This window comes from Tamandua tetradactyla, chromosome 12 (assembly GCF_023851605.1).
Source record: "Tamandua tetradactyla isolate mTamTet1 chromosome 12, mTamTet1.pri, whole genome shotgun sequence".
Classification (NCBI taxonomy): Eukaryota; Metazoa; Chordata; class Mammalia; order Pilosa; family Myrmecophagidae; genus Tamandua; species Tamandua tetradactyla.
Genome location: NC_135338.1, coordinates 74,053,464 through 74,197,642, shown reverse-complemented (window position 1 = coordinate 74,197,642; position 144,179 = coordinate 74,053,464). Strand labels below are relative to the sequence as shown.

Here is a 144,179-nt window from a genome sequence, read left to right as displayed (position 1 = left end):
TATATACCACAGCTCGTTTAGCCACTCATCTGTTGATGGACGTTTGGGCTGTTTCCATCTCTTGGCAATTGTAAATAATGCTGCTATAAACATTGGTGTACAAATGTCCATTTGTGTCCTTGCCTTCTTGTCCTCTGAGTAGATACCTAGCAATTGTATTGCCAGATCATATGGCAATTCTATACTTAGCTTCCTGAGGAAGCACCAAACTGCCTTTCACAGAGGTTGTATCATTTTACATTTCTACCAACAATGGATAAGTGTGCCTCTTTCTCCACATCCTCTCCAGCACTCGTCATTTTGTTTTATTGGTAATGGTCATTCTGGTGGGTGTGAGATACCTCATTGTGGTTTTGATTTGCATTTCCCTAATAGCCAGGGAACTTGAGCATCTTTTCATATGCCTTTTAGCCATTTGTATTTCCTCTTCTGAGAAGTATTTGTTCATGTGTTTTGCCCATTTTGTAATTGGGTTGTTTGTCTTTTTGTTGTTGAGTTTGACAATCTCTGTATATATTCTGGATACTAGACCTTTATTTGACATGTCATTTCCAAATATTGTCTCCCATTGTTTAGGTTGTCTTTTTACTTTCTTGACAAAGTTCTTTGATGAACAAAAATGTTTAATTTTGAGGACTTCCAATTTATCTATTTCTTTCTTCAATGCTCATGCTTTGGGTGTAAGTACTAGGAAGCTGTCTTCTATTATAAGTTTTGTGAGATATTTCCCTACTTTTTCTTATAAAAGTTTTATGGTCTCAGATCTAGTGTTTGGTCTTTGATCCATTTTGAGTTAATTTTTATATAGGGTGTGAGATATGGATCCTCTTTCATTCTTTTGCATGTGGATATCCAGTTCTCCAAGGATCATTTATTGAAGAGACTGTTCTGTCCCAGGTGAGTTGGCTTGACTGCCTTATCAAAGATCAATTGTCCATACATGAGAGGGTCTATATCTGAACACTCTATTCAATTCCATTGGTCAGTATATCTACCTTTATGCCAGTACCATGCTGTTTTGATTAATGTAGCTTCATAATATGCCTTAAAGTCAGGTAATGTGAGACCTCCAACATCATATTTCTTTCTCAAAATATTTGTGGCTATTCAGGACACCCTGCCCTTCCAGATAAATTTGGTTATTGGTTTTTCCATTTCTGTAAAGTAAGTTTTTGGATTTTAATTTGTATGGCCTTTAATCTAAAAATCAATTTAGGTAGTATTGACATTTTAACTATATTTAGTCTTCCAATTCATGAACATAGTATGCCCTTCCATTTATTTAAGTCTTCTGTGATTTCTTTTAGCAATTTCTTATAATTTTCTTTGTATAGGCCTTTTGTATCCTTAGTTAAATTCATTCCTAACCATTTTATTCTTTTGGTTGCAATTGTAAATGGAATTTTTTTTTCTTGATTTCCCCTCAGATTGCTCATTACTATTATATAGCAGCACTACAGATTTTTGAGTGTTGATCCTGTAACCTGCTACTTTGCTGTACTCATTTATCAGCTCTAGCAGTTTTGTCATAGATTTTTCAGGGTTTTCAAAATTTAGTATCATATTATCTGCCAATGGTGAGTGTTTTACTTCTTCCTTTCCAATTTTGATGCCTTGTATTTCTTTTTGCTTTGGTTAGAACTTCCAACACAATGCTGAATAATAATGGTGACACTGGGCATTCTTGTCTTGTTCCTGATCTTAGGGGGAAAGCTTTCAGTTTTGCCCCATTGAGGATGATGTTAGCTGTGGGTTTTTCCTGTATTCCCTATAGCATGTTGAGGAAGTTCCCTTCAATTCCTATCCTTGAAAGTGTTTTCAACAAGAAGTGGTGTTGAATTTTGTCAAATGCTTTTTCTGCATCAATTGAGATAATCAGGTGGTTTTCCTGCTTTGATTTGTTGATATGGTGTATTACATCAATTGATTTCCTTGTGTTGAACCATCCTTGCATACCTGGGATGAATCCTACTTGTTCATGGTGCATAATTATTTTAATGTACAGCTGGATTAGATTAGATTTAGATTTGCAAGAATTTAGTTGAGGATTTTTGCATCTATACTCATTAAGGAGATTGGTCTATAATTTTCTTTTCTTGTCATATCTTTGTCTGGCTTTGGTATGAGGGTGATGCTGGCTTCATAGAATGAGTGAGGTAGACTTCTCTCCTCTTTAATTTTTTTTGAAGAGTTTGAGCAGGATTTGTACTAGTTCTTTGAATGTTTGGTAGAATTCACATGTGAAGCCATCTGGTCCTGAACTTTTCTTTTTTGGGAGCTTCTTAATGATTGCTTCAATTTCTTTACTTGTGATGTTTTTTTGAGGTAATCTATTTCTTCTCAAGTCAATGTTGGTTGTTCATGAATTTCTAAGAGGTTGTCCATTTCACCTACATTGTCTAGTTTATTAGCATAAAGTTGTTCATAATATCCTCTCATTACCTCCTTTACATCTGTAGGGTCGGTAGTTATGTCTCCTCTTTCAGTTCTGATTTTATTTATTTGCATCCACTTTCTTCTTCTTTTTGTCAACCTTGCTATGGGTCCATCAATTTTATTGATTTTTTCATAGAACCAAATTCTGGTTTTGTTGATTTTCTTTATTGTTTTCATGTCCTCAATTTCATTCATTTCTGCTCTAATCTTTGTTATATCTTTCATTTTGCTTGCTTTGGGTTAATTTGCTTTTTTTCTCTAGTTCTTCCAAGTGAATATCTAATTCCTTAATATTTGCTCTTTCTTCTTTTCTGATATAGGCATTTAGGGCAATACATTTCCCTCTTAGCACTGTCTTTGCTGCATCTCATAAATTTTGATATGTTGTGTTTTCATTTTCATTTGCCTCGAGACATTTACAGGTTTTTCTTGTAATTTCTTCCTTGACCCACTGGTTATTTAAGCATGTATTTGTTGAACCTCCACATACTTGTGAATTTTCTGGCACTCTGTCTGTTATTGATTTCCAACTTCATTCGTTTATGATCTGAGAAAGTGTTTTGTATGGTTTCAATATTTTTAAATTTATTGAGGCTTGCTTTGTGACCCAGCATGTGGTCTATCCTTGAGGATGATCCATGAGCACTTGAGAAAAAGGCGTATCCTGCTGTTGTGGAGTGTAATGTTCTATAAATGTCTGTTAAGATTAGTTCGTTTATTGTATTATTCAACTTCTCTGTTTCTTTATTCATCCTCTGTCTAGATGTTCTATCCATTAGTGAGAGCAGGGAATTGAAGTCTCCAGCTATTATGGTAGAGGTTGCTATTTCGCTTCTCAGTGTTTTTAGTGTTTGCCTCATGTATTTTGGAACACTCAGGCTCAGTGCATAAATATTTATGATTGTTATGTCTTCTTGTTGAATTGTTCCTTTTATTAATACACAGCATTCTTCTCTGTCTCTTTTAATTGTTTTACATTTGAAGTCTAAATTGTTGAATATTAGTATAGCTACTTCTGCTCTTTTTTGATTGTTATTTGCATTAAATATCTTATGCCAACCTTTCACTTCTTGGATCTCTAATTTTAAGTCTTTCATAAGAGTTGGATAATTTTCAGTGACAATTTCCTTCGTTAGTCTTTCTCCTCCTTTTCCCATCTCTTCTCCTTCTGTGACACCGACAACACACATAGTCGTGTGCTTCATATTGTCATTCAATTCCAAATCCGTACTCATATTTTTCCATTCTTTTTCCTACATTTTCTTTCACTTGTTGGTTTTCAGATGTCCAGTTCTCCAGTTCATCAATCCTCTCTTCTGCCTCTTGAAATCTAATGTTGTAGGTTTCCATTGTATTTTTTCATCTCTTCTACTGTGCCTTTCATTCCCATAACTTCTGTGATTTGGTTTTTCAGACTTTTGATTTCTTCCTTCTGTTCATCCCTTGCCTTCTTTATATCCTCCCTCATTTCATTGATTTGATTTTTGGTGATATTTTCCATGTCTGTTTGAACATCCTGAATTAATTATTCCAACTCCTGTATCTCATTTGAATTGTTGGTTTGTTCCTTTGACTGGGCCATATCTTCAATTTTCCTAGTATTATTTCTTATTTTTTTGTGGCATCTAAGCATACGATTTCCTTAATTAGTTTATTCTGGAGATTGTTTCACCCTTTTACCTAGGATTTTCTTGCTGGATGGCTTTGTTCTATGTCTGTTCTTTGGCATTCAGTTCAGCTTATTCTAGACCTCTAGCATAGGTTTTGTTTAATGGATCAAAAATTTTCAGTTTTCAAATGTTAAAATAAATTCAGTTTGAAATAGTGGTAAATGAAAGCGAGGGGTAAGGGGTATGGTACGTATAGTTTTTTTTTTCTATTATCATTTTATTTCTTTTTCTGTTGTCTTTTTATTTCTTTTTCTAAATCGATGCAGAGACTTCCGGGTCAAGATGGCGGCTTAACAATGTGCGTGTTTTAGTTCGTCCTCCAGAACAACTACTAAATAACCAGAAACAGTACAGAACAGCTCCTGGGGCCACGTCAGTGACCAGACACACAGCGTACCCCAGTCTGGACCAGCTGGACCAGCTGTGAGCACCCCCGCGAACCATGAGTTCCCAAAGCTGCGGCAGCCAGTGCCCCTCCCCCACAGGCTGCTTTCCAGAGGGGAAAGGAAAGGACTTTACCAGCAGCAGAGACTGGGCACAATCAAACACCAATTGTGGAACTAATTAACTAATTCTGACTACTAAAAATAGGCCCCCAGCTTAGGTGAACCTGATCAAAGCGGAGGTTGCTCATTTTTGCCCTGGCCCCAAGGGGGCAGGACTGACAGAAAAAGGGGGGAAAAAAAAGAAGGAAACAGAGGTTTTTGTGGCTGTGTATCTATAAAGGCTTGACTGCCTCTGGATACAGCAGCAAGACTTTTCAGGCTGCAACTGCCCCAGACATAGGCAGAAGTGAGCTCTTTTGGGGGCTTGTCTGGAGCCTGTGCCTTCCCCAGGGGAGGGGTGAAGCCCAACTCAGGTGGAATCCCTCCATCAAGGAATTCAGAAACCAGGGCTTGGTAATTTGAAGCCATTAAAATCAGCCTACAACCTCTCCTCTGTCTCCACCATGCCCCCAGCAGAGTGAGTCTGCCAAAGTTAAAGGTACTGCATCATCTTATGCTGGTGGGACCTGCAGTCAGACAAGCACCACATACTGGGCAGGATAAGAAAAACTGAGTCCAGAGACTTCACAGGAAAGTCTTTCAACCTGCTGGGTCTCACCTCAGGGAAAACCAATACAGGTGACTCTTTCCTCCTGATAGGAGGCCAGTTTGGTCTGGGAAAATCTGGCTGGGGTCTATAATATCTAAGTAGACCCTCCTAAATGTGTGTGGGTGAAAGGCACCACACAAGCAGGGCAAGAAACAAGAAAACAAGAACTGGAAAATTCTCTTCTGTTAAACAAAACTTAAGCTAAAGGTCCAGATAAAGCTGAACGGAATGTCAAAGAACAGATAGACAACAAATTCATCCAGCAAGAAAACCCTAGATAAAAGAAGTGAAAGCAACCTCCAGAATAAACTAATTAAGGTAATTAAATGCCTAGACGCCAGCAAAAAATAACATATCACACTAGGAAAATTGAAGATATGGCCCAATCAAAGGAAAAAATCAACAATTCAAATGACATACAGGAGCTGAAACAATTAATTCAGAATGTACGAACAGACATGGAAAACCTCATCAAAAACCAAATCAATGAATTGAGGGAGGATATAAAGAAGGCAAGGAAAGAACAAAAGGAAGAAACTGAAAGTCTGAAAAAACAAATCACAGAACTTATGGGAATGAAAGGCACAGTAGAAGAGATGAAAAAAACAATGGAAACCTACAATGGTAGATTTTGAGAGACAGAACATAGGATTTCAAAACTGGAGGATGGAACATCTGAAATCCGACAAGAAACAGAAACTATAGGAAAAAAAAATGGAAAAATATGAGCAGGGACTCAGGGAATTGAAACATAATATGAAGCGCATGAATATATGTGTTGTGGGTGTCCCAGAAGGAGAAGAGAAGGGAAAAGGAGGAGAAAAACTAATCGAGGAAATTATCACTGAAAATTTCCCAACTCTTATGAAAGACTTAAAATTACAGATCCAAGAACTGCAGTGTACCCCAAAGAGAATAGATCCAAATAGACATATTCCAAGACATTTAATAATCAGAATGTCAGAGGTCAAAGAGAAAGAGAGGATCTTGAAAGCAGCAAGAGAAAAGCAACCCATCACATACAAGGAAAGCCCAATAAGATTATGTGCAGATCTCTCAGCAGAAACCATGGAGGCGAGAAGACAGTGAGATAATATGTTTAAATTATTAAAAGAGAAAAACTGCCAACCAAGAATTCTATATCCAGCAAAACTTTCCTTCAAAACTGAGGGGAAAATTAAAACATTTTCAGACAAAAAATCACTGAGAGAATTTGTGACCCAGAGACCAGCTCTGCAAGAAATACTAAAGGGAACACTAGAGACAGATACGAAAACAGAAGAGAGAGGTGTGGAGAAGAGTGTAGAAAGGAAGACTATTAGTAAAGGTAAAAAGAAGGAAAATTAGATATGACATATAAAATCCAGAAGGCAAAATAGTAGAAGAAAGTACTACCCATGCAGTAATAACACTGAATGTTAATGGATTAAACTCTCCAATCAAAAGACATTGTCTGGCAGAATGGACTAAAAAACAGGACCCATCTATATGCTGTCTCTACTCAAAGGACACAAGGCCAAGGGCACAAATGGACATTTACACACCAATGTTTACAGCAGCATTATTAACAATTACCAAGAGATGGAAACAGCCTAAAAGTCCATCAACAGACAGTTCACTAAACAAACTGTGACATTTACATCAGATGGAATATTATGCAGCTGTAAGACAGAATAAAGTTATGAAGTATGTAACAACATGAATGGACTTTAAGGACATTATGCTGAGTGTGATTAGCCAGGAACAAAAGGACAAATACTGTATGGTCTCACTGATATGAACTGACATTAGTGAATAAACTTGGAATATTTCCTTGGTAACAGAGACCATCAGGAGATAGAAATATGGTGAGATATTGGGTAATTGGAGCTGAAGGGATACAGATTGTGCAACAAGACTGAATATAAAAACCCAGAAATGGACAGCATAATACTACCTAACTGTAATATAATTATGTTGAAACACTGAATGAAGCTGCATGTGAGAATGATAGAGGGAGGAGGGCTGGAGACATAAATGAAATCAGAAAGAAAGATAGATGGTAAATCGATGCAAATGTATGAAGAAATGATGAATATGAAACTATGTGATGATATTAAGAATTACTGATTATATATGTAGAATGGAATGATTTCTAAATGTTTTGTTTGCTAATTTTTTTAATTAATATTAAAATGGTTTTATCTACGGTAAAAAAAAAAAATTCAGTTCTCGTTTTCTTATTTCTTACCCTGCCTGTATGGAGTCTTTTATTTCTTTTCTCCTTAGGAGGGTCTACTTAGGTATTATAGAATCCCAGACCAGACTGGCCTTCTCTCAGGGGAAAAAGTCACCTGCATCAGTTTTCCCTGAGGATGAGACCCAGCAGATGGACAGACTTTCCTATGAAGCCTCTGAATTCTTTTATTCCCTATACTGTCCAGTATGTGGTGCTTGACTACCTGCAGGTCCCACCAACATAAACTGATGTGGTACCTTTAACTTCAGCAGACTCTCTCTGCTGGGGGTGTGGTTGAGACAGAGGAGAGATTGTAGGCTGGCTTTAATTGCTTCAGTTTTCCAGTCCCTGGGGTCTGAATTTCTCGAGAGAGGGATTCCACTTGAGCAGGGCCCCACCCCTCTCCTAGGGAAGACACAGCCTCCAGGGAATTACCTCCTTTCACCTGACCAGCTCTTTGCCTCTCAGACAAGCTTAATGCCAACCTTGCCTGGGGTAGTCGGAACCTAAGAGCAGTTTTAAGCAATAGAAAGAAAGAAAAAATATCCTTTTCAGAGTAGGACTGCAGTTCCTTGGGTTGTTAATCAAGATCTTAAGTTGGTACATTGCTCCATGAATCTCTAGGTCCTATGTACCCCCCCTTTTTTCCTTTAGTGCCCAGATGTTTTCAAGCATTTTCTGCTGTCAGATCCAGAAAACCTCTGCTTCTTTTCCCTGTCAGCCCACCCCCTCTATCCCAGGGCAAAAATTGATAACTTTAGCTTTTGCTCGAGGTTCAGCTGAGCTGGGGGCATATTTTTAGTAGTCAGAGTTTGCTAATTAATTCTTCAATTGAAGCTTGGTTGAGCTCAGTCCCTTGCTGTTAGTAAGGTCTCTTTCCTTTCCCTTCTGGGAACCAGCCTGTGGGAGAGGGGCACTGGCCTCCATAGCTTGGGGGACTCAGGGTTTTGGGTGGAATTGCAGCTGATCCAGCTTGTCCAACCTGGTGTATGCTGTGTTTCTGGTCGCTGATGTGGCCCCAGTAGCTTTTCTGTACTGTTTCTGCTATTTACTAGATACTGTGGAGGATGAACTAAATTCCGCACCTCACTAAGGCATCATCTTGGCCCCCTAGGTGTTCTTTAGGAGTCAATAAGAATGATATTGATTGGGGTTTAGCAAACCATGGCAATTAGCACTATGTAACTGAGACTTATATAAGAGCAGCCTCCAGAACAGCCTCCATTTGATCTCTCTTGGCCACTGATGCCTTATTTTATTACACTTCTTTCCCCCCTTTTGGACAGGAAGGTGTTGTCAATCCCCAAACTCCAGGGCCAGACTCATCCCTGAGAGGCATGCCCCATGCTGTCAGGGAGGTTTTTTACCCCTGAATGGCTTATACCATGTAGGAGGGAGGGCAATGATTTTCCTTGCAGAGTTGGGCTTAGAGAGAGAGAGGCCACTTCTGAGCAAGAAAGAGGCCTCCTGGAAGCAACTCTTAAGTCTCAATATGGGTAGTCTTAGCTTCTACCCTACAGAAATACATTTCATCACAGCAAGCCTCAAAATCCAGGGCTTGGTGTATTTTCTTCTGAGTCCCCAATGGTTGGGAGAGTACTCGTAGTTTCCCAGGTGGGGGAGTTTAATAGTTCCATATCTGTCTGTCTGTCTGTCTGTCTGTCTGTCTGTCTGTCTGTCTATCTATCTATCTATCTATCTATCTATCTATCTATCTATCTATCTATCTATCTATCTATCTATCTATCCATCCATCCATCTACCTATCTATCTATGTATCTCAATACTTTTCCCCCTCAGATACTCAAGGAACTCTACCAAAACATTTTTTTTATGGGCAGGCACCAGGAATCAAATTCAGATCTCTGGCATGGCAGGCAAGAACTCTGCCTGCTGAGCCACTGTGACCTGCCCTCTACCAAAACTTTTTAATTATCAGCCCACCATAGTCTAAGATGTATCCTGGCACTACATCAAGCCATAGATAATTTCAAGACCTAATTCCAATTCTGGACTCCAAATAAGCTATCTAAATGAGCTATCCATAGAGGCTGATTCAGACTATGAGTAACAGAAAATTTAGGTTGTAGGCATAATAAACCTCTCTGCCTTTGATATCATACAGCAGCTGAAGGTCTGGAGTACATATGCTATCATCTTTTACTCTGTCTTCTAATTTACCTTAGACCCAGCCACATTGGCTTCATTTTAAACTCCAGTTGAGGCCTGATTTCTTTCTCAGTTACTTCAACTGTTATTATATATAGCTATGCTAACTTTCTTGTCTTTAGCACTCAATTTCTGAGACTAAAGGGGTCACAGAGCTACTTAAAATTCCAGGAAAATGCCAACTGATACATACACATAGCTCAGTGCCTCAAAATTCAGAAATACATCCAAAACTTCAGGCCAAATGGGGCTGATATAAGGGCCCACAATCCAGACCTTCATTTTTTAATAAGCATTTTCTGAGAGAGACTGTAGCTTATTTGTTCATTTGTTTCCAGCCCATTCTGTAAAGCCCTTTGTCCCCAAGGTTTATTCAGTTCACTGTGTGACCCTTGACATCATTCCTTTTTGTAGCTGCTCCCAAATTCCATCATATAAATATATCACCATTTGCCATTGTACTTCTTCGTTATTGTATACATCAGCCCCCTCCCATCTATTGGGCATCATATATAATGTTCAAAATAAACAAGCCATGTCTTACAGTATCTTTTTGGGTTGTACAATTGACAGCACTCTCAATTTTAGACAATTTTCATTAGCCCATAATGAAAGATAACTGGCAAACATAACATCACCAACAATTGAATCAAAACTGCTCTTTATCACTTGTCCTCCCCACCCCACCCCAGTTAGTCACTCCTGGTAGTGCTGTGGTACTGTTGATGTTTCCCTATTAACTATTGGCCATAGTATGCATTTTTAGTTTTCCCTCTATATCCCTCTACTATTGATTCTTTGTCCACTATAGAACTATTGAAATAGTTTACTTGAGAACTTACTTAAAATTGTAAATTTAATCTTTGGGATACTGGTGCTATATCTCCCTTCAGTCATGTTCACCTTCAATATGACAGTGTTACTTATAAACACTCTAATTAGTTAGCATCACTTCTATCCATTCCCTTGATTTAGATTCAACTTCTTTGAGTATCCTTTCTTCATCTTTAGCTTTTGTGCACCTGTAGGTCTGCTATATTCTATGGTGTAATCTCTGCGATTACCATTACTAGAGTCATAATAATGAAATCATACAGTATCTGCCCTTTGGTGATTTGTTTCATTCAGCATTATGTCCTCAGGGTTCTTCCACGTTTGTCGTGTTTTGGGACATAATTTCATCTTACTGCTGCATAATATTCCATCATACTTATATATCATATTTTGACCATCCACTCAGCTGTTGGAGGGTGGTTGGATTGTTTCCATCTTTTAACAATTGTGAATAGGGACACTATGAACACCAGTGTGCAAGTGTCTGTTTGTGTCACTGTCATCAGCTCTTCTGGGTATATAAGTATTGGTATTGCCGGGTCATGGGGCAACTCAATATTTAGTTTTCCAAGGAATCACCAAACTGTCTTCTGCAGCAGCTGTACTATTATACATTCCCACTAATAGTGAATGTATTCCTATTTATCCACATCCTCTCCAACATTTGTAGTTGTCTGTTTAATAGCAGCCATTCTTATAGGTGCGAGATGATATCCCATTGTCACCTTAATTTACATTTTCCTTATACCTAATGAAAATGAGCATCTCCTTATGTGTTTTTGAGCCATCTGTATTGTTTCTCAGAGAAATGTCTATTCATATCCTCTGCCCATATTATAATTGGGTTGTTTGTTCTTTTGTGGTTGAGCTGTATAATTTCTTTATATACACAGGATATCAAGCCTTTATCTGATATGTGGTATCCAAATATTTTCTCCCACTGAGTTGGTCACCTCTCCACCTTTTTAACAGAGTCATTTGAGACACAGAAGCTCTTGATCTTAAGGAGTTCCCATTCATCTATTTTTTCTTTTGCTGCTTGTGTTTTAGGTATAAAGTTTAAGAAGCTACCTCTTATTGCTAAATCTTGAAGATTGTTGCCCTGCATTTTATTCTAGAAATTTTATGGAACTGGCTCTTACATTTAGGTCTTTAATCCATTTTGAATTAATTTCTGTATGGGATGTCAGGTAGGGGTCCTCTTCCATTCTTTTGGCTATTGATATCCAATTCTCCCATGCTTATTTATTGAAAACACTATTCTGTCCCAGTTCAGTGGATTTGGGGGCCTTATTCAAGATCTAGTGTCCATAAATTTGGTAGACTATCTCTGCACTCTCGATTTTATTTCATTGGTTGACATTGCTTTATGCTAATACCATGCATTTTTGACTACTATGGCTTTATAGTAAGCTTTAAAGTTGGGAAGTGATAGTCCCACTTCACTCTTTTTTTTTTAAGATTATCTTAAGCTATTCAAGGTCTGTTTCTCTTCCATTTAAATTTGATAACCAGTTTTTTCAAGTCTTCAAAGTAGCCTGTTGGAATTTTGATTGGTATTGCATTGAATCTGTAGATCAGTTTGGGTAGAACTGACATCTTAATGACTTCAGCCTTTCTATCCATGAGCATGAAACATTTTTCCATCTATTTATGTGATTTTAAAATTTATTTTAGAATTTATTTTTGTAATTTACTGTATATAAGTCCTTGACATCTCTTGTTAGGCTTATTCCTAGATACCTGATTCTTCTGGTCGCTGTTTTGAATGGAATTGTTTCCTTGTTACCTCACACAGGTTATTGCTTTTGTATAAAAAAGACTACTGATTTTTGTGCATTAATCTTGTATCCCTCCACTTTGTTGAATTTATTTATAGCTCAAGTAGCTTTGCCATAAATTTTTCAGGGTTTTTAAAGTCTAGGATCATGTCATCTGCAAATAATGAGTTTTACTTTTTCCTTTCCTGTTTGGAGCCTCTTATTTCTTTCTCCTGTCTAATCACTCCAGCTAGGACTTCTAACATAACACTGAATAATAGTAGTAACAATGGATATCCTTGGCTTGTTCCAATCTTAGGGGGAATGCTTTCAGTTTCTCACCATTAAGTATGATGCTAGCCATTGGTTTTTCATATATGCCCTTTATGATATTGAAAAGGTTTCCCTCAATTTTTAACTTTTAAGTGTTTTTATCAGGAAAAATGCCAGGTTTTGTCAAATGCTTTTTCAGCATCATTCTGTATGATCATGTGATTTTTCCCTTTCAATTTGTTAATGTGCTGTATTATATCGATTGATTTTTTTTATGTTGAACCACATTTGCATTCCTAATATAAATCCAACTTGGTCATGATGTATAATTCTTTTATTGTGTAATTGGACTCAATTTGTTAATATTCTGTTAAGAATTTTTGCATGTATGTTCATTAGGGAGATTGGTTTGTAGTTTCCCTTTCTTGTATCATCTTTATATGATTTTGGTATTAGAGTGATGTTAGCTTCATAAACAGAGTTAGGTGGCATTTCTTTTCCCTAAAATTTTTGGAAGTTTGAACAGGATTGGTGTTAGTTCTTCTTGGAATGTTTGGCAAAATTCACCTATGAAGCCATCTGGTCCTGGGTTTTTCTTTGTTGGAAGATTTTGGAAGACTGTGGGAGCCAGTCCGGTCCAGTGCTCCCACTTGGGGTCTGTCTCTCAGCGAACAGGGGGACTCGGGCAGTCGCAATCTGCTTTCGGTCCCGGGGGCTCGAAGGTGTGTGAGGGCGCGCGATGCTTAAAGGAAGAGTCGCGGGAACGAGTGGCGTTACACATCGAACGTTTATTACAGGAAGTGCAGAGGTTTATATAGTGGTGAGGCGGAAATAGGGGGGGGGCCAGGGGAGGCGCGCTGCGTGATTGGTGAGGAGGCTAAGGGTAGCAGCGAGGGATTGGGTGTGCTGAGAGCAGAAAGGTCCAATGGAATGGCTTGAATATGATGTTGCCAGGCAGAGGGATATGATGTTGCCAGGCAGAGGAATATGGTGTTGCCAGGCAGAGAGCGAGAGGACGAAGGTTGGGCCAATCGGAGAGTGAGAAGACAGTGGTGCGATGTGAGGTCAGAAGTTGCTAGGTGGAGGGCCTGAGAGATGAGGCCGATATTACATCCGGCAGAAGACTGATTGAATCTCTTTACTTGTAATTGGTTTGTTTAGATCTTCTATTTTTTCTTGAGTTGGTATAGGTAATTCATGTTCTAAGAATTTATTCATTTCATCTAAGCTGTCTAGTTTGTTGTCATGCAGTTGTTCATAATATTTTCTTATGATTTTAAAAATATCTTCGTGATCTATAGTAGTGACTCCCCCCTCATTTCTGATTTTTGTGTCCTCTTTTTTTTTCCTTTGTTAGTTTAGCTAAGGGTTCATCAATTGTACTGATTTTCTCAAAGAACCAACTTTTCATTTTGTTGATTCTTTCCATTGTTTCAGTCTTCTCCAGTTTTTTTCATTTCTGCTTTAATCCTTATTATTTCCTTTCTTTTGTTTGCTTTGGGGTTAGTTTGTTGTTCTTTCTCTAAACTCTCCAGGTGAGCAGTTAAATCCTCAAGTTTTGCTCATTCTTGCTCTTTTAATATAGACATTTAGTGCAATAAATTTCCCTCTCAGCACTGCCTTTGCTACATCTCATAAGTTTTAATATATTGTATTCTCATTATCATTCATCTTCAGATATTTACCAATTTCTCTGGCAATTTCTTCCTTGACCCACTGATTATTTAAGAGTGTGTTGTTTAATCTCCATATGTTTGTGAAAGCTCTGGTTCTTCAGTGATTATTAATTTCCAGCTTAATTCTGTTGCGATCAGAGACAGTGCTTTGGATAATTTCAATCTTATTAGATTTATAAAGACTTTGTGTTCCAACATATGGTCTATCCTGGAGAATGTTCCATGTGTGCTACAGAAGAATGTATATCCTGGTGTTTTGCAGTGTATTGTTCTATTTTAGGTCTAATTCATTTATCCCATTGCTTAGGTTCTCTATTTCCTTGTTGATACTCTATCTGGTTGGTTTTCCTATCTATAGTGGAAAGTAGTGTATTGAAGTCCCCCACTATTACTGTTGAAGTGTTTATAGCTCCCTTCAGTTATTCCCATGTTTGCCTCCTGTACTTTGGAGCTCCTTGATTAGGAGCATACACATTTACACCTGCTATTTCCTCTTGGTGAATTGTCCATTTTATTAATGTGCAGTGTCCTTCTTTGTTTCTTATGATGTCTTTACATTCAAAAATCTATTTTGTCAGATATTAGTGTAGCTACTCCTGCTTTCTTTTGGTTACAGCTTACATAAAAGATCTTTCCATCCTTTCACTTTCAATCTAATTGTGTCCTTGAGTCTAAGATGTGTCTCTTGTAAACTGCATGTAGATAAATTATGGTATTAATCTATTCTGTCAGTCTGTATCTTTTAATTGGTGAACCTAGTCCATTAATGTTCAAGAACTGTAAAACAATCTTGACTCTACCATCTTATCTTTTAGTTTTTATTTGTCAGAACTATACATTGTTTTCCTTCTCTCTCTTTTTATCCTTTAAATCACCATTACTCACATTCTTCTATTCTGCACTCTCCTCCAGATCTCCCTCTCCTGTCTTTTTTTTCATAGCTGACAAGACTTCTTTAATATTTCTTGTAGGACAGATCTCTTGTTGACTATTTTTCTCAATCTTCATTTGCCTTTGAAGATTTTAATCTCTCCTTCAATTTTGAGGGATAACTTGGCTGGATAAAGAATTCTTGGCTGAAAGACTTTCTCATTCAGGATCTTAAATATATGATATCACTGTATTCCAGCTTGTAAGTTGCTGGAATGTGATATACAAGAACTGGAACAGTTTTTATAAGGATAATTTAATAAGTTACAATTTTACAGTTATAAGTCTATTGAAATGTCAAAATGTCCAGGAAAAGATACCTTAACTCAACAAAAGATGATGTATCTGGAACACCTCTGTCAGCTGGGAAGAGCTCCTGGGCTCTGTTACTTTCAGCCTCTGGCCCTGTGGGGGTTCCTCACTTTGCTTCTCTGGGTCTGGCTTTCATCTCTTGGCTTCCCTTGCTTTCTTCAGGTTTTGGCTTGCTTACCATCTCATGGCAATGTCTGCTGGGCTCCAAGCACCTCCAAACGTCCATGTAGCTGTACCTGTGTCTGCAACTATATCAGCTCTGTTGTGAAGTTTCTGTCAGCTCTGAGGCTTCTGTCATTTCTCTAGCCTCTGTTGTTTCTGTCATTTATGGCTCCCTCTCCAAAATGTTTCTCTTTTAAGGGATTCCAATAAGCTAAACAAGACCCATCTGGAATGGGTGGAGTCACATCTACATCTAATCAAAGTTAATACCCACAGTTGGGTGTGTAATGTCTTCCTGGAGAAAATCTAATTAGAAGATTTCAACCTACAACATTGAACCAGAATTAAAAGATACAACTGTTCCTACATGATTGGAGCAGGATTAAAAAAGTGACTTCTTCTTGGGTGCATAATAGATTCAAACCAGCACATGCTGTTTTCTTGCTTCCATGATGCTTGTTGAGTAGTCCAAAGTCAGTCTTCTGTGTTTTCTCTTGTATGTAGTAGATTACTTTTCTCATGCTGTTTTCAGGACTTTCTGTTTCTCTTCAACATTAGACAATTTGTTTAGTATATGTCTTGGAGTAGGCCTATAAAACCTATTTGGATTTATTCTATTTGGGTTTCATTTGGCCTCTTTGATTTGTGTATTTACATTTTATAAGGGTTGGAAAGTTTTCCCCAATTATATCCTCAACTAATTTTTCCAGCCCTTTATTCTTCTCTTCTTCTGATACACCAATAATTTTTATATTTGCATGCCTCTTGTTGTCTATCATTTCCCTCAGTTCCAGTTGCATTTTTCCCATCATTCTTGCTACTTCTTCTTTTTTGCACTCTAGTTTAATTGTTCTGTCTTCTAGCTCACTTATTCTTCCTTCTGCTTCTTCAAATCTGCTATTGTGTGTCTCTAGTATATTTCTTATTTGATCTACTGTATCTTTCATTTCTATGAGAGCTGCCATTTTTGTATTAATCATCCAAGTCCTTCTTTATGTTTTTCTAGTGTCTTCCTATATTCCTTATTTCTTTACAAATATTCTTTAGTAGTTGTTCCATATTCTGTGTCCCCTCCAGAGTTTTGACATGGTTGTTTGGCTGGACCATTTCTGGTTGGATCTTCATGTGCTTTATGATTTTGAGGCATTTGATTATCTTAGTAAGATTGTTTTGCAAGTTGGTTTTCTTCACTCTTCTAAAGTTTTGCATTTATTTGGTTTTGCATTGAAGATTTCATTTTGCATTTGGTTTTTCATTAATTCCTCACCAACCTAAGGTCCAGATCTCATGTATGAGTACAATTTTTGTTGAGGGTCTATTAAAAGCTAGGCTGGGGTGCACTAGTACTTCAGTGGCAGAATGCCCACTGGCAATGTGGGAGACCCAGGCTTGATTCCTGACTTATGCACCCCCCCACCAAAAAAAGAAAGGTCCTTTTGCAAGACTTAAGCCAGATCATTGTATTTATCAAAATGGTATTCATTAAAAATGCAAATGCAAGTGTAACTTCTCTGCTAAGGGAGAGTGTTGTTATTTCCATGCTTTCTTTCTTTATTTTTTTAATAATTACTTTTCTTGATGGTCTACCCAGTGGTCTCTTGCATTTTGGGTCACATAACCAATATGAAACAAGAGGGATGAAATCATAACAGATGTTTGGAGGAAACTGAATCTAATGATCCTTTCATGGCTTAATCCTTCTCCCCCAGCTACAGTCCATGTCAGCAAGAAATGAAAATTTAAGAAGCACACAATCCTTTGTAGGACTTCCATAAGCCAGAATGCTTCCTGATTTTGTTAACAGACAAAGTCCATGGATTCTTTTGCCTAAAGCACTCAATAATGAATTCCAGTGAAGTAGGTTAGCTTCCTGTCTTCAACTGTGGCCAGCACTCAAATGCTGTGTCTTCCCTAATGCAGCTAATTAGTCAGTGCTACATGATTAGGGAAACGCTTCCTTCATTATTGAAGGATAGTTTTGCCAAATATAGACTTCTTGGTTGACAGCCTCTCTTTCATCATATTAAAAAATATCATTCCACTCCCTTCTGTCCTCTATGGTTTCTACTGAAAAATTGGCTGTTACGTTTTTTATTGATATATAGTATATATTCACATACCATGTAGTCATTCAAAGTGTACAATCAATAGTTCACAGTATCATTATATAGCTTGATGGCTGTTAAATTTATTGAAGCTCTCTTGTATGCAATGATTTACTTCTTTTACTACTTTCAAGATTCTTTGTCTTTGCATTTTGACAATTTGATTATAATGTATCTCCTTGCATTTATTGTTCTTGGAGTTCATTGGGTTTCTTGAACATGTAGATTCAGGAATCTGAGACTTCCAGGGCCAAGATGGTGGCTTAGCAACGTGTGCATTTTAGTTCATCCTCCAGAACAACTACTAAATAACCAGAAACAGTACAGGACCACTCCTGGGGCCATGTCAGTTACTGGACATACAGCGTACATCAGTCTGGACCAGCTGGACCAGCTGCGAGCCTCCCCAGAACTATGAGTTCCCCAAGCCATGGCGGCTGGTGCCCCTCCCCCACAGGCTGCTTCTCAGAGGGGAAAGGAAAGAGGCTTTACCAGCAGCAGGGGCTGAGCCCAAACAAACACCAATTGTAGAATTAATTAACAAATTCTGACTACTAAAAATAGGCCCCCAGCTCAGGTGAACCTGGTCAAAGTGGAGGTCGCTCATTTTTGCCCTGGCACCAAAGAGGCAGGGCTGATAGAAAAAGAAAAAAAAAAAAAAAAGAAACAGAGGTTTTTGTGACTGTGTTTCTGCAAAGCCTTGGCTGCCTTTGGATACAGGGGCAGAGATTCTCAGGCTGCAACTGCCCCAACATAGACAGAAACAAGCTCATTTGAGGGCATGTCTGGAACTTGTGCCTTCCCTAGGGTAGGAGTGAAACCCAACTCAGGTGGAATCCCTCCCTTAAGGAATTCAGACACCAGGGCTTGGTAATTTGAAGCCATTAAAGCCAACCTACAACCTCTCCTCTGTCTCCACCATGCCCCCAGCAGGGAGAATCTGCCAAAGTTAAAGGTACTGCATCATCTTATGCTGGTGGGACCTGCAGGCAGACAAGCACCACATACTGGGAAGGACAAGAAAAACAGAGTCCAGAGTCTTCACAGGAAAGTCTTTCAACCTGCTGGTTCTCACCCTCAGGGAAAACTGACACAGGTGAATCTTTTCTCCTGATAGGAGGCCAATTTGGTCTGGGAAAATCTGGCTGGGGTCCATAATACCTACATAGACCCTCCTAAGGGTGGGGGGGGGGGGGAGAAAGGCACCATACAAGCAAGGCAAAAAACAGGAAATCAAGAACTGAAAAATTCTACTGTTAAAGAAAACCTAAGCTAGAGGTCCAGAAAAAGCTGAACTGAATGTCAAAGAATGGATAGACAACAAATTCATCCAGCAAAAAAAAAGTAGGTAAAAGAAGTGAAAGCAATCTCCAGAATAAACTAAATAAGGTAATTAAATGCCTAGACGCCAGCAAAAAATAACACATCACACTAGGAAAATTGAAAATATGGCCCAGTCAAGGAAACAAACCAACAATTCAAATGAGATACAGGAGCTGAAACAATTAATTCAGAATATATGAACAGACATTGAAAACTTCATCAAAAATCAAATCAATGAATTGAGGTTATAAAGGATATAAAGAAGGCAAGGAATGAACAAAAAGAAGAAATCAAAAGTCTGAAAAAAACGAATCACAAAACTTATGGGAATGAAAAGCACAGTAGAAGAGATGAGAAAAATGATGGAAACCTGCAATGGTAGATTTTGAGAGGCAGAAGATAGAATTAGTGAACTGGAGGACAGAACATCCGAAATCCAACAAGAAAAAGAAAATATAGGGAAAAAATGGAAAAATATGAGCAGGGACTCAGGGAATTGAATAACAATATGAAGCGCATGAATATACATGTTGTGGATGTCCCAGAAAGAGAGGAGAAGGGAAAAGGAGGAGAAAAACTAATCGAGGAAATTATCACTGAAAATTTCCCAACTCTTATGAAAGACTTAAAATTACAGATCCAAGAAGTGCAGTGTACCCCAAAGAGAATAGATCCAAATAGATGTACTCCAAGACACTTACTAATCAGAATGTCAGAGGTCAAAGAGAAAGAGAGAATCTTGAAAGCAGCAAGAGAAAAGCAATCCATCACATACAAGGGAAACCCAATAAGACTATGCGTAGATTTCTCAGCAGAAACCATGGAGGCGAGAAGACAGTTATATGATATATTTAAGATTCTAAAAGAAAAAAACCTGCCAACCAAGGATTTTATATCCAGCAAAATTGTCCTTCAAAAATGAGGGGGGAAATTAAAACATTTTCAGACAAAAAATCACTGAGAGAATTTGTGACCAAAAGACTAGCTCTGCAAGAAATACTAAAGGGAGCACTAGAAACAGACACAGAAAGACAGGGGAGAGAGGTACGGAGAAGAGTATAGAAATGAAGACTATTAGTAAAGGTAAAAAGAGGGAAAAAACTAGATATGACACATAAAATCTGAAAGGCAAAATGGTAGAAGAAAGTACTGCCTTTACAATAGTAGCACTAAATATTAATGGATTAAACTTCCCAATCAAAAGGCATAGATTGACAGAATGGATTAAAAATAGGACCCATCCGTATTCTGTCTACAAGAGACTCATTTTAGACCCAAGGACAAACATAGGTTGAAAGTGAAAGGTTTCACTTGCACAGTGAATTTCACTGAACACCGAGAAGTACATAGAACTTGGAATAGGGCATGAGATTTTGTTGGTTTGTCCAGGTTCATATGATGCTCTGATAAATCCCAGAGTGATTTGAACAGTGAATAAATAAGTATTTGCAAATTCCCCTTAGGGGAATGGGGAGAAATGGGGAAAAAATCAACTTCCCCATTTGGAGAATTCCTGATATTCTACCAAACAGTGGGGACAGCCAAATCAACAGGCGGAGCCCTTAATCTTGGTGTTTGCCCCTATGAAACTTATTCCTGCAAATGATAAACTAAGCCTATTTAAAATTAAGTCTAAGAGTCACCCCAGAGAATGTCTTTTGTTGCTCAGATGTGGCCTTTCTCACTATAAGTCAACATGGCATGTGAACTCACTGCTCTCACCCCTTTAAGTGGGTCATCACTCCCAGGGATATAAGCCTTCCTGGCAACATGGGACAGAAATTCTGAAACAAGCTGGGACTCATCATCAATGGATTGAGAAAACCTTCTCATCCGAAAGTGGGAAGAGGGAAATGAGACAAAATAATGTGTCGGTGGTTGAGATTTCAAACAGAATCAAGAGGTTATCCTGGAGGTTATTCTTACACATTATATAGATATCCCCTTTTTAGTTCATGATGTATTGGAGTGGCTACAGGGAAGTACCTGAAACTGTAGAGCTGTGTTCCAGTAGTCATGCTTCTTGAAGATGATTGTATAATGATATAGCATTTGCAATGTGATTGTGAAAACTAGTGTCTGGTTCCATAGCAAGTCTACAGAAATGTCCAATCTAAGACATCCAGGGAAACATACCTTGGTTGAAGAAGGCCAATGACATTCAGGGTTTCTCTCTCAACTGGAAAGGCATATGACAAACACAGCTATATCTGCTAGATTTCTTTCCAGGCTTCTTATTTCATGAAGCTTCCCCAGTGGCATTTTTTTTCTTCATCTACAAAGGTCTTTGGCCATGTGGGCTTTCATGATTATCATGGCTCTGGCTCTGTAGTTCTCGTGGCTCAGAAGTTTTCTCCAAAATGTTTCCTCTTTTAAAAGATTCCAGCAAACTAATCAAGACCCACCTGGAATTGGTGGGCTCACCTCTCCCTCTAATCAAGGGTTAATGTCCACAACAGGGCATGTCACATCTTCCACAGAGATAATCTAATCAAGTTTCCAACCTACAGTACTGAATAGGGATTCAAATAAATGTCTGCCTTTATAAGATGGATCAGGATTAAAACATGACTTTTCTAGGGTACATAATCCCTTCAAACTGGCTTATCACTCCTATTATTTATTTATTTATTGTTCTTTTTTTTAATTGTGAAAAATAACATATATACAAAAAAGCAACAAATTTCAAAGCACACCACAAGCATTTGTTGTAGAACAGATTTCAGAGTTTGGTACAGATTACAATTCCACAACTCTAGGTTTTTACTTCTAGCTGTTCCAAAATACTGGAGACTAAAAGAAATATCAATGTAATGATTAAGCAATCATATTTGTTTGTGAAACCTAATCTTCTCTATATAATTCCACCTTCTCCTTTGATCTTCCTCCTAATCTTTAGGGTTATTTGGGCTATGCCCATTCTAACTTTCTTACATTGAAACAGGCTGTCAGTAATATGGGATAGGGGGATAAACCTAACTGATGTTCTGGAGAGGCTGGCCCCTCTGGCTTTCAGGACTTGTCTGGACTAGGAACCCATCTGGAGGTTGTAGTTTTATGGAAAGTAATCATAGAGCATACCATCTTTGTAGAATCTAAGATAAAGCCCTCAGTGTTCTTTTTTTTATCATCACAATCAACATTTTTTTCTTTTTTGTGGATAATAACATATATTTATTTATTTATTATCCATATTTTTTACTTATGTATCCATACCCCAGATAAAAGAAGCATTAGACACAAGGCTTTTACAATCACACAGTCACTTTTTAAAAGTTATATTATTTGACAATCATCTTTAAGAATCAAGGCTACTGGAACACAGCTCAACAGTTCAGGTACTTTCCTTCAGCCACTCCAACACACCATAAACTAAAAAAGGATATCTATATAATGCATAAGAATAACCTTCAGGATAATCTCTTGATTCTTAAATCTCTCAGCCACTGAAACTTTATTTTGTCTCATTTTTCTCTTTCCCCTCTTGGTCAAAAAGACTCTCAATTTCATGATGCCAGGCCCATGAGAATCTCAGGAATTCTGTCGCACATTGCCAGGGGGACTTACACCTCTGTGAGTCGTGCCCCCATAGGGGGCAGGGGATGATTCTTAAGCATTAATTATAGTTGGGATTTTACCTCATTACAGAAATAAGTTTCATAAGTGCAAGCTTCAAGAGCAAGGGTTTGGCATATTAACATGACTTGAACAGTACAGGTAGCTGTTATTTTGGAGATCATACAATAATAAAAATAGAGTATTTTAGTGGCTTATAATGAGAAAAAGGAGCTAGATTTTTAAATATGCTATGAATTCAGTCTCCCAGGATCCGAGAATTAGCCAACTAATTAAGTCCCAAGGTTCAGGGTTCCCTAGTTCATTGAATTAAATTTTCTCTTTGATGTCTTAAATGTGCCAAATTTCACCAGATTGGTTTACATAGAAGCAACACGGTTTTTCAAAGAAAGCATATGTTCAATCTCATTGAGCTGTAAGTATATCGAGTGCTCTGTGGTATTGTAGGGCAATCTTTGATAGGCTATTGACCTCAAGCTGTAAGTTTTTTATTGACTTGATGGTAGCATTAAAGGTGACCTAAAGAGTACTAGATATGTTTCAAAGGGGTTTTTATGGCTGGGGAATTCCATGAAACCAAGTAAAACATCTTAAAATATTCCAGCCTATGTTGGTCTTTCAATAAGTGGATTGTATTGTATGCTGTCTCTTTTAGGTCTGGAATTTTTGAATTGATATGTAAAAGATCCTAGGTTAGTGTGCTGATCTGAAACTATTACATACTCCAGAAAAGTCATGTTTAATCCTGAACCAATCTTGTGGGTCAGACCTATTGTTTATAGTGGGAAGCTTTGATTGGATTGTTTCAATAGAGATGTGACACACCCAGTTGTAGGTGTGGACTTTTGATTAGATGGAATTGCAACCCCACCCATTCAAGGTGGGTCTTGATTGGTTTACTAGAGTACTTTAAAAGGTGAAACATTTTGGAGAAACCTCAGATGCAAATGCTTGGAAAACAGTTGCTTCAGAGTTCACAGAGACACGGATGTTTGGAGATTCTTGGAGTGCTGACAGAGAGCTACTAGACATGGGCAGAACCCAGAAGGCATTCCATGTGCCTTCCCATAAGATACTAAGCAAGCCAGAATCCAGAATTGTGTCCCAGTGGGACTAAGTAAAAGCCCACAGATGCTTAGAGGAGAAACCACTGGCAACAGAAGCTGGAAACAACACAAGCAGGAACAAGGACAAGCAGATTCCATCCACATGCCTTCCCATGTGACAGACATTGGTCTTTCTTTGGAATTAAAGTATCTTTCTTTGGATGCTTTAGTTTGGACATATCTATGGCCTTAGATCTTTAAACTTTTAACATAATAAATTCCCTTTATAAGAGTTATTCCATTTCTGGTATATTGCATTATGGAAAAAAAAACAGTTAATTTTACCCTTTGTTTTTAACTGGTCCTTCTCCAGATCAGGGAGTAAGGCTGTTTCTGTGCAGGTCCAACTCCAGGCTGGTGGTAAGGCAAGACAGACATTTTTCCACATAGAAAGAAATAGCTTGTGTTGGCCAGACTAAGATAGGTTTGGTTATGCCTTACTCAGCCTCCAGATATGGAGACATCTGCATCATTACAGACAAAGTCTAAAAATTTGTGTGGCCTGATAGAGTATGGTCAATGTACATTGTGGTGTAGTTGATAAAATAGGTTGTAAAAATGGTTATGATGGAGTGAAGGGTGGTTAAGAACTTGTGCCCAAGGGATGCCTGATAATTGGTCTAGATAGATAGTATGATTGTCAGAGCTATAAAATAAGGACAATAATAGTGTTCCAATGCCCTGAAAAATTTCTAATGGTAGAAGAGGCTATTTCACCTTAAGTTGAAATAATGTGTCAAATTAATCTTTATTAGAGTGATGTTTGATTTTTTATACTAAAAATAGTATTTCTTTATTGGAACCATACTGAATGTATAACAGAACTTAAAAGTCCATTCATAATAGCACAGACTATTCAAGAACTCAAAGAACAGTGTTCCCATAAGTTCCATAAATCCCTGAGGAATTTACTAGTGAAAAACATTCAGAAAACAGAAATCACTAGAGACATTAGCTTAAGAATAGTGGTTATCATTAAAAACAGAGTAATTTCTAAAATTAAAATTAAGTGTGGGTTGAAAAGGCAGAGAGAATAGTGCAATTGCCATATGATGCAACAATGTAGATAAAGTGCTACCATTAAAAAAGGTGAGAGAATGGCAATAGAATATGAAAAATAAAATTTATATTTTCAGTAATCATAATTGCTGCTTTGTTTTTAATATGGGATAAAGTATATGAGTAATTATGAGACATTCTAATTTTATTTTCTTCTGTGTCCTTTAAAATGACGATGCTCAATCTTAAACAAAGAAAATGTAGATGTAGTGTTAAATACAAAACCTGTGCTATCATAGACTTAACTTTGCATTGGAAGTAATATATGAAATAAACTGTTTTACTTTCATATATATATGTAAAAATATTTATATATATGTGAAAAAATATATATGTTTCTTTTTCATATATATGTGACTGAAAACTCCAATAACAATGACAAACCCAATGAAATTCCTCCACCCAGATTTCTGTCTTGATATTTCTTTTTTATAAAGCCAAGGTTTTTTTTGTTTGTTTGTTTTTGTTGGCGAAATGATGGAGTCCTGGTAGGGGGATGGGAATTTAGGAGACGTTACTAGCACATTTTGACGATTCAGATAGCAAGAAAGCTATCAAAGACTACTAGGGTGGTGATAAAAGGACTCAGTAGTGATCCTGAACAGGCTTGCTCTGTCAAAGTTGAGGCAATTTTGACCTTCAGGAAGGATAATATCTGCAATGGACTGAAATTCCATCTAATATGTTTAGATCTGTGAGTTTTGGTTACACTGCAAAGAAGGAAGGTAATCAATCCATTACCTTTAGAACCTACAATGTATCTTGCTTCTTCCATGCAAGTAACAGAATATTCAATGAGGGGAAGCATCTCCAAGAAAGTTATTGGTTTCTTTCATGTTTGATTATTGTGTCGTTTTAGAAAGAATGCCATTTGCCTTCCTCTTGGTCCTACCAAAGGATTTGATTGCAGATATTGGCTGGGATAGTGCCTAGATAAGATTCTGTGCCATCATCATTGTTTATGCAAGGAGAGAAATTCATTATAGTGTGGGTAATCTGTGCTATCAGTGCCCCTTTCTCTTCAAGAGTGAGATATGTCCAATGGGGCAAACATTTTTGATATTTATTGAATATCTACCCATTTTGTCCCATACTTGGTCTATATGAAATATGCCTCCTATGTTTATCCAGGTTTGAATGTCTATAGGTGCAGGCAATATGTGGGAACCTTCCATTGAGTCTAAATTAGCGTGAATTAGACAGAAATTTGATAGACTGCCTAGGTCATCAGTCCTTTATGTAACTGGGGAAAAAATATGATGAATGTCAAGAAACAAGGAAGACAAGGTAAGGGCAAGAACGAGGAGTGTAAAGGGAATAATATTCATTGTGAGAGGGACAGAGATGGACTGAGACACACAGATGGGGTGAAGGAGGAAGAGAAATGTGAATAAGAGAGTTAATAGGATAATAATGAAGTTTTTCAGGTGTTATTGAGGTCATTCAATCTAATGACAATTAAGTTGTGGTTCTTGGATTAGCTGATTGTCTCAGATGCCATCTACTTCTTGGGTTTAAGCCTAAGATCACCAGTAAGTATCAATTATATAGTCCTTGACCTGAGTATTGGGTTAGTTGTCTATATTAGATGCTGTCTACTTCTGGTTCTTGATAATTTTGAGCTTTAGATCCTCTGTAGGAATGGATTTCCAGGCAGGGCTGAGACCTTTCTTTAAGTAAGAAATATGAATCCTAGAATCAATACCTTCTCATTTAGCTGCATGTTGATTAGTGAAAGTACCTGATAAGGACTAAGGGGTAAGGGATGATATTGACTGTATATTAAAACTTCAATTTCTATGTGAAACCAAAGGAAGAGATATTTATTTGATACAAAATTTATATTTTTGGTAGAACAGTATCTAATTTAACAGCCTATTTAAACACTATAATTACATGGAACTTTGAATAGAGAGTGAGATTTTGTTGGATTGTGCAGGTTATATATTTATCTCCCAGAGTAATCTGGACAGAAGATAAAATAGTATTTGCAAAGTCCCCTTAGGGATGGGGAAACATCCCCACCTGGGGAAGACCTTGCAAGCACTGGGAACTGCCAAGTTGATGGGCAAGGTCCTTGATCTTGTGGCTTACCTTTATGAAACTTATTCCTGTAAAGAAGAAACTAAGCCTACTTATGACTATGCCCAAGAGTCACCCCTCCAGAGAACCTCTTTTGTTGCTCAGATGTAGCCTCTCTCTTTAAGCCAATTCTGCAGGTGAACTCACTGCCCACCCCTCTATGTGGGACATGACTCCCAGGGATGCAAATCTCCCTAACAGCATGGGACCTGACTCCCTGGAATGTACCTGGCCTGGCATCATGGGATTAAGAGAGACTTATCCAAAAAAAAGGAAGAGAGAAATGGAACAAAATAAAGTTTCAGTGGATGAGAGATTTCAAATAGAGTTGAGTGATCATTCGGAAGGTTATTCTTAAGAGGTATATAAATATCCTTTTTCAGTTTTTGGTGTATTGGAGTGGCAGAGGGAAATATCTGAAACTGTTGAACTGCAATCTGATAGCCTTGTTTCTTGAAGATGATTGTATAACAATGTAACTTTTAAGGTGTAACTGTGTGATTGTGAAAACTTTGTGACTGACACGTTCTTTATTCAGTGTATGGACAGATGAGGAAGAAAATAAAAACAAAAAATAAATAATAGGGGGCATGGGATGTTTGGGGTGTTCTTGTTTCCTTTTATTTTTATTCTTATTTTAATTTTTTTGGAGTAATGAAAATGCTCAAAAATAAGTTGTGATATGAATGCACAACTGTTTGATGATATTGTGAACCATTGATTGTATACTTTGGATGATTATATGGTATGTGAACATATAATATATGTAAATTAAATTTCTTTTTTTAAAAAAAAGTACCTGATAGGGTGCTTTCAAGAGAGGTTGGAATGCAGGGTGCACGGGTGCTTCAGTGGTAGAATGCTCGCCTTATGTGTGGGAGACGTAGGTTTGATTCCCGAATCATGCACCCTCCCCCCACCAAAAAAAAGAGAGGTTGGAATGCATTCTTTATGGAGGTGTCTTTTCCAACTTCCAAAGTCACCGGCCTGAACACTGTGGTTTTGAATATCTTCGTCTCACCACAAAAGAATTGCTTTACAAAGGTTTCCTTTTCTTTAAGGTTTTGATTAGTTCCTAGCAATAGGTTTGCTAATTTCCTTTTATGGAGCAAGGCTCATATATTCCAGATTTATTTTCATAGGTCTCTCTGTTAAGATTTCATGTGTGGACAACATGTTCTCCAAAAGGATTTGATCTTAGATTAATAAGACTGTAGGTAAGACTTTTGGCTATGGTAGATTAGATTGTCCATGATTTAGCTAATTGAGACTTTTCCCCCTACCATCTGGCTAGAATATTATCTATTGATATGAGTGGTGTATTGAAGTCTCCTAATATTATTGTACATATGCCTATTTCTCCCTTCAGTTTTGTTAGTGTTTTCCTCGTGTATTTTGGGGCACCTTAGTTAGGTGCATACATATTTATTATTGATATTTCTTCTTGGTGGAGTGCCCCTTTTATTAGTATGTAATGTTTTCTGTCTCTTATGACATTTTACATTTAAAATCTATGTTATCTGATATTAGTATAGTTCCCCCAGCTTATTTTTTGATGCCATTTGAATGGAATTTCTTTTTCCAACCTTTCACTTTCAACTTATAGATATCTTTGGGTCCAAGGCAAGTCTCCTGTCTACTGAGGCTTATATATATTTTTTTATCCATTCTGCCAATCTGTGTCTTTTGATCGTAGTTCAATCCACTAAGACTCAATATTATTACTGTGATGATAATACTTACTTCAATCATTTCATCTTTTGACTTTTATATATGTCATGACTTTTTTTCTCTTTTCAACCTTTTAGTTACCTTTATGATACTCTTCATTTCTACACTCTTGCAAGCCTCTCTCTCTCTTGTCTTTTCCTTTCAGCCTACAGGAGTCCCTTTGTTATTTCTTATAGATCAGGTCTCTTGTTAATGAACTCTCCATTCTGCTTATCAGTGAATATCTCAAGTTCCCCCTCATATTTGAAGGACTGTTTTGCCAGATAGAGAATTCTTGGATGGCAGTTCTTCTCTTTCAGTATCTCGAATAGACATACCACTGCCTTCTCACCTTTATAGTTTCTGATGAGAAATTGGCACTTAGTTTTATTGGGCATGCTTTGTAATGTATCACTTTACTCTGGTTCTTCAAATTCTCTCTTTATCTTTAGCATTTGACATTTTGATTAGTATGTGTCGTGGAGTAGATACATTCAGATGTATTCAGTTTGGAATATGTTGTGTTACTTAGATATGGACATTCCTTCTTTTGCCTGTTCAAATCTGCTGTTGTGTGCTTCTAGTGCATTTTAAATTTTATCTATTATGACTCTCATTTTCCAATATAGTCTGCTATTTTTGTTTGTACACTTTCAAATTCTTCTTTATGTTCACATAGTATTTTGTCAATATCCTTTATCTCATTAGCCATCTCACTGAATTTGTTTAGGAGACTCTTTAAACATCTTTGATTAATTGTTCCAGATTCTGTATCTCTGAGTTTTATATTTGCCTCTTTTTTTTTTTTCTTTTTTCTTTTTTTTTTTTTTGGCCAGGCATGAGGCACAGAGTAGTTTCTTCCTGTATGAAGAAGCATGACCCTGCTGGCACCCTGATTTCTGACTTCAAGCCTCCAGAACTGTGAGAAAATAAATTTCTGTCATTTAAGGCAACTAGTCTCTTAGTTTGTTATAGCAGCCCTGACAAACTAAGACAGCTCCCAGTGATCCCCAACTCCTTTGTCCATGCCTTATATAAGCCCTTTCCCATGAGTGCCAGCTGGTTTTAGGGATTCTCTTTTCATGAACAGAATACAGCAGAAGTGATGGGATATCATTCAAATAATAGATTATAAAAAGATTGTGGCTTACATATTGAGTCTCTCTCCCTCTTATTCCTCATAATGAGTGAAGCCAGCTGTTGCTGTGTTACAGGTCCACAAGTAAGGAACTGATGTCTTTGACTAATAGCCAGTGAGGACCTGAGGCCACCCAGCTGCTATATGAATGTGCTTTGAAGCAGCTTCTTCCCTAATCAAACCATGAGATGATTCCAGCCATAGTTGATATCTTGATTAAGCCTAGGGCATGCAGTTAAACCACACCCAAATACTTGACTCACAAAAATTTTGAGATAGAAATGATATTAAGACACCAAGTTTAGGGTAATTTATTATACAGCAAAAGATAAACCTTTTAGTGCATAATACCTTGATTGTTTCTAACATAACTGATAGTAAAGCCCTCCACAAGATTTAAACCATGCTCCTGCAAACATCTCTAATTTTTTACTTTTATGCTATCAAAGCAGATGAACCTACCCTTCTGGGCCATCTCAATTCTCAACTCCCAATTCAAGAAATTTTTGAACAGCTTATCTAACATGGTCTCTTTCTTCTCTGACTCATAAGTCCTTGCCTATTCTATTCATTAGAACAGTGGTTGTCATGGTCAGGTTCATGTGTCAACTTGGCCAGATGGTGGCACCTGTTTGTCTGGTTGGGCAAGTGCTGGTCTGTCTTTTGCTATGAGGACATTTCATAGAATTAAATCATTATCATGTTGGCTACATCCACAGCTGATTCCATTTGTAATCAGCCAAGGGGAGTGTTTAATGAGTGATGCTTAATCTAATCACTGGAAGCCTTTTAAGGAGGATTCAGAAGAGACAGGCTCTCTTCCTGCTTTGGCTGGTAAACCTCTCCTGTGAACTTCGTCCAGACCCTCCATTGGAATCATCAGCTTCACAGCCTGCCCTACAGATTTTGGACTCTACATTTCCATGGGACACTTTTATAAATTTTGTATTTATGAATATTTCCTGTTGATTCTGTTTTTCTAGAGAACCCTAACTAGTACAACTTGGTACCAGGAGTAGTTCTTAAGAAACAGAAACTTAAAAATGAGTTTTTATGAATGGTTTACTAAACTGACTGGACTCAAAGGCACTAAGGACTCTGATTTCCATAATCAGAAAGACATTGCCAATCCATGGAGTGAGTTGGTAAAAGAGATAGTTAAAATATCACCATTTGATTCTTCTAATGCTTCACTTGTATGAAGCCAGGCTCTGGGGGATAATGCTTTGACACCTTTATGAGTTTTGTGGAAATAATAAGTATAGAGATGTTGGCTGGTTGTTGTTAGATACACTGTATACATTAATGAGTGAAAGGATGGGCTTAAGGCTTCAAACGAGAAGCTTAAGTGCCATCTGACAGATGTAGCTGTTTCATTGAGTGTCCTGAAGGAAAATCTTATTTCCTGTAGCCATAGACTTGAGATCTCTGAAAATTAGACTCAGAATCTTATTGTTAGAGTAGCAATTTTATGACCTAAGCTGAAATCTCAATCTCACATGGTGTCTGCTGTTAAAGTGAGGGCACTGATTGGAAAAGAGTGGGACCCTGAAAAATGGGATGGCGACGTGGATTGATAATGATGTTGGTGGAGAGGTTGAAACCCTAGGTCATGCTGAGTCTTCTCTAGATAACCCTGTAATAGGCTGCCCTGAGGACATAGCTGCCCCACCTCCAGTCTGCCTTGAGGAGTTGGCCACCCTCAAGGTAATCCCATCACTGAAGGGATTAGCCCTACAGTGATTAATCCTGTTTCACCAGATGAAACTGCAAATGAATGCCCTTAAGCAAATGGCTTGGAAGATACTTCTAATTCTTTTCATGACCCACCCCTCATTTCTTCCAGACCTATAGCTAGACTAAAGTACCAACAGCCCCCTAAAGGTAAGGTACAAAGTATTACACATGAAGAGGTACGTTATACTCCAAAAGAACTGTGTGAGCTTTCCAATTTGTATAGACAGAAATCAGGGGAATATGTGTGGCAATGGATTTTAAGGGTGTGGGATAATGGTGGGAAGAATATAAGACTGGATCAGGCTGAATTTATTGATATGGGTCCACAAAGCAGAAATTCTGCATTCAGTATTATAGCTTGAGGAGTTAGAAAAGGCATTAACAGTTTGTTTGGATGGTTGGCTGAAACATGGATCAAAAGGTGGCTGATGTTACCTGAGGTTGAAATGACAGAACTGCCCTGGTATAATGTAGTTTAGGGGATCCAGAGGCTTAAAGAGATTGGAATGTTAGAGTGGATTTATCATGCAAAGCCTGCTCTTACACCCCAGGAATGTATGGAGGATGCACCTTTTACCAGAATAATGAGAAATAAATTTGTGAGGCTAGCGCCATCATCCCTGAAGAACTCTGTAGTTGCACTTCTCTGTAGGTCAGATATTACTGTGGGAACTGCTATTACTGAGTTGGAATCCTTAAACACAATGGGGATGACCAGATCCCAGGTTGGCAGAAGCCAGGTGGCAGCACTTAATCGCTAAAGGCAGAGTAGACGTGGCTATTATAATAGACAGCAAACTCAAAGCCGGAGTCAAAATAATCTGAGTTACAGAGATTTCTGGCATTGGCCAGTAAATCATGGGGTACCTAAAAATACAATAGATGGGCAGTCTGCTAAATTCTTGTTTGAGCTGCATAAATAAGAGTTCTAGGTCAAGTGAACAGAAGTCTAACTTGAATTACAAAATGACAGAGTCACAGCCCCTTAATCAATTTCCAGACTTGAGACAGTTTAAAGTCCCAGAGCCCCTTGAATGAAGGGGAGGCCAGGTCCCTTTGGAAGAGAACCTTGTTACGCTGCCAAAAATCTATACTGTTAATCTTTCTCCAAGCCTTCCCCAAGGAGACCAATGGCCTTTTACCAGGGTAACTGTGCATTGGGGAAAAGGAAATGATCAGATATTTTGGGGATTATTAGACATTAGTTCAGAAATGACATTAATTCTAGGGGACCCAAAAGGTCACTCTGGTCCACCAGTCAGAGTGGAGGCTTATGGAGGTCAGGTGATCAATGGAGTTTTAGCTCAAGTCCACCTCACAGTGGGTCCAGTGGAGTCCTGGACTCATTCTGTAGTTATTTCCTCCATTCTAGAATGAATAATTGGAATAGACATACTGAGCAACTGACAGGATCCCCACATTGGCTCTCTAACTTGTGCAGTGAGGGCTATTATGGTGGGAAAAGCCAAGTGGAAGCCACTAGAATTGCCCCTACCTGGAAAAATAGTAAATCAGAAGCAATACCAGATTCCTGGACAGATTGCAGAGATTACTGCCACTCTTAAGAACTTGAAGGATGCAGGTGTGGTGATTCACATCACATCCCCATTCAACTCTCCTATTTGGCCTGTGCAGAAAACAGATGAGTCTCAGAGGATGACAGTGTATTATTGGGAGCTCAACCAGGTGGTGACTCCAATTGCAGCTGCTTTTCCAGATGTAATATCATTGCTTGAGCAAATCAATACATTCGCTGGTACCTGGTATGCAGCTATTGATCTGGCAAATGCTCTTTTCTCAATAGCTATTAGTAAGGACCACCAGAAACAATTTGCTTTCAGCTGGCAAGGTCAGCAATATACTTTCACTGTCCTATTTAAAAGGTATATCTACTCTCCAGCCCTATGTCATATATTGTCTGCAGGGACCTTGATCATTTTTCCTTCCCACAAGACATCACACTGGTCCATTATATTGATGATATCATGTTGATTGGACCTAGTGAGCACAAAGCAGCAACTACACTAGACTTACTGATAAGGCATTTGCATGTCAGACAATGGGAGATAAATCCAACAAAAATACAGAGGCCTTCCTCCTCAGTAAAATTCTAGATGTCCAGTGGTGTGGGGCATGTCGAGATATCCCTTATAAGGTGAAGGATAACTTGGTGCATCTGACCGCTCCTATGACCAAAAGGGGGCACAACACCTAGTTGGTCTCTTTGGAGTTTGGCAACAACACATTCCTCATTTGGGTTTGCTACTCCAGTCCATTTATCAAGTGACCAGAAAAGTTACTAATTTTGAGTGGAGACCTGAACAATAGGAGGCTCTGCGACAGATCCAGGCTGCTGTACAAGCTGCTCTGCCACTTGGACCATATGATCCAGCAGATCCAATGGTGCTGTAAGTGTCAGTGGCAAATAGAGATGCTGTCTGGAGCCTTTGGCAGGCCCCTAAAGGAGAATCACTACACGGACCCTTAGGATTTTGAAGCAAAGCCTTACCATCTGCTGCAGATAACTACTCTCCTTTTGAGAAACAGCTTTTGGCCTACTACTTGGCCTTAGTAGAGAATGAATGCTTAATCATGGGCCACCAAGTTACCATGAGACCTGAGTTGCCTATCATGAGCTGGGTGTTGTCTGACTTACCAAGCCATAAAATTGAGCATGCACAGCAGCACTCCATCATAAAATGGGAATGGTATATGCAAGATAGGGCCAGAGCAGGTCCTGAAAGCACAAGTAAGTTACATGAGGAAGTGTCCCAAATGTCCATGGTCTCCACTCCTGCTACATTACCTTCTCTTTCCCAGACAAAGCTATGGCCTCTGAGGAGTTCCTTACAGTGAATTGACTGAGAAAGAGAAAACTCAGGCTGGTTTACAGATGGTTCAGCATGATATGCAGAGACCACCTGAATGTGGACAACTGAAGCACAACAGCCTCTTTCTGGGGTGTCCTTGAAGGACAGTGGTGAGGAAAAATATCCCCAGTGGGCAGAATTTCGATCAGTGCACCTGGTTGCTCATTTTGCTTGGAAGGAGAACTGGCCAGAGGTTCTGTTCTAAGAGGGCTTAGCAAGAGGGCTACTGCTAATGGTTTGGCTGGATGGCTAGGGACTTGGAAAGACCATAATTGGAAAATTGGTGACAAGGAGGTCTGGGGTAGAGGTATGTGGATAGACCTTTCTGAGTGGGCTAAAAACATGAAGATATTTGTGTCTCATGTGAATATGCACCAGAGGGTGACTTCAGCAGAGGAAGGTTTTAATAATCAAGTGGATAAGATGACCCGTTCTATGGATACCAGTCAGCCTCTTTCCCCAGCAACTCCTGTCATTGCCCAGTGGGCTCATGAACAAAGTGGCAATGGTGGTGGGAATTGAGGTTATGCCAGATAGGCTCAGCAACATGGACTTCCACTCACCAAGACTGACCTGGCTACAGCCACTGCTGAGTGCCAAATCTGCCAGCAGCAAAGACCCACACTCAGCCCCCAATATGGCACCATACCCTGAGATGACCAGCTGGCTACATGGTGGCAGGTTGATCACATTGGACCACTCCCTTCATAGATGGGGCAGTGATTTGTTCTAACTGGAATAGACACATACTCTGGATATGGGTTTGCTTTCGCTGCATGCAATGTTTCTGCCAAAACTACCATCCGTTGGCTTACAGAATGCCTTATCCATCGTCATGGTATTCCACACAGCATTGCTTCTGATCAGGGAACACACTTCACAAGAAATGAAGTGTGGGAATTGGCACATACTCATGGAATTCTCTGGTCTTACCATGTTCCCCATCAACCAGAAGCAGCTGGATTGATAGAATGGTGGAGTGGCCTTTTGAAAACTCAATTCCAGTGCCAACTAGGTGGCAATACCTTGAAGGGCTGGGGTAATGTTCTCCAGGTAAGCTGTATATGCTCTGAATCAGCATCCATTGTATGGTGCTGTTTCTCCCATAGCCAGGATCCATTGGTCCAGGAGCCAAGGGGTGGAAATGGGAGTGGCACCACTCACTATTACCCCAGTGATCCACTAGGAAAATTTTTGCTTCCTGTGCCTGCAACCCTGAGCTCTGCTGATCTAAAGGTTTTAGTTTCAAAAGGGCTAGTGCTTCCACCAGGAGAAACAACAATGATTCCATTGAACTGGAATCTAAGACTGCCACCTGGTCACTTTGGGCGACTCATACTACTGGATCAACAAGCCAGGAAGGGGATTACATTACTGGCTGGGGTGATTGACCCTGACTATCAGGGGGAAATAGGACTGCAACTACACAATGGAATTAAAGAAGAGTTTTCCTGGAATATAGGAGATCCCCTAGGGCATCTTTTAGTACTACCGTGCCCTGTGATTAAAATCAATGGAAAACTGCAACATCCCAATCCAGGCAGGGCTACAAATGACTCTGAAACGTCAGGAATCAAGGTTTGGGTCACCCCACCAGGCAAAGAACCATGGTCAGTTGAAGTGTTTGCTGAGGGTAAAGGTAACATGGAATGGGTAGTGGAAGAAGGTAGTAATAAATGTGAACTATGACCATGTGATCAGTTACAGAAACGAGGACTGTAATGCCATTTTGTTCAAGTTATAAGATATCAAGTTTAAGAATGAATATTAACCAAGGACTTGCACACTATTCTGGAGAGATTTAATGTGTTTTCGGTTATATGCAGGACACTTGAGTATTGTTAGGTGAGGAAAAATGTGTCTTTTTTTTGTTTTCTGTTTAGAAATTAAGTATGGTTTAAGGTGATGAGTATAGCTGCTAAATTGACAAGGGGTGGAATGTCATGGTCAGGTTCATGTGTCAACTTGGCCAGATGGTGGCACCTGTTTGTCTGGTTGAGCAAGTGCTGGCCTGTCTTTTGCTATGAGGACATTTCATAGAATTAAATCATGATCATGTCGGCTGCATCCACAGCTGATTCCATTTGTAATCAGTCAAGGGGAGTGTCTTTTTAATGAGTGATGCTTAATCTAATCACTGGAAGCCATGTAAGGAGGATTCAGAAGAGACAGGCTGTCTTCCTGCTTTGGCCAGGGAGCCTCTCCTGTGGAGTTTGTCTAGATCCTCCACTGGAATCATCAACTTCACAGCCTGCCCTACGGATTTTGGACTCTATGTTCCCATGGTTACATGATACACTTTTATAAACTTTGTATTTATGAATATTTCCTATTGATTCTGTCTCTCTAGAGAATCCTACCTAATATAGTGGTTCTGAAATTTTTCATATATAAATATATATTTTTTGAACACTGGTTTGAAAGTGTGGTTCTTGGGACCAGCAGCATCAGCACCACCTAGGAACTTATTAGAAATACAAATTCTTCGGTTCCACTCCAGAGCTCTCAAATCAGAAACTCTGGAGATGAGGCCAAGCAGATGATACTGATGCATGCTCATTTGCAAACTACAGCATTAACATATTATACCAAAGTTATTTTTGCAATAATAAAAGTCATATCTCCTTCCCTAAATTATAAGCTCTTTGAAAGCAGAAGCTACAACTTGTACTTCTCTGTCTCTGGCACAGCACACTAAGTGCTTTAAATATTAAAGGTATTAACATGTTTTTCATTACTCTTTCTAGTTATACTCAGGCCCAAGACACATTACTCTCTTAACTGTGAGTAAGCTTCCTGGAACTCCTTAGGTCCTCAGAATTATTTAGAAGTTGTTTCTATCTTTTATTACAGTAATGGCTTATATCAGGTATAAGTTCCAATATTAGCCACAAAACATTGGTGGCATGCAAGATAATTTTTAATTTACTGTTTTATTTTGACATCCAGCTAAAATGAACAAAGAAAACAAAAAGGATAGGGTTTCAGACAATTAAATTGCCATTTAGGGTGTTTTATAATGAACATGGAAATTCCTAAGTATGCCTGGTGAAAATGATAAGGCATGAATTTATTAAAGTAAAATAGACCTTTGATCAGAATGATGCATTTGTTTATTGTTTGGTTGTGGCCCTCAATTAGACTGTGAAATCCTCTGAACAGGGCCTGTGTTTGACTTGTCCACCACTTTATGATCAGAGCCTGGCACAGGGCCTGTACATAGTAGGTGCTCAATATTGTCAAATCAGTGAACATCTGGCACAATTAAATGCAGAGTTTATCCATGTCATGAACTGTATATCTACATGTCTTCATATCAACAAGAATCAGAAAAACATTGTATTTTGGTATACTGAAAAACCTATGAAGTACATGAGACAAGGTCAGAATCTTTGCATTGAATTAGAACATTACATTGACCTTTAGTTTGAAATAAGTTTTTCATTTAATATAGGTTTATAAAATGGTTCTCTTTTAAAGTAAAGCTCTTTTAGGTATAATATATGGTAACATTCATTCTTTTTAGATATGCAATTAATTCTATGAATTCTTACATATACAGTACCACAATCAAAATACACAATAGTTTTAGCATACTTGAAAATTTCCACATATCTCTTTGTTGTCATCCCCTTCCTTCAATCTTGGCAACCACTTCCTTCAAGCCCTGGCAACCACTTATTTGTTCTAGACACCGTGTTTCCTCCTTTTCTAGATCATATAAAAGAGATCATACGTTCCATATCTATTTGAGTATGGCTTCTTTCACTTAACATTATGTTTTTGAGATTCATCCAAGTTATTACTAGTGTGTTAGTCAGGGTTCTCTAGAGAAACAGAACCAACATGAGATATCTGTAAATATGAGATTTACAAAGGGGTCTCACGAAATCGTGGGATGGAAGAGTCCAAATTCTGTGGGGCAGGCAGTGAAGCTGGCGGCTCTGATGAAGGGTCTGGACAAACTCCAGAGGAGTTTGGCTCCCTGGCTTAAGGAGCAGTGAAAGAGTCTCCTCTCTTAAAAGCCTTCAGCTGATTAGATTATCATGTGTGGTAGGAGGCACGCCTTTGTTGATCCCAGATGTAATCAGCCAATCCTCAATCAATTGACTGATGGTTTAATAAAGCAGTCTTCCAGTTTATCAACCAGCCATGAAGTATCCTTGCAGCAATGGTCAGGCCAGCAGTTACCTGACCAGACAACTGGGCACAATCATTTGGCCAAGTTGACACCAGAACCTAGCCATCATAGTCCACCCCTCGTCAACTTGGCAGCTATATACATCATCACCTTGAAACATGCTTAATTTCCAAATAGAACATAACAGACTATGTTTAGCCTAACAATATTGAACTGTCCTGTGTAAAACTAAAAATGTGCAACATCTCTCCAGAATAAGGTATAAGGCCTTTAATTCACTCTTAAACTTCATATCCCGACTTAAATACTATAACATGAACAATACAATTTATGTCATATGATAAGATGAAAACATGATATTCAATTATGTACAAATGCAAACATACTCATAACAAAACAGGGTGGAAATAATCAACAATCACAGTCCTAATTTTTTTAACTGGTCACTTGGTCATAGTTCATATTTATCCTACCTTCTTCTGCTACCCATTCCATGTTCCCTTTACTCTCAGCAAGGGCTTTAGCGGGCTGTGGTTCTTTGCCAGGTGTGGTGACCCCAACCTTCATCCCTGAAGTTTCTGAGCCATTGGTAGTCCTGCCTGGATTGGGTTTTTGCAGTTTCCCATTGACTTTAATCTAGTACGTCTCACAGTACTTAGTAGTACTAAGAGACGTCCTAAGGGATCTACTGTATTCCGGGAAAACTCTTTACCTCCACTTTGTAGTTGTAGTCATGCTTCCCTTTGATAATCAGGATCAATCACTCTGGACAGAACAGTAATGCCCTTTTGTGCCTGTTTATTCAGTGGTATGAGTAGCCCAAAATGGCCATGTGTCAGTATTAACTTTCAGTTCAACAGAATCATTTTTATGTCTCCTGGTAGGAGCACTCCTCCTTTTAGAACGAAGAGCTGAAGACCAGCAGAGCTTAAGGTTTCGGGGACAGGAAGCAAATATATTCCTAGTGGGCCATTAGGGGTGATAGTGAGTGGTGCCACTCCCATTTCCACCTCTTGATTCCTGGACCTGTGAATCCTGACTATGGGAGAAACAGTGCCATACAGTGGATGCTGATTCAGAGCATACATAGTCTCCTGGAGAACATTGCCCCAGTCCTGCAAGGTATTGCCACCTAAGTTGGCACCATAACTGCATCTTCAAAAGGCCATTCCACTATTCTATAAACACAGCTGCCTCTGGGTGATGGGGAACATGGTAAACCCGATAATTCCATGAGTATGTGCCAAGTCCCACACTTCATTGACTGTGAAGTGGGTTCCTTGATCAGAAGCAATGTTATGTGGAATACCATAATGGTGGATAAGGCATTACATAAGTCCATGGATGGTAATTTTTGCAGAGGCATTGAATACTGGTAATGCAAACCCATATCTGGAGTAAGTGTCTACGCCAGTTAGAAGAAATCACTGCCCCTTCCATGATGGAAATGGTCCAATGTAGTCAACCTACCACCATGTAGCAGGCTTTTCACCTTGGGATATTGTGCAACATCAGGGATTGAGTGTGGCCACTTAGCAGTGGCCATAGCCAGGTTGGCCTTGGTGAGTGGAAGTTCATGTTGCTGAACCCATTTATAACCTCCATCCCTAAACCATGTCACTTTGTTCATGAGCCCATTGGGCAACAGCAGGACTGGGTGAGAGGATGACTTGTATCCACAGGATGGGTCATCTTATTGACTTAATTATTAAAACCTTCCTCTGCTGAAGTCACCCTCTGGTGCACATTCACACGGGACACAAATATCTTCATGATGTTTGCTTACTCAGAAAGTTCTATCCACACACTCTTCTCCAGACTTCTTTGTCACCAATTACCCAATCATGCTTCTTTCATGTCCCTGACCATCCAGCCAAACCATTAGCAAAAGCCCACGAGTCAGTACACAAATGCATCTCTGGCCAGTTCTCCTTCCAAGTAAAATGAACAACCAGGTTCATTGCTTGAAGTTCCACTAATAGGGAGGATTTCCTCTCACCACTGTCCTTTAAGAACATCCCAGAAAAGAGTTGTAGTACTGTAGCTGTCCACTTTTGGGTAGTACCTGCATATTGTGCAGAACCATCTGTAAACCAGGCCTGCGTTTTCTCTTTCTCAGTCAACTGACTGTTAGGAACTCCCCAAGAGGCCATAGCTCTTGTCTGGGAAAGAGAAGGTAATATGGCAGGAGTGTCAACCATGGGCATTTGGGCCATTTCCTCATGTAACTTACCTGTGCTTTCAGGACCTGCTTGAGCCATATCTCATATACCATTTCCATTTTATGATGGAGTGCTGCTGTGCATGCTCAACTTTATGGCTTGGTGGGTTAGACAACACCCAGCTTATGATAGGCAACTCAGGTCTCATGTTAACTCGGAGGGCCATAGTTAAGTGTTCAGACTCTAGTAAGGCCCAGTAGCAGGCCAAAAGCTGTTTCTCAAAAGAAGAATAGTTATCTGCACCTAAGGGTCTGCATTGTGATTCTCCTATAGGGGCCTGTCAAAGGCTCCAAACAGCATCCCAATTTGCCACCAACACTGACACCGACACCACCATATGATCTGCTGGATCATATGGGCCAAGAGGCAGCGCAGCTTGCACAGTAGTATGGACATGTTACAGAGCCTCCTCTTGTTCTAGTCTCCACTCAAATTAGCAGCTTTTCTGGTCATTTGGCTGGTAAATGGGCTGGAGTAGCACACCCAAATGAGGAATATGTTGTCTCCAAAATCCAGAGGTCAACTAGGCTTTACACCTCTTTTTTTGGTCATAGCAGGGACAGATGCAACAGCTTATCCTTCACCTTAGAAGGATATGCCCCACACCACTGGACACCTAGAAATTTCACTGAGGTGGAAGGCCCCTGTATTTTTGTCGGATTATCTCTCATCCTCTGACATGCAAATGCCTTACCAGTAAGTCTAGAGTAGTTGCTGCTTCTTGCTCACTAGGTTCAATCAGCATATCATCAATATAAAGGAACAGTGTGATGTCTTGTGGGAGGAAGAAATGATCAAGGTCCCTGCGGCAAGACTGTGACAGTTGATATACCCCTGAGGCTGGACAGTGAAGGTAAACTTCTGGCCTTGCTAGTTGAATACAAACTGTTTCTGGTGGTCCTTACTGACAGCTATTGAGAAAAAAGGAGTTGCCAGATCAATAGCTGCATACCAGGTACCAGGTGATGTGTTGATTTGCTCAAGCAATACCACATCTGGAACAGTAGCTGCAATTGGAGTCACCACCTGGTTGAGTTTACAATAATCCACTGTCATTCTCCAAGACCCATTTGTTTTTTTGCACAGGGAAAATAGGAGAGTTGAATGGGGATATGGTAGTAATCACCTCCCCTGCATCTTTCAAGTCCTTAAGAGTGGCACTAATCTCTGCAATCCCTCCAGGAATCCGGTGTTGCTTCTGATTCACTATTTTGCTAGGTAGGGGAAGTTCTAGTGGTTTCCACCTGCCTTTTCCTACAATAATAACCTTACTCCACAAGTCAGAGAACCAATGTGGGGATCCTGCCAGTTGCTGAGTATGTTGGTTCCAATGATGCATTCCGAAGTTGGAGAAATGACTAGAGTGGGTCTGGGAACCCACTGGACCCACTGTGAGATAGACCTGAGCTAAAACCCCATTGATCGCCTGACCTCCATAAGCCCCCTTCTCTGACTGGTGGATCAGAGTAACATTTTGGGTTTCTTGGAATTAATGTTACTTCTGAGCCAGTGTCTAATAATCCCCCAAATTTCTGATCATTTCCTTTTCCCAAGTGCACAGTCACCCTGGTAAAAAGCCATAGGTCTACTTGGGGAAGACTGGGAGGAAAGTTAACAGTGAAATGTTGGGCAGTATAAAAGGGTCCTTTCCCAAGGATACCTGGCCCTGCCGTCCTGGGTCTGTAAACTGTTTCAAGTCTCTGAACTGATTAAGGGGCCATGGATCTCTGTTTTTTAAATTCAAGCTAGATTTCTGTTTACTTGTCCTAGAATTCTTCTGCTTATACAGCTCAAAAACGAATTTAGTAGACTGCCCATCTTTTTACTTCTAGGTACCCCATAATCTGCTAGCCAACACCATAAATCTCTGTGAGTCAGATTATTTTGACTACTGCTTTGAGTCTGCTGTTCCATATGGCAGCCATGGCCACCTTTTCTATGGTGATTAACTGTCACCATATGGCTTTTGCCAACTCAGGATCCAATCATCCCCATTCTGTTTAAGGATTCCAGCTCAGTGACAGCAGTTCTCACAGTAATATCTGACCTACAGAAAAGGGTGACTACAAAGCTCTTCAAGGTTGATGGAGCTAGTCTTACAAATTTCTCAGTGTTCTGGTAAAAGATGGATCCTCTGGATATTATTGGGGTGTGTGAGCAGGTCTTCCATGATAAATCCACTCTAGCATTCCAATCTCTCTAGTCTCTGGATCCTTTCATCTACATTATACCAGGGCAGTTCTGGCATTTCGATCTCAGGTAATATCGGCCACTGTGCCGTTTTGAAGCTATTATGTACTTCAGGAAAGTCATGTTTTAATATTGACCCAACTTGTGGGAGCAGCTGTTCCTTTTTTATCCTGATTCAATACTGTAGGCTGGCAACCTTTAATTAGTTTATCTCCACGGAAATGTGACATGCTCAATTGTGGATGTGACCTTTCATAAGATGGAGATGTGACTCCACCCATCCTAGCCATGATTAGGTCATGATTAATTTATTGGAATCCTAGAGCACAAGTAACAAAAGGAAAAATAAGTAGGACTTCATCAATTTTTCTTTGCTTCCAAGGACATGATAAGGAAGTGAAGACAACTCAGTGAATGGGAGAAAATATTTGGAAATCATTTATCTGATAAGGTTCTAGAATCCAGAATATATAAATAATTCATAAATCAGCAATAAAAAGACAAATAGGGTGGGTCACGGTGGCTAAGCAGGCAGACATCTCACCTGCCATGCCGGAGACCTGGGTTTGATTCCCGGTGCCTGCCCATGCAAAAAAAAAAAGGACAAATAATACACTTTTTAAAATGGCAGTGGCTGAATATACATTTCTCCAGAAAATTTATAAGAATGGTCAATAAATACATGAAGAGACGCTCAACATCATTATTCACTATGTGGTGGCTTTGAGCTTTGTACCCCAGAAAAAAACGTGTTCTTAAATTTAATCCATTCTTATAGGTGCGAACCCTTGTAAACAGGACTTTTTGATTAGATTACTTCACTTAATATGAAGTCTAGCTGAATCAGGCTGGGTCTTATTACTGAAGGTCTTAAAGGGAAGGTCACAGAGAGGCAGAATGCCAGAGTGGCCAGAAGCTGCAAGTCAATGGAACCCAGAAGAGAAAGGAAAAGCCAGGAGATGCTGCTACAAGCATTGACATGTGACAGAAAAGCCAAGGACCAAGAACTGTGGCAGTCAGCCCCAGAATTCCAGTATTCTGGGAGAAAGCATTGCCTTGATAATGCCCTGATTTTGGACTTCTATCCTCAAAACAGTGAGCCAATAAATTCCCACCATTTAAGCCATTCCGCTGCACGGTATTTGCTTTGATAGCTAGGAAACTAAACTGAAAAAATGAAAATAACAATGAATTACCACTTCATACCTGCTTGGATAGCTGTAATTTTTTAAAAATCCAGATAAAAACAAACATTGGAAAGTGGAGAAATTACACCATACATATATTGCTGGTAAGAAAGTAAATGGTGTAGCCACTCTGGAAAAGACTGGTTGTTCCTCAAAAAGTTGAACATGGAATTACCATATGACTCAGCAATTCTATTCCTTAGAAAATACCCCAAAGAACTGAAAATATTTGTTGTTCACATAATGTACATGAATGTTCATAGCTGCACTACTCAAATAGCCAAACAATGGGAACAACACAAATGTTCATCAACACATAAATGGATAAACAAAATATGGCCTACCCATACAATGCAAGGTTATTAGACATAAAAAAGAATGTAGTGATACATTCTTATGATTTAGATGAAGCTTGAGAACATTATGCTAAGTGAAAGAAGCCAGACACAAAAGGCCACACAGATCATTGGACCCCTTATGCATGAAATGTCCAGAACAGGCAAATTGACCGACAGAAAGTAGATTAGTTGTTGCCGGAGGTTGAACAGAGTGGGTAATAGTGACCAACGTTAATGGTCATCTCAGATTTGGTTCTGAGATGAGAATGTTCTAAAACTAGATAGTGTTGATGGTTACACAACCTTGTGAATATATAAAACCTTTACACCGAAACTGAATTTTTGGTATGCAAATTATTATTCAGGAAATGAAATTATTTTTTAGGAAAGTTTACAAATCATAGCCAAATCTTACGTGAGGACATGTGGTGTCTTTACCATAGAACAACAAAATATTTTAGTTTTATCACAAAAATCTCAATTTTTACCATCACTTAAAGCAATATCTTGAGCAACATAATTTTTTCTTTTCTTTTTTTTTTTTGCATGGGCAGGCACCGGGAATAGAACCCGCGTCTCCGGCATGGCAGGCAAGAACACTGCCTGCTGAGCCACCGTGGCCTGCCCGAACAACACAAATTTTAAAAAATTTTTTACACTTTTGATGTTGGAATGTTTTTTTATAAAAAGCAGTATGTTACTCACTTTGTTCACTCTTTCTTCAATTGCTACAATAAAGAAAGTTTTTTACAGAAATTAGTTTCACAACTATTTGTCAATGAATATTCTTCATAGGCTAATGGTTTTACTTTCTTATGAAAGTGGTGTGTTTTGGTATGCTGACGTGATGTTTAGTAAATAAAAACAGCTTTATTGAAAAGAGTCAGATCATTACTGTTCAAAAGTTGTCTTCTTTATTATGAGAGACTTACGGGAGCAGATATTCCCATTAATTTCTGTAAAATTTTGACTTATAGTGCCAGACCACAAGAGGCTTCATATACCTAATCGTTATTGGTATATGAAGTATTATACTTCTATACAGAAGTATAATAAAGTTTAAAATACTTCTAAACAGAAGTATTTTCTCGAGATCTGGAGGTAGCGGCTCATTCCTAGGTGTTTGCAGGCTTTCCCAGTGAACTTCTGTGGAGCCTTCAGAGTAATGCACAGATTCGGGCAGGTTCTGGGCAGGTTTCCAGGAGGGGCTGTTCTCTGTGGTTGCATGCAGAAAAGCTAATGCTCCTAGCTGGTTCAGGAGGGGGCCCTCATTCTGGGCTCTGAGGGCTATTTGGATCTCGAGGGGTTGTTTTCAAAAAAGAAATAAGTAGCAAATATAGTGCTAAGTCATAAGTGCTAGAGATATGCCAAGATGTAAAAATGTGGAATATAAAATAAATATATATTTTATAATTTTTTTCCACATTTGTGGAAAAATTTAATGGAAACCATAATTTTATTTAAGATATAACTGGCTGGCTCACAAAAACTGCTCAGAAATGTTAAATAACAGTATGTATCAGTAGCTGATCCTCAGTGATGTTGGCATTTTATGTTCATTAATACCGGTTGAAGCCACTTTTTATTTTGGAACTTCCCAGGCACATAAAAACATAAATTATTTTTCAGACAACTTATAGGGAAGACAGTATGTAAAATTCTCAATTTCTGTGACCGATGCATAGCAGTAAAAGGAGAATAAAAGAATTTAAGGTGCTTTCACGTAATTTATTTTTATTATCAATAATCACATTTTTAAAAGATATCACATTTAAACATATCTATACCATAAACTTACAGCTTAAGGTAGGAAATAAGTATAAACAGTCTCTATACACTTTGCATTATTTACACAATTTTATACATATAAACCTATATACATTATCCAACAATTGCCAGAGAAAACACTTACAATCCATTTGTGTGAACAGCAGACAAGTTCTAAAAAAAAAAAAATCAAAATAAAGATTCCCACCTCTTAAATGTAATGGAAATGCAAATATGTGAGGATTAATTCTTGAGATATTTATTACATTTTAAGATATTTAACTTTGTTCCATGCCAGCCATGAGTGATAGTGCGAGAGATTCCACTGTAGAAAAAATAAGGTTAAAAAAACAAATTTAAATATTTGAGAATGTTTGAATAAGGCTTTAATAAATTAAAAAAATGAAAAATACTTAAAGGTGTTTTCTTTTTTAATTAAAATACTATTTTTAATTCTTATTTTTATACATTATTAAAGATGACAATCTCCATTTATTAAATACAAACTTAAAAGGTAAATATGATTTATTTCTATTTTAAAAAGAAAAAAATCTAGGCATTTTTCACTGAGCAAATCACAGCTGTCCCCTATGTCAAAAAACCTATTATCAATTTGAAACAAAATGCCATGTTCTATCGTATAAATAGAATCTATTTGCATAACACTCACCAATGCAAAAATGGACAAAAACACTAACACAATTCTAAGACATTATTTTTTTACATGTTCAACTACTTTTAATAAGTATATCACATTCTGAGTATGTAAAGATGATGAAGAGAGTAACTGTGCACACTTTTCTAAAAAGCAGCTGTGCACTGATACTACTTGGACCTTTGTTCTTTGGCGAATGGCAACTCTCTCTGCCTCATACACTGTGTTCTCAACGGTCAGGCCCATATTCCTTGAGGTAAGAGGTAGCCTTTTATAAATTGCTTAAGAAGACACCAAACACCCCCATCTTTTGAAAAGGAATAAACAGTGGTAAAGTGTGCCAGAAATCTATTCTGCCAAGTGCTTTATTTAATAATAGTTTTAAGAATCCACGGGTGTAATGAATGTTATACTAGAAAGCAAGATCATTAGACTTAAAGCTTTAGATTTTATATTCACCCACCCCAGTGTAAACCTGTTAAACAAACAAAAAAACCCAAACATTCTAAGCATGATACAACAGCTAAGAGGCTTTTCAGGTTTGAAAATGGTGAAATAGTTATTTTAATTTTTTAACGGGATTTACAGGATTAGTACAATAACATGTAAATTTAACTATAAGAAAATATAAAAGTAGTAATATATATATATTTTGTATGGGCAGGCACCAGGAAAAAATATTAATATTTTAATATGATATACTTACAATGGGGAAAGGATCCTCTACAGACAGCTTTATTTAAAATGGTCACAAGAAACATATGGCAGTTTTTAAAATCTGACTCCATTTTCTCTATAGATTCCATTCTAAGAAAGAAAGTAAATTTCAGTTTAATTGCTTGTATAAGGTTATTAGGCAGGCAAGAAAATATGACTGGGAATAATTTCAAATTTACCTTTGTTAAATTATTTAAAGTCCCAAGTCTACAGATTAGAAAAGATATATAAAATTTCAACCCAATTTAAAATAAAATTTTTCAAGGAGGCCTAAAGCTCATTAGGATATAAAACACTGCTGTTTGGGAATAGTATTTTATTCTGGAATTAGGATAACTGGGGATATTCTCCTTTTCCTTATATGTTTCAATATTTTATTTTTTACAAGCATATATTCTTTTGAAAACCCTAAATTTTGAAATTATTAAAAAAATATTTTTATTACAGGAAATATCAAACATACACAAGGGAGAATTAAACAGTGAACTTTCATATGTACATCACTCAACTTTAACTATTATCCACCAACAGCCAACCTTACTTATGCCCCTTCCACCCCATCACAATATTTAGAAGCACATTTGAGACATCATAGCATTCTATCCTTAATATTTCAGTGTCTACATTTAAACCCCCCTTTAAAATATAGCCACAATACCATTTACTTAATAATATTTAACAATTCTTAAGACTATCATCAAATAACCAGTGTTCAATTCTTTCACACTGCTTGATACTTTTTTTAAAAAAAAGAAGTTTGAATAAGGATCCATTTAAATTCCACAACTGTAACTGGTTTGATACAATTCTTAAGGATCCCCCACTTTTAGCTTTTTTTATTACAGATTATTCCTTGAAGAAACTGAAACCATGAAATTTAGCAAAGCATACACAGCAATGTTATTATTTTCTCTCCCATCCCATAATGCACACACAGTAAGCGTCAGTTAACTAGCCTCTTATATGAGAAGAGAAACGTTTTATACACTTTGAGATAGTAATTGTAAAGCAAGTAAGACTTCTATTTTCATTATTAAATTACCTACTAATTTTTTTTTTAAATTTTTTATTAATCAAAAAAAAGAAAAGAAATTAACACAACATTTAGAAATCATTCCATTCTACACATGCACTCAGTAATTCTTAGTATCATCACATAGATGTATGATCATCATTTCTTAGTACATTTGCATCGATTTAGGAAAAGAACTAGCAAAACAGCAGAAAAAGATATAGAATGTTAATATAGAGAAGAGAATTAAAATAATAATACTAATAATATATATATATATAAAAAGGAAAAAGAAAAAAACAAAAACAAAAGATACAAACACACAAACAAACAAACAAAAAACCATATTTCAGGTGCAGCTTCATTCAGTGTTCCAACCTAGTTACATTACACTTAGGTATTATTGTGCTGTCCATTTTTGAGTTTTTGTATCTAGTCCTGTTGCACAGTCTGTATCCCTTCAGCTCCAATTACCCATTATCTTACCCTGTTTCTAACTCCTGCGGGTCTCTGTTACCAATGATACAGTCCAAGCTGATTCTCGAATGTCGGTTCACATCAGTGGGACCATACAGTATTTGTCCTTTAGTTTTGGGCTAGACTCACTCAGCATAATGTTCTCTAGGTCCATCTATGTTATTACATGCTTCATAAGTTTAGTCTGTCTTAAAGCTGCATAATATTCCATCGTAGGTATACGCCACAGTTTGTTTAGCCACTCGTCTGTTGATGGGCATTTTGGCTGTTTCCATCTCTTTGAAGTTGTAGATAATGCTGCTATAAACACTGGTGTGCAAATGTCCGTCTGTGTCTTTGCCCTTAAGTCCTTTGAGTAGATACCTAGCAGTGGTATTGCTGGGTCGTAATCCATTCTGCCATTCTATGTCTTTTGATTGGGAAATTCAGTCCATTAACTTTTAGTGTTATTACTGTTTGGATAATATTTTCCTCTACCATTTTGGCTTTTGTATTATATATATCATATCTGATTTTCCTTCTTTCTACACTTTACTCCATACCTCTCTCTTCTGTCTTTTCGTATCTGACTCTAGTGCTCCCTTTAGTATTTCTTGCAGAGCTGGTCTCTTGGTCACAAATTCTCTCAGTGATTTTTTGTCTATAAATGTTTTAATTTCTCCTTCATTTTTGAAGGACAATTTTGCTGGATATAGGAGTCTTGGTTGGCAGTTTTTCTCTTTTAGTGATTTAAATATATCATCCCACTGTCTTCTAGCTTCCATGGTTTCTGCTGAGAAATCTACACATAGTCTTATTGGGTTTCCCTTGTATGTGACAGATTGTTTTTCTCTTGCTGCTTTCAAGATCCTCTCTTTCTCTTTGACCTCTGACATTCTAACTAGTAAATGTCTTGGAGAACACCTATTTGGGTCTATTCTCTTTGGGGTGCGCTGCACTTCTTGGATCTGTATATTTAGGTCTTTCATAAGAGTTGGGAAATTTTCAGTGATAATTTCTTCCATTAGTTTTTCTCCTCCTTTTCCCTTCTCTTCTCCTTCTGGGACACCCACAACACGTATATTTGTGCGCTTCATATTGTCATTCAGTTCCCTGATTCCCTGCTCAAGTTTTTCCATTCTTTTCCCTATAGTTTCTGTTTCTTTTTGGAATTCAGTTGTTCCATCCTCCAGTTCACTAATTGTAGCTTCTGTCTCTTTAGATCTACCATTGTAGGTATCCATTGTTTTTTCCATTTTTTCTTCTTTGTCCTTCACTCCCACAAGTTCTGTGATTTGTTTTTTCAGATTTTCTATTTCTTCTTTTTGTTCAGCCCATATCTTCTTCATGTCCTCCCTCAATTTATTGATTTGGTTTTTGAAGAGTTTTTCCATTTCTGTTCGTATATTCAGCATTAGTTGTCTCAGCTCCTGTATCTCATTTGAACTATTGGTTTGTTCCTTTGATTGGGCCATATCTTCAATTTTCTGAGCGTCATCCATTATTTTCTGCTGGTGTCTGGGCATTTGATCAGATCTCCCTGGGTGTGGGACCCAGCTGGTTGAAAGGTTTTTCTGTGGAATCTCTGGGCTCTGTTTTTCTTTTCCTGCCCAGTAGGTGGCGCTCGTGGCGGTCGTTTGTCTGCGGGGCAGTCGGCCGAGAAACCGCGCGTGGAGGCGGGGGTCGCTGGCCGTGGCTTGGGGGAGTGCCGGTCCAAATTGCTCAGCTGGCCCGAGACGCCAAGCGTGACGGGAGGGCCCCGCTATCCAATGTTCCCAGTCAGACAGGGGAGCCACGTGCGTGGAGGGGACCCCAGACGCCAGCCACCCCAGCCGGGAAAACGTGCACCCCTCGGGTATCTCACAGCAGTGGATTCTCCCTACCCGTTCAGCCGTTCCAGAATGGGGTACGCTGTCTTTTTTGGTCTCTGTCGTGACTCCGGGAGCTGTTTCGTATTGTTTCTGTTTCTTTAGTTGCTTTTCTGGAGGAGGAACTAAGACCCGCGCGTCTTACTAAGCCGCCATCTTCTCCGGAACCTACTAATTTTTTAATGTTTTCATTCAGATTATGAAAACACTCAAAGGTTAACATTTTAAATTAGATTAGCACTGTAGAACTCTTACCTCCTTCTAGACAAGTACTAAACACACACTATTGTCATAACAACTTAGACAACCAGACTTTTTAATTCAGGGAAGTGATAGTAGCATCATCATTACATTAATTTTATAAACAAGGCAGGCAACAAATAGAGCTGTACATCTGAGTTAAAAGTAGAGGATGGTACTGCTAAATAGGAAGAACACTGGGTCTTCAACTGCACTCCAACCTGAGGGCATCTGCCTTCTTACATGATAGATGTGAATAACAGACGCTCTAAAAAGTAAAACATATAGCATCTCTGAGTTCACCCAAAATGCAATTTTGGACTATAATCTAGCATAATGTCCAGGATCTGCTTTAAAATAATTCAGCAACTATGAATGGAGGTGTGTGGTAGACACAAAACAGAACTGGTCCCCTGTTGGGGCCTAGGTGATGGGCACAGGGGATTCACAATCTTGTGCTTGTATGAAGGTAGAGTAATAAAAATTTAATAAAATCTATACAGCAAAACAAGAATATCTTCTAAGAATATCTGCTTGTTCTGATTAAAAGACTTTGGATTTTTCTTTCTGTTTACCTCTCTTAAAAGAGTCACACAAGTCTTAATCCTGCCTAGTTTAAGTGAACATACAAGCTTGTCAAAAGGGAAGGTGAAATGATCACAACGCAGGTACTGCACAAGATCATGTACTTACTTCCAAGCCCCTAGACCTGCATGCCAGCCATCTGCAAACATGAGAGCCAAATTCAACACCTTCATGATGGCTTCTTTCACAAAGCTAACCTGGAAATTAAAGTCACAGATACAACATGATTTCTACAATTTTTTGGAAACTGATACTTTCTCCCTAACTGAATTGAGTCAAAGAAGAAGATAATTAGGCCAATGAACACCCTCTGTGTATAAGGCAAGGAGCTCGGCTCTGAACATGAGTCACTTGGAATCTGGCCCACGCATTTACTGTGGCCAAGATATAGGGCTTATTAGCAGTAGAGTCGAACCAACAAAGCAAGCGACGATTTCTTGGACTGGCCAATAAGTTCACCAATGAAATGGAACAAATAATTCCAAAAGATATCATGCTATTTAATACCATATAGTCATACTGAACTGGAACACTTCTGAGCAAAATGCTACTCTACAACTGCAGATATGATTTTCCAGCAAATCCAAGCATAATGCAGTGAGTGCAGAGTGAATGCAGACTGTCACAACACAGTTTTAATCTATTACCCTTAGGTATTATTTCTAATAATGTGGCAAAAATTTTTAACTAAATTTGATCTGGTCCTTTTGTAAAGAACGTTTTTGCAGAACAGGAGCTTAATAATTACAAAATTCCAAAGCAGTAAACAACTCCTTTGCCCAGGTTTCATTTCCTGCCTCAGTGGCCAAGTTCCCAGGTGACAACTCATGTACCTTTTCTCTTAGCAGACATCGATCATGAATGGTTGACAAATATCTATAGTGAATTTTAATCAACTGATCTAAATCCTTGGCTTCCTCGACTTGATGTTGAAACTCCAGCCCTGTACTGTGAAGAATCTTTGAAGAGAAAAATGAAACGTTTGATCAGCAGAATTGTTTTCTGAGGACTTGTGTGCCAGATACAGCACTTTTTACCAACTTCTTCTACTACTCTGAGATCCTTCCTTTCAAAAATTATATCTGTAAAGATTCATAAAGTATTGATCTTTATGGAATACTTTGGTGTTCTTATCCTAAATTGATCTTGGAGTGAGTCCTTTAGGATATCCATCTGCACAAGTCAAAGAATGTTTCTCTTTGGACTAACATACTATTCTCTGTGGTGAGAGTAAACAGAATCCTACAATCATATAGAAAATGCATGGTGGAACTTGATTTTTCAAAAAAAATTATCTGATTTTGTTATAAATGAAAGTATTATTATTTTGTATGCTATGTGGTGGTATGGGGGTCACATTTCATTCTTTTTCCATGTGAGATCCCATTAGAAAGTATTATTTTTATAATACAAATAATTACAGTGAATTATTTTACTAGGAGTTATATGTTTTTATAAGTCCAAAAGAAGCATAGGTGTAGAAAACAAAAACAAATACAACATTTATTAAACTCCTACCATTTTCTTCTTAACAATTAAGGGCTTAAGGGCTTATGAAGGTCATAAATGCAATCTGGGGAGCAAAGACTACCTTTGCTGTGTCCATTATATCCAACACAGGTTTCAAATATTCACTTAATCCAAACAAGATGAATTTTAGAACTTACATACCACAATAGCTAAAAAATCAATTTTTTTTTTAAGGAACAAAATTTAAACCCCTAATAAGTACTGTCCTCTAATAATTTTGCTATTGTTTAAATATTTGAATATCTCACCAGAACTTTCCCTAGAACCAGTTTTACAATGCTGTTACTAAAAACTGAAGTAATTTTTGAGGAGCAGTTCTGCTACCATTGATGAAATTTAAAGGAATATAAGTGTACCACATTCTGGAGGCAATTCCAAAAAAGCAGCTCTGGGTAAATGCCCAACCAGAGGAATGACCAGAAAGGAAGGACAACAGTTTACTGGATACAAATTTTGGTGTACCAAATATGTTGTAATAAAATTTTATTTATTTATCCCTAATAAAATTTTTCATATGTCCTATTTTGACATCTACATAGTCTCTAAGTGTGTTCTGGTATCCTCTGTACTTATAAATCTAATTACAAGGCATTCTCTAGGATTAGCCATATATAAGGTAACAAAACAGAGGTAGATGGACAGACACAAACCCGAGTCATGATGTAGTTGTGCAAGCTGTTCACAAAATGCATGAGCTTCACTCTTAAGAGGAACATACGATGAATCTGCTGTCTTACAGGTTCCTTTTGTGGTCCAAACTGAGCAACTGTGCCTGGTTCATGTAAAAGTCCTTTAAATTGTGGTTTTTCAGCACTAGTAGCCAGCTCTATAAAGATGAGAAGAGATAAGTGGGAGAAAAGAGCACATATTAAAATCCCACCTTCACCATTACACACGGTGGAGAACTCTAATGGAGGTGCTTACTGCCACTGTCAAGAGTACTCTGACAAAGGCAGAAAACGTGATTTCAGTGTCTTTAGGAGGTGCAGCAGTGAAAAGTGCCCCATATCATTTTTATTTTCAGTCATAAAAAATGTAAATGCAAAGTCTCATTAATGTGCCATTAAAAATTACATAATCCTAAAAAGAATATTATTCTGGTTGAATTTTAATCAAGTTACTGCATTTGAAAACGCTACATACAACTCCCTAGTATTTCATTCAGAGAAGGTAATTCAGATGTCTGTAAAACTACTGCTACAAATATATATCATACTGGCATTTGTGTAATCACAAAAAAATGATTAAAAACCACCACTTTTCTTTTTCAGTGCTAAAATTAAACTAGTAATTTTACCTGTTGAAAACAAATCTTACCACCAAATAGTAAAACATCCAGACTATATTTTGCCCACTTTATTTGCAATAAAAGAAGGAACACCTGATTATAAATTTTTTGACATTCCAAACTTATAACAATGTCCACAGGCCACGGGACCTATGAGAACAAAATAAAACAAAAACAAAAAAACAGAAACTTAGAACACAAAGTAACCTATTACTTGCACATTTTAATTTGGATAGAAAACAAAGCCTATACCTTGTAGCTAAGTGTCAGACCATCTAAGATGTGAACAGGGAGCTTCTTCTTATTTGCATCAACACTTTCAAAAGATATAGAGAGTCTAAATAAAGAAATTTCAGTTTTAGCTTGTGACAGTACTATGTTCATATAAAACAGTTCTCTTTAAAAAAATTAGCATTTTAACCTTACTCTATTTACATACTATTTACTATACTCCAAAAAACGATTTGGTAATTTCATGAAAGTAATACAAACATTCCAATAAATGAATACTTTCTAGTATGTATTTCCAGAACAAATTTGGTTTTATGAGGAAGGAAAGGGAGCAAAGGTTTTAAGTAACAGTAATATATAAGAATAGAGGTTCTTTACAATGGCAATATGTTAATTCGAAGAAAAAAAAAACCATGAAGTCAGGAAAGAAGATACAATAGAGATAAGCTGATACTTAATTCTGGTAAATTTCAGATAACAGGCTTCAGAAAATAGAATCCTTTGCTCAGGTTCAAGGAGGGAGACTTGCTCTTCTCACCTTGGGGAAGACTGCAAAGAGGAGCATGTGGCCAGAGTGGCCTCTGCTGTGAGCTGTGTGGTGATGAGCTCCTCCGGGCTTTAGGAACTCTGCCATGTTAGGATCAATCTGAGATTGGGGGCCTGCTTTTAAAGCAAAAGTGTCTCATACTGCTTCATCCATTTATTCCTAAGACTGCTTTGAATATGATTCTCAATAAAAAGAAAACAACTAATGGGCACATGAAAACATGCATGTGCAGGGCACTACAGAGGCATTTACGTACCTTAGCCAATTTAAACTTTAATAGTCTTGTCAGTGATTACTGACAAATTGCATAATGTCCCCAAGGGTACAGAGGTAGTTAAGAATGGCAAGGGACACAAAAAACGTGAGGTAGTGGTGGGGAGTTAGCCTTAAAAACAGCATTTTAAATGGCAGTGGGTATTAAAAAAATTAGCTGAGTTGTTACTCATTGGCTCATTGTAGTCTGTCACATCATGCTGTGGGAGTGAGAAAATACACAGCATTTATGCCTATAACAGTCTGTTACATCTTGCTGGTGAGAATAAGAAAAGATACATCCTTTATGAAGAGGAATTTGGTAACAAAAATTACATAAATGCATTCACTCTTTGACCCAGCAATCCCATTCTGGAATATACTCCAAAGGTACATGGCAAAAATATGAAATGTTATGGACAGGGCTATAGAAACCCAAATGTCTACCTACAGAGAGGATGGCTGAATAAACTCAATAGAGAACTAGTTAGCTGGAAAAGGAATGAGGAGAAAGGTCTCCATTCTGTAATGAAGCAAGGTCTGAGATTTGTTAAACATATGCTAAAAAAATCAGCACACAAAAGAACAACCTGGTGTTGGAGAATGTGCATTGAACGATACCTTTTGTGCAAAATGTGAGGAGGAAAGGAAGATATACATATATGTTTTGGTTTCAAAAATAAATAGGGAAGGATAAAATAAAATATAAGTGGTTATCTATAGGGAAGGAAAAAAACAGAGGCAGGGACAGGAACGGAAGCCAGACTTCCCTAAAAAGTACATTTGTAACGATGATTTTGACTTAAGAAACATATCACTGCTTTACATAATTGGAAAAAAAAGCAATTTCTAAAAGTAGACAGGTGGGGGGAGAGGAAGGGAGAGGGAGGGAAAGGGAGGTAGAGAAGAAAAAACCCACAAAGATATTTAAATTGTCTTTTAAATTGGCTTGTTGCTATTGTTACTATGGAACTATCACTATTTATTATAGGATAAAATGAATACGTACTTATGTTAATATACTAGCAACCACTTGAGAGAAGGGATACAAAGGAAAACCAAAGAAGTGAAATACTATATAATCTTAAATATAAGTGGAAATATCAATATGAGGGCATGCTCTTTATACACATATACTAGCTCTGTCTACTGAGTTAAGAAGTAGTGAAAATCCAGTACTAATGAATACCCCTAGCACCCAAAGTGAGAGCTCTGTAAGCCACTAAGTCAGTGGAAACAGTGCTCCTGGGAGAAATGTGTGATTCCAGGCCTGGGGAAGGATGTGCCCAGGATGAGTTCTGAAGTTAAGGATGCTATCTGACACTAGAGTCAAGTGAAGAGATTCCCTCTGGATAGTGGGGATGGTCTGAGCAACAAAAAAATGGTAATTACAATGGATTGAAATGCATTAAATATAACAAAATTCCTAAGTTTCTACTGACTGAAAAGAATAAGACTTGCTGGTTCCCTCTTGGGGTTACTGGGAACTAACTACTTATTAGCAAAATGTTCATTCAGAGAGATTTGTATTTTAGTGTAACCAAATAACTGATGAAAATTCTGCTTTTATGGGGGGGAATAAAAGGCAATAAATAAAAGAATGGCACAAAAATAAAAAGAATTTGAAAATCACTGGATATAGTCAATAATTACCAAGGGCTCCAAAAACCCTGAAGTGAGACATTTATGGGACTGTCACATGGTCAGAAGGGCTGACACTAACTCCTGACGTGGTACAGCAAGAGAAGTGGAGGACCCACTTGCAGGTGCCTCGTGACAAGTATCAGCAGGAAAATACTACCAGGAAAACTAATCCTGTACGTAATTAAACCTCAATTAAACTATCAATTTACTTTAGAAAGACTGGGAAATACAGCTATATGTTAAGCAAAACCACAAACATAGAGTTAGTATACTCAAATAAATGACACGAAGGATAAAAGGAAAAATGACTAAAGATTACAGGAGCCTCCAGATTCGTATAAGCCAGTCTGGATCCTGATTCAAATAAACTGGAACGCTATTTTTGAGACTATGGGGCAGAATGAGTACTGTCTGGATTTGGATAATAAATTACAGTCATTTTTGCTGCTAGTGGTAATGATGTCATGATTGTGTTAAAAAACAAAAAGTAAAAAATAATATATACATCTGCAATTTGCTTTAAAATCCTTTCTGCCCACCTACTCCTCAAAGTGGGAGGATAAACTAAGAATGGCAGAAAGTGATAGTTATTGGAGCTGGGTACATGGGAGTTCACTATACGTGTCTTAACTTTGTGAAAGGACTTTTCCATAGTAAAGTTAGAAATAATCAAGACAGTTTCCAAGTAGCAAATACAGAACACTTATCATTAAAATCTAATGTCTACTGGCTGAAAAAAGCCTCATTCATCCCCCCAAAAACAAAAATTGCCCATCAGAATCAGAAATTAGGTCCTGGCATAGTAAAAGATGACAAATAGAAGGTATGAAAGCTGAGACCATGAGTCTGGCTCTGAAGAAAGATGGATTACTTGCCATCTCTTCCAGAGTGAAGCTAAAGGAACAATGCCCTAAGCAGCAGGCACCGCAGTGAGCAGTAACTTCATGCATTGCTGACGGTGAACAACCGAACAAGATGCAAGAGGAGACAAGATGGTGCAGTCCTCAGAGATGGGAATAGTCCACCTGGTAAATCAGAGGACTCAAAGGTAAGCTCAGGTGCAGATGCAGATGAGCTTGTCAGCTAGGACAAACTGGGAAAGGATAGGATGACCACACGGGATCAAGTTCACCAACATTCTATGTTCTTCAAGAAAGGGCAAACAAGGGCATCTGCTGAGAGGACACCAGTATAAGCTAAGGGAACTCAGGCCTTGGAGTCAGACTGAGTTCCGATTCTGACTGTAGAATCTGTTACTGTATAACCTATGACAACCCGAACCATAAAATATAAATCATAGTAGAGGAACTCTGTTGATAGTAGAGATAGGTAACCTCCTAGGTAATCGTGAGGATAATGAAGTAATGCCTAATCTGGCACGACAAGTTTGAATATGATCATCACTATTATGACTTTCGAAGGGTCACTGAGGGAACGAGGGAACAGAGATGAGAAGCCAAGCAGGAACATGGGACAGGAAAAAGGACAGCCAAGCAGCATGGAAGATGAAGACTCTGAAGTGGTAATCCAGAGACCTGGCTCAGTTGCTCAGCAAGCAGACAAGCAGGAGGGAAAATGGCTGGTTAGCACCACAGTCAGGACTAAGCCAATATGGGAGCTGGAAAACATGCAGCAACCCCACTAGGTGGAAGGACCTACGTCCCACCTGAACCCAGGCTGGCCTGGTGACTTGGTGGAAGTGTTGGTTTGACTCTTGGAGCCCAGGCCACAATAGTCTTGGGGATTTTCCTTGGACTGTCTCAGAACACCACACTTAACTGCCTCCAGCACAGCCTACCGGAGGACTAGGCCCATGGAGAACAGAGGCACCACAGTAAACGGCTAGCACCAATGGCAAGTCATGGGAGGGGATATGGGCATTGGACTTTGTACGGGCCAATCATACTGGCTGGACATGGGGTCCCATCCCATCATTTTCTATCACTTTAGTGAGTAATATTAGGCAAATCACTTAACTATCCTATACCATGATTTCTTAATTTGTATATATTAGTGACAATTCATAGAGCCAGTGTGAGAATCAAAATAAGAGCGCACATATAAATTAATAGAAGAGTTCCTGTTGGCACACTTCATAATATTTTTATAAAAGGTGCCTTATATGACTTCCAGGTCAAGATGGCAGCTTAACAACATGTGCATTTTAGTTCGTCCTCCAGAACAACTACTAAATAACCAGAAACAGTACAGAACAGCTCCCAGAGCCACAATAGTGACTGGACACACAGCGTACCCCAGTCTGGACCAGCTGGACCGGCTGCAAGCACCCCCAAGAACTGTGAGTTCCCAAAGCCATGGCAGCCAGCACCCCTCCCCCACAGGCCGCTTCCCAGAGGGGAAAGGAAAGGACTTTACCAGCAGCAGAGACTGGGCACAATCAAACACCAATTGTGGAACTAATTAACAAATTCTGACTACTAAAAATAGGCCCCCAGCTTAGGTGAACCTGATCAAAGCGGAGGTTGCTCATTTTTGCCCCGGCGCCAAGGGGGCAGGACTGACAGAAAAAGGGGAAAAAAACAAAGAAGGAAACAGAGGTTTTTGTGGCTGTGTATCTACAAAGGCTTGACTGCCTCTGGATACAGTGGCGGGACTTTTCAGGCTGCAACTTCCCCAGGCATAGGCAGAAGTGAGCTCTTTTGGGGGCTTATCTGGAGCTTGTGCCTTCCCCAGGGGAGGGGTGAAGCCCCACCCAGCTGGAATCCCTCCATCAAGGAATTCAGACACCAGGGCTTGGTAATTTGAAGCCATTAAAACCAGCCTACAACCTCTCCTCTGTCTCCACCACACCCCCAGCAGGGAGAATTTGCCAAAGTTAAAGGTACCACATCATCTTATGCTGGTGGGACCTGCAGTCAGACAAGTGCCACATACTGGGCAGGATAAGAAAAACCGAGTCCAGAGACTTCACAGGAAAGTCTTTCAACCTGCTGGGTCTCACCCTCAGGGAAAACTGACATGGGTGACTCTTTCCTCCTGATAGGAGGCCAGTTTGGTCTGGGAAAATCTGGCTGGGGTCTATAATATCTAAGTAGACCCTCCTAAGTGTGTGTGGGGGAAAGGCACCACACAAGCAGGGCAAGAAACAAGAAAATAAGAACTGAAAAATTCTCCTCTGTTAAACAAAACTTAAGCTAAAGGTCCAGATAAAGCTGAATGGAATGTCAAAGAACAGATAGACAACAAATTCATCCAGCAAGAAAACCCTAGATAAAAGAAGTGAAAGCAATCGCCAGAATAAACTAATTAAGGTAATTAAATGCCTAGACACCAGCAAAAAAAAACAAAACAAAACAAATCACCCTAGGAAAATTGAAGATATAACCCAGTCAAAGGAACAAACCAACAATTCAGATGACATACAGGAGCTGAAACAATTAATTCAGAATGTACGAACAGACATGGAAAACCTCATCAAAACCAAATCAACGACTTGAGGGAGGATATAAAGAAGGCAAGGAAAGAACAAAACGAAGAAACTGAAAGTCTGAAAAAACAAATCACAGAACTTACAGGAATGAAAGGCACAGTAGAAGAGATGAAAAACACAATGGAAACCTACAATGGTAGATTTCGAGAGACAGAACATAGGATTTCTGAACTGGAGGACGGAACATCTGAAATCTGACAAGAAACAGAAACTATAGGAAAAAAAATGGAAAAATATGAGCAGGGACTCAGGGAACTGAAAGACAATATGAAGCGCATGAATATACGTGTTATGGGTGTCCTAGAAGGAGAAGAGAAGGGAAAAGGGGGAGAAAAACTAATGGAGGAAATTATCACTGAAAATTTTCCAACTCTTAGGAAAGACTTAAAATTACAGATCCAAGAACTGCAGTGTACCCCACAGAGAATAGATCCAAATAGACATACTCCAAGACATTTAATAATCAGAATGTCAGAGGTCAAAGAGAAAGAGAGGATCTTGAAAGCAGCAAGAGAAAAGCAATCCATCACATACGAGGGAAGCCAATAAGACTATGCACAGATCTCTCAGCAGAAACCATGGAGGAAAGAAGACAGTGGGATAATATATTTAAATTATTAAAAGAGAAAAACTGCCAACCAAGAATTCTATATCCAGCAAAACTGTCCTTCAAAAATGAGAAATTAAAACATTTTCAGACAAAAAATCACTGAGAGAATTTGTGACCAAGAGACCAGCTCTGCAAGAAATACTAAAGGGAGCACTAGAGACAGATATGAAGACAGAAGAGAGAGGTGTGGAGAAGAGTGTAGAAAGGAAGACTATTAGTAAAGGTAAAAAGAAGGAAAATTAGATATGACATATAAAATCCAGAAGGCAAAATAGTAAAAGAAAGTACTACCCATGCAGTAATAACACTGAATGTTAATGGATTAAACTCTCCAATCAAAAGACATTGTCTGGCAGAATGGACTAAAAAACAGGACCCATTTATATGCTGTCTCTACTCAAAGGACACAAGGCCAAGGGCACAAATGGACATTTACACACCAATGTTTACAGCAGCATTATTAACAATTACCAAGAGATGGAAACAGCCTAAAAGTCCATCAACAGACAGTTCACTAAACAAACTGTGACATTTACATAAGATGGAATATTATGCAGCTGTAAGACAGAATAAAGTTATGAAGTATGTAACAACATGGATGGACCTTAAGGACATTATGCTGAGTGTGATTAGCCAGAAACAAAAGGACAAATACTGTATGGTCTCACTGATATGAACTGACATTAGTGAATAAACTTGGAATATTTCCTTGGTGACAGAGACCATCAGGAGATAGAAATAGGGTAAGATATTGGGTAATTGGAGCTGAAGGGATACAGATTGTGCAACAGGACTGAATATAAAAACTCAGAAATGGACAGCACAATATTACCTAACTGTAATACAATTATGTTAAAACACTGAATGAAGCTGCATATGAGAATGATAGAGGGAGGAGGGCTGGGGTATAAATGAAATCACAAAGAAAGATAGACGATAAAGATTGAGATGATGTAATCTAGGAATGCCTAGAGTATATAATGATAGTGACTAAATGTACAAATTTAAAAAATGTTTTTGCATGAGGAAGAACAAAAGAATGTCATTACTGCAGTGTGCTGAAAATAGACGGTACTTAATATTTTAAAATTTCAACTAATGTGTGAGACTAAAGCAAAAAATGTTTATTTGGTACAAATCCATACTTTGACTAGTGCATCTCCTAATATAACTTATGTAGATAGTTGATTGAACACCTTAAGTACATGGAACTTTGTATAGCACATGAGATTTTGTTGGTTTGTCCAGGTGATGCCCTGATGAATCCCAGAGTGATTTGATCAGTGAGTGGAAAAGTATTTGCAAAGTCCCCTTCGGGGAATGGTGAGAACGGGGGAAAACTCAACTTCCCCAAGTTGAATTCTTGATATTCTCACAAGCAGTGTGGACAACCAAAGCTATAGGCTGAGCCCCCAGTCTTGGGGTTGTTCATATGAAACTTAACCCCACAGGGTCAAGTCTACTTAAAATTAAGCCTAAGAGTCACCCACAAGAGAACCTCTTTTTGCTGACTCACCACCCTCTCCCTGTCTACGTGGGACATGAGTACCAGGGGTGCGGATCTTCCTGGCAGCGTGGAACAGAAATCCCAGAATGAGCTGAGATTCAGCATCAAGGGATTGAGGAAAACTCTAGAATGAGCTGAGACCCACATCAAGGGATTGAGAAAACCTTCTCAACCAAAAGGGAAGAGTGAAATGAGACAAAGTGTCAATGGCTGAGAGATTCCAAACAGAGTCAAGAGGTTATCCTGGAGGTTATTCTTATGCACTAAATAGATATCACCTTGTTATCCAAGATGTAATGGAGAGGCTGGAGGGAACTGCCTGAAAATGTAGAGCTGTGTTCCAGTAGCCATGTTTCTTGATGATGATTGTATAATGATATAGCTTTCACAATGTGAATGTGTGATTGTGAAAACCTTGTGTCTGATGCTCCTTTTAATCTACCTTGTCAACAGATGAGAGGAACATATGGAATAAAAATAAATAATAAGGGAACAAGTGTTACAATAGATTTAGTTTGAAATGCTAGTGATCAATGAAAGGGATCAGTAAGGGGTATGGCCTCTAAAATTTTTTTTTTTTCTGTTTGTTATATTTTTCTGTTGTCTTTTTATTTCTTTTTCTGAATTGATGCTAATGTTCTGGGAAATGATCATGTTGATGAATATGCAACTATGTGATGATATTGTGAATTGCTGAGTGCATGTGTTGGGAATGTTTATTTCTTGTAAATTTTTTTAATTAATAAAATTTTAAAAATAAATAAATACATAAATAAATAAAAAGAGCAGTTCACTCAAAAAAAAAAGAAAAAAAAAAAACAACAGGTGCCTTATATTTTACCGTGAACTATCTTCAGGATAACGCTGTCCTACCGCTTCTTGGAGTTGGACATTCAGAAAAGACACATTCTGCCAGGTTTCCTTTTCTCTTATTTTATCAAAAATTGATGTGTAGAAGTCATACATGGTATCACCACCTTCCATTAAGAAAAAATTCCTCATGGCCTGCAAGTACTCTACCAACCTGAATGGGGAGAAAATAAATTACAGATCTTAAATCCATAAGACAGGACTCTGAATCAGTACCAGTTTCGTACACTACCATTTTTATTGAAACAGATTTTACAGTCTATATTTACTAAAACAGAAATACTTTTATCTTTTAAAGCCTTTTTTTTTTTTTTGGTGCATGGTCCAGGAATCAAACTCTTAAAGACTTTTTAAATAAAAATAGTTTTACTTTAATAATCAGAAAAAAATAATTATTTTTCCATAACTTTGTAGAAAGTTGGGCAAAGTCATAAAAGTGTAACAACAACAAAACTGATCCCAATCCCACCAGCCATGGTGAATTTCTACTGTTAATATTTAGGGTATTTCTTTCCAGTCAATTTTTTTATGCATTTAAAAAATATATAGTCACTTTAAACTTTAAGAACATTTTATATGGTTTAAAACTCAGTATTAACAGTAATTTGTTTAACTTTACAAAGTCTGTCATATAAATACACACAATTTAAAGAACTAGTCTTCCATTATTATTATTTAAGCAGTTTCATGTTTTTTCCTCTTACAGCAAACTTTGTGATGGAACTTTCTGTGCAACAAGCTTTTCCTATTTTTCTTTTGGGATAAATTCTTAGAAACAGACAAAAAAAATCTTAGAACACAGTTAACTATTGATAGTTAAATGATACTCTCAAAAGAAAATTGCATATCCCAATACTTGCTCTATTAAAAAACAATTTGAAAATATAGGTTTTAAAATGATCTCTTCAACTGTTCTTAAAACACCATAAACTATTTCCAAAACTAATTTATTCCTTTTTACCTGTAATCTTTTTTTAGAGTTTGCATGAGATTTCCACAGCAAGCTAGATACTGCTTATCAATATGAGGATAGAGGCAAGATCTCAGCGTTAATTCAAAAGTCTGGCACGTCACAGATTCTGATGATCTATCCACACAGATATCACCACCAGCAAATTTCTCATGGAAGTCACTCTGTTCCAAATACAACCTGTAAAACAAAAACGTCCATCTTCTCTGTATGAGCTGCCACCAAACGAATTCTCTTAAAGCAAACCCCAAACTTTCACTCTTAGTCTTAAAATTACCAATCATTACAAAAAAAGAAAATCTTTCCTTGGCAAATATCCTTTGAGTGAACTGGAATCTCTCACAGTTGCTTTTGCTCTTCGTGTCAGATAGATGAGTTGGTGTTCCTAGCCATCAGGGCCATGCTCTGTTAGTGAAGGCCATCTGACTCTCCAGCACCGCACTATGTGCCTATTAATGATCTCCTTGGTCTGAGAGTTGAAAAGCACCCAGAGCCCAAGTCTCATTCTATGCAGAAGGAGGCTGCCTTGTGATCTGCACTCACCTGACACATTCGGCTAGTGACAGCACTCTTTACAGCCTCAAGGCACATGATCAAGTATCAAGGCAAGACTGTGGACTTTCACACACAACAAGGAGGTCTGAGTACACATTTGAAGAGCAAATCAGCACAATATTTTCTTGTATTCCTTCCATTAAAAAGGATAGGCTACGGGGTTTTTTGTTTTAAGGCTAGAAAGCTCTACCTGGCAGAAATAAGGTAATAAATATTGCATGGATTCTGCCATTTCAAATTTGGAGGTATGTATCACCTTGCAAAATTAATAGCCAGCAGTGGGTCATGAACATCATCCAATTCCAGGTGCCTTTCAGCCATGGACTGAATCTTAATTAGATTCTCTTTGGTTGCCTGTTGCTCAGAAAGAATATGTGGAGTGGAATTATCTCCATGCCGGAGACGGGACTGTACAGATTCCAAAAAGAGGGTATATAAACTTTTTCTTTCTGCATCTGAAAGACAAAGAAAAATAAGGTGAAGAATGTTCTGGTGTATAATATTAAGCAATTTCACTTTAATGTAGCTTGGAATTTCTCCTTTGGCCTATGAGAGTCTATTCCTGTTTCTTTACCTTTATCGTGAAAACTGAACATTTTTATATCCTCTGATAAACAACTGCAAAGTTCATGGTTTAAATGTCACAAACTATAGGCTGTTTTGTTTCTGAACAGAGTAACACTCAAGGCAGAATCCTTAAAAGTTGTTACCATGACAGCTTTATGATTACACTAACAGAAGTCATAATTTCACTGAAAAAAATGTTTCCAATATTGGTCTGGAAAGCTCATTATATTTTATTATTCATTAAAAAGGAAATATTACACTAAGTCACATCTATACCCTTTCAAGTCTTTTAAATCAGCTAATAAGCCTTAAGCATATTGCTTAGACTGCATAAACAAAGACTAAAACTCTATCAAGATTTTCCTAAAATCTGAGATCAAAGCTAAATTGCCCATCAACAAATTCTTATTTACCAGGGTTAATGGTCCTTAGGAGCTAAACATTGTACCACATTAAGAAATGCGAGACAATTGTTTTTTAAAAGACCAGTGCTTCAAAATCAAAAGTAAGCAAAACACATGTGGAAGTTATCATCATTGCCTTTATAAACCCAGGGCTTGAAGTTTCCAATGAATACAACTTTTTTTCCCATCAAGAGCAGCATGATCTTGTAAAACAATGAGATCTGTTAACTATAAAATTATAAAATAATTACATATCTCAGGACAACAAGCCATGAAGATGCTGAGGTTAGATGCATGAAGAAGGAGTGTGTACCTCTTGCTGCTGCCTGGCCCGTGGAGCTCTGGGCACACTGCAGGTTCTTCAGCAGCTGCATCGACTTGCCAGCCATGATGATCTGCTTCAGAACAGGTTTGAGGAAGGACACCATGGTGTGCTGCCTGCTGGAGGGTCCTTGGTCGCTACCAGAACTTGCACTAGCATTATCACTCATTTTTTCTTCATTTTCTGTCTTTTCTGATACACTATACAATGTGTAAGTTGCATACCAAAAATCTCTGTGATTTACTGGAACATTTTTGTTTCTACAGAAATTTAAAAGAATTTTAAATTTAAAAGAATTTTAAATTTAAACTTTTTTCCTTAAAAATAACAAAAACAAAGACAATATATTTGTTCTAGTTTAGATTAAACTTACTAATATCAATTACTAATATCTGACATCAGTTTAACATAGAAAAGAGGATAAGTACTTTGAAATGGTTTAGGTAAAATTTAAGCTGACAGAAGTATTTTCCTGAATTGGAATTAGTACAATGAATAAAAATGTAAGTTACTAATTTTGTTCTTTTTAAAAGTGGAATTGAAATTATTCACTTCACCATCTCCTGAGAGAGTAATCTCTAGATATCTATACCTTTCTTTATAATTATAGAAAAATGAGATTTTCTTCTGTTCATTTTTAAACAATTTTATTCATACACCATACGATCCAACCTAAGTAAACAGACATGCCTTCCCCACCTTAATCTATATGGAGGCATTTCCCTTTCTTCTGCATAGAATCATACCCCTCTCCCATACCCCACTCCTTGTGGACATTTAGTTCTGACATTATAGAAAGTAATAATGCTTTGTTACATTCAGTGGAAGCATATCACATCATTACTACTGACCACAGACTCTAGCTTGCATCGACTGTACCTTTTTCTATATACCACCCATTTTCCACCCCCGCAATGTTGACATTCATTTGTTCTCCCTAACAATGAGCTTTTAAAAACGACAGGATTATCACTCATCACCCTTTTTTTTGGAATTCAAAAATCCTAATTCTGCAAAAATTCTCACGTGAGACTGATGAAACAGGCCATCATGCTAGATAGAAATTTAGTAGAAGACTATATGGTTCTCAGTAGGAATGTCAGTTTATTAGTATAAGCAGCTCCCTTTCTAAGCTCTAAGAAATTACAATTTTTCTTCCTTATGGTCAAATGGACAGTTATCAACAAAAACCATACATTTAAACAGATGGAGTAATTTAAAACTGAGTTAAAGGAGTACAAACAGTGCCATGACTTTATATAATGTTCAGATCAATTAAGGTTTTCATTAATTGTCTTACTAAATATTGTACTAATTGGGTAAAAGTTCTGAGAAATAAATACATTGTTTTATATTTATAAAATTTTATACATTATTTTCCATCTTTCATTCTTCTTGATAATTTATAATGGGAACAGCTGAAGCTATTCGATATCACTTAAATTTCTTTTATGAGAAGCAGTGTGCCTTTTAACATATTAGTCGTACATATATTATTACTCAAAATACAATTTGCTAAGAAAAGTTGTGAACTGACAAAATTTGGGGAAAGGTATTTTTAATAGTCTGGTGACCTGACATGCATGTCTATAAAAATGCAATAGAGCTTGCCTCTGGTGACAGCACAGCTGTCATTCAAACAACTCCCTCTCAATACCGTCTGACACAAATCAAAACATGTGATTTTTATGAGAGAGAAAACCCAATGCTGCATGCAGCTTTAACCCCACCTCTGGATGATGAACTCCTTTGCACAGTCAAACAGATGCCCATGCACGATCCACTCATCCACAGTCTGTAGGTAGGGCCGCACAGTTTCCACCCAGAGAGAGAACAGGAGAGAGACCTAGAGATGAGAAAGTGTACAATTAACTGTCAGGAACTTCCTCACCACTAGATAAAATGGACGTTTAAACATTTTTGAAACTTGTTTAAAACAGTGATAGGGTTTTGGTTTTTTTTCCCCCCCAACAAATAAGGTCCCAACTAATACATTTAAAATCCTTGTGAGAAACTCATCTCAATAAGGGATACCAAATTATAGTCAATCCCAGGGCCCACCTGACATTGAAAACTGCACAGGGACAATGGGCATAAGGCGGGAGGGTCCAGGGAAACTGGGATGTGGTTAACCTATTTGGACAGTAGCACTAGAAAATGTCTACTAAGAACAAGGAAATTATTTCATTCTACTATGGTTCCCATTAGAAGAACATGCACAGCTGAAAGCAATCAAACTCCTTTAAATTAAATTCCAGTACTAAACTGTGGAGAAAACAAAAGATTATCAAAAGTCTAGAAAAATAACAGATATCTATCTAAATAAACCTGTAGCTTTCCACTTACAAAAGCTTATAGTCTCAAGCTAGATTTTTATTTTTAAGAAAGGGTTATTGCAAATATCTAGATAAGTCAGGTAGGGGTTCTGCATATCTTGCTTTTCATGTTTTCCTTTGTCCTTACCTCATCTGTTGCTGGTGACTGATAGCTGAAAACCCACTTTCTCAGCCTACTGTTTGAGAGGCTGCTCACACAGGGTCTCAGGGTAAGTTAACTCACATTTAGAAACTAATTTTAAAATTCTGAACACCCTTCCATCACTCTTTTTTGTGATGACACACCATGACCTAAGTATCACTTTTCCAGAGAGGTAGGACAGGCTGTCCATAACCCCTTTTGCTGTGCACAAAGGAGTCGCACACCTTAGACAAGGATTTCACATACTGTTTGCTCAGAAGCTTCTCCAACGTTGTCATATTCAAGAATGGCCTTGTACAGTGTGTTGAGTAGGTGAGATGCCCGAACCACATTTCGAGTGTCAGGTGGAACTTCTGCTACTCCAGTACTAAATACTTTGTGTAGAACCTTAAGTTGAGCCAATCGAGGTGACAACTTATCCACCACTATTGAAAGAGTTATCGTGGTATCTACAAATATCACGAAATTAAACTCAATAGAAGGGAAAAATACCTGCAGTCAAAATCTGATAAAAAGCCACTTATGGAAAGATATTTGACAAGCTGGAGGGTGAGGGGCTTTAATCTCACATCACAAGGAACTAATTTCTCTAAAGAAGAGAGTCTGCCAGTCAAGGACACAAAGGCAAATAACTCAGCAGAAAAAGAAGGCACATAGGAACTGACAGTTCGCAGAAGGAAATATAAATGACTTTTAACCATATAGAAAGACACTCAATTTCAGCTATAATAAAAGAATGCATATTAAAACTACCCTGGGTGAAAAAAAAAAACAAACTATGTTGGGTTACCGTTTTAGATGGGAAGTGGGGGAAGGTGTGAGTACAAAGGGCCAGCACAAGCAAGTGCCTCTGTGATGATGGCTGTTCTGTATCTCAAATGTGGACGTAGTTACATGAATGTATGTGTGATGAAATATCATAGACTACCCAGACATATCCTTCCCTCTGCCCTCCAAAACAAAGGAAAAAAATCAAACAAGTGCTTACAAAAACTGGTGTAATCCAAAGTAGTTTTGCAGTTTAGTTACTTGAGTTGTGCCAGTGTCAGTTTCTTTAGTTACTTAGGATGTCACCCTGTGAGGGGTGGTGAGTGATGGAACACAGCACTTCTCCATACTAATTTTGCAGAAGTTGAAAATAAAACTTAGAAGGGGAAAAACTTACACCTATCAGATTAGTGAAGACCAAAAATCTTGATAACACAGTTAGCAAGGGTGGGAAGAGTGAAGTATTCATATACATTGCTGGAAAGGGTGTCAATTTAAATCTGCATCTTCATGGAAAATAACGTGGTAGTATCTATCAAAATCACAAATGTATATATCCTCTGACACAGCATTTCATTTTTTAAAGAATTTATCCTACAGATAACCTGCTTGCATATGTGTATACCTACTTATAAATAAGAGGTTATCTTTGCAGTATTGTTGGAAAACAAAATATCAGAAACAAATGTCTATGAAGAGGGGACTGGTCTATGATATATCCATATGATGGAACATGAAATTTGTAAAAAAAGAACAAGGAGGCTCTTTATATTCTTGAATGTTAGCATCGTCAAAATTTAAATTAGAAAGCAATTTGAAGAGAATAGTGTAATAGACCATAAATATGCATATATGTATGTTCATTTGCTTGTATGAATGCTAACTATTTTTGGAAGGACACATAAGAAACATGACCTAGCTGCCTCTGGGGAAAGGAATGAGTAGCTAGAGAACTGGAGCAGAGGAATTTTCACTGTAAATCCTTACTTTTGGGGATTTCTAGCTACATGAATGGTTTAAAAAGATAAACTTAAAAAGCATGCATTCATGAGCATTCCTTATTTGTCATGTAAATTTCAAATCTTTTATCAATCAACAACTTAAATGACATTTAAACAATTAAGTATCTTATGAATAAAAATGAAGAATATTAAATACCATTATTGATGATACACCTCTCAATTTCGACAAGTTCCTTTTTGAAACTAAGCAAATATTTGTACAGAGCCCACATAAAAGCTTGGTAGGTTCTAAAGGGAGCTTCAGTAGACTTCTTAGGAACAGAACTATTTCCAGGTAATGTGCTTTCGGAGTTGTGCCCCATGACTTCATCGATAAACTCCTGGAGCCGAAACACAACTTGGCCATATGCTGCTATTTGTTCTAGCACTGATCGTAAACAGTTCTATTATGAGAAGCAAACCACAATTACTTAAAGTCAGTCTTCTGTAAACATTCAAATTCATTTCCCATCCCTTAATGTATTTTTTGTGTATGACTGTTTTTATAAAAAAAGTAAAAAAGATGAATATTAAGAGACTGTTTTCTCAATAAGAAATAAGTCCCTTTTATTTCCTACTCATAATATCAAGTAATAGAATCTATATCTAGCACTCTTCTCAGCCTTCAGCTGGGTGAGGGGGGAACATGGGGATTCTTTCTTTTTCGCTAAGTGCAATTTATTTTTTTGTATACTGGGGTCACATTTCATACTTTTTCCATGTGACTATCCCATTATTGCAGCACCATTTGTTGATATTTTTTTAGGTGGGGAGTGCATGGACCAGGAATTGAACCTGGGTCTACCACATGGCATGTGAGAATTCTACCACTGAACTACCCTTGCAACCTACTATGCAATTTTTGATTGTAGTAACATACTACAACTCAAAATTTTCATGTCTAAATATTTATGTCTAAGTATTTCATGTCTAAGTATTAAATATTTATACAATATTGTGCTACCATCACTAATGTTCATTACTCCAACACCTTCATCACCTCAAACAGCAACTCTGTACCCATTAAACAATGACTCCTCTTCCTACCCTCAAATCCTGGCCCCTGGTAGCCTGTCTTTATGAAATTTGCATCCTCTAGGTATTTCATATAAGTGAGATCACACAATATTTGTCTTTTGTGTCTGGATTATTAAGTTTTACATTCAAAGCAAATAAAGCATCAATTTTTACAGAATACAGAATTGAAGTTTGTATTCTTAAAAACACATAAAAGAAAAATGCAGTATAGGCAAAAAAAAACTACAGAGCTTTCTGATGATTTCAGCATCTGAAACTTATGTGCTTTTCCCAATACAAATAAAAAGCAGACAACACAAAAAATATGAACTTCACAAACAATATTAAAGAATTCTCTAAGTATTGTATAGATTCACAACTTAATTTTATAGTAAATACAAATAACTTACATGTGTCAAATGAGTTACTACAATATTGTTTCTCACCGTTACCTTTCCATCTACTAATTGAAATATAAAGAGCTTTTTCACTCCTGAAAGTAACCTGAAATGAAATAAAAAAGATGTACTTAAAATCTAGAAAAATATTCATCATGGTAATGCCTGAGAAATTTTAATGAACAATTCAGAATTGCACAGGCAGGGGTTGGGGGTTGAGTTATAACTTCCAAAGGTCAGATAATAAAAATATGGAAGACATCTTTTTATCTGATTTCTCTAAGATGTAAGACATTTCAATATCATCTTGGAGAGCAGCCCAAAAAAATGTACTTAGAGACTTTCAATCCACATCTTACTGTTTTTAAGGTATACAATAATTCATGATAGAGAACATTAATACCTGAAAATTTCAGTAGTAACTATACTGTATGTTGTACCTTTAATTTTCCTTTTGTGTGAATGCAGTCTAAGTTATTAGATCAATTTTCTGATATGGAATATAGGTTAACTCTCACAGGTATATTCTGCCTATTAAAAGCACTAAGCAGCAAACTAGGAAGCTCACTTCAAATACAGATATTTAAAAAGTGGCAGTCTAATCTAATATATCACCAATTAAATTATTTAAAGTAAAAGAAGTAAATATACTACAAAATCACCATCTCCACTGTCAAATCTGACGTCTGGGCTTCCCAATCGCCCCAGTCCTAGTGTCCACCTGGAATTGTTTTGGGATCAAACCTAAGGGTCAGCTTCTAGCTTGCATCTGAAAAATCTCTAAACGTGTTTAAGGAAACAAAATTTCAATTTTCACTATAAATTAGGTTAATAGGTCTTACCATAGCGTTTCCCGAATAACCTGAGTCTCAGTGACAAAAACTCTGTCATCTGGAACATATAATGGATCACTGCTATATAAATGCTGATCCCTATTAGACAATAAATATCAAATGTCAATATAAAAGTTTCTAATTAAGTAAAAATACATGTCAAAGAATATATGCAATTTACTGGTAATTTTAACCAGAAATCAATTCTTAAACAAACATAAATACTTTAATATTCTCCCATCTTAGTGTAAACCTTCCTGGCAACATGCGACAGAAATCCAGGATGAGTCAGGACTCAGTATCAAGGGATTGAGAATACCTTCTTGACCAAAAGGGAGAAGAGAGAAATGAGACAAAATAAAATGTCAGTGGCTGAGAGATTTCAAACAGAGTTGAGAGGTTATCCTGGATTATATAGATATATCCTTTTTTTTAGTTTATGGTGTATTGGAGTGGCTGGAGAGAAGTACTTGAACTACAGAGTTGTGTTCCAGTGACCCTGTTTCTTAAAGATGATTGTATAATGATACAGCCTTTACCATGTGACTGTGTGATTGTGAAAACCTTGCGTCTGATGTTCCTTTTAACTAAGGTATGGACAGATAAGTAAAAAATATGGATAAAAATAAACAAATAATAGGGATAACAAAGGTTAAAATAAATTGGGTAGATGGATATAGTAGTGGTCAATGAGAGGGAAAGGTGAGGGGTATGGTATGTGTGAGTTTTTTCTTTTTTACTTCTTTTTCTGGAGTGATGCAAATGTTCAAAAAAATGGTCATGGCAATGAATACATAACTGTGTTGATATTGTGAGCCAATGATTGTATACCATGTATGGAATGTTTATCTGTTAAGAATATTTATTCTTAAATCTGTTAAGAATTTGTATGTTGTTTTATTAATAAAAATATTTAAAAAAAGTTCTCCCATATTGATTTCCATAAATCAACTGATACACTTTTAAAGAAGCACTCTCAGAGCAATTCCAATTGTTATGTTTACTGTCAATTTAGCCAAATGTTTAGAACTATGCTTTGTTGTGTTTTTGGAAAACAATGACTGTATTTTTTAAATAAGGGCAATAAAACAGCAATTAAATGATGACCTAATATACACTAACCCATTCACTTTGAAAATAACAAAAAAATCAAAACACAGAATGTAATTTAGTAATGTTACTAAAATAATTAAATATTTAATTATTTAAATAATATTAAATAGTTAAATTATTAAATAATTAAAAAGTGTTCAGTTAAGTTTGTTAAAAATAAAGTAACAAGCTCAAACTTCAGTGATAAGTGATCTATATAAAAGGCAAATGTTTATAAACCAAAATTTCTTTTATCATTATATTAAATGAAGAACTGAACTTCTTACCAGATAGCAGCTAAATTGGAGTGCAAATGTAAGCTATGAGGAAACCGGGAGGACCTGGCTGTCCAGTACTGAAGGACCACATGCTGTTCCAGCCAGCTCTGGTCATCTGTTTCACCTACTGGAAGAGAATTTAAAAAGAAGTTTAAGTTTATATACTTGTCAACTTGACCAAAATATCTGGACTATGGCTCCATTTAAACACACAACTGAAAATGGCTCCTTAAAACAACTAATAGACATTTATACATACAATCAAACATATTGCTCAATTTTAAAATGACTCAATGAATGAAAAGATACAGACAGTATATTTGAATCTTCCAGTAAAGAAAGAGAAATCAAAGACTTTCCCAAAGCCTCAGGACTGGTACTAAGGATTAGATGATCTAATCTTTATCTCATATAGGTTGTCCCAGGGAGCAGAAAAAGGGGAAGATGTCTAACACTTCAGGCGATAAATAAAACCTTGAGAGTAAAACCAGATAAGAATAATAAGAAAAGTAATTTATCGAAGAATAAAGATGATGAAAAATCCTAGTAAAAAACAACCAACAATCCAATGATATATTTCTCAATGACTGAGAAGGTTTACCTCAGGAATTCAAAGATAATTTAATATTGGAAAATCTACCAATGTAGTAATAGAGTAAAATAGGAAAATCAGAGGATTTTCTCACAGATGTAAGATAGCATTTGACACAGCTCAACATTTATGATTAGAGACTCTAAAAAAAATCAGAATAGAAAGAAATTGTTTTAATTTGATTAAGGCTACATACCCAAAATCTATACCAGAAAACCATCACATTTAATGGAGGAATTTCAGGTATAAAATCCCCTAGGATAAAGTCCAAGCTTCACTGTCACTGCTTACAGGCCAGAGAGCAGGGCTAATGGGTCAGGAAAAAAAAGGCATGGCCAATGTATTACAGAGAAGATACACATGTAAGAATTGGCAGGAGGAGATAAAAATGCCAATATTTGCAGATGATACTGAGCATCTATATAAAAAAAAAACAGAATAAAAAAACTAGTATAATTAATAGTTCAGCAAGGATGTTGGATATGAGACCAACTTATAAAAACCAGATGTTCTCCTACACTATGAATAAACAAACAAAAAAGGTATCATTACAAAAACTGTTACAGATTATAGAAATTAAAAAATGAATACTTAAGATCTTTATAAAGGAAATTTCCAAAATCTAGTGAAATTCATAAGAAACGCAGAATGTAAATATAGTAAAAATGTCAATTCTCCCCAAATTAAGTTTATAAATTCAAAGTAATCCCATACAAAATTTTACTTGGATCTTTTTTAAAGGAACATGTCATACAACATATAAAATGTATATGGAAGAATAAAGGCTCACAAATCGCTAAATCAATTTTGAAAAAGGCCAAAGTATTGGATGAAGACTTGCCTTCTATGTATTAAGGCATATTACAAGACTGTTTACTTCTGGGCCAGATTCACACTAAAGGAATAGAACAGAAAGTTCAGAATAAATGCATGAATACATGGGAACTTCAGCTATGATAAAGAATTGTAAAGCAAAATGGAATATTGGATTGTTTACTAGATGTTACTGGGAAAATTGGCTCACGTAAACTAGACCCATTAACCTTGCTTCATGCACAGAAGTGAACCTGGAAGTCACTAATGACTGAAACAGAGGAGATAAAAGAGGAAACAGAAGGTAAATACAGTCTTTGTGGGGAAAATCAAACACTAACCATATCCTGAAAATTTCATATAATGAATTTATTCATAGAATAAAATAAAATCATGGATTTTGCCTGGAAAATGTTAAGTTAGGTGACTGACCAGGAGAAGATACTTGCAATGTATAAAATCCAGGGAATTATTCTCTAAATATACAAAGAACTCTGAGAGGTGGGCAAAAAAAGGATATGAAACCTAAAAGAAAAGTAAGCAAACAATGCTTACAGGCAATTCAGAGAAGGGGCAACCCTGGTTGACCGATGAGTACATAAGGAAGTCCCCCTAAATTACCAGCAGTCAGACAAATATAAATTAAAACAATGGCTCAGAGGAGAATGGTGGATTTTAGCAAGTACTGAGGAGTTTGTGGGGGGTGGGGGCAGAAACTTATACCCTAGTGAAATTCTTGCACAGGCCAATAACAGACACCAATAAGGAAGTATATTACAGCACTATATGTGGTAGAAGGGAAATGAAAGCAATTCAGAGTCTATCAACAAGGGAATTGATTAACGGAAACACTGTAGCTGTAAACTGTAGAATAATATCTAGCTGTTAAAAGCAGGGATGAGGTGTACATATAGCAATGTAGACAGATTTTAAAAAGTAGAATTGAATGGAAAAAGTTAACAGAATAAAATTCACACAGCACATCGGATATGCAATTTAAACACACATACACAAAATGACATAATGCATCTGATAATAACTCAGCACATGTAAGAACATCAGTATCAAATTCACAGAAATGCGTGCCTATGACAGTTCTGGCAGAGTAAGGGAATTAGGAGTGGAATTCTGAAATAGCATAAGAGAAGAAATAAACTAAAATAAAATAAAAGCTCTCGCAGAGTATGTTTTAGATTAGCATGATTAATTCCATGATCTGCTCTGGAGGTCCAATTCAAGAGGAAATTAAAAAAAGAAGAAAACCAGAAAATCATTATGATGCCAAATCAGTTTCAATTACTTTATATTCCAATTTGACATAAATTCTCAAGGGAAATCAATGAGAACCTGTCACAAAAACCAATTCTAGCTTCTGCTATTTGCTTCATCCCTATATGACCATGGGGACCACTGTGACTGGGCCTTTGGAAAAGTATTTAATACATTCAAGTCATATTTAATGCATTCAAATCATCTTACATGTAGATGATTTATTCTCTAAGGCTGTTTCTAACTCTTTCTAGATTTTTACCAATTTATAGTCCTACTAAAAATTGAAAAAGCAGACATTCAAATTGAAAAATAAATCTTTTACTCACTAACCTTAGTAAAGTCAATCCTTCTCTAATAAAAATAAAAAAATTAAAACATTTACAACATAACATTTTTAGAAGTATATTTTAAAAATAGGAACAAAATTGCACTCAATTCTTTTTTGACATTAATTCTACAGTGCTACTTCTTTGGCGGTGTATAAAAAAGAACTACTAATGGTTTAAAATATTTTGTATTATAAGGATGGGAAAGTTAATCAACTTGAATCACATGGAACCAATTCTCAAAGCTTGCCTTTCCTTCTAGGGAATTCTTCTATTAGGAAATGATGCCATTATCCAAAAATACAGAACACCTTTCCAGCTGACACGAGACCCTGGTTTTCTGTTTTGATCTTGTTCTTCTAATGGTGTCCTGTCCACCTGAATTCCAGAGTCCTCTCTGCTTAAAGGCTGTTGCTGATCTTCATCTTCACTTTCTTCAGACCAATTCTGATTAAAAAAGCAAAGTCAGCTTACTCTTAGAGTACAACAATTAAAGCTATTGAAGTAAAAAAATTAAGAAAACTTCAGGAGAAAAGTGTTTTTATATATACCAAATGAAATTTTCTTCTAAGTTCTGGAAAGTGACTACTATGTAAATGAAATTATTTTGGTGGCAAACAATCCAAAATTCACAGCTCCTTAAAGGATTTTTATATTCACTCTGTTCAACCTCTTATTACTCTTATACTCTTGTATAAGAGATCAAGTACTCTTGTACTATGATTTGGCACAAAATTCTAATAAATCTTCCATAATTAAATACTTTAGTAAAGAATATTTCTGTTTAAGCTAAATTGTTCTAGGGCAGAAGGAACTGTCAGAATCATCTATATCAGAAAGTATTTTTCTGTATCTCACTTGGCATGTATTCATATCATTAACAGCAAAACTATTACCACTTACCGGTGTGTCTTCATTTGGACCACAGTCAATTTCTTCACCTTCCATCAAGTATTTTCCCCAGTCAAAATCATCTTTCTTTTCTAAAATACAACCAAAGGACCTCATCAGTAATAGTTCTGAAAAAAAAGCCAAAACTATAGGAAAAAAAGTCTAACAAGACAAAATAAAACACAATCAGGAAATAAAAGCTCAAAAATGCTGAAACATCCAATAACTTGATATTCTAACATATTTTAAGTTCTAATGTTTATCTCTTCAACAGGGATTTTTTTTTTATATGATTGCAGGTAGTTTAACTTACAAAGTAAGAACTTATATTTTAATTGAAATTATCTTTTTCTAAAGGAGACAAGGCATTCAAAGCAAAAAATATTTTAGTTTCATTGACTTGTACAACTGTTTATAAAAATCTCCATGTCTAATATGGAAGTAATGAAATCGATTCCTCTTTTATTTCTTATGTTAAATCACTTGGTAACGTACCGACTTCTTTATTTCTTGGTGTTTCCACATAATTGCTGTTTGAAGGAGAATCAGAGAGGCACAGTAGCAGCGACAGTATGGAATAATGTGCATCCGTCTTTAAAACAAAAAATAAAGAACATGAATTACTGAACTCTGCAAACTAATCGAAAGGATCTATGACAGCTATGTTCCCAATTTTTCCTGGTTTGAAAACACATTAATTATACATAAAGAAATCCTAATCTATATACTTTTTTCATAGCTCAAGTGAATCTCACAAAGCCATCTGAGGGTTTGAAATCTACATTTCTAACAAGTAAAAAAACATCTATGTGGATGACTTTTTATTCTCTGAGAACTGAAACGTCTTTGGAGGATGACATTAATGCTAAAAAGCTGATTATTTTCATTGGTAACATGCATCATGAAGCTTAAAAATTTTACATATTATGATCTGATGCACCATTTTATTTAAGCACACTCCCTTTTGTTTCCCCGTTTTCACAAAACGTTATGTAATTTCACAATTATGAGTTTGTACAATAAATTTCTAAAGATGAGATGCTAAGTTAAGGAGTACTTGCATTTGTAATTCTAAAGAAATGTCAAAATGTTCTCCATTGACATCATACAAATTTGCATTCCTAACAGTATAAAATTATGTTTCCCCATACCATTTATTAATAAGTGAAAAACGTTATCTCAGTGTTGCTTTAGTTTGCATTTCTCTTACGTTAAGGAAGGGTGGGCATTTTTTAAGTTTACAGGTTGTCTCATTTTCCTTTATTATTATTTTACTTCAATTTTCTATTTCACTGAGTTTTTTTATTTGCAATACTGATTTCTAAATTAGGTATATGGAAAAGTGCTAAATCAGTGTGCCTGACTTGCTGAAACCTCGTGCATTCCTCAGATGGGGCCATTTTCATGACTGCTTTTTGGCTAGCTCCTGGGATTTTGTTTTGTATGCTTGGGTCTTAAACCACTGTACTGGCTTGTCTAGACAGTTTGGGCAAACAATGTGATTTATAGTGAACAACTGCTTTCCTTAAGGGGTCCACAGCTTTAAATTTCATGAAATACAAATTTAATGAGTATCAAATGTGCTACTAGCTGAAATGAGCTTACCTACTGCTAGTTACTAATTGTGAAATGTCATTCTCCACTAAAATGATTCAGTCCTCAAAGAAATGGTTGATTTCAGAGCTGAAGTTTGGCAGTAGTAGAAAATAATTCTCTCACATAAATCTATTACTTAGTAGTAATTACTAATGCCAGATCCTTTGTTAACTGGGCAGGTTTAAAAGGATGTATGCCCCCTAGAAAAGCCATGTTTTAATCAAAATATCATTTTGTAAAGGTAGAATAATCTCTATTCAATACCATATGTTTGAAACTGTAATCAGATCATCTCCCTGGATAATGTGATTTAGTCAAGAGTGGTTGTTAAACTGGATTAGGTGACAACATGTCTCCACCCATTTGGGTGGGTCCTGATTGGTTTATTGGAGTCCTATAAAAGAGGAAACATTTTAGAGAATGAAGATTCAGAGAGAGCAGAGAATCCTGCAGCACCACGAAGCAGAGAGTCCACGAGCCAGTGACCTTTGGAGATGAAGAAGAAAAATGCCTCCCGGGGAGCTTCATGAAACCAGAAGCCAGGAGAGAAAGCTAGCAGATGACACAATATTCGCCACGTGCCCTTCCAGCTGAGGGAGAAACCCTGAACTTCATCGGCCTTCTTGAACCAAGGTATCTTTCCCTGAATGGATGCCTTAGATTGGACATTTCTATAGACTGTTTTGTAACTGGGACATTTTCTTGGCCTTAGAACTGTAAATCAGCAACTCATTAAATCCCCCCTTTGAAAAGCCATTCCATTTCTGGTATACTGCATTCCAGCAGCTAGCAGACTAGAACAGTAACTTACTGTTTTTAGATTGGGAACACAAAAGGACACAGGTGCTTAAAGGAAGTGAGGGTTACCAGGGAAAGAGGAAAGTACGTATAGCAGAAACAAAGGCAAACACTGCATCCCTATTGACCCCACTACTTGCCAAGGGCCAGATTCGCCTCCCTATAGTTACACAGGAACATACCAAAACAGTGTGCAGTCATGGAAAGGCTTGTATGACATTATGTACAGTTATCCCCATACCCTGCAATGTGTTCATTTTTTTTATAACATCTATAAAGGAGCTTTATTCCAAGATGACTTACTAACTGAAGTTATAGCCCAACTACAAATATGCACTAAGGGTCAAATTCATAGCTTAGCAATCAGTAACCGATCATATTTTGACCAAATTCACTAATTACAAAAGAGGTCTGCTAAGAGTTAGGACTCTGGCCCTTACATTTGGACAATATAAACTATTTTATTTAAAACATGGGCCAATTTGTTTTTTACACTATTTGCCTAAGAAATGAAGGTAAAGAATTGGACCTCCATCTCTAAAAGTGACATGCCCCTTCCTTGTCTGCCTTTGGAGCCCTGCATTGCCTGCTACCCCATGGAAACTCAATGAATACATGTGTACAGATATTAAAAGAAGCAGTTCCATACATTGTACATGATATCAAAGGCAGTCTTGAATCTCAAAGTTAGAGATAACTTCTCTACTTCCATATTTTTGAAACCCAGAGCTATAAAGAGCTAAAGTCCTTTGGTCCCACTGGAGTTTTACAGATGTGCCAAGGTCTTTACTTATTCCACCAAAAATAACAAATATCCCCCAATTCTCCTTTGCCAAATTTGATTCATAGCCTAAATGGTAAACTATCACTTATGAGCAACTCTTATGGACACTGTACGACTCTATGAACTTATAAATCAAAATACAGTGAAGTTACAGTTTCATTTCTGGCATGATGGAAGGAAGTAATCTTCACTCCTCTTCCCAAAAAGCAACTATAAAGCTGGACAGAATTGCCACGACAGTGACTCTGGATCATCCACAGGCACACAAATGCTGAGAAGAATTTACTGATGAAAAGTACTTTAGGTAAGAAGGAGAATGGTGCAAGTTTGTGGTCTTCTGGATTGGAGCTGTGTGCCTGCTCCCCCATGCTCTGTTAAAACAGTAGTTCAACCACAGCAGGACAGGATAAGAAAACTAGCTAGCTTTGCTGCCACTGCTATAGGAAACTCAGTTGATTTGAAGAGTTGTATTAAAGTGGCAATTGCAGCGGCAAGTGGACAGGGAGAGCTAGAGGCCCTGCAAGCCTGAGGCTGCAGGTCTGTGAGGGGCAGGCCATGAACCAGGAGACTAGCTAGGGATGAATCAGGGCGCTCCCACATGCCAGAAAGTAAAAGGGGCTGAGCTTTTCACATATCTTAGGTTAACCCAAGGCTGTGAGTATGAACAGCATAACCTAGAGAGGACCCAAGCCACCCAAATATCCTTGGCCTGAGCCCACAGGCAGAGGAAATGCAGGAGAGTTAACAGAAAGTAAACAAGACAGTCTTGAAAACAAACTTAAGCTTTAATGTACTTGAACCCACACACATATCTATCAGTAGACAGTCTTACTTTTGAGCACAAACTCTGACCAATCTTTGACTGAGCACCAGATGCAGTCACGAGGGAGACCTTGAAGATACCAGGATTAAAAACAAAAGAAAAATGTGATCAATCTTATGGAATGGTATGCTCGAGTGACTGAAATGGGAAAGTTTATGCGGCGTGTATGTTCCCACAATTTTAAAAAAAGGATTCTAAAAAGACAATGACAATTAAATGCAATGTGATCCTGGATGGGATTTAATAAGGGAGGAGAAAAGGCTCAAAAGCACTTATGAAAATATTGGAATACATACTTTAAGGCTTTATTATTATCATTGTCAAATTTATTGAACTTGATATCTGCACTTAAGGTGGTTACATAAGTGATTATCCTTGTTCTTAGGAAATGTATATGGCATCAAGTATTCAAGGAGCAAGATGTATTCAACCTACACTCAAGTGTTCACAAAATGGAATGATAAAAAGATAGACAGAGACAGATAGATGGACGGATAGACAGACTGATAAGGCAAATGTGCCAAAATGTAAAAACTCGTGGAATTGGGTATCAGGGGATTAGTGGTATGTTAGTGTTCTCTAAATTATTTTTGTAACTATTTTGTAATTTTTTATTATATAAAAAGTTTAGTAAAAGTATTTTTAAAAAAGAAAAAACTGAGCAAACATCAGTAGTGACAAACTGTTGGGGAGACAAACTTCACGCAATTAAGTCCAAGTGATTTCCTACAAAAAAAAAAAAAATCACAAAACAACAGCAATTCTTAGGTAGGGGTGAGAGCCAAAACGTAAAGCTGCTATAAAATACTACCTAAAATTCAGTATTACAAAACAAGCAAAGAAACAGTAAAGGATAACCCAATATTCTGGGGGGAAAAAAAAGCAGTCCTTTTTTTTCTGAGTGTCCCTAGATGTTTGATTTAGCAGACAAACTTCAATGCAGCTATTAAAAATATGTACAAAACAACTAATGGAAATCATATTTAAAATATGATGACAGTGCCTCACTGAACTAACCATCTCATTAAAGAGGTAGAAATTATTTTAAAAGAAGTACAGTGTTTATACCGTGAAAACCTCAAAAAATTGTATTTCATTTGTGAGAGAAATTAAAGATGTAAATAAGCAGAGAAACACTCCATATTCAAAGATTAGAAGACTCAATATTAATGAGATAGCAGTATTTCCCAAACTGATCTACAGATTCTATCATGTAAGAGTATTTTTGTATTCCTGAGGCCTTGAGCCAGGCTGTATCAGTTTCACCAGTTAATTTATGCTAACAAGGTGACTTACGGAACATGCAAGTTTCATATGCCAGAGGTCCTGGGCCTTGCCTGGGATGATGGAAACAGAATAGCTAAGGCCAGCCAAACTGGCATTGCATGCCCCAATTATAAAAGGCATGAGGTGAGCTTCCCTGGCTGGCAACACTTTGCACATGTTGCTACACACAAATGCTGGGAAGAGTACATCCCATCCCATACCCCTGGGAGGGGCCACATGGAAGCCAGCGCCTGGTTTCTCCTCGACTTTGTCTCATGCATCCATTCCCTTTACTAATTTCAATCTGTATCCTTTCTCTGTAATAAATCATAACTGTGAGGACTACAATGGCTTTTTTGAGATCTGTGCCTCTTCCTGACTACTCACTGAGCCTGAGAATGGCCTTGGGGACCTCAGACTCAATATATAAAGTGTTTAGAACAGAACCTGGCATCTAGTAAGTTTTATATAGGGAACTATTACTGACAAGTGATGAAAAGCAATTTCAAAATTGCTTCAGATTGTGAAAGGCTCTGATCTCTATTTTCAAAGTGTAGGGATGAGAAGATGATTGAATAAGAACCTGTCCCCATCCCCCCGCCCCTCACCAATCATAAGCCCGAGGCACATTGAGTTTGCTGGCAATATTTAAAGTCAATTTCCAGGAGAGCTTCCTCTTGCCAGTGGACAATACTAAAACAGAAAATAGTGAATGTTCAAATGTTAACCGAAACAAGTTGAAGATAATCAGATAGGCAAGAATAGAATGCACAGCAGATTTCACAATAGAAGGCATACCTTTGTTTCCTTGATGCTAGGAAGTGATGAATTTAGAAATTTCTCAGTTACTCTCTTCCAACTAGCAGCTTTGCTGAGATCAGAATGAATGATTAATTTTTCATAAATTCTAAAATATAAAAAAATCAACTGATAGTTATAAAAGCAAACTAAAAAAAGATCTACAATGAAAATATAAATATTTCTGAACACACATATATATACACACATGTAAAAATGGCTTACCCTTCTATTGTCTTTTCTATTTTATGGCTGTTGACATCCAAGAAACGATGAAATCTAATAAAATTAAAAAAGCAATCCTTATGTCAATTTTATCACCTATTAACTATGAAGATTAGTCACATCTCTTCCATGTCCTGCCATACACTCTATACTCCATTATATACTTCCAGAAGTACACCTCCATTACCTCAACCACCAGCCAGGTAAATCACTACTGTGTCTTGGAGACTGCTCAAGCATCCCTTCCTTAGGACACAGGCACATCCTTCACCTCCCCAGTTCAGTCGTTTAGTTCCTTTGTCCTCCCGTAATAACCTGTGTCGCCAACATAGCACATTCTATATCAGGTGTTTGTAATCTTTTTTATACCACAGTGAAACCTAAAAGACCCCTACCCAGAACAATCTTCTAAACGTATAAAATAAAAACAAAGGGGTGGGCCGCGGTGGCTCAGCGGGCAAAGTGCTTGCCTGCTATGCCGGAGGACCTCGGTTCGATTCCCGGCCCCAGCCCATGTAACAAAAACGGAGAAACAGAATACAATAAAACAAGAAAATGTTTAAAAATGTTTCCCTTTCTTCCTTCCTTCCTTCCTTCTATCCTTCCTTCCTTCTCTCTGTCTTTCCTTTAAAAAAAAAAAAAAATAAAAAAATAAAAAAAAAAAAATAAAAACAAAGAAAACTACTATATTGAAATACAGTTGTCAACTTAAAAAATGTATAACAGATATCCCCTTTTTAGTTTAAGGTATATTAGAAGGGCTAGAGAGACGTGCCTGAAACTGCAGCGCTGTGTTCCAGTAGTCATGTTTCTTGAAGATTAATGTATAATGATACAGCTTTTGCCATGTGACTATGTGATTGTGAAAACCTTGTGTCTGATGTTCTTTTTATGTATGGTATGGACAGATGAGTAAAAAATATAGATTAAAAATAAATAAATAATAGGGGGAACAAATGTTAACATAAATTGAGTAGATTGAAATACCAGTGATCAATGAAAGGGAGTGGTAAGGAGTATAAAAAAAAGGGGGGAACAAAGGTTAAAATACATTGGGGAGATGGAAATACTAGTGATCAATGAGAGGGAGGGATAAGAGGTATGGTACGTAAGGGTTTTTGCTTTTGCTTTTCTATTTCTTTCTTTGGAGTGATGCAAAAGTTCTAAAAAATGATCATGGTGATGAATATACTACTATGTGATGATATTGTGAGCCACTGACCGTACACCATGTATGGAATGTTTGTATGTTAAGAATGTTGGTGTCTGCACGTTGTTTTGTTTTGTCAATAAAAATTTTTAAAATGTACATTAACTAAAGTACTTCTTTATTAATGTAATAATAAACAAGATCTAGCCTAAGTTCAATAACTACCATTGAAGTAACAGTGAGCAATATTGAGAAATATCTGCAGCAACTATATTATGATGTAAAAGTAATCTGTGACCTCTACTGGTGACAATCGTAGGCTAACAGCCTAATACTATTATGGTTTGTTACCTTCATTCATAATTGAAGGAATTACTACTTTTTAGCTAGAGGTTATGTAATATTTTCTTATCCAAATTCACATACACCTGAATTCCATTTTCAGACTCTCAAGTTAAAAACACCTGTTCAAGACTATATTGTAATTGTTCCCTTTTGTCCCTGTTTTCCTTAAAGACTGAAGTTTTTATTATCTTATCCATTTCTGGATTTTTAGGACCTAGAACATGACCAAAATTTTAAAAATGTAAACATGAATTGTTCCTTTTTCTGACTGACTAAAGCATCTCAACAGTACAGTATAGCTTATTCAACTCTCATTTTCCATTTTTTTGGTTATCAAAGTCAGCAATCCGTACTTAAAAGTAGGAAATTACACTTGTGAATAATACATCTAAATCTACCCCAATATCTGGTTGTGTGGGAACATCACCCTACCTATCATAACTTAGTTTCTCAATCTAAAAAAGGAGATAGTAACTTAAAGTTCTCCTAACTAAAATGATATCCATCTATCTACTGACATTTAAAAATATTAATAAAAATCATTTGGGATAGCACATTTAATTTTCTGTCTTACATGAGATATTGCAGACAGTGTCACTTTTCTAAATCACATTTAAGAACTGTGTTGATCATTTCAGAAACGTACAGATCTGAAAGCCGTCTATTCTTATTATAAATCAAGTAGGCACTTTATTGTGATAATCAAGATTACAGATAAAAAAACTGTTTGCGATTTCTATGAAATTAAATGGGCAGAATGTTAACACTAACACTTACTTTTAGTAGGAATTCCATTACAGTAACGATCACAACAGTATTGTCTAATTTATATTTTCCCTAAAGAAAAGTAGGCGCTCGACTGCAACCTAATTATCTAAATCGTAGCTATTTAAAAAATAATTAAATGAGAAGCTGTATTAGAGGTTGTATTGGGTGACTTAGTGTACTACGGGTCTAGAACTGTTCTAGGTGCTGAGATACAATTATGAACAAAACAGACCAAGAACCAAGATCCTTGCTCCCCAGCAACTTACATTCCAGCTGGGTGTGGGGGAAGGTGGAGACAAAGAGTAAACAACTGATATATCCAATGTGTTTTGATAAGCGCTCTGGCAAAACACCGAGAGCAGGGTAAGGGAGATCTGGAATGGCCCGGGCAGGAAGAAGGAGTGAGAGAGAATACAACTCTAAATAGGATGTGATCATTATTTTGCTCTTAAGACTCGTACTGCACAAAGCGCAATGGCTACAGTAGAGACAGAGTACGAACCTGCTCTCTAAAAGCGCACATACTAAGACGGGAGGCGGGCACTCAACAACTCACAATTCACTGTAGAAGCACGCGTGTGTCTCGCGACGGGGCCACAGAAGACCCTAAGGCACCGAATAAGGGCAGGGCCTATGCGGGTTTCCCCGAGGATCCCACAGCTAGGTTGCGCGACCCCGCCCCTCCTCCTCTGGGCTCGCTGGGCAAAAAGGACACAAAGACCCAAGCGCAGAGTCCCCGCCCGTGAGCATCCCACACCTGAAGTTGGACCAGACGAAGCTCAGGGCGAGCTGGAAGTTGGGGTCCGCCTCATCCTGCAGACCAGTCATATGCCGGACGAGCTCCAGCACGTCCACCTCCTGTTGTCTGTCCAGCCAGCTCCACGGCGGAACGGCTCGAGCCATTGCCCCTGCTATCCCTCACTACCCGCGCATTCGCACACCAGCAATGCAAGTTCTCGGTGAGTTACGACTGCTCTCGCGAGAGTTAGCTCAGCCGCGGCATTGGGTCTCGGCGACGTTTGGTTGCTATCGCAAGAGTTCGCGCTTCGGTCGTGTGACGACTAGGGCGTCAGTGCGCATGTCTTCTGGACAATGCTGCCGGTATTGTTTTTGTGAGATGTTGGTGTTGTGTCTCCCACTTGCACTTAGTAAAGTTGAGTGTGTTAAAGAAGATACTGCAGAGAAGAAAACCGACAAGGAAACAAAACAATACAAAGATAAAGAAGATACTGCATTATTTGAGGTACAGACCGTTTGTGTGACCTGCATGAAGCTCCATTCCTACGCTGAGCTCCAGAAAGCTCGCTGCCGACGCCGCTTCCTGGGAGGTTCTCTCACACCTCTAAGGCACAGTATTGTTGCCGAAGGATTTTCTCCTCATCGAACTTAAAAGATATATATCATACAACCTTCGTGTTTAAGACAAAATGTAGCATATTTATATAGACAAGAAACAACTTTTGGAGAAGAGTAACTAACATTTTCTCTTGCTCTGCAATCCCCGTAGACCCAGGAAAGCGCCTCACATATCGCTTGGTTGTCAAAAGAGACAAGAACACCGAAGTGCGTACAGCAGGACCAAGAGAAGTGTATAATTTCGAGGTTGAAAGGAAAACACAGAGTCTTAATCCTCCGCCTGCCATTTAATGGGGGTGTGGCCTCAGGCTAGTCGCTTCTCCCTCAACCTCAGTTTTCTCAAAAGAGGGTTCTGGTGGGGCAGAGAAGGGTTATTCCTATTTAATAGAGTTAGTGCGCATACAGCATTTAGAGCCAGGCACTTGGCAAGTCCTCCAAGAGTTAATTGTTACTATTAAGAGATATGTAATGGTCTCTGGCTAATTTTGGTTGATGGTTTAACTTCTGATAATTTTGATCATAATTCAGTAATATCTTTTATTTTTTTGGGTGGTGGAGGGTAAGGGGAGCATGGGCCTAGAGTAGAACCCTGGACTCCCGTGTGACAGGGAGCAGGGGCTTGGGCCTACGAGGACCACTAGCAGAAACTGAGAACAGATGGTTTTTAAAATGGGGGGAAAATATGTATCTTGAAAGCTATTTAAAAACATACTCATAATGAGAGAAAAAGAAAGATCAGTTGACTAGATAGCAGCAAAGAAAGAAATCACCAGACACATTAAAATACAAGAAGAAATGCCCCAGTCAAAAGAATAAATCTGAAAGAGGAGATATAGAATCTGGAATAGCTAATCAAAGATGTTCAAACAAATTTCCTGAAAAAACTCAAATAAATGAATGGGAATATGCATGAAGAGATAAAAGATACTAAGAAGAAACTAGGAGAGCATAAAGAAGAATTTGGAAGAATATATAGAAAAATAACAGGCATTATAGAAATAAATGACACTAGATGATGTTTAAAATATACTAGGCACACACAACAGTAGGTTTGAAGACGCAGAAGAGTATCAGGTGAGAGCATTCTAGCATTGAGCCACCCATGCACCCCTTAGTATATCTTTATACCCTTATTTTCAGGTACCATGACTCTGGTTAGTTGTATATCCTTCTCCAAGGTTCAGTTTCGTATAGAAAAATGAAGAAATTGAACATAATGACCTTTTAAGTTTTCCTGTCACACAGGCCAAGTGATGACACCTCACTGCTCCAAGGTCATTTTGAAAGATGCCTCCTGCTCTCAGTTGCTTATAACGGAAAATGGCTGAAGAAGGAATTTATAACTATCTGGCCAAGGTTGGAGAACTGCCTTTGTTATTTGTAATAAAAACTGCCTTTATTTCTGTTAACTATTGCTTGTAGCAAACCATTTAAAAACTTACTGCATATGTCTCTTTAAAAATTTTTTCTTTTAGAAATTTTATGGGTTTTCATGTGGCTTGTTGCATTGCATTTCTATAGTATTAGATAGTGATATACCACCAATAACATTGCACAAGATTACCTTAAGGAGGAGGAAAATTATTCTGTATAAGAGAACTTATACGCTTTCCCTGGGCAATCTCTTTATTCTAGTTTCAACTCTCATCTGTATGCTTATAACTCTCAAATCTGTCCATACAGCTCTCATTTTTATTGACACCCAAATCAATAATTGGTGTCTGTACATCACCAAAAAATCGGTATATATAAACACACACATGCACTTTGGTTCAAGGCCAAAAATTAAGGTCTTGTATTATTTAGGGTTCTCTAGAGAAACAGAATCAACAGGAAATACTCGCAAATATAAAATTTATAAAAGTGTCTCACATCATCGTGGAAACGCAGAGTCCAAAATCTGCAGGGCAGGCTGTGAAGCCAACAATTCCAATGGAGCGTCTGGACTAACTCCACAGGAGAGGCTCACCAGCCGAGACAGGAAGAGCCTGCCTGTCTCTTCTGAATCCTCCTTAAAAGGCTTCCAGTGATCAGATTAAGCATTACTCATTGCAGAAGACACTCCTCTTTGGCTGATTACAAATGTAATCAGCTGTGGATGTAGCTGACATGATCATGATTTAATTCTATGAAATGTCCTCATCGCAACAGACATTGCCCAACCAGACAAACAGATACTACCACTTGACCAAGTTGACACATGAACGTAACTGTGACAGGCCTTATGTTATGTGTGGCTTGTTATGTATAACTGGGAGGACTTTGAATGGCCTAAAGTTCACCTTCCTGTTGTACTTCCATGGGTGCCCTTGCCAAAACAACCTCATTATCACCAGGACCAGGCACAGTACCTCTTATCTTTGAATAGCAGGCTCCAGTCTCCTGGTAGCCCATGGGGGGTTATTTATTTATTTATTCAAATAAACCAACACATCCTCTTGTGGGTACCTCCTTTTTTTTACTACAATGCCTGACCCCCATGGCCTCTGCTTGTTCACTTTGTTCTCAGGTGAAATCCTGGTGAGACCTTACATGGCACAAGATCCTTCTCCTCAAAGCTGCAAATATGTATGACTAATGAAGTGCTATTGAGTTCATCTGGCTAATGTTGGGTGTTCTGTGTTTGACCATTTCCATTACCCTAGGGCAGGAATCCTTCTATCACCAATGGGGTGAAGAGTGGGAAATCAGAACCACCAGTGTTATAACAGGATGGGTCAGCCATGACTGAGAAAACCTCATCAGCTTTAATGGACCGCTCTTGGGTAACCAACTGGTTCTCTGATATGACAAAGGCTGCTGGGATGGAATTGCCAGTTGCTGGAGTGCTTGCATTTTGGCTTGTGTGGGATTGTGTTGTGTTGGCCAGATGTTGACACCTCTCCCTACCTAAAGTACATTCAACTTCTAGACAAGAATTTTTAATAGGCTATACCCTGGTCTTTTTGTTTGCCAGGGCTGCTACAACAAATACCACCCACTAGTCTGACTTAAACAACAAAAATTTATTACCTTATGATTTTAGAGGATAGCAGTCCAACATCAAGTTATCAGCAGAGCTTGCCTCTTCCCAGAAGTGGGTAATATTCTGATGATGGCAGTCCTCCATCACATAATGATGTCCTTAGTCTCCTCCTGTGGCTTTCTCTGCTTCTGAAGTCCTCAGTTCAGGCTTTTAAGACTGCTAAATTATCAGATTAGGAGATTCCCCACATTGTTGAGGTTATCGCTTTTGTTGATTGTAGATTCAATCAGCCATATTTCATCTTTGAAATACCTTCACTGTAACTATCAGACCAGAGCTTGCTGGACATCCTGTCCTAACCAAGTGGACACATGAAATTAACCGTCACACCTGGCATAACATGACATTGCATTCAGCCTGCATTTAGAAGATTGTCTCTGAGGCTTCTGCCTGTAGGGTGGCAACAACACCACCATAATTAGTTAGTGCTTGAGTCCACTTTTACTAAGTGTTGGGCTAGTGCTCCATGGGCACTGCATCTAGTCTGGTGACCATTACTTGGGGCAGCCCTATGGAGTTGTGATTGGGATAGACCTGGGGATGGCCCGTTGTCAAACAGGAAGGAAGGCCACCACCTTGGGGAGAACTAAGCATACCACCTTGGTTGCTTAACAAGAGTTGTTTTTCAGGCAAAGGAGTGAGTAACCTTTACTCATCTCTTGTGCTGCCAAGGGCACACTCTCCAGATACCATGGGCTACACATCCTTGGTAGCCCAAAGTGTATTGCTGATGGGGAGAAAAGCAGTTGGTACTCCATTGCTCTCCCAGTGCAAAACCCCTAGCTAACATACCTGGGTTTGCTTAGGACATTTTGTCAGTATGCCAAAGGGCTAAACTTATGATCATGGAGCTTGATGGGTTCCATCTAGGCTATAAACAAAATTATTTTACTGAATGTGAACCCTAACCCTGGGGAAATTAACTGACATTCCCTAGGACAAGAGGTGGCCCTCTATGAGGAAGGTTGCAGGGCTCCTGAAATTTCACTCAGAAAGGCCACAACACACATGATTGGACAGAGACGGAAACTAAATACCACAAGTCTATATGGCTAGAAATCCAAAATTAGGTAATTTGTAGAGAGAGGAAAGAAAGGAAGGGGGCAAAAGGGGAGAGGGGTAAGGGGTGGAGAAAAAAAAGAAGGCGAGAAATAGAAAAATAGACCTGAAGCCTGTGTGGTGGGAATAGGCAAGGCTATAACAGATGATAGCTTTGATCCATCCAAAGCGTGTACCTGGAACTCATCCACCACACCACTCTGCTGCCTGTAGCACTGTTGCAACGAAAATCCTGAACCTCAGGTATAGTGATTAGCATTATGTGTCAATGTGGCTAGGTTCTGGTACTTAGTTTTTTAATCAATCAGTAACCTAGAGTTGCTGTGAAGGTATTTTGTACATGCGGTTAACGTCTACAATCAACTTCAAGTAAAGGAGATTACCCTTAACATTTTTTTTTTTTGCATGGGCAGGCAGCGGGTCTCTAGCATGGCAGGTGAGAACTCTGCCTGCTGAGCCACCATGGCCTGCTTTCCCTCAACATTTTTTGTGAGCCTCATCAATCAGTTGAAGGCCTTAAAAGCAAAAACAGAGGTTTCCCAAAGAGGAAATTCGGCCTCAAGACAGCAGCATAAAAATCCTTCCTGAGCAGCCTGTCAGAATACTGTATAGATTTCATACTCAAGACCGTAACATTAACTCTTGCTTGAGTTTCCAGCCTGCTGGCCTGTCCTATGGATTTCAGATTTGCCAGCCCCCACAACTGTGCAAGCCAGTTCCTTAAAAATAAATTAATTTATGTAATATTTAAAAACAAATTTCTAAATATTTATAAAATAAATGTCAAGACACAACATACATATGCATATTTATATATACAAAAATGTATATAATATATATTAAATGCATGTATCTTATTCATTCTGTTTCTCTGGAGAATCATGATACAGGTTATTTTTAGCTTTTTTTAAAAAAATTTTATTTTGTAATACTTTCAAACTTACAGGACAGTTACAAAAACAATACAACCCCCATGCAGAGAACTCCAAAATGTCACTACCTGTTCTCAGATAATTACCAATAATGCTACCAATGTTAGCATTTTGCCACATTTGCCATCTCATTCTGTCTATTTGTCTGTCCATCCATCTGTCTATTTATCAATCCATTTTGTGAACACTTGAGTGTAGGTTGCACACATCATGTTTCTTGAACACTTCATATTACCATGTACATTTCCTAAGAACAAGGATAGTCACTATGTAACCACCTAAGTATAATCATCAAGTTCAAGAAATTTAACATTGATGGAAAACTTACAGTCTATATTCCATTTTTTGTATGTCACAATAGTGTGTATTTGATTGAGCCTTTTCTCCTCTCAATAGATTCCATCTGGGATCACATATTGCATTTAATTATCATTGTCTCTTTAGTTCTCTTTCTTTTTTATTTTTAATTGTGGGAGCATAGGTGCATCATAAACTTTTCTGTTTCAACTCCTCCCAAACATACCATTCAGTGGGATTAATAATATTCACAATGATGCGGTACCCTCACCACCTTCCATTACTAAAACATTCCCAGCTTCCCAAACAGAAACCCTATATCCCTTATGTATTAACTCTGCATTATCCCTATCTCCATCCCTGGCAACCTGTATTCTACTTTCTGTACCCATGAGCTAGCATATAACTCCAATATTTTCTTTGTAGTTTACCGTGAAACCTAAATTTTAACATCCTAAATATATAATAAATTTGTTTTCTTTGATACCAACATAACTTCAACAGTACACACAAAATATGTTCCTGTACCTCTTTGTCTCCTTACTTGTCTCAAATTATGTGTTTACACATGTGAGTCCCCAAAAAACTGTTTTCTCATCATGTTTTGTGCACTTTCCTTTTAGATCCTGTAGGGAGGGATGAATGAAGTTACAAACAAAAAATAAAATATTACTGGCATTTAGATTTACTCCTGTCATTACCCTTACTGGAGATCCTTTATTTCTTCATGTGGCTTCAGTCTACTGTCTATTGTCCTTTCCTTTTAATCTGTAGAACTTTCTTTAGCATCTCTTTTTTTTTTTTTTTTTTTAGTTTTTTATTATTATTATTATTTTTCACATGGACAGACACCGGGAATAGAACACAGGTCTCTGGCGTGGCAGGCGAGAACTCTGCCAGTGAGCCACCATGGCCCACCCAGCATCTCTTTTAAAGCCAATTTAGTGGTGACAAACTCCCTCAGCTTTTTAAAATGCAATTTTATTGAGATATATTCACATATAATATAATCATCAAAAGTATTCAATCATTGGCTGACAGTATCATTATATAGTTGTGCATTCATAACCATGATCAATTTCAGAACATTTTCATTGCTCAAAAAAAAATAAAAAATAAAAAAGAATGCCAAAATATCCATACTTCTGTGCTGGGTTGAAAGGACTTATGTATCCTAGAAAAGCCACTGTTTTAATACTAATCAATCTTGTGGGAGCAACGATTTCTTCTAATCCCTATTCAGTACTATAGGTTGGAAACTTGATTAGGTTATCTCCACGGAAATGTGACTCAATCAATTGTGGGTGTTAAACTTGATTAGATGGAGGCATGTCTCCACCCATTCTATGTGGGTTTTGATTAGTTTACTGTAATCCTATAAAAGAGGAGATATTTTGGAGAGAGCTCCTTTTGAGAATGAAGAGAAAGCTGCAGAACCACGACAGAAGAACAAGAGAAGCACAGAGTCCACCAGCCAGCAATCTTTGGAGGTGAAGAAGGAAAACACCTCCTGGGGAGATTCATGAAGCAAGAGGCCCAAGAGAAAGCTAGCAGACATCGCCATGTTCGCCAGGTGCCCTTCCAGCTGAGAGAGAAATGCTGAACATCCTTGGCCTGCTTGAACCAAGGTTCTTTCCATGGTTCTGTCTATAGACAGAATTTGGACAATTTCACAGCCTTCGAACTGTAAACTAGCAACTTATTAAATTCGCCTTTTGAAAACCCATTCCATTTCTGGTGTATGGCATCTGGAAGCTAGCAAAGTAGAACACCTCTAATCCCCCCTATTATTTATTTATTTTCTGTCTTATTTTCTTATTCATCTGCCCATACCCTAGAGAAAAGTGTCAGTCACAAGGTTTTCACAATCACATAGTCATGCTGTCAAAGCTATGTAGTTATAAAATCATCATCATGAATACAGGCTACTGGTTTATGGTTCAAAAGTTTTAGGTATTTCCTTCTAGCTATTCTAATACACTACAAACTAAAAAAGAATATTTATATAATGCGTAAGGATAACCTCCAGAATGACCTCTAAACTCTATTTGAAATCACTTAGCCACTGACACCTCATTTTGTTATATTTCTTTCCCCCTTTTGGTCAAAAAGTCATTCTGAATCCTATGATACCAGAGCCAGACTTGTTGCTGAGAGTCATGTCTCATGTTGCCAGGGAGATTTGCACTTCTGGGAGTCATGTCCCATTTAGTGGGGAGGGTAATGAGTATATTTTGCAGTTGCACTTATAGATTGAGGCCACATCTGAGCAACAAAAGAGGTTCTCTAGGGATGGCTCATAGGTGGAATTATAAATAGGCTTAGCTTCTCCTTTGCAAGAATAAGTTTCCTAAGGGAAAGCCCCAAGATCAAGGGCTTGGCTTATTAAAATGGAAGACCTAATGCCTGTGAGAATATCAGGAATTTCTCAGGTGGCTGTATTAGCTAGGGTTCTCTAGAGAAACTGAATCAGCAAGAGATATCTGTAAATATAAAATTCATAAAAGGTCTCATGTACCCATGGGAATGTAGAGCCCAAGTCTGTAGGGCAGGTCATGAGCTGGCAGCTCCAATGAAGGTCCTCAATAAACTCTTAGGAGAGGCTGGCTGGGCAACCATGGGGATGTAAGAATCCAAGATCTGTAGGGCAGGCAATGAGCTGGAAGCTCCAATGAAGGTTCTCGATGAACCCTCAGGAGAGACTGGCTGGCTGAAGCAGGAAGAGTGATTAAAAGCCTTCAGGTGATTAGGTTAAGCATCACTCATTGCAGAAGACACTCCCCTTAGCTGAAATGCAATCAGTTGATGCATCCAACATGGTCATGATTAAAGTCCATGAAATGTCCTCATAGCAACAGATAGGCCAGTGCTTGTCTGACCAGACAACCCAGCACCACCACCTGGCCAAGTAGACACATGAACCTGACCATGACAGTCCACCCCTTGTCAACTTGGCAGCAATACATGTCACCTTAAACCATACTTAATCTCTAAATAGAAAATAATAACAGACACAGTTTTTCCTCACCTAACAATACTCAACTGTCCTGTGTCCAGCCAGAAACTCATTAAATCTCTCCAGAATAGGGTGCAAGTCCTTGGGTAAAATTCACTTTTAAACTTGGTATCTTACAACTTAAATACTATAACACGAACAAAACAGCTTATGTCATATGATAAATGAGATAAAGAGGAAAACAAAGATATTTGATTTATGTATAAATACATAGAAACTAATTACAAAGCAAGGAAGAAATATTCATACCATTACAGTCCTTGTGTCTGTAACTGATCACATGATCATAGTTCATGTTTATCACTACCTTAGAACTGTAAACTAGCAACTTAATAAATTCCCCTTTTTATAAGCTGTTCCATTTTTGGTATATTGCATTCTGGCAGCTTGCAAATTAAAAACAGTCACCCTGGTAAAAGACCAAGGGTCTCTCTGGGGAATGTTGGAGGGAAGATTAGCAGTATAACTTTTTGACAATGTAACAGGTCCCTTCCCAAGTGTACCTGGCTTTCCACTTATTCAAGGGGCTCTGGGTCTCTAAACTGTCTCAAGTCTGGGAATTTATTAAGTGACTATGACTCTTTCTTTTTATAATTCAGATTAGATTTTGTTCACTTGACCTAGACCTCTTCTGCTTACACAGATCAAATAAAAATTTAGTAGACTGCCCATCTATTTCAGTTTTAGGTATCCCATGATCTACTAGGCAATGCCATAAATCTCTGCAATTCATATTATTTGATTGCTGCTTTGAGTCTTCTGTCCATTATGGTGGCCATACTCACCTTGTCTTTGGCTATTAAGTGCTGCCATGTGGCTTTTGCCAACTTGGAGTCCAGTCATCCCCATTGTGTTTATGGATTCCAGGTCAGTGATAGCAGTTTCCACAGTAATAGCTAACCTACAGAGAAGGCTGACTACAGAGTTCTTCAGGGATGATGGAGCTAGTCTCAAATTTATTCCTCACAGTGTGTGAGCAGGTCTTCCATGATAAATCCACTCTAACATTCCAGTCTCTCAAAGCATTTGGATCCCCTCATCCATATTATACCAGGGCAGTTCTGACATTTTGACGTCAATTAATGTTGGTCACCTTTTGATCCATGTTTCAGCCAACCACCCAAACAAACTTTTAACACCATTTCTAGTACTTAGAAGTATAACAGTGAAAACAGAATCTCTGCTTAGTGGGACCATATCAGTAAATTCAGCCTGATACAAGTTTATATTCCCTGCACCATTATCTCACACACTTAATATCCATTTCCACACATTCCCCTGATTTTTATCTATGCAAATTGGAAAACTCATGCAGTTCTTTTTTAGTATAGTATACCTCATCATAGGTCACACTTTGTACCTCATTTTTGGGGGCCAGTTGGTACTTTAGTCTTGTTACAGGTCTTGAAGCAAAGAAGCGTGGTGAGGGTGGGTCACAAAAAGAATTAGAAGTGTCTTTCAATCCATTACCTCAGAGTATTTCATTGCAGTTTCATCTGGTGAAAAATGATTAATCTCTCCAGACAGAGGAATGAGGGCTGTTTCCTTAGGGTAGGTGATTACAGGTTTAGCAGCATGAAGGGTTAAGGTGGAGGTTTGATGGCAATTCCTCAGGAAAGACTGGAGATTTGGTGGCTGTTTCTTCAGGGCAGGCTAGAGGTAGGGTGGCTGTGTCCTCAGGGCCTACTATTACAGGTTTATCTAGGAAAAACACAGCAGAATCCATTCTAATGTCCCCACTGCCATCATTATGAATCCATATGTCCCCACCCAATTTTCAGGATCCTACTCCTTTCTAATCAATGCCATCACTTTATAGCAGACACTTTCAAGGATGAGAATTTAGTGTTATAAATCTGCTACTCCTACAACGAGCCTTTGGGTTTGGTTTTCAGAAATCTCAAGTCTCTGGCCACAGGAAATAAGATTTTTTTTAGTGTACATATAGAAACTTTCATGTCATTCACACAGTGTTTAAGTTGCAAATTTGAAGAGTTCAGCTCTTCCCTTTTTGTCATAACTGTACCCAGCATATCTAAAAACAAGCCAGTATCATTCTACCTCTTAACTCCATAAAAGGCTATTAAGGTGTCAAAAACATTGTCACCCAGATCCTTGCCTCGTATAAGCATATGAGTAGGAGAATCAAATGGTGATATTTTGCATATTATTATGGCCAACTCACACCATGGACTGTCAGTGCTATCTTCGTTATTGGAAATAGAGTTATTAGTGCCTTTGAATCTAATCAGAGTAGAAAACCAATTGCAAAAACCCAATTTTAAGATTTTGTTTCTCAAGAACCACCACTCCCAGTAGCAAAGCTGTATTAGTCAGGGTTCTCTAGGGAAACAAAACCAACAGGAGATATCTGTAAATATGATATTTTATAAAAGTGTCTCATCCACCCATGGAGATGGATGAGTCCAAACACCATAGGGCAGGCTGTGGGTTGGGAACAATGATGAAAGTCTTCAATGAATTTCCCCAGGAGAGGCTTGCTTGCTGAAGTACAGATGAAAGTTCTCTCTTCTCACTGCTGAAGTTGTCACCTCTTCCTTAAAGTCTTCAACTGATTGGATTAAATCCAGCTGATTGGATTCTCAGTGTGGAAGACACTTTCCTTAGTTGATCATAGAACAGAAGAGGGGAATCACAGGAAAACACAGTGAGAATGGCCATGTGAAGACAGAGGCAGAAATTGGAGTGATGCTGCCACAAGCCAAGGAAGGCCAGAAGCCACCAGAAGCTGAAAGAAGCAAGGAAGGACCCTCCACTAGAGTCCTCTAGACAGCATGCTTCTGCTGACCTCTTGATTTTGGACTTCTGGTCTCCAGAAGTGTAAAATAAAATAATACATTTCTGTTTTAAGTCACCCAATTTGTGGCAATAATGAGAAAAATCATATATATTTCTCTACTCAGACACATTTTAGAGCCCCACAACAATGCTCAGACAGACTCACAGTATAAGTAACTGACCTACATTCTTAAGCATCTTCACCACATTTTCATTTGATTCACAGTCCACCCAAATTGCATTTGTCTATCTTTGTACTGATTTTCTCTCTCTCTCTCACCCTGCCCCCTCCCCCCTTTCTCTGTCTGTCTTCTACATTATGGTGCCAAAAGATCCAATGATTTCTTGCTGGCTCATTCAGAGGGTTGTTGTTAATGAGTCAAGTTTGATTGGAATGATTATACATACTTGATTTGACACTGGCCAAACAGGTTTTTGCTTCTTCAACGAAAGATTAAGAGGCTAGAACTGGTGAGAGACCTAGAGAATGTCAAACCAAGAGTGACTAGAGATTTGGAGACTTTGGGGGCAAATGGCAGAATGGGTAGGGAGCTGCAGAACCTATTCCTCTCCCCAAAGTAGCAAGCACACAGAAACTGTCTGGATAAATTCTCTGGGGGTTCAGAGGCCATGGTAGTTCTGTACAATGCTCATAAGAGACTGAGGAACCGTGCTCTGAGACTTTGAGTAGTTCCATCTGTGGTTCCTGGCGCCCATCTCCAACTCTTGAGGGAAGCAGCAATAGGCCATCTGATTCTTGCCTGGGGGGGGGGGGCGGGGGCTGCTGTGGACTGGGTGGCCATGGGCATCCTCTGCCCCAAGTACAGAATGGGGCATAGTCCAGTACATGAGCCAGAAACTGGCTGGCAAATTTAGAATGTGGGATCACACTGTTCCATCCCTTTCTGGTCAGATGCCACTGGACACCATTGTTTTGACAATGTCAGAGGTGGAACTGGTAAAGGGCCATTACCACCTTCCTTCTTAGGGTTGAGGGGAATATGTTGTAACAAAAGTGCAATCTCCTGGTTCATCTGGAAAGTATAGCCTTGTGATGTGGAAGAGAGAAAAAAAGCCTTTTTGAAAATATTCCTAATCCTCTCTGGAGGCCCTTTTGATCTGTTCTGCACCCCCTGTAAGAGTACCTCACCCTGTTTTGGCTGGGAAATACTGATGAACCAACAGTCAAAAAGAGAGCCTTAACAAAAAACCCAACCAATAACAAAATCCTAGAGGAGCGAGAAACCAAACTTCAGAATAAACCTGTTATAGTTTGCAAGCTGCCAGAATGTGATATACCAGAAACAGAATGGTTTTTAAAAAGGGGGATTTATTAAGTTGCAAGTTTACAGTTCTAAGTCCCTTAAAAGTCTAAATTAAGGCAAATCTATAAAAAATGTCCAAATTAAGGTGCCAAGAAGAGGTTGCCTTCACTCAAAAAAAGGCCAATGAAGTTCTGGGTTTCTCTCTCAGTTGGAAGGGCACATGGCGAAGTCTGCTAGCTTTCTCTCCCAGCTTCTTGTTTCATGAAGCTCTCCTGAAGATGTTTTCTTTCTTTGTCTCCAAAGGTCTCTGGCTGCATAGACTCTAAAGCTTTTTCCAAAATGGTTCTTTCTTAAAGGGCTCCAGTAAACAACCCACCTTGAATAGGTGGAGACACATCTCCATGGAAACCATCTAATCAAAGGTTACCATCCACCATTAGGTGGGTCACATCTACATGGAAACAATCAGAAAGCTCTCACTCAGCAATATTGAATGAGGATTAAAGGATATGGCTTTTCCGGGGTAGATAATAGCTTCAAAACAGCACATATAGGAACTCAAAAACTAACAAACATAATCCAGGACAAGACATAGATCCCGAATGATAGGGACAAATCTATGCACTGCATTTGCCTTGGGCAGGCATTTTAGATAGGAAGGTTGAAGCCCCAGAAAATCTTTACTTATCACCAGCTAATTACAAAAGCAAGAAACAGACATATCAGGGAATAATTTACAGTTTTAACATTTTAAAATATTAAAATGTAGTGTGTAACAAAAGTGCAAATCAATCAAAGAGGAAATGATGTTCTATCAAAAGGAAGAGGATAAAATACAGAAAATTCCAAAGAAGAAGACAAGTGTTTTTGTTTGCTGGCTGCCAGAATGCAATATACCAGAAATGGAATGGCTTTTAAAACGGGGAATTTAATAAGTTTCTAATTTACAGTTCCAAGGCCAAGAAAATGTCCCAATTAAAACAAGTCTATAGAAATGTCCAATCAAAGGCATCTAGGGAAAGATATCTTGGTTCAAGAAGGCCAATGAAGTTCAGGGTTTCTCTTTCAAGTGAGAAGGCACATGGTGAACACAGCTGGAGTTTCTCTCTCATCTGGAAAGGCATATGGTGAACACGGTCAGGGTTCCTCTCTCATCTGGAAGGGCACATGGCAAACACGGTGTCATCTGCTAGCTGCTTCTCCTGGCTTCCTGTTTCATGAAGCTTTTTGAAACAGGAAGCATTTTCCTTCTTCATCTCCAAAGGTCACTGGCTGGTGGACTCTGCTTTTCGAGGCTATGTCATTCTGCTCTGCTCTCTCTGAATCTCTTTCATTCTCCAAAATGTTTCCTCTTTTATAGGACTCCAGAAACTTATCAAGACCCACCCAAATGGGTGGAGACATGTCATCATCTTATCCAGTTGAACAACCACTCTTGATTCAATCATCTCTCTAGGGAATGATCTGATTACAGTTTCAAACATACAGTATTGAATAGGGATTATTCTGCCTTTACAAAATGGGATTTTGATTAAAACATGGCTTTTCTAGGGGACATGCATCCTTTCAAACCAGCATGACAAGAATGTAGACATACTGAGTAAAGCCGTAAAAACATGATATTAAAAATGTTCAATTAGAGGTAGGAAAGTACAGAGAAAGAACAAAGCATCAGGAAAACAAAGAATGAGAAATATGAGAGTCTAAGGGAGGAGAAATTTTAAAAGGAAATGAAACAGAATTACTGGAGTAGAAGACAACAATAACAGAAATGAAACATGCCTGGAGGGTTTCAATAGCAGATTGGGGCTGGCAGAAGAAACAATCAGAAGAAAAATCAAAATATATGTTAAAAGGGAAAATAGCCTAAGAAACCTCTGACACCATCAAGAGCACTGATATATGCATTACAATTGTCCCAGAAGGAGAGATGGGGCAGAAGGAATAGTGAAGTAATAATGACAGAGAACTTCCCAAACTTAGCAAAAGACATGACTACGTATATACAAGTTAAGAGAACATCAAACAGGTTTAACATGTACAAAAATATACCTACGCTATTGAATGCAAAGGATGAGAAAGTTCTGAAAGCTGCAAGAGAAAAGCAACATGTTAAGCATGACTGTCCAAATTATATTGAATCCTGCTTTCTCATCAGAAACTATGAAGCCCAGAATGCAGTGGGTTGAAATACTTAAAGTACTAAGGAAAACAACTGCCAGCCATGGATTTTATATCTGGCAAGGCCCTCTTTCAAATAGATTAAGACATTCTCAGATAAATAAAAGCTGAGGGGGTTCATCCCCGCTAGATCTGCCATACAAGCAATGATAAAGGGAGTTCTTCATACTGAAAGGAAAGGACATTAGGCAGTGGTTCAAGCAGCATAAAGAAATAAAGACCTACAGTGAAGGTCACCACTTGGGTAATTGCAACTAAATACCAGTCTTTTTATGCTGTATTGTTTGATATGTAACTCCATTTCTTTACTTCCTACATGTGCTAAAACGTAAACACACACAATGTAATGCTAAATCTAGGTTTTTGGACATAAAATGTACAAAGATATAAATGGTTTAAAATTAAAAAAAAATGGTGAAAGGATATTTTATATATAGGAGTAGTACATGTACATGCTATTGAAATTAAATTGGGATGAAAAAGGTATAAAACTTAGAAAGACAAAATAGCAAAATGGCAGAAGAAAGTCCTCTATTACCAGCAGTGCCTCAAAATGTAAATGGATTAAACTTTCCAGTCAAAAGTTAGAGATTGGCAGAATGGTTAAAAAAGAATAACTCAACTATATACTGTCTACAATAGACTCACTTTAAAGTCAACGCTACAAAGTAGTTTTAGGATGAAATGTGATTTAGTCTGATGACTGCTGAAATGCAATATTCCAGAAATGAGCTGACTTTTAACAATGGTGTATTAGCTTTTAAACTGCCAGAATGCAATGTACCAGAAATGAAACAACTTTTTTAAAGGGGAATTAAATAAGCTACAAGTTTACAGTTATAAGCCAATGAAAACGCCCAAATTATGGCACCAATAAGACGTTACCTTCACCAAAGAAAGGCTAATGAGTCTGGAACAGCTCTGTCAGCTGGGAAGTCATGTGGCTGGCATCTGCTGGTCCCTTGCTCCTGGGTTCCATTGCTTTCAGCCTCTGTTCCTGTGGGGGTTCCTCACTTTGCTTCTCTGGGGCTAGTGTTCATCTCTTGGGTATCCCCAGGTTCTGGCTTTCTTGATCTTTCATAATCTCCTAGCAAAGTCTGCTGGCCTCCAAGCATCTCCAGACATCCACAACTCTGTTCTCTGCCTGTCAGCTATGCTCTGAAGTTTCTGTCCACTGTCATTCCTGGCTCTGTCCCAAATGTTTCCTCTTTTAAAGCATTCCAGTAAGCTAATCAACACTCATCTGGAATGGGTGAAGCCACATCTCCATCTAATCAAAGGTTGCACCCTCAATCCAGCATGCCACATCTCTGTGGAGATAATCTAACCAAAATTTCCACCTACAATATTGAATCAGGATTAAAATAAATGGCTGCTTCCACAAGACTGGACCACAATTAAAATATAGCTTTTCCAGGATATATAATACTTTCAAACTGGCACAAATGGGGATTAATTAGCTTACTAGCTTATAGTTTTGAGAGCTGTGAAAATGTCCAAATGAAGGCATTATCAGGCAATGCTTTCTCCCTGAACAACAGCTGTGGGCATTCTTGGAGTCTTCTGTCACATGGCAAGGTACATTGTGGCATCTTCTGGTCTCTCCCTACTTTTCCAAGTTTTATCACTTTCAGCTTTTGGCTTCTGGGGCTTTCACTCTCATGTTCTGTGGAAGCTGTGGCTTTATTTCTGTGTCTTTCTCTCCATATTCACCCTATTAATGCCAGTAAGAGGGTTAATACCCCCTTGGATGATGCCCCAATTGAAAAAATGTCCCACCTATAATAGGTCTATATCCACAGAACTGCATTAACTTTGAAGTTAATTTTCTGTCATCCATAAAGCCTCAAAACCCTCACACCATGCAAGCAGTAAAAAAATTTAGCTGTTGTGGCTACACTAGCACAGATAAAATAGACTTTAAGTAAAAAAAAAAAACATTATGAGCGACAAAAATTGTCATTAGATACTGTTTAAGGGGAAAATTCAATAGGAAGATGTAAAAATTATAAATATGGAGGCCCCAAAGAGCAGAGCCTCAAAATATATGAAGCAAATAGAGACAGATTTGAAGGGAGAAATTGATGGTTCTACATAGTAGCTCACTGTAACACACCACCACCACTCAATAATGGATAGAACAATCTGACTCAATAATGAAGTACAAAATTCTATTCACCATAGCAACTAAAAGAATCAAATAGCTAGGAAGAAATTTAGCCAAGGATATAAAGGACCTATAAATGGAAAACTATAACACTTTGCTAAAAGAAATCAAAGAAGACAAATTAATGGACGGCATTCTATTCTCATGGATTTCAAGACTAAATATTGTCAACTGTCAATTCTACCCAAAACGATTTACAGATTCAAAGCAGTCATAATCAAATTTCTAACAGCCTGATAAATGGAAAAGCAAATCATGCAATTTATTCAGAAAGGTAAGGGCCCCCAAATAGCCAAAGCCTTCTTGAAAAAGAAAAATAAGTTGGAGGACTCACATTACCTAATTTTAAAATGTATTCCAAAGCTACAATGTTCAAAGCAGCATAGTAATAGTATGAGAATAGATATTTAAACCAGTGAAACCAAATTTAGAGTTCAAAATCAGAGCATTGCATCTATGACTAATTGAATTTTGATAAGGTTGCCACATACATTCAATTGAGAAAGGATATTCTCTTCTTGGTGGATCAAGCAATATCCATCCCTCAAACCTAAACCTTACCTCTTCCCCATGAACTTGAATAACTGCTTAGGCAACTTTAGAATCTGTTTAGTGATGGGGTGGAAAAATTTGATAACTAATTCTAGGTTGGATTGATCAATAAATACCATCCTGTAATTTTTTTTTATTGTATGCTATATGGCAGGGTTAAATTTCATTCTTTTTCCATGTGAGTTTCCCATTATTGCAGCACCATTTGTTGAATTTTTTATCTGTTTGTTTTCATTGGTTTCTTTGTTTATTTGGGAAATGCATGGGCTGGGAATCGAACTCAGGTCTCCGGCCTGGCAGGTGAGAATTCTACCACTGGACAACCCTCGCACCCTCTGCCATCCTGTAATTCTAGTTTTAAAAACCTTTTTCACTAAAACAACCTGTAGAAACAAGAACAAAGGTGGGGGACCCACATTTCCTGATTGCAAAACTTACTACAAAGCTACTCTAATTAAACTGTGATAGTGGAATATGGATAGACATATTGTTCAATAGAATAGAATTGAGCATCTAGAGATAAATTCGAACACTTAAGACCAGTTTACTTTCAACAAGTATGCCAAATACATTCAAAGGGTAAATAAGATTATTCAACAAATAATAATGGACCAACTGGAAATCCACAAGCACAACAATGAATCTGGAGACTTACCTCTCATCACAAACAAAAATTAATTCAAAATGGATCAGTGAGTTAAATATAAGAGCTAATATAAAATGCTTACAAGACAACATAGGGAGATATCTATAGGACCCTGTGTTAGGCAATGGATTTTGAGATTGTACATCAAAATCACAATAAAATAAAAATAGGCAAAATAGACTTCCTCAAAATAAAAAAAAACTTTTGTGACTGAATAGAACATTTTTCAGAAAGTGAAAAGATAACCTAAAAAATGGGAGAAAATATTTGGAAAATATATCTTATAAAAGCTTTTAATATTCAGAATATATTATGAATGTCTAAAACTCAAGAAAAAGATAGGAAAAAACAAACAAACAAACAACGGGCAAAGAATTTGAGTAGAGTTTGCCCCCAAAAAGATATTTGTAAGGCCAATAAGCCTTAGGAAGACATACATTAAATTACAATGAAAGGCCACTTTACAGCAACTAAAATGCTTATAAATACAAAAGAAAAAAAAAAGAATTGTTAGCAAGGATGCGGTGAAATAGGAACCCGTACTTTGTTGATGGGGTATGTAGGAATGGTACAGCTGTTATGGAAAACAGTTTGGTGGTTCCTCAGAAAGTTAAACATAGAACTACCAATTGACTCAGCAATTCCACCCTCAGGCATATGCTCAATAGAACTGACAGTAGTACTTGAACAGATTTGTATACCAATGTTCATAGCATTATTCTCCAGAGCCAAAAGGTAGAGGCAACCCAAGTGTTCATCAACAGATCTATGGATAAAAACAAAAAGCACTGGCCTACCCATTACTGCAAAGACATTTTGTGGCTGGTTAATAAACCAGAAGGCCAGTTTATTAAATCATCAGCATGTTGATTGCGTTAATGGCTGATTACATCTGCAATCAGCCAGGGGGAGCATCTTCTGCAATTAGTGACATTTAATCTAATTAGCTGAAGGCTCTGAAGGAAAAGTCAGAAGAGAGAATTTCACTTCACTTCAGCTTGCAGCCTCTCCTGGGGGATTCATTGAAGACCTTCATCAGAGCTGTCTGCTTGTGGAATGACCTATGGAATTTGGACTCATTCATCCCCACAGTTGCATGAGATACTTTTATAAAATCTCATATTTATAGATATTTACTCTTGGCTGTTTCCTAGAGAACCCTGATTAATACAATAGGTGAGCAATTAATTCAAACTTTTGAACCCAAGCAACAATGGACATGGAAAGACGGAAAGTGATGGGCAAGGCTAAAATAACTGGGAATAGGCAACATTAGTCAGTGAGGACAGGCTTGGGGAGAAAACAAGGCAGGAGGCTGGAGGAGAAAGAAGGTAGTAGTGCTTGACTTGGCTTAGGGAAGTGAGCAACTGGGAATCAAAGAAGTCTGAGGGAGAAGCAAGCCAGGGAGCCATTAAGGAGGGAGAAGTCCTGAGCGTCCATGCAAGTGGAGGTGAACTGAGACAGGGATGAGACAGGACTCAGGTGGAGGATCCAGGGAGCTTCTAAATACACAAGCCAGTGAGGACGGCAAAAGGAGGGAAGGGAGATGCTGGTAAGAGGCAGGATGGAGAGGATGTAGGACATACTAAGGGCCAATGTGATTCAGAGGCAATATTAGGGATGGAGTCAAGGGGAAGGACAGAGGTATCCTGGTGAGTCTGCATAGGTAAGCAGGGGAAAATAAAGAAAGCTGGTAGGGAGAAGACCAACCATGCTGCCCAGGGGAAAACAGAACCCAGCATTGGTGGATAGATATGAAACAGTGAACTGAGTGTGCAAAATGAGATAAGAGAGGGCCACACTCCAGTACAGAGGAACTGAGGCCTGGGATGTGTAGGTGAAGAGGTCAAGAGAGAAGGAGAGATGAAGCATTGTCAGAGAAGAGAGACCAACAGAGTGGCTTGGAGTTCTGAAATGTGGTCTTGGGATAAACTACTAACCCCTCTCCAAACACCTAATAGGCTTTAGTAACAAAATCTAGAGTTTTCTATGTTTTGGGAGAGCAGATCTGCCAGGATTTCTGGTCCCAGGTGTTTTCTCAGGGGCAGCAGCAAGGCCTGGGAAACACCCAAATGTGGCTAAAGGTTTTGGCCACTGCACTCATAACCCTACTACACCAGGGATCTGGACCTCTAAGAAACCCGGCACGCAGGTTGAAGGTTTTTCAGTGCTAACTCCAGGGCATGGGTGGAGACAGCTTGTGTTGGCAGGAAGTTGGAATGAGTGGAGCTATGTCATGAAGCTTGAGATGAGTTCTGTTGAAAAAAGGCATCTGAAAGTGGGCCAAATCAAGGAGTACAGACTCAAATCTTAATATTTAGAACTGCATTTAAAATCAAAACAACACAAATTGAAACCTGATGAACATATTAGATTAAAAAAATTTTTATTGAGAACTCTTCACACACATACATTCCATACACGGTGTACAATCAATGGCTCATAATATTATCAAATAATTGTGTATTAATACTAGATTTTTAAGCCTTGATTACAGTTCTGCTTACATATTTGCAAGTACTAATTGATTAAATGGGTTTAATTCCATTTCTTATTATTTGTTAAAAATTCCTGCCTTCAATATTCCCAGATAACTTCACTATTGTATATTTTCATCCTTTATTTTTCACAATAGATCTTTTTTTTTTTTAATTCTGAATTATTTCCTGAATTTTGTGCCAAAGGTTTCCTTTAGAGTTTTTCTCCCAGATTCAGTTTTCTAATGTGAAATCTGCTTGAATGTTATGCCACTTGAACTTTAAGACTGATTTTTCCTTAGTGAGAAGTTTAATAAGACTAAGGAATAAAAGTGTGGACAGTAGAAGACTTTTATAGTGTCCTCAAATTTTCCCACTTGAATTGCTCTATGAGTAAAGCATTTCTCATGATTTTTTTTATTAACTAACTTTGCAGAATTTTCTGGTGTCCTTAAAAGGCTTTAACTTCATATTAAAGAATTCCCTCTCCTTTCATATTATACTGGTTATTTCTACACAGTGTGTGCCTCTGTGTGTATGTGTGGTGTGTATGTGTGGTGTGGTGTGTGTGTGTGTGTGTGTGTGTGTGTGTGTGTGTGTGTGGTTTGAGTTCATGCACCAAGGCTGGTGCTTGTCTGAATTTCTGTTCCCCTGATTACAGATTTAGGGTTTTTACCCAGTGCATTTTTCTCATGTAGTCTAACAATAAACTATAAATGAGTACATTGTCACATTGAATACAGACATAGAGTTTCTCACATTTGTGAGCCCTCTGGTGTGTTTAAAGTTTGTATCTGTGGATGAAGACACTTCTACAATCATTGCATTTTTAATGTGAGTTCTCTCAAGGCATTTCTGATCACAGCACTGACTCAAAGCTTTGCCACATAGATGACAGTCATATGGATTATCTCCTTTGTGAATTCATTTCTGTTGATTAAGGAGTAAGGATGACTGATAGCTTCTCCACACTGACAGATTTACTGTTTCTTCAGAGTGTGAGTCTGGGAGTGTGTGTAAAGATTAACTCTATGGTTGAACTCTCTTAAATATCCATTACATTTATAGTGTTGGTTCTCTCATGTAATCAAACATCAGAATATTGACCAAATGCTTTTACACACATATCAGCCATAGTATGGTTTCTCACTGGTGTGTATACTCTTATGTAAACACACTGGTCAAGCCAGATATTTGAATAAACGCTTTTCCACATAGATCACATTCATGATTTCTCTCCAGTGTGAACCCTCACATGTTTGCTAAGGACAGAACGTTGACTGAAGGCTTTCCCACATAGATGACATTCATATGGTTTCTCTCCAGTGTGAACTCTCTCATGTAGTCTAAGGCCAAAATGATAACCGAAGGCTTTCCCACATAGATGACATTCATATGGTTTCTCTCCAGTGTGAACTCTCTCATGTTGATTAAGGGCAGAACGCTGTCTGAAGGTTTTCCCACATAGATCACATTTATGTGGTTTCTCTCCAGTGTGAGTTCTTTCATGCCGTCTAAGGCCAGATATTTGACCAAAGGCTTTCCCACATAAATGACATTCATATGGTTTCTGTCCACTATGAACTCTGTCATGTTCTCTAAGGCCAGAACGATGACTGAAGGCTTTCCCACATAGATGACATTCATATGGTTTCTCTCCAGTGTGAGACTTCTTGTGCTGTCTAAGGCCAGAGCTTTGACTAAAGGCTTTCCCACATACATGACATTCATAAGGTTTTTCTCCAGTATGAACTCTCTCGTGTAGTTTAAGGCCAAAATGATAACTGAAGGCTTTCCCACATAAATGACATTCATATGGTTTCTCTCCAGTGTGAACTCGCTCATGTTGTATAAGGGCAGAACGTTGTCTGAAAGCTTTCCCACATAGATCACATTTATGTGGCTTTTCTTCAGTGTGAGTTCTTTCATGCCTTCTAAGGCCAGAGATTTGACTAAAGGCTTTCTCACATAAATGACACTCATATGGTTTCTGTCCACTGTGAATTCTGTCATGTTCTCTAAGGCCAGAATGATGGCTGAAGGCTTTCCCACATAGATGACACTCATATGGCTTCTCTCCAGTGTGAACTCTGTTATGTTTCCTGAGGCCAGAACAATGACTGAAGGTTTTCCCACATACATGACATTCATATGGCTTCTCTCCAGTGTGAACTTTATCATGTTTTCTAAGGCCAGAACAATGACTGAAGACTTTCCCACACAGATGACATTCATATGGCTTCTCTCCAGTGTGAATTCTCTCATGTTCTGTAAGGGCAGAATGTTGTCTGAAGGCTTTCCCACATAGATCACATTCATATGGTTTCTCTCCATTATGAGACTTCTTATGCTGCCTAATGCCAGATATTGGACTAAAGGCTTTCCCACATAAATGATATTCATATTTTTTCTCTCCAGTATGAGTTCTGTCATGTTGCCTAAGTGCAGAATGATGACTGAAAGCTTGTCCACATACAGAACATTCATGTGATGTATTTCTAGTGTGAATTTGCTTATGTTGATTAGAGGATGGCGGGTAACTGATGGCTTTTCCAAATTGTTTATTGATATTTATTAACTTTCCCATGGGAGTTAACAAATGTTGAGTCAATGCAGTACTTTGAATGAAGTCTCCTCCCAAATCATGACATTCAGTGAGATTTTCTTGAGTGTGACATCTCTGCTTAGAGGAAATATAAGAGGCTGTTAAAGGTTTGCACACAAACATGCATATATTCATTTCTATACCTATGAATTCTAGGCTAAACACAGGAATAATTTCAAGTTAAAATATTTTCAATGTTAGTTGCATGCACATAGTATGTTTCTTTCCTGCATCACAGAGATTTTTTCAATTAATCAAGATTTATATCAATTTATATTGCAATTTCTTACAATACATAAATACATCATATAAAACTTTTAAAAATGTTGATATTATGACCTAATCTCTTATCAGGTCACTATTAAAAAACACACAGCAAAAAGAAAATGTAAAATAACTTTTATCAGAACATAATTACCGGGAAGGTATTCAAACAAAATTAACACAAACCTGTTTTTACACTTTGTATATTTGTTTAACTCTGCTTCATAAAAACACTGATAGTTGAGGCATCTTTTGGTCAACTACGTTATTAGTGACATTAAATTACATTTTCTAAATATTTTATAAAGAAATGAAAAATGCCACAAACTGATTTTTTTGCCACAAACTCATACACCATGAAGTAAAACAACCAACTGAATTTATTCATTTCCCCCAGTTAATACAATTTTTATACATTTTCTATATATTTTATTCTAATTCATTTATGTAGAATAGGGAAAACTAATGTATAATGAGTTGTTTTCATCTTAAAGTTACCTTCCTTATATTGACCCTCCTTTCCAGCAAATCTAGTGTTAAAGTGAAAAATGATGCAATGAACTATTTCAGGGGCCCAAAGCAATTTGCAACCTTAACTTCCCAAGTATCAATTTCAAATTTCTGCCAATATAAACAAAAAGACATAAATGGCCAAAAACCATAGCAGGAAGGAAAATACACTAGATGAAGATTATTTAGCTAGAATTTTATTAATTATGCTTTCCCCTCAAGCATCTTCTTTAGACTTGCAGTAAGCATGCACAGCTACAGTTTTGATTTTCTCAGGAACAAATTCACTAAAAATACACTACTTTCTAACTCCTTCATAGTTTAATTTGCTTTTAAGTGTTTTCAGAGGCCAGGGATTCCCAAGCACATTGTGTTCTTTAAGGAACTAGTATAGATAAATTAACTACTATGTGTTTAAATAAGTCTTGGAGAAATCTAAAGGTTTTGATTTTCTAAAAGTGCAATGCAGAAATGCATGGCAATCAAATCACTTTGTACAGTGAAAGGATGGAATGCTAACACAGATTTAATGTCCTTTAATTGTACAGTTGTATGCTACTCCACATAAAAAAAAATTGATACTGACAATCATTAAAGGAAAAAAGAAGCAAGAAAAACTGGCTGGGCAAATATCTCCTCTCGTAAAGAAGAAAAGTGTTATTCAACCAAAAATGAGAACTCTATGTTTGAAAAATACTAATTTTTCTCTCACTTAAAATACAAGCAAAAAAAAAAATGGTAGAAGGACCATATCAAGAGTATTTAAAATTGAATCAGGTCTATACAAAAATCAAACTGAGAACAAAGATTTTGCCTCATGAAGGAAATGATTGAAATGAAATTTAACAAGTCTTCATGTCTACAATAAAATATATTAATGCAAAAAAATGCACAATTATAAAAAGCATTATATGATAAATTATATAATAAAATTATACAATAAAATAATTTATATAATAAAATTATAAATAGATTTTCCCATTTAAGTTTATATTTATTGCAATAAAATATATTAATGCAAAAAATAATGCACAATTATAAAAAGTACATAGTCTAGATTTTTCCACTTAGGTTTATAATAAACTACCAAACCTCTGTTTGATGTATTTACTTCTAAAAGCCTCTGTTTAACAAGCTTATACTATACAAGTACATACATAATGGTATTTTACCATGAGAATTATTCATCTTATTTCAAACTAGGGATGTGCCTTTTTCCACACTTACATACATTTTATTTCCATTATAATAAACTTTTGCATCATTTGAAATGCAGAATTATCATATGAATTTTGAAGTTTTCAAAGATTAGGCATATTGTTTTTCAAAGATTAGGCATATTGGTAATGTCTGTCCTTTTTAACACCTCAGGTTATGATTTTGAGCTCAGGTTCATTTTCTTCCCTAAAGTCAAACTATCCAAAAACCTTTTGCTAGGGCAGTGATTACTCCCAAATTAATTTGAATGACTTCGATGAATTGCTAACGTCCCATTCTCAAGTCTCTAATTTGGATAACCAGGGTTCACACACATGAAGCTTACCATTGACAAAATGATGGATATTTCCTTTGTGAAGATACGTTGCATGGATAGATCATCCTGATTTTTAAGTCCACTTTCCCTATCTAAATAATCAGAAAAAAAACTTTTAGAATGACATTAGGAAAATGAAAATGTTGAAAAGTATTAAGGGCTATGTTAGTCTATTTAAAAACATTGACATTTTGATGCAGAAAGAATCTCAAATGAAGGAATATTCTAGGTAGTAGAAACACATTATAGGACATTGACAATTAGAAAATATTTTCAGAATTGAAATATGACAAAAGTAAAATAAAAATTGGTGGTAAAGGGGGAAAATATACAAAGGGGAGGGCCAGGACACTGGATACTCTGCGAAAGTTTAACTATATAAAAATAGTATCCATATATTAAAGTATGTAATATCCCTTTTCCTAAAGCCAAAGGAAGTGACAGGAGGACACATGAAGAAAGATTGATATGTGAAGTAATAATTAAACCATCTGAGGAATTTTGCCCAATTGCCTCACCTATATTTCAAAAACTGATTACTCACTTAAGAAAATCTGGAGTTGATAATTCCATGAACCTACCCACTTACCAGGCCCCTCCTAATACTGAAGCAGAGGTTCCTGGAGCTCACCTGGACTGTGTCCTAGGAGAAATCCTGTCCCTTCTCTCCATAGCTCCTCTCCTTGCTCCGACTGGGAAATCATATCTGATTTGCAGAGATGATACCCTGTTTGTGGGACAAAATGTATGCGAATTTTGCAGTGATTGTATTATCAGTTTAAGGATTGATTATTTAGGAAGAATAAGGAGTACATTGAAGTTCTCATAGAAACGTCACTCTGAGGAGAGAATACATTCAAGTCCTTCACCAGACCAGAAAAACTCCAGACATTTTACTCAAATACAGTGATGGCCTCGGTAATTGATTCCCATGCCAAAGTTGAAAGACAGATTTCAAAATCTTCTGTCTATTCAGTAATGGAGAAATTAAAATTTTCCACATTGGATTGAATTTTATTTTCAAAAACAATCCAATAAACATAAGTTCCAAAAGGACAATCTAAGTTGTATATGGAAAAAGTCTGCCTGTTATGTTTATTCCTGGTGGTCTCCAGCTGCAGCATAGCAACTAGAGCAGAATAATCACTTAGAAAATATTTAATCTACTTATTTATGTATTAAAAAAATTTCACTGAGTTCTCAGCACAGTTCCGAGTGTTTGAAAATTAGTAGCAAGAAAGACATGAAACTGTGGTCACGAATATTGCATTGCAATGGATGGCAAATGATATTGAGGTTAAAGGTAAAGAAACAAACTTCTCTTAGATAGTTTTATGATCTATGAAACTGTTGTCAAGAATATTGCATTCTAATGGGTGGCAAATGATATGTAGATAAAAGGTAAAGAAATGAACTTCTTTCAGGTAGTTTATGATTTACCCAAGAATCAGCACAGAAATTAGAGACAGATATGGGCAGCTGTTCTCAATACTTATTCCGTGAATGGATGAATGAATGAATGAATGCACAAGTAGGTAAATACTGAGAGACTCACCCACAGAGACCAGATGACTGATACTTTCTAGCATAATATCTCGGAATAGGTTTCTCTGGGATGTGTCCAGCAGGGTCCATTCCTCTTGGGTGAAGTCAATAGCTACATCTTTAAAGGTCACTGATTCCTAAAAGATCATGGACATTCAGTTTCAGACAGGGCAACCCCTACCAATTTCCAGAATAGGATGGTTTAAATCCCAGTACTGAGGAAGAAATGGTTGTGTATAAAAAGCCTCCACAGGATTGGTGTTCCAATACATTCATTCTCTGTACTGAACTGGCTTCTGTATTCAGGCAAACTCATAGAGACATTCATACTCTGAATACATAAACTCTTTTAAAGGAATATATGGTGAGTGGTTTGTAATAACCTGTGGATTTCCAGTTAATAGGTAATTATAACTTCTACATCTGCTGATTACAAAATTTGCTCATGAAAACTCATAAATAAAACCATTCCCCATCTATTTCAAGTAACACTACAGAGTCATCACAAAGTAACCAATAGCCATAATTTGCCTCTTTTCAACACTGCCTATGGTTAAATTATTTCTAGATGATCATCAGATTCTTCATTTATGAAAAGGTTTAACCTGCTAATAAATTTTTAAAGATCCAATGAAGTAACATGAAGAACTAGTAAACACATACTAAACACAAGTCATATGTCTATTATTCATTGAAAATGACAGAAGACCTTGTAGCAATGTCCAGTATTGCAGAACTCAACAGGATGTACACAGGACTTTGGATCAATAGGCGCAGTGTCTGTCAACTCCGTACTTAGGTGTTTATTAAATGTTATAAGGATAAATGATACAGCAGTACAAACTAGGGGTCAGTGAGACTGGTAAACTGAAGGAAGTTTCTTTCATGAGACTTCCCGTGGTATGACGCCTCCAATACTCAATTTTTCTGGGATCTCTAAATACCAGTTATTATTGTATCTCGTATTTTCATTTTGTTTCTCTGCTTAAGGTAAAAGAAGCTCTGTGATTGGTTCTGGTATCTCCAATTCTTCAAAAATCTCCATGAAACCCTAATTTTATTAATTCTACATCATTTTCTTAAATGCATAGTGAAAATTAAGAAAACATTTTTTTTATCCATTGCTTCTTGCTATTAAATTTGAACAAGATTAATTAGAAAACATGCTTGATTGGGGCAAGAGTGGTAGGAATTTCAGTTAATTTTCTTAAAGTCCACAATGTTCAAATATATTTCATTAAAACTTTAAAAGTTTAAAATTGGGAAAAATAAAAACATGATTCCTTGTTGTATTCTCTGCTCCAACCTTTTCTGGTACTCCTCTAAAAACTGCTCAGCTCTTGCCCACAATCTGTAACGCTGGATGGCTTGAACTTACTTAATGAAACCTCAGCCTCCATACCAGACTGTAAATGTTTGCTCCCATCTCTATCACCTGTATTCACAACCCTAAACCCATTGCAGCCATTACCATGGTTAATGAGTGAATTATTTCACCAATGAGATGTGAGAAAAATGTTTACATCTCTTCTGTGAAGGAACAGATTTTAAGGAGGGCAGATCACCTTACTGTAAATACTGGGAAGGACATTATTTCTTGATCAACCCTTGACTCAGTTAACCCAAATTACTGAGAAAACTTAACTGGAACTCATATCTTTGAAAACCTCTGAACAGCACTTAAAACACCCAGGCCAACAGGAGGAACCATCTGCTGTAATCTCTCATTTCTATAGAAACAGGAATTTCCTACTCACCTGTGATTTCATTCTCAACAGCTCAGCCAACAATTGTCTTTCCCTGGGATTTCAAACATGGATGGATAAAGCACTACACAGACAAAGCTGAGGATGGAAAAAGAAGCCATGAGACTCCAATCTTGTCTAAATCTTCAGACCTAGCTTTCAGATGCCCCAAACCTTCACCTGGGAGTTACCCACAGAGCAACCAATAGGATCTTGTAATAGGGAGAGGACGCTCCTCTCCCAGAGTCAAAAGTAAGGCTTTGGCTACTCAGAAAATTTGAATGCCTTCATCTTACAGACAAGAACATGAAAACCTTTGTGTTTTATATGTTAATTAGCCCATTGTATTCAATTAGCCTATTATATTTTCAATTATCTCCCTGATTCTTTTCACTTGGTGATTTTGGTCTTCACCTCCAGGAAATCATTCAAGAGTTTCTCAGACTTAATTTTTTTAATTTATACACTAACAGTTTTTCTACAGCATCCATCCCAGCACTCCTGAGTCCCATTCCATTCTACCTCTTCCCTGGTCACCTGGATACATTTGTCCTCAGTCATCTTGGCTCCTTTATATTGAGTTTCTAGTGATAAATCTTCAACCTTAAATTCTAGATCTGTTTCCTATTGATTTGGATATCAATTAAGAAACAATCTATTTTAAAATGTAGCTGGTCAATTTAAGAGCTTATAGTATTTGGAGGCATAATAGAATACATATTGCAAACATAGCCCTGAAAATCCCCTGCACCAGAAAGTATTAGGAAATATAGGTTACAATGCTACTACTTTCATGTCCCAAAATCCCCATAAAAAAAGGAATCTCTCCATCTCACCTCCCTTCATGCATAAACATATGAAGTATATAATTTGACAAATTACCTCCAAGTAAACGTATGAATTACATAGTTTAACAAATTAACTCAGTTTAACACCATAATACCTGTAAATATTTGTGATAGCTAGGTTCTGGTGTCTCTTGACCAAGTGATTATGCCTAGTAGTTTGGTAAGGCAAGCACTGGCCTGATTATTGCTGAAAGGACATTCATGGCTGGTTGATAAACCAGAAGGCTGGTGTATTAAATCATTAGTTAGTTGATTGTATCTACAGTTGATTACATCAGCAATCCATCAAGGCACGTCTTCCACAATGAGATAATCCAGTCAGTTGAAGGCTTTTAAGGAAGAAGAGAGACTCTTTTCCTGCTTCTTCAGCCAGTGAGCTTCTCCTGTGGGGTTAGGCCAGACCCTTCATCAGAGCCTCCAACTTCACAGCCTGTCCTATGGATTTTGGATCTTTCCATTCCCATGGTTGCATGCAACCCCTTTATAAATCTCACATTTACAGATCTACTTCTGTTGGTTGTTTCTCTAGAGAACCCTGACTAACACAATATCCTTGCATAGCATTAAGTGATCTGGGAGGAAATCTTTTTGTTTCATCTGATATTTTAGTATTCACTGAAATTCTGCCCAATATTAATCATCATCAGCTGCAATATCCCTGTATTCCATAATCTATATATGTGAAAACATTCATAAATTGAAATTCTGTACTGAAATGTTGAAAATAATTAAATGCATCCTATGGATAAATTAGGATCATATATCAAAGAGAATACATGAATTCCAGCAAAAAGTAAAACCGAAAGAATAAAAATAATAAAGTTGTATTAAACATGATTGTGATTGGAGATTTACAAACATTCATTTATTTAATCCACATAATAACTCTGATGATGTGGTTTATTTATCCATTTAATAAATGACATGAACATAAATTCAGAAAGTTTTAGTAATACAGCAAAATTATATTGTTTGCTAATGACATAGCTAGAATTTGCTTTTTGTTCTACTTGTCTTTTAAGCTCACATTCTTTGAGAAGGCATGAAATGCCTCTCACATCAAAATTCAGGACATAACCTTGTGATTGAAACCTCCTATCTTTCTAAATTTTTTCATAAAATGAATCTTCATGTTCAGGTTTCTTCTACCACAGGGGGGTTTCCAGTGTACTGACCTTCTTCCCAATTATTACACCTGACTTACCTTCATTTTCACTGCCCCTAGTATGGTAAATTCAAGGATCTCCAAGCTCATGAAAGGAGAGAAAGGACCATGAGATGGCAATAACATGAAGCAAGCTTTATTGGGTGCTGCTTGGGCAAGTTTGAATGAGAAGGGAAGTCCCTCACAGCAAGAGACCTTCCAGAGACAATAGTGTGAGACTACCATCTAGTAGGGGAGATGTTAAATTGAACACCTGGGGAAAAAGAGGAAATTGAAACAGGGCTTATCTGTGTAGGTGATATTGTTTAACCATAACCAGGGAATCTCTGGGTCAAGGTGGTATGAAAGGCAGCAACAAGTTACAGGGTTTGCTTCATCTATGGTTAGCAGAAGTTGGGTGCAATTTCATGGAGCAGGCAAAGATTAGGATATCATCCCTACTCTCAATATGGAGTGACACATCATGAACCAGGTTTTGAATGTATTTGGCAATCCTAATATGTACTACTAATTAAATCTTTCTTCTGTTCTTCAAAATTTCTCCATATTTTTGAATTTCACCTTCTGTTACCTCTCCCCTCACTTTCAATAAATATGATCACCTCCCAGTAAATGTGTGAATTATATAATTTGAGAAATTACCTCAATATAGCACCATAAATATCTATAAACATTCCTGCATTTATAACTTTTGGTTACTCCTTCTCTCCTATTGAAGTCATCTTATCACTGGCTATGTCCAATTTTTCCAATTTAATTCCTTTCTCCCTTGTTTCTTTAGGAACTTTGCATTGTTAATTAAAACAAATTTACTCTACCAGCAAACTCTCCATCTCTTTAAAGTTCATCTCCTAATCATTTCAATTCATTATGTATCTCTCATCTTGAAGAAAACCTACTCTTAACCTACATTCTCTTCTAGTTCCTTCTTTCCTGTTCTTCCCTTCAGAGTGAAAACTGAAACTACAGTTTACAGTTAGCATTTTTCACAACACCCTCCATCCTTTAATACACTAAGAACACTAATGATTTCTTCATGAATAACTTTGATGTCATCACCAATTATGTCCCCTCAAATCAATTCAGTGAGTGTGTCTCAGTCTTTTAATAGGAACCAAAGAATTAGACTATGACTTACTTTTGGGGAGAAAAAAATCTACTCTGACATCCTAGTTAACTCATTCTTCATACTTCATAGACTTGGCATTCTTTTCTAGTATACAATAGTATTGTTTGGGTTAAAAATCATAGACTTTTTAGTTACATATTTCATTTCTTGTCTTCTTTAAAAGACATGAAGTCAATAAAGCAATAGTTATAACACCTAAAATAAACTATAGATGATAATACTATTTCAACAGTCTTTCATCAGTTGTAACATTCATCATTGTAATAAATGTTCCACACAAATGCAAGGGGTTGGTGGTAGAACAGTATATGAGAATCCTGTATGATTGTTTTGTAAACCCACAAGTACTCTAATTAAAAAAAAGAAAAGGGCAACTTAAAAGCAATAGGATCTTGTGGCACCCTGGCTGGCTCCTCCCTCACCCCTCACTGGCTGGGTTGGAGACAGCCCACACACCCAGTGCGGATCCATATTCCTGGTTCTAGATAAGCAGAGTGACACTTATGCACACCCTTGGAGTATGTATGTGTGGCCCAATTTCTCCATTGGTGGCCTAATATATTTGCTGTTCCAGAACTTACCCTGCATGTAGAAGATAATTCACCCAGATCTCCAGGGAATGCTGCCTGGCACAACGGTTGATGGCTGTAGGAAATATGGCACAATTTCCAGGATCATGAGGAAACATTTTCTAGGGAAGATGGGACATTTGTATCCATATAAATGGGGGAAGCCTAGGGCCACATGTTCATGCCCAGGACAAAAGACGTGTGAAGAAAGGACCAGAGAGGCCCCTAGGTTAAGGTTTAGAGCTATTGTCCAAAGTCATTTTATGGATAAACTATGATGCAGAATAGTCACAGAAGTCAATGTGCAAAGACTGGGATGGTGTTTTCTTTTATCCTTCTTCTGTGCTTTTTTCTTTTTCTCAGATACCTCAGAGTCTAAATTCTGGTGATAACATACAAAAATATCAAAATGTACATTTTTCAACAAAAGATTACCAAATATATAAAGAAACAAGAACTCATGGCCTAGGCAAAGGAGAACATTAAACTATTAGAAACCACCCACGAGAAAGATCAAATCTGGAATATTCCAGAAAAAGACTTTAAATATACTCTTAAATATACTCAAGTAAAAAAATAAAGGAAAACATGGACAAAGAAATAATGGAAATCAGGAAAATGATGGATGAAACCAAAGAAACTGCCTACAGAGAGATGGAAATTATGTACAGGAACCAAAATGAGCTGAGGACCACAGTAATAAAAATTAAAAACTCTCAGAAGGCATTAAACAGAAGATTGGAGGTGACAGAAGAATCAATGAACTTTAAGAGGAGACAACTTAAATCAAGCAATGTGAGAAGCAAAAAGAGATAAGAATGAAGAAAAATGAATAGAGCCTAAGGAAATTGTGGGACATCATCAAGCATACAATATGTGCATTGTGGGAATCCCAGATGGAGAAGAGAGAAAGGGGTAGAGATAATATTCAAAGAAATAATGGTAGAAAAGTTCCCAAACTTAATGACAAACATAAATATATGTATCCAAGATGTTCAATGAACTTTAAATAGTAAATCCAAATAAATGCACACCATGCCATGGTATAATCAAACTGCCAATTGCCAAAGAAAAAGAATTCTGAATGCTGCAAGAAAGAACATGTCACATACAAAGGAACCTTGATAAGATTAAATGCTGATTTCTCATCAGAAACTAGAGAGGAAAAAAATGCAGAGGGGAAACATATTTAAAGTCCTGAAAGCAAAAATTGCCAACCAAGAATTTAGTATCTAGCAAAATTTTCATTCAAAACTGAGGGAGGAATGGAGACATTTCCAGATAACTGCCAACAATAATTCTTTATCTGGTAAAACTGTCTTTCAAAAATGAGGGAGGGGTTAACTCAAAATGGATCAAAGATCTAAACATTAGGTCTAAGACCATAAAACAGTTAGAGGAAAATGTAGGGAGATATCTTATGAATCTTACAATTGGAGGCAGTTTTATGGATCTTAAACCTAAAGCAAGAGCACTGAAGAAAGAAATAAATAAATGGGAGCTTCTCAAAATTAAACACTTTTGTGCATCAAAGAACTTCATCAAGAAAGTAGAAAGACAGCCTACACAATGGGAGACAATATTTGGAAACGACATATCAGATAAAGGTCTAGTATCCAGAATTTATAAAGAGATTGTTCAACTCAACAACAAAAAGACAGCCAACCCAATTACAAAATGGGAAAAAGACTTGAACAGACACCTCTCAGAAGAGGAAATACAAATGGCCAAAAGGCACATGAAGTATATACATACGATGGAATATTATGCAGCTTTAAGATAGAATAAACTTATGAAGCATGTAATAACATGGATGGACCTAGAGAACATTATGATGAGTGAGACTAGCCCAAAACTAAAGGACAAATACTGTATGGTCCCACTGATGTGAACCGACATTAGAGAATAAACTTGGAATATGTCATTGGTAACAGAGACCATCAGGAGTTAGAAATAGGGTAAGATAATGGGTAATTGGAGCTGAAGGGATACAGACTGTGCAACAGGACTGAATACAAAAACTCAAAAATGGACAGCACAATACTATCTAATTTTAATGTAATTATGTTAAAACACTGAATGAAGCTGCATATGAGCTATAGTGTTTTTTTGTTGTTTGTTTGTTTGTTTTTGTTTTTTGTTTTTTTATATATTTTTTTGTATTTTTTATTTTTATTTTTTTCTCTATATTATCATTTTATTTCTTTTCCTGTTGTCTTGCTATTTCTTTTTCTAAATCGATGAAAATGTACTAAGAAATGATGATCATACATCTATGTGATGATATTAAGAATCACTGATTGCATATGTAGAATGGAATGATTTCTAAATGTTGTGTTAGTTAATTTTTTTTAATAAAAAAAAAAATGAGGGAGGGGTTAAGACATTCCCAGATAAACAAAAGCTGAAGGACTTCACCATTAGATGAGCTCTACAAAAAATAGAAAAGGGAGTTCTTCAGGAAAGGACACCAGACAACTGACTAATCCAGATGAAGACATAAGGATCTCCAGTAAAGGAAATGACATGGGTAAATATAAATACCAGCACTATTGTATTGTTGATTTGTAATTCCATTATTTACTTCCTACAGGATTTAAAGGCAGATGCATAAAATGTAATTACAAATCAATGATTTTAATTTATGAGAAGATATAACTTGTGAGAAGAACTACATTAAGCTCGTAAAGGGACGTTGTAGAGGGACCTCATAGAGGGGCCTCGTAAAGGGACAGAGGGAAACAACAACATAATTCACGGATATTTTGAAATTTAGTAAATTTGATACCAAATTAAGTATCAGAGAAAATGAGATTGTTACAGATTTAGGATGCCCAATTTAAGCCCCATGGTGACCACAAAGACAGTATCGAGCATGCGAACTCATAGTAACAGAAACTAAAGTCCAATTTACTGAGGGGGACACATAGAAAAGGGAGAATTAATGCAAAGTGAATATAGGATTTTTATTGTTTAGGTTCTCTATTTCCTTACTGATCCTCTGTCTGGCTGTATATCTGCAAAAGAAAGTGGTGTATTGAAGTCTCCCACTATTACTGTAAAAATGTCTACTGTTCCTTTCAGTTTTGCCAATGTTTGCCTCATGTACTTTGGAGCTCCTTGATTGGGAGCATGAACATTTATGATTATTATTTCTTCTTGCTGAATTGTCCCTTTTATTAATATATAGTGTCCTTCCTTGTCTCTTGTGATATCTTTGCACTTAAAGTCTATTTTGTCTGATATTAGTATAGCTACCCTTGCTCTTTTTTTATTTTTTGGTATAACTTACATGAAATATCTTTTTCTATCCTTTCATTTCCAAACTATTTGTATACGAGGCTCTAAGATAAGTGTTTTATAAACAGCATATATACAGATCATTTTTTTAACCCATTCTGCCAATCTATATCTTTTCATTGGGGAGCTTAATTGGCTAATATTCAAATTTGTCACTGTAAAAGCAGTTCTGGATTCAATCATCTTTTGGTTTTTATTTATCAGATCTATTTTTTTCCTCTCTCTTTTTATCCTTTAAGTTACACTTATTAATACTCTTGAATTCTGTGTCTCTTCCAGATCTCTCTCTCCCGTCTTTTTTTAATCATCTGACAAAACTCCCTTTAGTATTTCTTGCAGGGTACATCTATTGTTAACAAATACTCTCAGCAGTTTCTTGTCTGCGAAAATTTGAAAGTCTCCCTCACTGTTAAATGACAGCTTTGTTGGAGAAGAATTCTTGGCTGGCAATATTTTTCTTTCAGAATCATATGTAAAAATTCTCAGCAAAATAAGGAAAAAAAATTCTCAGCAAAATATTTGCAAATTGAATCTAACAGCACGTTAAAATAATTATACACCATGACCAAATGGGAATAATTCCAGACACACAAGGATGGTTCACCACAAGAAAACCAACCAATGTAATACAATACATTAACAAAATGAAAGCAAACAATCACATGATCATCTCGATTAACACTGAAATGGCCATTCGACAAAATTCAGCATCGTTTTATGATAAAAAGACTTCAAAAGGTAGGAATCAAAGGAAACTTTCTCAAAATGATAAAGAGCACATATGAAAAAACTCACAGCCAACATCATACTCAATGAGAGATTGAAACCCTTCCTCCAAAAATCAGGAGTTACACAAGGATGCCCACTGTCACAGCTATTATTCAACATTGTACTAGAAAGTCTAGCTAGAGCAATTAGGCAAGGAAAAGATTATGAAAGGCATCCAAATAGAAAAAAAAAAGAAGTAAAACTCTCATTATTTACAGATGACATGATCCTGTAATTGGAAAATCCTGAGAAATCCACAATAAGGTTACTTGAGCTAATAAACAAATTCAGCAAAGTGGTAGGATACAAGATTAATATGAAAAAATCAGTACTGTTTCCATTTACTAGTAATGAACTAACCAAGGAGGCAATAGCAGCTAAAAGAATCAAGTACCTAGTAATAAACTTAACCAAGGATGTAAAGGACCTGTACACAGAAGATTGCAAAACGTCATTTAAAGAAGACCTAAATAGTTGGAGAGACTATCTGTGTTCATGGATAGGAAGACTAAATGTAGTAAAGATGTTAATTCTATCCAAACCGATCTACAAATTCAACACAATACTAATCAAAACTCCAACAACCTACTTTGCGGACCTGGAAAAGCTAGTGTCACATTTATTTGGAATGGAAAGCCACCTCAAATAGCCAAAAACATCCTAAAAAAGAAGAAAAGGGGAGGACTTACATTTCCTGACTTTGAAGCTTATTATAAAGCCACACTAGTCTAAATAGCATGGTATTGGCGGAAAGATGGAAATATTAATTGGTAGAATTGATTGAGAGTTTGGAAATAGACCCTCGATCTATGGTCAATTGATTTTTCTTTCTTTTTTTTTTTTTGGTATGGGTAGGCACCAGGAATCGAACCCGGGTCTCTGGCATGGCAGGCGAAAATTCTGCCTGCTGAGCCACGATGGCTCTCCCTGGTCAATTGAGTTTTGACAAAGTCCCCAAATCCACTGAATAGTCTCTGTAATAAATGTGGCTGGGAGAACTGGACATCAATATCCAAAGGAATGAAAGAGAACCCCTACCTCATACAACACAAAAAGTAACTGAAGGCGGTGCAACGGTGGCTCAGTGGCAGAATTCTTGCCTGCCATGCTGGAGACCAGGGTTTGATTACCAGTGCCTGCCCAGGCGAAAAAAAAAAAAGTAACAGAAATTGGATCAAAGACCTAAATATAAGAAACATAAAACTCCTAGAAGAAAATGTAAGGAAATATCTATAAGACCTAAAGATAGAAGGTAGCTTCTTAAACCTCACATCCAAAGCACAAGCAATGATCATGGTGATGAGCACACAACTATGTGATGATATTGTGAGCTGCTGATTGTGCACCATTGTTGTAACCCTGTGAATGAAACACACAGACGCGGACACTTCCTGCGGAATGAGTCACACAGACACACAGAAGACAGACAAGATGACTGCAGCCCCGAGGAGCTTCGCTGCTTTATTTTATATCCTTTCTCACAGCTCTTTTGCTGACCAAGCCTGCTTTTCAGTATACTCCCTACATACAAGAGATAGCTAAAAAGACCTTGGGGCTTAAGAAAAAACAAACATTCTGTTTCTCTCAGACTGTCCTCCAAGTAAGCAGATAACAGTCTCCACAGTTTACTGCCAAGGCCACTCTGAAGCCAATCACTCCCAATAAATTCCGCAGGTCTTCTATTAATCCTTAGGCTCCTACGTTCATACCCAGCATATCATCTCTGTCAATCAACATATTCTTAAAACTACATCAAGCACAGTAAAAGACCTTTCGGTAAGCTGTATTCGGTTTTAAATAATTTTAAGAGCGCCCCTTGGTCATGAGAAATTGTGTAAAGTGACAATTTTCTCAATTAAAAGCAAGATAAATTAAGAAGCATATTTCAAAAATTTTATTGATGCGCTTGCTTCCATTAAAGCCAGGAAAGTAAAAATTATAATACATTTTGGTTTCGTGAGTAAAACACATATTAAATTTTTTAAAAAAATGTTTGAAGTTTAATACCTGTACTTTTCATACTTTTCAACCGGAAAAACTGACCGTTAAAAATTTTAAAAAGTGCACATGGTTCCTATATGGCTCAGCCAGGACTAACCTGTCCTTAACTTTTCTGACTGGAAGTTTGCAATACTTTGGCCATTTATTTCAGTATTGTAAAAGCCTTCTCCCTTTCTCTCAATTTATCAGGATTGTGTGCGGTGTTAGGCCACGCCCCCACCCCCAACCATAACTTCCAGGAGGCCCTTTGCTTGCAAAACCAAACCCGCCCCAGCTCACAGGGCAGTCCTACAACTGTCCTTGCATCTGCCCTCCCGCAACTACAGTCTTGCAAAAGTGCTCCTTATCCAAACTCCGCCCTCAGGCGGTTACAGACCTCAGCTACAAGCTTGCGATAACTCCCGCTTTACCTGCCAATTTCTCGCTCGCAAGCTAATGAAAATTCACGACCTCCCTTTCCCTAACCCCGCCAACCACGCTATACAAGCTCTACCCCTGCCCCTGCTCAGTCCGCTTGCGCATAGCCTCACAATAAAGCTTCTTTAATCGAGTCTCGTTTTTTTCTCCTCCCTCCCAGTCCAGAAACCCATCATGCAGGAACAATTGTGAATCCATCAAAAAATCCTCCAGCATGACAGGAAAATCCCCTAAATGAATGGACACTCTAAGTAAGTTTTGCTACGGTAGTACATGAGAAAGAATAAACTGTGTGGGAACAGGGTAAAGAATAAAAGGTTCTGGGCTCAACCTTTAAGAAAAAAATTGCTCGGAGGAGCTGCCAAGCAAGGGTCCCGCCTCAACAGAAGGCTTAGGAGGAAGGTTTTTACTCACTGTGGAGGCAGCCAGAAATGTCCCAGAGCCGTGGGCGACTTCCCCGTGGGTCCCGCGGGGACGCAGCTGCGCCCTCACTGCGAAGGCGGCGCCAGGGTCCGGGGTACTGAACCCCGAGATGTTTCCGGAGCCTTTTGATCTTCGGTGAGTAGGGGGAAAAAAGCGGCTTGCGGCGCTCGCTCCAGGCCAACAGTGCCGTGCGCAGAGTAGGAAGCTGCAGGATCTTCCTTTGGGGATGAAAGTGAGCCTCTTTCCCCGCTTTCGTCTGGCTGAATCACTGAACCTGTGCTCAGAGCATTCTATGCCAGTGACCCGGCTGTACGAAGTGGACTTATCAAACAGCCAACAAGAAAGGAACTGGGAAAGAAAGAGTAGTAGAAAGAGCAGGAGCGCGCGAGTCTAAGCTCCCTGCCCAGACTTCCCCTGGTATGGGAGCTCTTAGCCCCACCCCCTAACTTTCGGGCCAATCCCTGGGTAAAGCATCACAATGAGCTCCTCTGCGCTCCAGTGTGATTCCGCCTGGAGCTCGCCTGCCGGAGTCCTCCCCTCCCCTATCCCGCTGACCCTGTCCGTTCAGATGTTCGCAGTTCTGCTGGTGAATTTATTGGGCCCCAAGGAGGTACCCTGTCCAGGATTATACCACCAGCTGGAAGGCGCCGGCCCAAAACAGTGTTCCCAGTCCAGGGCGCAGAGAGCTGCAGGAGATGAGGCGGGGCCTCAACACCCACCCGGGCTTCTGCAGCTCCCCTGCTGGGCTTCTGCGACCCCTGCCCCAAGGAATCCCTGCTAGGTTCTCACTATGGGGAGTTTCTTTAGCATAGGTAAAGAAACCTGTTTTGTTTTTCTTTCTTGTGAATTTCTTACATCAGCCCCTACTAGAATAAGTGAATATTATCCCTAGGAAGTGAAAAATTGACAAATTAATTAGAATTGCGCAACTTGTTTTAAACTAAGAAACCGAACTATGTAACTGAAAATGATCGCTGGAAAACATGTCCATTAAAATTCCTTTGCTTAGATCTTATAACATCCTAGCTGAACTGGTTTTCTAGTAATCTAATCTTAACAATCTACTTTTTGTACTTAGTTTCCAGAGAAACAGCAAAGGAACCTCTCAGTTCTGCTTGCAAGAGTAAGATAACATCTTAAAGCATTCAGGCAGAGTGGCACCAAGAGCAGTCGGTGGCCCAGTTAGTCAGAAACTTCCTCCTCAAAAGGCAAAACGTTTGACTTTTTAACTGAGCTGTCAGTTACAGAAAAAAAATCATAAAGACACTGCATGTACGTGCTAGCACGTCAACATCTAAATTTAAATTGCGATTAACTTGTTTCCGAAACTGGAACAGTGGGACAAGCCGATCTGAGCATGCACCACCGAACCTGTAACAACTGGACGTTGTGCTGACCTATCAAGAATGTATCAAAGGACCACTACTTAGGCTTTTTTTTTTCTGACCTGTACACCCTTTTCTTTACCTATAAAAGCCCTAACTCACATCCTCACTTTGAATTGGTCCTGGGAAAATTCCCGCAGTTCCTTCCCTGTGCCCTTGCAGTAAAGTCATCTTCTCGCTGAAAGATGTGTTTCTCTTTCGTTGCAGCAGGTGGGGCAGGACCTTCTGTTGGGAAAAGCTGTGTTTGCAGTATGCTTTCCATCAGGGGATCTGATCGATTTCTCAGCTCCTTGGAGCACATAATGTCCACTCCTTATAAGGTATAAAATGTCTTGGGAGTTGGTCTGACTATTGGTCTCAGTGTCTGGAGTGTGTTTTATAATCTCTGCCTCTATATCACCATCTGTATATAAAGAGTAAAACAGGACTTGACTCAGAGGGCTGCTGTGAGGTTCCTGTGGGAACAAAGAGCTCAGCATAATACCTGTGGTCACTTTGAACTCTTTGATGGTCTGTTCTGATTTTTTACAAATCCTGTGAACAAGTTTAGAGTAATAATTTGCCATAACAATATGCCCCACTCAATTCATTTTACCATAATTCTTAATTCAGAGGTGCCCTTGGTGGGGTTCATTCGAGTTTTACCATATTCCCTTTTGTAGTAGTGAGAAGGCAAATGAAATCACTTCACCACATTACTGCTATAGGTGTGTGACTGAAGAGTTCCAGTGGGAAGCAGCTGGGAGTGTGAGAATGAATCACTTAATTACAAAAACCTGCACATAAAGCAGGGTGTTGCAGTACGAGTATATTGGACCTATAACTCAGAGATAAAATGTCAAAAAATAATCTGTAAGGCATTGATCCTTATCTCTACACTTCTGCATTTCAACTATGAATTCTAGGATACCAAGACAATCTGTTTAGGATTCCTTTGACTTGACTATTCCCAAGGAAACTTTGAAGTAAAATATCTACCTCTGGGTCAGTGATTCTCAAATAGTATGGTAGTGTATTCAGGGTTAGGATAAATGAGGGACTGAATTTGACCCAATGTTGAGTGTTCTCAAATACTCTTCTCTTTTCAACCTTCAATTTAGGGCTGGGGTAATTCAAGAAAGCCCTTTAATGGAGAAGAGGCTGCAGCTTTATCACAAGATTCAACTTTGAATAGCTTGTTTTCAATATTTCTGCATTTGAATAAAGTGATTAAAACCAGCAATTGGATTTGGAAACAAAGACAAAGCATGTCATTTTATGGGTGAGCTAGTCCTCCATTCCACAGGAAACTGTTCAGTGGGTATTGAAGAAGAACAAGTTTAGAGCCTGCTCTGGAGCCCTCAGTAAACTGTCTTGACAACCTTCCATCTGAGCTCAGAAGCTTCCTAGGGAATATAAAATGTAATACTATAAGTTAGTCTCTTTGGGTAAATATTCCATATGTTGAATGGCCACAGGAAAGGGAAGCCTGATGTGTCCAATAAAAGGAAACACAACTGGTTTCCTTTTATCAGGGCATGTGGACACCCACCTCCACCAGAAATCTCACCAGGGGAGAAGGGAGTTTCTAGTTCTTTCCTGCTATGTTGTAGCACATGGGGCTTTCATGCATAACATGTTTACAGATACCTATTAAAGGCTGAAACCTTTCAGGGATATTTGGTGTTTCAGGTAAAGGATCTTGGTGGTAAAATATTTGGGAATGAGATTTATTCAATTCAATTCCATTGGTCAGTATATCTCTCTTTATGCCAGTACCATGCTGTTTTGACTACTATAGCTTCATAATCTGCTTCAAAGTCAGGTAGTGTGAGACCTCCCACTTCATTTTTCTTTCTCAAGGTATTTTTAGCTATTCAGGCACCTTGTCTTTCCAAATAAATTTTTTCATGGTTTTTCTATTTCTGCAAAGTAAGTTGTTGGGATTTTAATTGGTGTTGCATTGAATCTATAATCAATTTGGGTAGAACTGACATCTTAACTATTTAATCTATCAATTCATGAACATGGTATGCCCTTCCATTTATTTAGAGCTTCCATGATTTCTTTTATCAATTTCTTGTATATGTATTGGTCTTTTGTATCCTTAGTTAAACTTATTCTGAAATATTTTATTCTTTTTATTGCAATTGCAAATGGAATTTTTGTCTTACATCTCAGAATGCTTATTACTAGTGTATAGAAACTCTACGGATATTTCCTTGTTGATCTAGTACTCTGTAACTTTGCTGCAATCATTTATTAGCTTCAGTAGCTTTGCTGCAGATTTTTCAAGATTTTTGCATATAGTATCATACTGTCTGCAAACAGTGAATCTTCACTTCTTCCTTTCCAATTTGGATGTCTTTTAATCCTTTTTCTGCCTAATGGCTATAGGTAGAACTTTCACCACAATGTTGAATAACATTGGTCACAGTGGGCATCCTTGTTCTGATCTTAGATGGAAAGCTTTCAGTCTTTTCTCACTGAGGATGATGTTAGCTGTGGGTTTTTTCATATATTGCCTTTATTATCCTGAGGAAGTTCCCTTCTATTCCTACCCTTTGAAGTGTTTTCATCAAGCAAGGATGTTGAATTTTATCAAATGCCCTTTCTGCATCAAATGATATGATCATGTGGTTTTTCCACTTTGATTTACTGATATACTGTATTGCATTAATTGATTTTCTTATGTTGAACCAGCCTTGCATACCTGGAATAAACTCCACCGGGTCGTAGTGTATAATTCTTTTAATGTGCTGCTGGGTTTGATTTTCAAGTATTTGTTGAGGATTCTTCATCTAGATTCATTAAAGAGATTGGTCTGTAATTTTCTTTTCTTGTATCTTTGTCTGGCTTTGGTATTAGTGCAACTGGCTTCATTTGAGTTAGGCAGCTTTCCCTCCTCTTCAATTTTTTTTGTAGAGTTTCAGCAGGATTGCTACTAATTCTTTCTTGAATGCTTGGTAGGATTCACCTATGAACCATTCTAGTTCTGGAATTTTCTTTTTGGGGGGCTTTTCGATGACTGATTCAATCTCTTTAGTTGTTATTGGTTCATTGAGGTAGTCTATTTCTTCTTGAGTCAATGTTGGTTGTTCATGCCTTTTGGAAGTTTTCCATTTGATCTACATTGTTGTAGGAGCCAGGGTTAATGGAAAACCTGCGGCATTTATTGGGAGTGACTGGCTTCGGAGTGGCATCGGCAATAAACTGTGGAGACTGTTGTCTGCTTTATTGGAGGACAGTTTGAGAGGGAGAGAATGTTTATTTTTGCTTAAGCCCCAAGGTCTTATTAGCTATCTCTTGTATGTAGGGAATAATATACTGATAAGTAGGCACTCTGTTTTATCACGAAATGTATGCACACTTTTAGTCACCTAAACCCTGCACTATATAAGCAGGAACTAGTTAAGAATAAAGTTGTCTGTTGTCTGTTATGGCTAAGCTTCAGACCCCCTGAACCCTGTCTCTTTCTTTCTTTCGTTCTTTCTTTCTCATCATTCCTTAATATCGTTTGAGCTCCGTTTCATAGGAAGCAACACATTGTCTAGTTTATTAGCGTATAGTTACTCATAGTATCCTCTCTTTACCTCCTTTATTTCTGTGGGGTCAGTGGTTATGTCTCCTCTTCCATTTTTAATTTTACCTATTTGCATCTTCTCTCTTTGTTTTTCATGAACCTAACCAAGGTCCATCGATTTTATTGATTTTTTCAAAGAACAAACTTTTGAAAAAATTTTCTCAATGGTTTTCATGCTCTCAATTTCATTTATTTCTGCTCTAAGCTTCATTATTTATTTCCTTTTATTTGCTTTAGGGTTAGTTTGCCATTCTTTCTTTAGTTCTTCAAAGTGAGCAGTTAATTCCTTGATTTTTGCTGTTTCTTCTTTTTAAATATAGACATTTAGGCAATAAATTTGCCTCTTAGCACTGCCTTTGCTGTATCAACAAATTTTGATATGTTGTTTTTTCATTTTCAGTTGCCTTCAGATATTTACTGATTTCTCTTGTAATTTCTTCCTTGACCCACTGGTTGTTTAAGAGTGTGTTGTTTAGCCTCTGTATATTTATGAACTTTCTGATCCCCTGTCCATTACTGATTTCCAACTTCATTCCATTATGATCCAAGAAAGTGTTTTGTATGATTTCAAACTTTCTAATTTTATTGAGACTTGCTTTGTGACCTGGTATATAGCTTATTCTTGAGAATGATCCATGAACACTTGAAAAAAATGTGTATCCTGCTGTTGTGGGTGTAATGTTCTGTAAATGTCTGTTAAGTGTAGTTCATTAATTGTATTATTCAAAACCTCTGTTTCCTTATTGATCCTCTGTCTAGATGCTCTATCCACTGATGAGAGTAGGGAATTGAAGTTTCCAGCTACTATGGTAGAGGTGTCTATTTTTCCCTTCAGTATTGTCACTGTTTGCCTCATGTATTTTGGTACACTCTGGCTTGGTGCATAGGAATTATGATTGTTATGCCTTCTTGTTAAATTGTTCCTTTTATTAATACATAGTGCCCTTCTTTGTCTCTTTTAACTGTTTTACATTTGAAGTCTAATTTGTCATATATTAGTATAGCTACTCCTGCTCTTTTCTGATAGTTTGCATGAAATATCTTTTCCCAGCCTTTCACTTTCAATCTATTTTTTCCCTTGGGTCTAAGATAACAAGAGACAGCATACAGATGGGTCCTGAATCTAAATCCATTCTGCCAGTCTGTCTTTTGATTGGGGAGTTTAATCCACTAACATTCAAAGTTATTATTGTAAAGGCAGTACTTCTTTCATTTTGTTTTTTGGATTTTATATGTCATATCTAATTTTTTTCTCTTGTTATCTTTACTGATATGGAGAAATGGAGACCATTTCTTCCCTCTTCATCAGACCTCTCTCTCCTGTCTTCCTATATGCCTGTAGTGCTCCCTTTAGTATTTCTTACAGAGCTGTTCTCTTAGCCACAAATTCTCTCAGTGACTGTCTGAAAATATTTTAATCTCCCCCTCCCTTTTTTTTGTATGCTATATGACGGTGTCACATTTCACTATTTTTCCATTTGAGTATTCCATTAATGCAGCACCATTTGTTGAATTTTTTGATTGTTTGGTTTTTGTTTGTTTGTTTTTTTGGGAAATGCATGGATCAGGTATCGAACCTGCGTCTCCTGCATGGCAGGCAAGAATCCACCACTGAACTACCCTGCACCCCCTCCCCATCATTTTTGAAGGATAATTTTCCTGAATATAGAATTCTTGGTTGTCAGTTTTTCTCCTTTAGACTTTTATTCATCATACCACTGCTTTTTCCCCTCCATGTTTTCTGTGGAGAAATCGTCACATAATCTTATTGAACTTCCCTTGTATATGATGGTCTGCTTTTCTCTTGTTGCCTTCAAAACTCTCTTTTTCTTTTTGACGTTTGACAATCTGATTAATAAGTGTCTTGGAGTATGTCTATTTGGATCTATTCTGTTTGGGGTACACTGCACTTCTTGGATCTGTAATTGTATTTCTTTCATAAGAGATGGGAAATTTCCAGTAATTATTTTCTCCATTAGTCTTTCTCCTTCTTTTTACCTTCTTTTCTCCTTCTGGGACACCCACAACATGTATGTTCATGTGCTTCATGTTGTCATTCAATTCTCTGAGATACTGCTCATATTTTTCCTTTCTTTTCCCTATGTTGTTTTTGTGTGTGTCAGATTTCAGATGTCCAGTCCTCTAGTTCACTAATCCTTTTTTCTGCCTTCTCAATCTATTGTTGTAAGTTTCCATTGTTTTTTTTTTCACCTCTACTATTGTGCCTTTCATTCCCATAAGTTCTGTGATTTGTTTTTCAAACTTTCAAGGTCTTCTTTTGTTCACCCAATGTCTTCTTTATATCCTCCCTCAACTCATTGATTTGACTTTTGATGAGATTTTCCTTGTCTGTTTGACCATCCTGAATTAGTTGTTTCAACTCTTGTATCTCATTTAAGTGTTGGTTTGCTCCTTTGACTGGGTCATATCTTCCATTTTCCTAGTATGACTATTATTTTTTGCTAGCATCTAGGCATTTAATTTCCTTAATTAGTTTATTCTGGAGGTTTTTCACTCTTTTAGCTAGGATTTTCTTGCTGGATCACTTTGTTCTCTATCTGTTATTTGACATTCGGTTAAACTTTTTTTAAACCTCTCACATAGGTTCTGTTCTGAATTTTTCAGTTCTGTTTTCTGCCTATATGGAGCCGTTTTTTTCAGGAGGGTCTCCTCAGATATTATACACTCAGTCACATTTTCCTGGGCTAGAAGTCCCATGTCTCAGGAAGAACTAGTAGCCAGCATCAGTTTTCCCTGAGATTGAAACCCAGCAAGTTGTCAGACTTTCCTATGAAGCTTCTCTGCTCTATGCTTTTCCTATCCTGCCCAGCATGTAGTGTTTATCTGTCCATGGCTTCCCACCAGCTTAAAGTGATGCAGTGCTTTTACTTTCAACAGATTCTCCCTGCCAGGGGTGTGGTTGAGTCAGAGGTGATGTGGTGGAATGGCTTTAATGGCTTCTGTTTTCCAGTCCCTGGGGCTTAAATTCCTGATTCCACTTGAGCTGGGCCCTGCCCCTTTTTCTGTGTGGAAAATATACCCTTTAGGAATTCAGTCCTTTCACCTGACTGGTTACTTTATCTCTCAGACAAACTTCATTCCACCTTTGCCTGGGGGCAGTTGCTGGAGCTTGAAAGTGCTATTGATTTTTTCTAATGAGTTATTTAAGGAGTTAAAAAAATGTATTTTCAGAGCTGGAACTTTGCTCTTTAGGTTTGGCAATCAAGAGCTTGAGTTGATACATGGCTCTATGTATCTCCAGGCCCTATGTGCCCCCTTTTCTTGGGGTCCTGCCCTTTTCCAGTATTTTATGCTGTCTGACTCAAAGAGCCTTTTTCCCCCCAGTCAGCCCTGCTCCCTCTCTACTGAGGCAAAAACTCCTAGTTTCTTTAGGACTTATTCCAGGTTTAACTGCGCTGGGGGCCTGTTTTCAGTAGTCAGAATTTGTTAATTAATTCCCCAATTCGAGCTTGGTTGAGCTAAGCCCTTGCTGCTAGTAAAGTCTGTTTCCTTTCTGCTAGGGGAACCAGCCTGCCATGCTCATGGGGGAAGGGTGCTGGCCTCTGCAGCTTGGGGGACTTACAGTTTTGTCTGGGATCCCAGTGATTTCACCTGGTCCAGACTAGTATATTCTGTGTGTCTGGTCACTAATGTTCCCACAGCAGTTGTTCTGTACCATTCCTGGATATTTATTAGCTGTTCTGGAGGATGATCTCAATTCCACACCTTACTATGCCACCATCTTCCCATCAGCCTTTCTTGAGTCATGGTATCTTTCTCTGGATGCCTTAGTATGGACATTTTTTGGCCTTTGAACTGTAAACTTGTAACTTAATAAATTCCTCTTTAAAAGCCATTCCATTTCTTGTATATTACATTCTGTCAGTATTGACAAAACAAAACACCAATCTATCCTTTTTTTTTGAGTAAGCAGGTAGAAAGTTAATTAAGAATGCATGTGAGAGTATATGCAGGCCCTTTTGCAAGAAAAGAGGTGCAAGAGGCCTTGGCACATTGGGGCAGTCTACTTTTATAGTTTTTTGTTCCTTTTTAAAATTTTTATTAACTGTTTTACTACCTTCCCTTTTTCCTCATCTGTGAATGCTTGGTTTTAGATGTCTCACTCGGGTGGGTGTCATTTGGCTCCAGGGGCTGTTTATTGCTTTTCTTCTTAGAGGTAACATTTTCCTTGAAGCCTGACTGTTCCAGGGAATTTGCCCTTTGTTTATTAGCCAGTGCCCTAATTCTAACCTTGTTTCATTTCCCTCTTAGAGATTTCTAACCCCTTCATCTTAAGGAAAATTGGACTGATGGTCTTTCTTCTGTAGCTGCTTCAAGGTGTCAGTGTGTTGCAGACCATATTTGTGGGAGCATAGAAGTCTGAGGTTATGCAATCGAAGGTGGCTGGCGGAGCATGGGAAATAGAAGCATAGCCTCTGATGAGGAAGAACTTGTTGTGAGTTTCCAATCTGGAAGAAATTGGGTGAAAAATTGTATAAACCATCTGAAAAGAAGCAGGCACAAGATGGACCTCAGGGTATTCTTTGGAGTTTTTAGGAACACTGTTGGTTGGGGCTTGGCACACTGTGGCAGTTTGAAATATATGGCTGAAATTTGTGTAAGAGTACTTCTCAACTCTATTTGAAATTTCTTAGGCACTGAAATTTTATTTACCTTTTCTTGATCAACTAATTCTATGATGTAAAAGGCCAGGATCATTTTTAGGAGTCACAACTCACATTGCTAGGGAGACTTACATCTCTGCAAGTAAAGTCCCATGTAGGGGAGAAGGTAGTGAGTTTATTTGGAGAGTTTGGCTTAAAGACAGAGAGAGAGCTGATATCTGGGCAACAAAAGAAGTTCTCTCAGGGGTATCTTTTAGGCATTAATTATAAGTAGAACGTTTCATTAGGTCAAACCCTAAGATTGAGGACTTGGTGTATGAAAATTGGGAGCCACTATTACTTAAAAGAATGGTCAGAACTCTCAAGGTGGGGAGGTTTAACAGTGTTCACAAGACTGTGTTGTGGGAGTTGGTGGTCAGTAGAAGACTTATTTTTTTGAAATAAAAGGTGATACGGTCACCCTAAATAGACAGAGTATTCAAATGGTTAAAAAAGCAGCATTGACCATGACAGACATAAATGTATAGCAGTGACTGTAAACAAAAACTACTTTCTCAAATTCTCCACTATTGTCCCACATCCATCCAGGGCTTGTAGTTTGCAATGACTACAAAATTCACTTTCTCAAACCTTCTGCAACTTTACATATCCATTGGAATATAAATATCCATTTAATGCTTGTAGTCAGTAATAACAAAAAACAAAATCTACTATCATACTAGGAATATGTTAGATCACAAAAATAACATATTGCAAGTCTGGGCTCTGAGGCAGTTGAAGGTCAGTAAGGTCTGCTGCTAAGGCATTCTTAAGGATATGGGGACTCTGTTGAAGCCTTTGATGCAATACTGTCTAAATGAACTGAGTGGGAATCTTATCCTTAAGTCCTTGCTATACAAAAACAAATAGGTGTTGAAAGTCAGGATTAAGAGGGATAAAAAAAATGTGTTCTTAGGATCTAGGACTGAGAACCTGAATTCACAGAGGAGATATTCAGTGGGCTTGACCCAAGATGCCTTCATTCCATACAGACAATTCTATTTGTCTAAGGATCTCCTTTGGGATGCCAAGAGGCTTCAAAATTGTAGAGCCCTCAGGAAAAACAAGGGGGGTAAACACTACCCAGGTTTACTTGTCTTAATGTGGCCCCCAGGGAGTAAAAAAGATCCTTCCCTAGAAGGGGGGGTGGGGCATTCAGGGATAATGAGAAATTGATGGGACAGCAGAATGTCCTCATGCCTACAATAGAGAGGGATAGTGATTTTCGATTTTCTATCAATTCCCATAACTATGCCAGTCCAAATGGGGGTAGGCCCACAGTGGCAGCTCAGGTCAGAGTGGCTCCAGTGTTGATTAAGAATCAATAATATTATCTGCCTTGTTGAGTGTCACTTGGGGCTCCTCTAGTTTGATGGTCAGAAGTGAAGTCAGCAGAACCATATGTGGTCTCAGCCACCCTCAGTTTTCTTTATCTGCTGTGAGCAGGACCTGTGGGCCTCTCACTCCTCCCCTTCAGGAGACAGTTGAAGCAAGGCCCATGAGGCTTGGATCCATGATTCAGGTGACCTTGAGGGGACAGAGTGCTTCTATCACCTACTACAATAAGCTGAGCCTATTCTCTGATTTTGGTAATTAAGAGTCCATCCAACTTGAGGGCTATCTTTCCCCATCTTTTAGCTTATATTCACTTTTGGCATTTCCAATTTCCTCTGGGAAAAGTATAGCAGAGCCTCACTAACACCAGTGTGATGGCATGGCATCCCAACACACATCAGAGCTGGGTGTGTCCCTCTCCACTGACCCATGTTCTCTTGGGAAAATGGGGAGTACAGTTGCCTGGCATCCTCAGGACATCTTATCTGAGAGATGTCTGGACCTATGCTTCTGGAGGTTTCTTGGACCTGGCCCAGAAGAATTTCAGAGTGCTCGCTAGGAGTCTCTCCTCTTGACTGGCCCAAGTCCTTAGAGAAATGGGGGGAAAAGTCATCAGGCATTCCCAGGATGTTTCTCCTCAGCAGATGTCTAGACCTACACATCCAAGGTGGGGACACTCATCCAACTTCAGAGAATTCTAGAACAACCTCTCAGAAATACCTTTGTCCTCTAGTTTCCAGTCTCCTGAGGGATAAAAATGAGCATAATCTAGAAACAAAGCTTTATATTCAATTGCAATGGGTTTCAATAGAGAGTAAATGATCAAAGCCTGGAGGAGAGGCCTTGCCATTGGAGGTGGCTCCCCAGAATGTCAATGACAACACCTCATTTTCTACAATAGTCCTTAGTCCAGAATCTTGTATAACAAAAGATGGAATCTCTAAGAAGGCATCAAAAGGCAGAGAGAGGAGAAAGAAGAAGATTCTCATGAAGGCAGAGGAGATGACCTCTGCTGAAGAAGTGAAAAGAGGAAGTTTCAGCAGGAGGAAGGGCCTGGGTCATCAGAGGGGATGACAGAGTATAGTAAAATCTTAGAGGGAAGGAGAGGTGAGGGTTACTTGAATTGGCTTCCATTGGACTCCTGCATAACATGGGTAGAAGTCCTCAGTTCTCAAGGGTAGTATCACCCCCTCCTCTGAGTCTCATTGGATCTGCATGGTGTGGAGATGGGCTCCTGACACCTCTGAGGATGGAGCCAGAGGATACAGAGTAGACTAAGCTTATGTATTGGAGAAACCATATCAGAGCACCTAGATTTCTTGAGACACAGATGCCAAGTGAATGGAGAAGTCTCAGAGAACTTAGGCAAGAGAGAGATGGGAGGATTTGATTTGGTTTCCATAAAACTCTTGTTTGAGATGGGGAGAGGGCCCCACTCAAGTCTCAAGAGCACTATCACCTACTGCTCAGAGCTTCCTCTGATCTTCACAGTGTAGAGATGGGCTCCTGCTACCTATGAGGAGGGAGCTAGAGACTCAGAGTCAACTGAGTTTATATCCTTGGGGAGATGGATCAGAGTTCCCAGAGTCTTAGGGCCACAGAATTGCATGAGGACATAGGAGATAATAACAATGAGCCAAGGAAGAAGAAAAATAAAAGCATGCAGCCAAGCATCCTGGTCAATAGCTATGACTTACCATTCTAGGCAGTCAGAGAGAAGTGTCTCCTGGCTGACTCACCAAAGTTTGTTGCTGGATTTGGCTTCCAGGTTTTTGGCTACGCTGTGAGAAAGAATTTAAGGGCATGGCTAAAATTGAATAAGCAGCTAGAAAGTTTATAAGAACACATGTGAGAGGACATGCAGACACTCTGGCAAGAAAAGAGGGTAAGAGGCAAGAAGCACCAATCTATTCTTATGGATGACACTTTGGGGTCAAGTCTAAAACTCTGCCTAACAGTGGACCCAGAAGAATACTACTAGTATTTTTCTAAATTCAAAAAAGTTTTGCATTTTATATTTAAGTCCATGATCCATTTTGAGATAATTTTTGTATGAGGTGTGAGTTATAGGTCAATTTTCCTCAATTGCTCCAGCAACAGTATTTTTAATGCAGTTTTATTGAGATATATACACACATACCCTAGAATCATTCAATGTGTACAATAAATGGTTCACATTATCATCATATTGCTGTGCATTCATCACCACAATCAATTTTTGAACACTCTCATTACACCAAAAAATGCATATGAGTAAAAATTAAAATTATAATTAAAAAGAACAGCCAAAACACCCCATACCACTTAGTTCCCCCTATTATTTATTTATTTGCTGCCCTTATTTTTTTACTCATCTGTCCTTATGCTGGTTAAAGGAAGTGTCAGTCACAAGGTTTTCACAATCACATGGTCACATTGTAAAAGTTATACAGTTATACAATCATCTTCAAGAATCGAGGCTACAAGAATACATTTCAACAGCTTCAGATATTTCCTCCTAGCTATTCTAATCCACTAAAAACTAAAAGGGGATATCTGTATAATGCACAAGAATACCTGCAGAACAAACTCTCAACTCTATTTAAAACTTTTCAGTCACTGAATTTTTTTTTTCATCACTTTTCCCCCTTTTGATCAAGAAGTTTTTCTCAATCCTATGATGCCAGGGCCAGGCTGATTCCTGGGAGTCATGTCCCATATTGCCAAGGAAATTTACACCATTGGGAGTCATGTCCCACATAGCCAGGGAGTTTTACACTCTTGGGGGTCATGTCCCATGTAGGGGGGATGCAGTGTGTTTACCTGCCGAGTTAGCTTTGAGAGGGAGGCCATATCTGAGCAACAAAAGAAGTTATCTGGGGGTGACTCAGGCATAATTATAAGTAGGCTTAGATTCTCCTCTGCAGGAATAAGTTTCATAATGACAAGCCCCAAGATTGAGGGGTCGGCCTATGAAATTGGTAGTCTCAAATGCTTACAAGAATATCTGGAATTCCCCAGGTGGGGAAGTTTAATATTTGCACATTTTCCCCCAGTCCCTCAAGGGGGCTTTACAATAATTTTATTCTCTGCCCAAATATTATGGAATGTACTGGGATATCACACTAACCTGTACAAATCAACAATTATCACTCCCTATTCATGATTCCATGTAATTATAGTGTTCAAATAAATGGACCATACAAGTTAAATAGTGCAACATGAGTTTTTGAAAAGGCTATCCTTACTGCATTGAGTTGTTTCTGCCCATTTGTCAAAAATCACTTGGGCATGTTTGTGTGGATATATTTGTGGGTTCTCCATTGTGTTCCACTGATTACTGTGTCTATCCCTGTACCAATACCCCAAAATCCTGATTAACTATATAATAACTATTGAAATTAAGATGAGACATTCTCACTTTATTATTCTTTATAAAAATAGTCTTTTTTATTCTAGTTGATTTTTCATTTCATATACGTTTTTAAATTTTATTGTGTCTATCTTCCCAAGAAATCTTAGAATTTTAATGGGAATTCTTTAAAATCTGTCTAACAAATTGAGAATTGATATCTTTACTATGTTGATTCTTCCATTCCAAAGTTATTGATATTTAAATGAATTCATACACTCTACAAAAAAAGATATATTTTAAAAAATATCAATCAGAACACATCAATTTCTTTCTTAAAACCAGTCAGTGGCTTCTCTTTATATTTATTTATAAAACCAAATATCAACAAGGAATATGACCTGATCCTGGTCATCTCCTCCAACTTGAGCATATAACACTCTTGCCCTCAATCACAGTGTATCAACCATATTTTTCCTTTTCTAAATCTTCCAACAACTCAAGTTCTTTCTGCCTCAGAGAGCCCGATGCTTAATCAACTGTGACTGGGACAGTTTCTACTGGCTGCGGCTGGTTCTCATGCTTTAAGACTAATGCCAGCTCTTAGAACCTCAGAAAGATCATCTTTGATCATCCAACTTAAGAAAGATTCCCCACATAATTTTCCTTTATATTACATATATCAATTTGTCATTGCAGATATTTATTTTCAGTTACATGTTTGATATCATTCTTTTACACTGAACATTAAGCTTCATTAAAGCAGTAGTAATATCTATTTTGCCCACCGCTCTATTAATGAGAATGTAAACTCTAAGAATAGGGTTCTAGAATAATGTCTGGATTGCCTACTTCTGTCTGATTGCTGAAATCAAGAAATTAGTTAATAAGAGTTTTAATAGAATATGGCCCTATGAAATACATTAAAATAAATATTTCCAACATTTGCTTCTATTTTAGCACTTTTTGTCATTGTTCCATGTATCCCAGAAAGCAAATAAAGATGCCAGTCTCCCGTTCTTTTTTTTTATCCTTTTAATTTTTTTGTATGTGCCATGTCTTATGTGGAAACTGAAATAAAATTTTAGGCTTTCAGGCATGGAGTCATTAAGGATTCCACAGGAGACAGTGAGTTAAAGCACAGAAACAGATTTATTAGAGGAGAGAGAATAGGGAAGAAACAGAAGGAGCTACTGACACTGAGGTCTGCAGAAAGTGGCTCAGGGTGCCCCCCTTGGGAAGTCACCCTTTAAAAGAAAAAAATTGCACCCAAAAGACTGCACTAACAAAAGGCTTATTGACTTAGGCTATGCTACATTGTTGAGGTGCTGACACCCTATGCAGAGTGAAATATAGTTTTCCATGGGGAGAATACTGATGTGGTTTTTCTCTTATTTTTGAAAATGTGCTCTAGCAAGATTACACTGCTTAACTTTTCTTGCCATATTTAGCATGTTTGCCTTTAATTTTTTTCAAATGTGAAATTTATCACAGTAGATGAAATGATTTATTGGTTTATGTACCACATTGCCCTCAGAGCAAAGGGACCAAGCAGAAGAAAACACTGCCACCAATTTACTTCAGAGGGAAAATGATGCTACTATATGCCAGGCAGGAGGGGCACATGTTCTCAGGTGTGATATTAGCATAGCAGTAATGGAGCCCAGTTTCCTAAATTATATCACAATCTCTCCATCATTTAACCTATTCTATCAAGAATCCTCAACCCCTATACTAAAATATAAAAACTATTATCTGTGCATTTGCTTAAATACTGACCATATATAGATTGCAGTTCTTTTAGGATATATATTTTCATAGTATTAAATTAAAGAAAGTTTTAAGAGTGAGATCGTGCCCTGATTTTATTTTATTCATTATGTTCATATTCTTAATAAGATTGAACTTGCACTGCAAAATTCCTCAGTGTAAATGACTGTTCATTGCTATGTTAAGCTAACTTGAAAGCCAGAAATGATCCAAACTCAGAAACTGGAGAAAGGCCTGACTTCTACCCCACAAAATCTAAACATACATTTGTTTCTCCTGGAGGTCTTGGGAGCCATCATTTGTGAGTTACAGGAATATGAGTTTTAACCATTCTTAGGTACACAGCCCAATATTTGTTTCTTCCCTGTTCATATGGATTGGGGTTGCCTGTGAGCTCTTTGTCCCATTGTTAGGAGGATATCCAAGATGAGATGTAAATGTAAATGAAGTCGGCAAGAAGCAAAGTCTCCGAGTCTCAGGAAGTTCTCCCCTTCTTAATCCAGGAAGCCACTTCCAGGCCTATCAAGGCACCAGCATTCCTCCTAGTGGAGCTAACATGATCCAGTCCTACTCACGACTTCTGGTTGGTGTGAGCATGACTTTTCTGTGCTACTTACATAAATATAAGGTGGTGGCCCTGGGGATCAGCTGGACCAGGTAAGTGTCCAACAACCCTGGAAGTGAGAGGGAAGCAAATGTAAAGACCCCTTAAAATCACTGCATACTCCCCAAAACATATTCAGGAAAGTCCAGAAGGAGTATCCTTTGCCTTGGTCCTGCCTGCAGAAGGGCACAAAAGCCAGCTAGTGATGGTCTCCCCACTTCTCTCCACAATAAAATAACACAATGTGCCAAGCA

The 144,179-nt window shown here is 37.8% G+C and overlaps 2 protein-coding genes and 1 long non-coding RNA gene across 5 annotated transcripts; 1 reads left to right on the top strand and 2 right to left on the bottom strand.

Annotated features, from left to right (window-relative positions):
• Positions 1–46,016: 46,016 nt before the first annotated feature.
• Positions 46,017–87,662, bottom strand: TUBGCP5 (tubulin gamma complex component 5). 2 transcript variants are annotated; one of them, XM_077123959.1, is made up of 23 exons: positions 87,437–87,662; positions 84,417–84,470; positions 84,192–84,300; positions 78,622–78,718; positions 78,139–78,218; positions 77,547–77,682; positions 74,242–74,359; positions 72,872–72,961; positions 72,042–72,135; positions 70,772–71,018; positions 69,092–69,294; positions 68,098–68,213; positions 66,359–66,627; positions 65,331–65,529; positions 64,511–64,699; positions 63,521–63,703; positions 54,690–54,774; positions 54,467–54,587; positions 53,800–53,975; positions 52,453–52,578; positions 51,728–51,816; positions 47,448–47,548; positions 46,017–46,411 (listed from the first exon to the last, which is right to left on the bottom strand). In XM_077123959.1, exons 1-23 carry the CDS (start codon positions 87,580–87,582, stop codon positions 46,365–46,367), a joined length of 3,075 nt encoding a protein of 1,024 aa, XP_076980074.1. In that variant the 5' UTR covers positions 87,583–87,662; the 3' UTR covers positions 46,017–46,364. The 2 variants fall into 2 exon arrangements, with proteins under 2 accessions (XP_076980074.1, XP_076980075.1); XM_077123960.1 differs by having other exon boundaries at positions 74,242–74,356.
• Positions 87,663–104,802: 17,140 nt separating this feature from the next.
• LOC143652376 (uncharacterized) lies at positions 104,803–129,889 on the top strand. 2 transcript variants are annotated; one of them, XR_013160596.1, is made up of 4 exons: positions 104,803–105,050; positions 127,012–127,102; positions 128,353–128,489; positions 129,760–129,889. It is a non-coding gene; the product is annotated as an uncharacterized LOC143652376 (long non-coding RNA). The 2 variants fall into 2 exon arrangements; XR_013160595.1 differs by lacking the exon at positions 129,760–129,889 and having other exon boundaries at positions 128,353–128,835.
• Positions 108,377–128,007, bottom strand: LOC143652375 (uncharacterized). Its single transcript, XM_077123957.1, is given in 7 exon segments — positions 108,377–109,682; positions 109,684–111,134; positions 113,374–113,456; positions 113,996–114,091; positions 114,920–115,046; positions 116,667–116,753; positions 127,266–128,007. Coding segments are annotated over 6 exon segments (1,836 nt in total). The 5' UTR covers positions 116,679–116,753; positions 127,266–128,007; the 3' UTR covers positions 108,377–109,615.
• Positions 129,890–144,179: the final 14,290 nt, after the last annotated feature.

What these genes read in the sequence shown, in the direction of transcription:
- TUBGCP5 (XM_077123959.1), bottom strand. Translation starts at nt 87,582, where the DNA reads ATGGCTCGAGCCGTTCCGCCGTGGAGCTGGCTGGACAGACAACAGGAG. An exon ending in CTAGCATCAAGGAAACAAAG is followed by an intron (nt 78,719 to 84,191) that starts GTATGCCTTCTA and finishes TTTGTTTTAAAG; the next exon opens with ACGGATGCACATTATTCCAT. An exon ending in GCAGGTCTAGGGGCTTGGAA is followed by an intron (nt 47,549 to 51,727) that starts GTAAGTACATGA and finishes TTTCTTTCTTAG; the next exon opens with AATGGAATCTATAGAGAAAA.